At 38.6% G+C, this 109,023-nt stretch overlaps 2 protein-coding genes across 11 annotated transcripts; one reads left to right on the forward strand and one right to left on the reverse strand.

Annotated features, from left to right (window-relative positions):
* Positions 1 to 386: 386 nt before the first annotated feature.
* On the forward strand, positions 387 to 48,576 carry LOC131688617 (calcium/calmodulin-dependent protein kinase type IV). Of its 10 annotated transcripts, XM_058972996.1 has the most exons (11): positions 388 to 751; positions 8,175 to 8,406; positions 26,850 to 26,940; positions 36,108 to 36,311; positions 36,372 to 36,713; positions 36,774 to 36,926; positions 36,985 to 37,114; positions 37,241 to 37,421; positions 46,459 to 46,560; positions 46,831 to 46,928; positions 46,995 to 48,576. In XM_058972996.1, exons 2-11 carry the CDS (start codon positions 8,373 to 8,375, stop codon positions 47,964 to 47,966), a joined length of 2,307 nt encoding a protein of 768 aa, XP_058828979.1. In that variant the 5' UTR covers positions 388 to 751; positions 8,175 to 8,372; the 3' UTR covers positions 47,967 to 48,576. The 10 variants fall into 10 exon arrangements, with proteins under 10 accessions (XP_058828976.1, XP_058828977.1, XP_058828974.1 ...); XM_058972993.1 differs by having other exon boundaries at positions 387 to 751; positions 46,459 to 46,928; XM_058972994.1 differs by having other exon boundaries at positions 387 to 751; positions 46,831 to 48,576.
* Positions 48,577 to 58,658: 10,082 nt separating this feature from the next.
* Positions 58,659 to 73,618, reverse strand: LOC131689892 (cyclin-dependent kinase inhibitor 1B). The gene is made up of 3 exons (XM_058975247.1): positions 72,820 to 73,618; positions 72,195 to 72,661; positions 58,659 to 60,516 (listed from the first exon to the last, which is right to left on the reverse strand). Exons 1-3 carry the CDS (start codon positions 72,978 to 72,980, stop codon positions 60,389 to 60,391), a joined length of 756 nt encoding a protein of 251 aa, XP_058831230.1. The 5' UTR covers positions 72,981 to 73,618; the 3' UTR covers positions 58,659 to 60,388.
* Positions 73,619 to 109,023: the final 35,405 nt, after the last annotated feature.

Below are 109,023 nucleotides of genomic sequence, written 5' to 3' on the forward strand. Positions count from 1 at the left end.
TATTGAAGACTTGTGCTTTTTTTTTAAATAATAAAATATCACTGAGAATTGGCAAGTGAAACTACTATTTTAATCATCAGTAGTAATAGCACTTGTTACATAAGTGTTACAATCGTACAATTTTGAACGCTAACTATTTTTCAATAATTTGGAATTACGAACGTCGCATTAATGGTGGAGGCGCTTGGTGATTAATCACCATGCCAGCCATGAATGAATACCACCCACAGAGAGAACCGTCGTGTTTTTTTTTTAACATGAGACTGATACTGATCGCCTGCTGTTGTGAGCTCCTACACGGTCGGAAAGGGTGAGCGCAAAGCAAGGATCCCATTTTCCCAAGTTTGCTGCAAACTTAGATACTCAGTGAAAATTTCGCGCCGCGAATCTCGACTCGGCAGCAGTAGTGACAGTAGGCTACTAGATTCGATCGCAGTCATCATTCGATATTGTTGCCTGGCGGACGTGAAGCACCCATAGAACCAGCGCGTGAAAAATAAAATGATCGCGAGTTTCGACGGTGGAAGAAAACGACGAAGAAGTGTTCTCTGATCAAAGCAAGCAGCGGGAAAGAGAGACCGAGTGACAAAAATCTGCATCTCGCTTTCTTTGGAAAATAGAATATTTGCTCGATCGATAAAGCAACAAAATAGAAAAAAACGCTGATCCGTGGGCAACATTGCGAGTAGTTGAATCGCACGAGTGCGAAAAAAAAGAAACACCGAGTACTGTGGAATTAAATCCGTTGAAAGTGCGTAATTGTCAGTTTACCAAAAAAAAAAATGCACGTTTTTGCATGAAAAGAAAAAGTGAAAAGTACTCCAAACTGTGTTAGTGTAAGCTGATTCTCACATGTGCGTTTGTGAGAATGACTATGAAACTATACGAACAGTGTGTTCATAAACACAGCACACGTGCATACGCACACAGCTAGCCACAAGTGGAGTGGAAGAATTCACCAATTTCGCAAACGCTCATTTTCCCATCACCGTTTGTTTCGTGGGGCTGTTAGGGAAAAGAAATCGAAGAAAAACATAACTAATCTGCGACAGCCGGACTTAACGGCTGCGGTAGAAAAAAATAATACTTTCAAAATGCAGCAAACTGTTGCCGCCATTTCGACTAGACTATGATCGAAGAAACAATCAAAAGGCCATTCCTTTCAACAAAACGTGCACCATGTTTCGCTTCAGTCTATCTTGGTTACCTCTTTCGTTAATAGGGCTAAAGCGCAATTGTTGACGTAGAAATAAAAAAAAACTATATCTTTAATCAACAAGAGAAATTTGTGATTATTAAGATCACTTTTGTTCTCTTGAAAATGATGTTTTCTGCTTAGTCTGTCGTCACACTTTGCTGATTACATCACTAGGCAAATCGTTGGTCTAATCCAAGTAAGCCATGTCAAAGATGGCGAAAGGAATTTGTGTTGTTTGAAAATTGGGTGACAGGATCGGAGCTTGTGTTCCCTTCACCCGGCATCAGTATATTTAGTAAGTGCCACTGCTATAGTCAAACCGGGCTATATGGTTAATGTGCAAAAACTCAATCATCTTTTACACGGCGGCGGTAAGGCACGATTTTCTGAAGTTTTTGTTTCCAAAAATAAATACGTGTGTATGTAGATATTTGAATAAAAAAAAAATAAGAAGCAATGTATTTATTTCGTTATAATTTGGAGCACCGGTTGGTGTCCGGTGTAATGGACTCGCCCTCCTTCTAGCGGAGACCACGATGGAAGTGGTAATCAAGTTGACATGTTGGAATGTGCTTTATAGAGCGATTCGGCGTCGAACACCGAGAATGGTTGTATTTTTTAAAAATAGCTACTCTGAGTGCCGTTACAAAGTCATTGGCAAACGTAAATTAAATAGTGTTCACCGGTTACACAGAATCGTATGTGGATTTCAACTGATTATAATTGGGTAGTTTCGAAAAACAATTCTAATCTAGAAATTTTTTAAAGGAAATGAAAGATTGTTAAAAATACGTAATCGAACATTTTTTTACACTTTTTTGTAGCCAAAATGATAAATGGAAAATATTTCCACACCTTCATTGACCAACCTTGACCCCTATCCCTTTGCTGCGAAACTGTCAAAAATGCTAACCCATGTGGCTAAATTCACTGCCAGGGAAGACCGATAGTGTCAAACGAGGACGTCTTTACATTTTCGTAAAAAAAATTAAAACTGTTCTGATGTTTGGTGCATATTTAAAACTCAAAAAGATGACGATTTATGTAATAAAAGAAGACTTTTAATCTACATTTATTGACTCAACCTATATCTATTACCTACCTGCCGTTCTACACATAATTGTGCTATGTTCTATTGTATTCCTTATACTGCGTGAAGCTTCAGCTGGTTTCTCATTCAGCATTCGTCCTACATGTCCAATAGGGCATAGGATTTTTTTTTTGAATTCTCAAAGCTTACCCCCCCCCCCTTGACAAATGTCAAAGAAGCTCAGATGCCAAATTTCACATCATTTGGACAATGCTAGACCCCCGCCCACTTCGCTTGAATTTTTTGAAATTGATGCAATGGGAAAATATGGAAAAAATTTAAATGCTATAACTTTTGAAGTAGCAATTAGAAAATTACAATTTATACCACTATTTAAAGGAAATAACCTTAGTATTTGCATGGGGATATTCCTGTTTCTAAAAAATACGGGAAGGTGGGATACTCGGTCATTTTGGCGCCAGATCTCCTATTTTTATTTTTTTTGCTTCGTGATGCAAATCATACATATTGTGCAGTTTTCCTAATGTAAAAAATCTCAGAAATCGAATGGAACCTTTTTGACCTTTATCCGAATACGAAAAGTTAGAGTTATAGAGCCTTTTGTAATTCATATTAAATTTTATCATTTTCTCGTGTATATATATTATTCTTCAATCAATTTTCACAAAATGTATCTTATTGAACGTGTAAAATTCTTAGGAATACAACAAAAATTGGCGTTGGCGGTAAAATTCAGAAACATCAAATTTCTCACATTAACTTTACAAATCACATTTTTTCATTAAATGTCCTAATACCTCAACTTCCCTTATTTTTCCAGGATGGAAATTTTTCTCATGTGATCCCCAAGCGTAATTTATACTAAAAATAGTAAATTAAATAAGAATTTGGTTGTTAAATGGAGTTAATATGTGCGATTTTATGATAAAAATGTGAAATTCAGACTATATGTCAAATAATTTGATGTTTCTGAATTTTACCGGTAACGAATCTATTTTTATTTTGTTCCACATTCGACAAGGTACAATTTATGAAAATTGAGTGAAGAATAATAGAGATATATGGCTCTAGCATATAATATACCACTTAGTAATATAATGTAAAAATACCTAATTTTACCCCATTTGTTACTGTACTGCGCCAAAAATGCGTAAATTGAATTTATTAAAAAATAATCAATGAATTTAAAAAAAAACAAAAAAAAAATTTGCAAATAAACATTTATTAAATGCACAAATAAAAATTCACCAAATTATCCCCACCAGACATTGCATTTATCACTCTCATATGAGTCCTGATAATTCACTATCTCGACAATACAAACTCACATTCTCACATGAAAAGTTATTATCACTAATACAAGTTCTCTGAATAAATGTAACGCGCGGTTTCTCCAAACAAATACATCCAACGGATAATGAGTTAAAGCGTTTATCATGATCAGAGCCGTGGTCTTCTCGTGCCCTTGGCGTAACCTGAATTTTGCGCTTCTTTCATGTTTACTTTGGCTTTGTTTTTCAGTTCGGCTTTTAAACAATAATTTGTATACATTGAAATAACACACTTATATTGACTTCTTTTATGACCTATCCTCACTTAGTCTATAAAGCAGAACAAGATTTTTGTGCTCTCCTAAGGTTGGCATCCTAAGTCCACCCATGTCGCTCTAAGGGCCTACTTTTTAAAGAGTATTATAACGCGGAAAACCGAAATACCCTAGCCTATTTCAGGGACACAACAGTTTTAAAAAAAAATCAAATGAAAACTCGCTGCTGATTTATCTGCAACATCATTCGAAGTCAGATTTTTGTAGGTTATGGGCGGAGCATTTTTTCGAGAGTCTTTGTGAAATCATTTTACGCGAGGTATTTGAAGGCGACGACAGAGGAATGTTCCGGGAAATTATACGTGCACGGAAAAAAATTGTTCCCAAAATCGTGAATAAAGTGCCATGAATTCTGGAACAATCACGTTTTTACGTTACGAATACAGGACCATGAACAAAAATCATGGCTTTCATAATTACGTTTAATTTCCCTTCAGTAACGTCCGCATAACACTTTCATTAGTAAAAATATTTGTTTTTGTTTTGGGAACTTCAGTCACGGTTTCGGCCAAGTTATTTCTAATTCGGTTCTCAGTACGCAAACTAGTTCACAACTTTAAGAACATTATTCATAAAATCAAAGATTGACTCATGATTTTTTTCACAATTCATTATATTATGGCTATTTTTTCGTGAACTATTTCACGAAATTCGGAATTTTATTCATGAATTCCCACCAATCCTCGTGAACTAATTCATGATCCCTAATATATTGGTCAGGGTCTAATATCCGTGCTCGTGAAATAGTTTCACGAAATCATAAAATATTGTTCATGTATTCGTGAACTAGCTCATGATTCCTTACATATTAGATACGATACAATATCCGTGCACGTGAAATAGTTCACGAAATCATGAAATATTATTCATATATTCGTGAACTGATTCATGGTTCCTAATATATTAGTCTCGATCCAAAATCCGTACTCGTGAAAAAGTTCACGAAATCATAAAATATTATTCACGTATTCGTGAACTGGTTCATGATTCCTAGTACATGATTTACGATCAATCTAGTATCTATTTGCGTGCTTGTGATATTTAGAAGATATCACTAATCATTTACAATTTCATGCAACATGGTAATGAAATTTTTACGTGAACTCTTTCACAAATTTGGAGTATTATTCGTGGAATCATTTTGGTTCCATTCACTTTTTCATGAAATACCCAGCTGCTAGCGACCAGTAATATGTATGAGCAGTAGATATGAAAAAAAAACTATTGGGACCTCGAACATCGTTATTCATTAGATAAGATTCATTGTGATGTCCGGACAGAAAACTAAAACCGCACTGAGAACCCCAAATAGTGTGCGTGATATAGTTCACAGAACAAGATATCGCGAATGAGTCTTATTTTAATGATGCATATTGTCACGTTATTCTGAGTAAAAATACCGTTCGTAACCAAACAATAATAGATCACGATAAAGCAAAGAGAATTTACGAATACCATGATAAAACTGCTGATATCATAAAAATTAGCTACATTAATCTTTGAAAGTAAGCTCTAAAATAACATATCATGAAAATAAGAACAGAAATTACGAAAATCGTGATTCATATCCTGAAATCATGAACACAAGTCACCCAACTAGTGACAAAAAAATCTAAAATCGTGACTAATATCCTGAAATCACGAACACGAGTTGCTCTATTCATGACTAAAATATCTTGATAACATGAACAGAAGTTGCAAAAATTGCGACTAAGATCCTGAAACCATGAACACAAATCACACAGCTCGTGACAAAAATATTTAACATCGTGACAAAGATCCTGAAATCATGAACATGAATCACTTTACTCATGACTGAAATATCACGATAACGTGAACTTTAATCCCGCTAACGTTATGAGAATTCACAAGACTCGCGAATAAGCTCATGAAATCATGAACAACGTTTGACTGTCGTCTGTGTATTCCCAATTCATGAACAAGAATCACTACAAAAACTAAACACATCCAGGGAACAACAGTAACCCAACCAAACATTATAATGTAACGCCATGTATATATTCGGGGCGAACTGGTTTTTAGAAAACACAAATAGTTTCATGAATACCAGGTTTATTATTCATAATTTGAGGAACTTGGTCACGGTTTTCGTAAATCGTTCAGTTCACGAAATCGTTCATGAATTTATGAAAGGATTTTTTTTCCGTGTGTAGATCGGTTTACTAAGCTTGATGATTTATTAGGGAATTAAACCCACCCATCACACAACAATACAAAGGATTTAGTTGAATATTTGCTCCTTCAATACATCGAGTTAAGATATTATTGCTCTAACATCTTCTGACTTATCTTTCAATTTATTATATCTCTAGTGTAAAAACCATAATAAATCTAAATGTTGATCGCAGTTATCTCTAATAATTTATCTCTCTCTCTAATTTCGTGCATAAATAAACTCCCCCGAGAAGAACCAGGTAAACCTAAAATGACTTTCGAACAAGACTCGTTATCCGACTAAAATCAAACGCATTGAACACGAACGGACCATATCCGATCTTCTTTCACATCATAATTCACTAATTATTCACAAGATTTCGAAAGAATTAACGCAGAAATATTTAGCTGTGACAGTTATCTCAAAATTTCGCCCAGATAAGCTCAGAATTGTGTTATTCTGTTTAAAGCAAGCAAATGATATTACTGACGACAAGCCTTTTGTGAAGAACTACTGCGTCTGCATGCCCGCTCACTAAGTTGAGATTGACGGTATAGTCATCGATTGAAACTTGAAAAGTGTGGATCTCTCTACAGCTCGGGGATGGCTAGTTCAAGGATACCTTGCTCCACTGAGCGAAGATTTTGAACGCCATTCGCACAGGACGGGGGGACAAAATCGTGTACCCCGTTAAACTCGTGTTGCGTGATATTTAGCGGAGTGGTTTTCTTTTAAGTACGTCTTCTTTGACAAGAATCGTCTCACTGAACGACAGTTTGAACCACGTGTCATGCATTTCAGCATTGCACTAATTACAAGCAAATGGACCTTCATAACAATTAGGGTCGATGTGATAGTTGCGCTGCGAATCATGAAGATGACTCTTGCATTAGGAATGCTTAAAAGTGTGTTTATTGTGGGGAGAATATACCTGATCTATCATCTCCCGTGCATCTAAGTATTCTTTTTCAGTAATACTAAAAAAGCTTCGTCAGTCACCACGACAAATAATACTCGCTTAACTCAGATATAGTGTGATTCTAGTTAACTCCATGAGGGAACATCTTTTACTGCTCTTAAAAACTATGGGCAGATGAGATGCCGCCAAATATAACAGCCCAAGGAAGCTCTGATACACAGCCAAAGCAAATAGCTTCTGATCTTAAGAATTTCCAGTACTGCCAGACCAAAAACCTCATATCAACAAGAAATTCAACTAGGTGCAGGACTGGTTGGACCTTGGTTGGAACTAGCAACTTTGTGATATCACGGAACTCCTCCCTGCATCGAGGATCAATTCTCACGGTACGGACTGCAGTTATATTTTAGGTGATAATTGATCTAGCTTACTTTACGATCTTTGCAACAGATTTACAGATGATCATATATATTTGTTCCACCTGATGTCTGGAACAAAAATTATAAAAATAGATTAAACGATATTAAAAATAATATTTCTATAGATACCCACACATTAATACTCTGTTCTCTGTCTATAACCATAATTGTACAGTGTTCTGAAAACCGTTTCATAAAAGTTTTCAACGACGACATTAGACTCGTTACCTAGATTGAATACAATTAGAAGATTGTAGGTTTGAATTTCTGGAATAAAATATTTAATTTAAGGGAAGTTGGTAAAATCGGGTACAAAGGGCTAATAAAGTCGGGGGTGCAAAAATGGAGGCATACAATCGATAGTTTATACAAATGGGTTGAAACTGTATATATTATCGATTCGCATCACGAACTAAAGTTGATAGAATATACTACAAAAAGTGACTAGGTGTACAGACGAAAAAACAGCGCTTGGGTTGATTCGACCGACCCGAACCTGAGAAATTTCAATTTAAAGAACCCGAACCCAACCCGAAACCTGTCGGATATGGGTCGGGCTCGAGTTTCGGGTTCAAAAACTTGAACCCGACCATCTCGAGTGCATACTCTATAAGGAAATGAGCTAGTGTTGTTAAATCAATTGACTTAAAATTGTGTGGTTGCGTGTGTGTCCAATTTAACAACAGAAACGATTTAATCGAAGCCTGCATCGCTATAATTATCATCAAATGTGAATTGGTGAAATATTCCACTCCCAACAAGGACTCCAGTGTTACCGAATCAATAGTTCGCATTTACTTTCCAGCAACAAAAAAAGTGCAGACAAGTAAACCATCATAACAGAAGTGAAAAACCACAGTAGAGGTTACAAGTCCGTACTGTGTACACAATTTCAGTCTAGTGTCAGAGCGGTGATATTTGTCTGTCCTTCAGTATTGAAACAACGAGACACGACTCAACAGTGAGCGGTTTGTGTACCTAGCTATATCACATCGGCAGTGAAATGATTCACGTGGATGAAACGGATCCCCTCGGTGGTAAGTAGATCCCGAAGATTATTATTAATAGGTTAAATAGCTCTCTACCAAGCAGCGACAGCTTGTTATTGAGCTCATGTCTATGACGCTAATTGCCGACCCCATTCGGTGCCTAATTTTGCCAGAAATTTCAATAACGCACCGCAATATATCTTACAACTACAATTTTTTTACAAATTTCACGAAAATAAAGTGGTTCGTTCAAATTCTTAAGTACTCATGATCAGACAGTGAGGAATGAGTAAATAAATACATACCTATCGGTATGAAATATTTGTACGCTGATTTCTCACCATCCCCCGAATCCTCCTTCAACCACTAAACTTAAAATGCGCAATGATCAAGTGGAATTTAAATTTATGATCGCAAACAGCACTCACCACAACACGGTTGTAGAAAGTTGGAAAAGTACCCGGCGTCTCCATCGCAAACGAGTACTGTTTGCCCTTGCTGGTGGTAGGTACCCACTCGTTGACGGAGAGTAGGAGATGCACGGGAGAAGCGCTATACTGAATGCGGCTTACGGAGGTGTACGAAAATTCCAGCAGCGGTTACGCAGTTGGCCATGTCTGTTTGCAAATTGACACGTGTGCGTAATTGAGTTGGAGGGTTTTTATTACAATGGCCCACATATGAAGGGTCGATGGATGCAATCTTAAAACATTTTATACTAGATGGAAACCCTAGGACTAGAGGATTTTGAAATTTTTTATTTCCGGCACAATGCAGGGGTACGGTGGCAATTGGACAGATCGGAAATAATTGGAAAAAGAGTAGATACTGAACACTAGAATTGGGGGTTTGCCAATTTTGGCTGAGGAAAAATATCTGGTCATTACAATTTGGTTATTTCTGGGTTGGCATTGGGTATGTTTTACAATTGACAAATTGTATGGGACGAGGTACGCTACGTGAAACAGTTCTATGGAAAAAAGAATGCCGGTGATTTACACGTTTAATCGATTATTTTGCTATTGCGAAAAGCTTGGGTATGAAAATAGTGATTACGCGCTTAGTCTACTTCGATGTGATGCAAGTTTATGTATGATGTTTGTAATATAACGGCCCTTAAAAAGCAGTACTGTTGCTCAGAGCCGTAGCGTGGTTTTCTGACGCCCTTGGCGGAGTCTCAGTTGTGCGCCCCTTTGATGTTTACTTTGACTTTCTTTTTCAGTTCGATCTTCTAATAATAATTTGTGTACATGGAAATGGCACACCTACTCCTTACTTAATTAATGTTCAACTATTGTTCATTTCATGTTAATTGCAGCCGCAAATCTTTTACTGTATATTTTATATCAGTTGACGCCAGATATTTGAAGACGATGGAGGGAGCATCTATTCAGAAGACTGTATATTAAGGTGCCAATGTCATATACGGAAAACAGGTGATCATCGAATCATATCAGACCAGACGCATCTGGACAGAAGTAGCACCTCGAAAAAAGTCTCTTTGCAAAAGTTTAGCTCAATCGGACACGATTAAGGGGTTGTTCAAAAAATTTTCGCCCGAAAAAAAACACAAAAGGACATTAAATTAAATGGCTTAGCATGTAATGAAACATCTAGATCTACTGTCACCCTGATTTTTTTAGGATAGCCTTTATGGAACTTGGAAAATTCTGGATTTGAGTTGAGACTAGGATTTGAAAAAGCTGTTTTTAATTTATAAATGTCTTAGAAATGTATGAAACAACGGATCTTGTACCTTTTCATAAAAAATGTTTTGACGAAGATGCCTCTCTAGTTCTTTCAATTTATGTACTTAGATTTACAAATAAAAATCAAAAAATTGTTGTTTTTTCGGATTGACACCAGATTTCGACATTTAATTGATTTTTAAAACATTTGGCATACAAAAAAAATACAAACTGCATTTCCAAAATCAAGTCCCGTCTCATTCCAAGAATTTTCCATGTATAACAAAGACAGCGCTCAATTTTTGCATGGGAATTTTTTTTCGAGATACCAACCAACCATTTAGGAAGATCATAAATATTGGCACTCTACCGTATTGATAATTTAGAATTGATTGGTGGATTGTTGATTACGGTGCATATCATTAGATTTGAATTACCAGCCCAAGGGCAGTCACGGCATTCCAGATAGCATCCACCCATCTTTTTACACGATTATACGAAACAAAGATGCTTTTATGATCTATTGCTGATTAAGTTTTTCACATATTCTTCGTTCCAGTTTCTAATAAAATTGGGTGCGTCCAGCCATATATCGTGTGAAGATAGATGACCATCTAATTACTTTACTGTAAAATTCAGACTTTTCTTTCATATTATATCCCCAGTGATTTATGTCTCTTTCTTCCTATTCTTCAGTTTTCACTTTGCGTCGACTAGGTCCGTACATAAATAAACTCTTCTGAATTGACCCAAATGATCCTAAAATGAATGTCGAAAAAGATTCGAAGTCAAAGACTCCGAGCTTCCATTTTAAATCAAACACATTTAACTAGGTTCGTCCGTATCCGATCTTCATTCGGATCAAAGATAGTTCACGAAGTGCGCCAGACGCAGAAATATTCGGCTGAGCCAGATCTCTCGAAAGTTCACCTATATAAGTTCAGAACTGTTGTTTTTAACGCGTTTACATGCCCGCTCACAAAGTTGAGATCGATAGTGTTGTTATCGATTCGAACTTGGCATGCGTAGATCCACTGAAGAACGGGATTGTCTTTTTCAATGACCTCTTGCTCCAGTGAGCGAAGTTTTTGAGTAACAATCGCACTGGACGTGACAAAATCGGGTATCTCTTCAAACTAGTGTCGGGTGACCTTTTGCGAGACTGCTTTGCGTCTTCTGCGACAAGGATCGACTGCATGGTCGGTTATTTGTGCCTTGCGTCATGCATGTAGTATTACACTAATTACAAGCAAATAGATCTTTGTAAGAATGAATTTTTTTTTCTCTCTCCTGAAAGGTCGCCAAATATATCTGTAAGAACAAGCGCTGCCACAAATCCGTGGCAAACAGCACTGGTCTGAGACAATTCAGAAGAAATAAAATGTTTCCAACGTTTCCAGGAACGCCACAAAATCCATGTGACATTTCAACCAGAGATTCAACTTAGTGTAGGCACTATTTTTGTTGAAATTTGAGTTCTCACCAAAGTATTAATGGTCTAATTGAAAAAAGGGATCAACGATACCTATATAAATTAGTGTGCGGTATCGAAGAAAATTCCAATGTACCTCAACACTATTGGCATTATGTACTCGAGAGTGCTGACAGATAGAACACCCATCATTCCGCCAATACCTGAGAAGTATTTTTTATTTGATTATTTGTTGTATCAATACCAACAGACCCAATATAACAATAGATCTAAATACTGGTCGCAGTGGTTCGTCTCCGAAAAAAGCCATGGAGATGTCGAAGAGCCGTTCTGGTAGTAAGGATTCCAAACAGCAGAACAATATCCTAACGTTGATCGAACGAACACGCAATAATGCGTTTTAAACCGGTATACGTCCCTGAAGTTTTTTGCTATTCGGAATATGAACCCTGGCTGTCTTGATGACCTATCCGCAAAATATGAAGTATGTGGTTTGAACGATAGTACCGAATCTAAGATGACTCCAAGATCCTTGACGTAAGGATGTCTTGGCATGCTCGAGTCGAACAGACGGTAATTGAACTTGATCGGATGACGTTTCTGTGGAAACTGGACGATTGAGCATTTGCTCGGATTTGGAACCATTCTGTTCAGATCACACCATCGACTGAAGCTGTCTAGTCCATTTTGAAGAAATTCGGTACACCTGCAGACAAATGTTTGGCCCCCACGAAAGAGGGGTTCCACTCGGAATAAAAAGTAGCGCGTTCGAGATCGATTTTTTTGTTTCGAGAGTTGTTCTACTGGAGCTGTAGAGCTAGGTTCTCGTAAGGACACCTCGTCAGAATCACTCACTACAATTGCAGACGAGACATGCAATGTCGCCTACTAAAACACTGCTTAAGGCCAATTTCAGCGGGCCGTGATTCTGAATGTAACATTCATTGTACGGTTCAGATATGTCCGGGCGTAAGGACTTCGCGATCGCGTGTATCATTGCGAAGGGCTCGAGCATTTGTACGTTAACGTGTATGATTGCGTGTGCGTTTGCATGTCGCGTGTGCTATCGTGTATGTAAGTTCGCATGTATAAATTCTATTTTATAACCGCGTGCCTTTCGTATGTTTGCGTGTTTTCTTGGATGATCGCGCGCTAACCGTCAATGTAATACTTAATTTTTGGTGTACGGTTCAGATGCTAGAAGAAAGTGAGATCTTCCATATCACTATAGTTCCCGGTCATGTCACCATGGAACTTGTTGTCTAGTGGATACGAGCTTTATTTTTTGATTGATTCAACTGAATTTATGGAGCCATGTTGCGAGGACGGAGAGTAATGATTTCCGGACGTGACCGGTTCACGATAGCGCGAACACGGACGTTTGTAGGTTCGCGTTTGAAACTTTGTAAGTGCCAAAACGTTCACCTTATTGCCGGGGTGTTATCAAGTTTGCGCGATCTGCGGGCGTACGTTGTTGATCGCGAAGGGTTTAAGCGTTCGTATGTTAACGTGTTTGTCACATGTGCTCGTGTGCATGTGAATTCACGTGTACAAAATTTGTAACCGTGTGGCCACTCACAGATTCGCGTGCGTTCATGGATGGTCACGCGGATCGTCATTTTGATATTTAGTTTTCGGTGTACAATTCACATTCTGACAGGGAGTGAGTTACCCCATATCACTAGAGTTCCCGGTCATGTTGCCATGGAACCTGTTTTCCAGTGGATATGAGAGCTTTCTTTGTTTAATTGGTCCAATTGAAGGCATGGATCTAGTCTGCTGATACCAAGGAAAGGAAATTCCGGAAGTGACCGATTCATGACCGCGCAAGCGCGGGAGTTTTTAGGTTCACGATTGAGACCGCGTTTGAAAATTTATGAGCGCTAAGACGTTCACTTTATCACGTGTATTTAACTTCGCGTGTATAATTTCGATTTTATAACCATATGGCGTATATTCTTGAATGATCGCATGCGGACCGTGAATATGATGCTTAATTTTTAGTGTATGGTACAGCTGGTAGAAGAGAGTCAGTTTCCCCATATCACTAGAGTTCCCGGTCATGTCGCCATGGAACGTGTTATTCGTGCAACTATGAACGATTCGTGCAACTATCGTCAGATATCAACAGTCTCAGTTTTAAACAAAGTTCTTGAAAAACTGTTGATCTCTCGATTACTAGAATTTTTAAACAAACACAAGATAATATATAACTTCCAGTACGGCTTTAGACAGGGTTGTAGTACCTTGATTGCATTAACTGAATTAATCGATTCTATTGCAAAAGAAATTGGCGGAAAAAGTTGTTGGCGCCCTTTTCCTGGATTTAAAAAAAAGCGTTTGATACACTAGATCACTCTATTTTGTTAGGAAAGTTAGAATGTTATGGTATAAGGGGTTTAGCCAATGATCTAATTCGCAGCTATTTGTCGAATAGGGTTCAATGCGTGTCTATTGGAAATGTATCTAGCTCGTATAGAGGCATCGAAATATGAGTTCCGCGGGGCAGCAATATTGGTCCATTGCTATTCTCGCTTTATATAAACGATTTAGGAAGGTTTAAATTAAAAGGTACACCTCGTCTTTTTGCCGATGATACTGCATTGTTTTATCCAAACACCAGCTGTAGTGGTATTGTGCGAGATATGGAAGATGATTTAAAATTGCTGATAAAATATTTCAACGATAACCTTCTCTCCTTAAAATTATCCAAAACCAAATATATGATTTTCCATTCATTTAGAAGACCTATAGCCCAACACTCTGACCCGTGTACTGAAAACTACATGATCGAGGAGACGAAAGTCTTCAAATACCTGGGTCCTTGTCTTGATTCCACACTTTCTTGGAACGATCATATAAAATCACTTGAAAAAAAGATCGCTTCATTATGTGGGGCTATGCGTCGGGTTTGTTCTTTTATCCCACAGCACGTGCTACTGAAGTTCTATATCCATTCCCTTTTAAATTACCTTGTATCACTATGGGGGCATGCCAGCATATCCAATAGATTCTGATTTTTCAGCCATTTAAACTTCAAACACTTCAAAATAGATGCCTTAAAATTATATTCAAGAAATCAATCATGTATCCAACTATCCTGCTTTATACTAATAATTCTCATAACATATTGCCCTTGCTGAATTACAAACAATATTGTATGTTTTCAATGCTCAGTACATCCCAATAGCACAGAATAACTTACGGTTTACTACAGGCATTCGTATGTATACCACTAGGCAAACCAATAATTTACAACGCACTAGGGCTTCCACTAACCTTGGCCAGAAACGCATTTCCTTTACCGGGCCAACGATTTTCAATCAGCTTCCTACTGAGTTAAGACAGATAACAAATCGCATCCATTTTGAAACAAGCTTAAAACGTCATTTGAAAAATACAATTAGTGTGTTTTTAATATGAACTTAATATAAACTGCATAAACTTGATGTTCCACCAAAATGCTTTCTTTTCATTTTCCATTTTCTTAGAATGTTAATATTTAAATTTAAATTTAGTTTAAATGGCTGAAAAATCAAAATCTATTTAATATTAATACTACAGCGGGCCCCTTAAAAGGAATATCGTTCCACGTGCTCTTTGTAGCTATTATTTGTACATTATACTGTAATGTTTGTGCCGGTTACTTTCACGTGTTAATTTTTGTTGACCTTTTTTGTACGCTGAGAACTGATGGGTCCACTACCAGGGGGCTCTCTTTGCGAGCCTTTTGGTGTGGGGGTGAGAGGCGGGCTTTTTTTTAAAAAAGGTTAGAGTTCCGGACGTGACCGTTTCATGATCGCGCGAGTGGTGGGTTAATGCGTAAGTATGTGTCGAAGGTTGCAATTGCATGGTTGCGTTTGTGACCAGGTTTGTGTTATCGCGAACACCACGAGCGTTTGCACATTTGAATCTAAATGAGTAGGGATATAGTATAGAGATATAGTAATAAAAGGAATCATAACATGCCAAATAAAGAAAAACAGTGCAAAGAGGTTGATTAGATTGACCGATACTATTTTGATATACATGAGTGATGGAAAAGCAAACTAATAGAAGTACAAAAGAAACAGACTAGTAAAGTAGAATCGAAAAAACACATGTACCATGCAATCAAACTACTTTAACTTGTCTAAATGCAGCAAAAGTTGTTCATTTGCCATTAACAACAATTGCATTCTGCTAGAATTTCATCGTGCTATGCTGACCGGAAATGTATGATTCACGTGCGTCGGTAAATTGATTGTACCCTAATTTATCCAATCCAACATTTCCGAATGAATAGAATCGAATTCACAAATTGAACACTGGAAGTATTCGCCACTATTTTATCATATACGCAAGTTCTTCATCCATTCTCTGAGCCAACTGTCACAAATACTCAGACGAACACATACACAGATAGACATACGACTAGCACATAACAATTGTACACTAGTACTAAAAACTACTATTATTACAAAACGACAACTTATAGGTTTCTACTTATGTATTTATTAAATTAATTGAATTATTAAATTAATTTAATTAGCCTGTGCACGATGACAAAGTCGACCGCTAAATGGACAACACAATGACCCCCACTGTGAGCCGCGTCCACCAACACTACCATTAAACTGTGGAACAATGTCATCAAACACGACCCACAGCAAACGTCAATCTACGCCGACCCGCCAGCCGGCCACACCAGCGCACACAGGCTAGTGGTTGAGCGTTAATATGGGCAGACGCAGAGTATGAAAAAAGACAAAACATAAAAATGGACCATAAGCCCTCTCGGATTCCTCAATGCACCACTATCGAGGCGTAATGCAATAACCCTCATAAAGCCAGTCTGTCAGATGTTTTGTAGCAGGGATGCACGCAATATGCTATGGAAGGATATCATTGTTCAAGCGATTTGCTACTAAAAAGTATGAAACCTTTTTAAAATATATAAGTCGTCCTTCGAAAAATTTCGGAATTCCGGAAATAAGAAAATTCCAAATCTCGGGATTTGCAATTTATTGGAAGTATGCCAATGTCCGGTTTGATAATTCTAAGACAAACCCCGTCTAATTCTAATCTACCGCATTCAACATTATTGCAAAGATATCTAGAGTAATCTGATGGAAAACTAATAAATTAAAAAACTTTCATTACTGTGACTTCGATGCGACATTTATCGATTCCGAAAATTTTCTCGGATCCCTCTCCTCGTGCATTAAAATTGTAATTGAAACAAGATGCCCAGTGATTATCGCATATTTTTCCATTGCCGTTCAAATACTTAAATGAACAACAAAAACATGAACATATCCGGCCGACTGATTTTTCATTGCATGACAAAAAAAAGGAAAAGAACGTCGGGTAGCAGGGGGTATTTTTACTTATAAACAAATTGTCTATCGTACTGCTTCTTCCTCTGATTCCTTCTAGCATCAGCACTCTTCTCGCTACTCTGTTGTTATTTTTAGCGACCACTGGCTTCCTTTTGCAATTCAGCAGTCGGTGTCGGTTTTTCTTGGACCTGTCTCTCCTCCAAGATGCTGGTACCGCCACTGACTGGCCCACCGTCATTCGTGTTTTTTCCCTCAACAGCATCTCATCAACTCATCGATTTGCCTTGTCTCAATGGCGGGACCTGCTTGGAGCGGGAGGCGGGAGCACCAAGAATGGAAGGGGAAAATATTCGAAAGACAAATTTAGTATTCTTAGATTTGTTTTCCACCCAGTGGCCGTGTGTAGTAGGTATTCTTGAAGGCGTCATTGAGTATAGTCGGTGAACTGAAACCAGCACGGAGTCCAATGTTGTTCAACAAACGATCCGTTTAGTACTGGTGACGGATGAGGTGTGGAAGGGCTAACTACCTTTGCTGTCGAACCGATGAACACGACAACCGCGTGAACGAGGATCTGCTCGTTGGCGCTCTTCTTGAAACTAAGGCCAGACTTTGACCTTGCACTTTTAACTAAAATACCTTACATTTACACACTAACGACCGTGTAATATTGGTGTGACTGGCTGGTATAGTCTCGTACAAACGTCCATACCGATGTAAGAGATACAACAACACGCGCACAGCTCATTCTTCGATGCGTTCCCGTTTCTCAAGCCAAACCTGGGTGAATAAAAATATACCTTTTCGCACTTTTCTCCCGTGTGTTCCGAACAGTAGACGGGGCGATTAATTAGCATTTTCCTGGTGGTCGCGGTAATAAAAATAATCAAGTGCATTGCATCCGCACTGGCGCAGCGTCGGGGGTGGTGTCGATTCTTCGTTGAGTTGCCCGCGGCCGCCTTTGCTGCGTTATTAAACAGTTAATCAGCGTCCATCTGAACGAGCAGCAGTTAGACTATGCCAAATTTCACACCAGCGTAAAAAAAAAGCGAAAACGACGGACATATTTTTAGCACAAACACCCTGGGCCTCATGCCGTGTCCGTGCATTCCGGATACCAACCTAGTGGCAGCTATTTGGCGTTGGTTATAGCGCGAAATGTATGTTTCTATCAGTCGGATACCGCGGTCACCATAGCCGCCATCGTCTGGAAAAAGCGGATACTGAACGTCGTTAAAAATGCGGGATATTAATTCATGTCTTTTTTTTCCTTCGCGGGACATTAACTCTTTTTAATATATGATGCTGTTTGTAGCTTGGACCGGGTGAAAGGTCGGCCAACCACACCAAACCGTATCTTCGTTCGTACTGCGAGGGCCTGGACAGCGTTAACGGTACAATGTGGAGACGATTGGCTGTGATTCTGTACGGAACCTTGATTGATTTCAAACCGCATCCAAAATTCATGATTAAATGTATTCGTCACTTGTCATCTTGAGTGTATTTTTCTATTTCTGGGTACTTTTTATAGCTTATGACATGTTTACTGCATTTCCTCCCTGGCAAAAAGTACAGTCGGGCAGTTTAGATGGGATAATTATATTGGAAACGATGATCAATAACTTTGCAAGTAATGCCAAATGCAATTTTAAATGAAATTGTCAAGAGCGACCTTTTCAATGATATACTGGAGGAAATTTACTTACTGACAAACTCACACATACACCCAAAACATATGTAGTGCTATTTTTGTGCATACACCTGTGTGCAAAATAATAGCACCGGTCGTAATTAAAATAATATGATAGCTGATAATTCTCATGTGAACAGGACACATGTTAACTAGTGCCGAATTATGATGAAGCGACATCTGTTAGTCAAAATTAAAGTATATATTTCAATACTTTCACAAATCACTAAACGTCAATCGTTCGTGTGTGATCAAAATACGTTTTCTTGCGTAGCAAAATAATAGCACCGTTTTAAAAAAGTGTGATCATTTAGTTGTTTCTTTGCAAATTAAAGCGTATTTACTGAAAAACACATTGTAAAATGTTATGTGATGTAATTCCAAACAAAATTAAGCATGATTTTTATTTTTATTTGTAGAAAATGGGTCGTGCAGCTCATTGCACAGCAAAAAAATAACATTGCTTCAGATTAAACAAATTATTTAACAACAACGAACTCAGCAAGTTGAAATAGTCAAAAATCAGTAGAGAATAAAAAGAAAATATGATAAAATTGTAATTTGTTCTAAAAACTTCATTTAACCTAGCAGTGGTGCTATTATTTTGCACACAGGTGTATGTGCATTATTCTAATGCATATTCAGCATAACAATTGGTATAACGCAGTTTTTGGATTATTCACTCAGCAAAAAAATTGTACTTTTACAAAACAGAGATACATAGCAAAAACGTGCTAGACAAGCGTTATGTGCCGAAAGAAGGAGAGCTCATTTTGTCTCATCAGATCCACAACAGTTTGCCAATGACAACACCCGTGATTGCAAATAGCTAGCGGATTGTAAAAGTGCCAGATCATGCTGAGTGGATGATATCTCAGTTAACAATGAATCTTCGCAGATGCGTAATTTAAAAAAAAAACAGAAAAGTTGAGGTTTAAAAACAGTATGAGTATATACCCGTTATCGATACATATGATAAACTGAGACAATTTTTCCAAATTAAAGTTCATTATTTAGAAAAAAAAAAAACGTTTAAAAACGCCCTTCACAGGAACTGTTTTGCTTAATGTATTTTCTGCAATAGCAGTTTGAACAAATATACGTATGTAAACAATTTTCATTAAATAAATTTTTACATTTCATTTTTCCAATTTATAGACTGCTAATTAAACATAGATTAGAAAATTGATTGTGCTGATATTTTAGGTAGTAATCAGTTATTCAAATGATTAATTTTTGCGAATCCCTTGTGCCAGAACCAATTTACGCCTACCATTCACCAGTATGTGTCGTCTATTTAATCGTTGTTCCAATGTTTTCGATCATCACCTGTCTCGCGATGTCTTAAAACGATTGATTCGACGATTCTTGTATTAGTAACATTAGTTTAAACATTAGTTTCCCGTGATTTATTATGTTTATGTTAATGATAATTTGTTTAGTTATATGTTATATTTAATGAAATGTATCATTTGGATATTTGTCATCTGTTGGTACAAAATATGAGGAAGTTTTATGCCTTCTGGAGAGCGAGTTTGAATGAAGCTCAGCTCCAGGAGGGTTTTCCCTGCTCCCAAAATAAAATAAAATAAAATGATTACTGATAGCAGAGATGTTTCTTTCACCTGCCATACAATTCGGTTCGTGATAATGAAAAGTTTGATGTGAACATTATCATTACCTGTTAAATGCCTTGGTAATTTCCTCCGAGAGCAAAACAAAGTACAATTTATTAAAATTGAGTGAAGAATAATAGAGATATATGCACGAGAAAATGATAAAATTTTATATGAACGATAAAAGGCCATATAACCCCAACTTCTCGATTTCGGACAAAGATCAAAAAGGTTCCGTTCGATTTCTAAGATTTTTTCACATTAGAAAAGCTGCAACATATGTATGATTTGCATCACGGAGCAGAAAAAATATTACAAATAGGGGATTTTTTTTTCGAGTCCTACTGGAGCTGTAGAGCTAGGTTCTCGGAAGGGCTCCCCATCAGAATCACATACTACAATTTGCAGACGAGACAGGCAATGTCGCCCACTAAAACACTGCATTAGGCCAATTGTAGCGGGCCGTGATTCTGAATGTGATATTCATTGTACGGTTCAGGTATGTGCGGGCGTAGGGACTCGCGATCGCGTGTATCATCGCGAAGAGTTCGAGCATTTGTAGTTAACGTGTTCAATCGCGTGTGCGTTTGTATGTCGCGTGTGCTAACGTGTATGTAACTTCGCATGTATAAATTCTATTTTATAACCGTGTGCCTTTCGCATATTCGCGTGTGTTCTTGGATAATCGCGCGCGGACCGTGAGTCTAATACTTTATTTTTTGGTGTACTACTAAGATGCTAAAAGAGTGTGAGATCTTCCATATCACTAGAGTGCCCGGTGATGTCGCCATGGAACGTGTTGTCTAGTGAATATGTGCTTTATATTTTTTTTTGGTCCTACTGAATGTATGGACTTAAGTTATTAGGACAGAGAGTAATGGTTTCCGGACGTGACCGATTCATGAGCGCGCGAAAACGGACATTTATAGGTTCGTGTTTGAGACAGCGTTTGAAACTTCGTGAGTGCTAAAACATTCTCCTTATTACCGGAGTGTTAAGTTTGCGCGATCGCGAACGTAGGTGTGCGTTGTTAATCGCGAAGGGCTTAAGCGTTCGTATGTTAACGTGTTTGTCACGTGTGCTCGCGTTCATGTAACTTCGCGTGTACAAGACTGGATTTTGTAACCGTGTGGCATTTCCTATATTCGCGTGCGTTCTTGGATGGTCACGCGGACTTTTATTCTGATAGTTAGATTTTGGTGTACAATTCACATTCTGACAGGGAGTAAGTTACCCCATATCACTAGAGTCCTCGGTCATGTCGCCATGTAACGTGGTGTCAGATGAATATGAGAGCTTTTTTTTAATTGATCCAATTGAAGGCATGGACCTAGTCTGCTGATATCAAGGATGGAAACATCTGGAAGTGACCGATTCATGATCGTGCGAGTGCGGGAGTTTTTAGGTTCACGCTTGAGACCGCGTTTGAAAATTTATAGGAGCTGAGACATTCACTTTATCATTGGGATGCCATAATGTTTACTAGATCGCGGGTGTAGATGCCGGGGATGATCGCGAAGGGCTCAAACATTTGTATATTAACGTGTTTGTCACGTGTATGTGACTTCGCGTGTATAACTTCGATTTTATAATGACGTAGTGTGTATTTTTGATTGATCGCGCGCGGACCGTGAATCTGATGCTTAGCTTTTAGTGTATGGTACAAATGGTAGTCCGTTTCCCTATGGGGAAACTTGAGTTCCAGGTCATGTCACCATGGAACGTGTTATTTAGTGAATAAGAGCGTTACTTTTTTGATTGGTTCAACTGAAGGCATTAGTCCAGACTGGTAAAACATTCGGACGTGACCGTTTCATAATCGCGCGAGTGGTGGGTTAATGTTTGAGACCGCGTTTGGAAGTTTAAATATGCCACGTTTACTTAATTACCGAGGTGTTTTCATGTAGGCGAAATCGCGAAGGCCAGGAGCGTTTGTACAGTAGAGATATACTAATAAAAGGAATCATAACATGCCGAATAAAGAAAAAAAGACAAAAAAGACACAAAGAGCTTGACTAGAAGTGTATAAATTGAACAATACTATTTGGGTATACATAAATAATGGAAAAGCAAACTAACATATGTACAAAAGAAACAGACTAATGAAGTAGAATAGAAAAACATATGTAACATGCAATCAAACTCGTCTAAATGCAGCAAATGTTGTATATTTATCATTAACGACAACTGCATGCTGTTAGACTTTCATCATGCTATGCTGGCCGGGAATGGATGACTCGCGTGCGTCGGTAAATTTATTTTACCCTAATTTATCCAACCCGATTTGTCCGAATGAATAGAACCAAATGCTCACATTGATCACCAGAAGTATTAGCTACTATTCTATCATATACGTCAGTTCTGTATCCATTCCCTGACCCAACTGTCACAAAAACTCAGACGAATACATACATAGATAGACATACGACTAGCACATAACAGTTGTACACTAGTACGAAAAACTACGATTATCACAAAGATACAACTAATAGGTTTTTACTTATTCTACTTTATTAAATTAATTTAATTAGTGTATGCATGATGACGAAGTCGACCGATAAATGGACACACAATGGCTCCCTCTGTGAGCCCCGTCCACGAATACCACCAATAGAACAATATTTGCAAACATGGCACACAGCAAAAGTCAATCTACGTCGACCACCACACCGCGCATAGACCAGTGGTTTAGAGTTGGTATGCGCAGGTGCAGAGTATGAAGAAACATATAACAAAAAAAAGGCCCATAAACCCTCTCGGTCTCCTCGATGCATCACTATCGAGGCGTAATGCAATACCCATCTTAAAGCTGATGCTTGATGATGTTTGCAATACCGTCAAACCCCTAAAACTTGGGGAGGGAGTAGAGTTAGTACTGTTATTGAGTATTAATTGAACAATACACATGTACCATGCAATAAAACTACTTGGAATCGTCCAAATACCAGAAAATGATATACATTTCCCATTAACGACAATTGCATTCCGTTAAATGTTTATCATGCTATGCTGACGGGGAATAGATGATTGACGTGTGCCAGTGAATTAATCGTACCTTCATTTATCTAATCCGAATGAATCGAATGCACGAATTGAACACCGATAAAAAGTGACCAACGAATCCCAAGAAGGATTACCCACTATTCCATCATATAAGCCAGTTCTGCATCCATTCCCTGACCCATATGTCACAAATACTCAGACGCCCACATACACAGATAGACACACGACTAGCACACAATTGTACACTAGTATCAAAAACTACAATTCTTACAACACAACACAACACAACTAATAGGGTTCAACTATTATTTTTTTAATGCGCCTGTGCACGTTGACGAGGTCGACCGATAAATCGACACACAATGACTTCCACTGCGAGCCATGCTCACAAAAACTGCCGTTAAGCTGTTGAACAATGTCTACAAACACAGCCCACAGAAAAAGTCAATCCACAGTGACCCACCAATCGGCCACGCCAGTGTGCACAGGCTCTTAGTTGACTGTTTGGGCTGGTGCAGAGTATGAAAAATACAAAAAATAAAAAAGGGCCATAAGCCCTCTCGGTCTCATCGATGCACCACTACCGAGGCGTAATGCAATAACCATCTTAAAGCAGTTATCTGCCAGAGCTTCTTAAAAACTGACGCTGAAATATGCTTGAAGATGTTTGCAATACCGTCAAACCCGTCAACCTAGGGGAGGGTATTACAAATATGGGATTTTGGGGACAAAATGACCCAGTACCCCACTTTCCTGTTTGTAAGAAGTCATTTGCAAGTACAAAACCAGACGCAGCTGCTGAAAAAATGTTTTTTCAACATTTCCTTCCGAGGTTTCACGATTTTTTGTTGCTTCGAGTAAAAATGCACTATCAACCAAAAAACATATCACGATAGAGCGAAAGGAAATTGCGAATATCGTGATAAATTTTGATATCTTAACCCATTATAACCCAGGGGTTTCAAAAAGTGAGCCAAATGCAGTGATATCTTCAATTCCAACAAAAAATGTATCAAAGATTATGGGAAAAATAAAATCACCGCTTAAAATGGTTTTGAGAATGAAAATATCTCGTGCAAAAAATTTCGTACACTTAAATAAAAACAGCAAATTTTCAGTTGTTTGACATATTTCTTCGGATTTTCTGGTAGACAACACTTCTTTTACATCTGTAGGAACGTTTTGTCACATAATGGAATTATTAGCACGAATTCCAACAATAAAATTCAATTAAATGTATTGCTTACTTTTCAGTCGCCATTTGCCCCAACTATACACGGTTCAAAAATGTAAACAAAATTATAAAAAATGGCAGTTGTCTTGTTTCACAATGAAATATTGGTGCAATGATCCCATTAGTGCAATAATAAAACAGTTAGATGCCAAAATTCTGCAGTAAATACGCGTTAAACGATGGATAGTTCTGCGTATGAAATTTCATATGCTAGGATATAATGGGTTAAACATGAGTGATATTACTCCACGTGTTAAATTATATAGCAAACACAAGAATAAAATATCACTACATCGTACATATAAATTACGAAAATCGTGACTAAGGTCCTGAAATAGTGAACACATATCTCACTACTCTGTCAGGAAAATCGTGAATAAAATATCACAATAACGTGATACAAATAACGAAAATCACGACTAAGCTCGTGGTATAATTAGGATCGTTTAACTGTTGACTCTTTTAGTGCATTACACACCTGTGTATGCCCCTCATTAAGCAGAAGAATCATAACTAAGCATGCCCAGAGACCAACCACAGCAACACAACACCACATCTAACACCATGTATATTTTTAATCCGAACTAGGTTTTTGGAAACACAAATGGATTCATGAATACGAGATTTGTTTATTCATAGTTTTCGAAACTAGTCAAGATTTTCGGAAATCGTTCAATTAACGAAATCATGATTTTTTATGAATTTTCGAATGGATTTTTTTTCTTTGTGCTCTGGTCATTTCATGTTTGTGCTAGCTAGCTAGTAACAATTGTGGTTTTATGATAGTTTTATAGCTACTGATAAAACGTATATTGTACTTGTAGCATGCTATATAACTTTAATTGTTACTTGAGAGGTACCATTTGGCATTTTCGGTGCAACGGAGCGTTAACCATTGTGATTCAACCAAGTCGTTGTTAGAATTTGGTACAATAGCCTTTTTTGTAAAAGCGCGTGATAGGATGATGACCGGTCAGTGAGAGGATGTGCCGATTGAGGATCAAAGGCCGGTTCTTCAACATCAGCATAAATGTGCAGAGCCCCGACGACTTACTTAGTACTACTCCAGTTGGTCAGAAAGTGGATTTCAGATCGGTTATTGGAAGGAAGAAACTACCCACTAGAAAACGAACGAGAAAGGCCTAGGACTCATCGACCTCACCACCACATCCAAGAACATGGAGATAAAGAGAACCTTCTTCCTTCCCTTGAATAGATAAACCTGGAGATCATCTTAACAAACAGAGGCTCAAACCGACCGCGTTCTGATTGATGGATGTCACTTTTCGGACATTACCGACGTAAGAAAGAGGAGAAGCTCGCTATAGCGCCCCTCGAGGTCTGCTGGAGCAACGCTGCGGAGAGCATCCTGAGATACGTGCTGAAGAATGGACGGAATCATTGGTTCGAGGATGAGTGCCAAGAGATGGTGATCGAGAAAAAGGCAGTATGTGCAGTAATGCTATGACAATCCACCCGCCATGGCTATGAAAAGTTATGGACAAGAACGTCTTCCTCGAGAAATTAACAAGATTGATTAGGGCTACGATGGATAGCGAATCACGTAGAGGACAAGGTGATGGACTGTCCAGCCTGCAAAATCAATGCTAACAAATATGCCCAAAATTTAAACTCACAACAAAGCTCCACGAAATCTAATAACCTACATACTTTAAAAGATTCCCATTAAGTTTCAACAAAAAATCATTAATGAAAACAGTAGATTTTTCCTGAAAATTTAACAAACGCTGTGAAAAAACCGTGTCTTTTGAAAATTCAAAGGTGATACAAATCTAATTAACTTAAAGATTTTAATCTCTATTACTCATGATGGAGAAATTATCCCAACCCCAGCTTCCGTAACCAAACAAACTGCTTAGCAGGTGTTTCTACATTTGTTATTGTTACAGGTAAATCTTAGCAAACGAAGGAATGCATCGTCGAACTCACAGATCACTCGTCATGCATTGCACCGAGTGTCTGCTATAGAATAGTCTTGTATAGTGCCTACAAGTTGCAATGTTTGAAGTGAATCGATTTTTTTATTCTGTTGGCAACCATCGAATGTTTTTGCGTCTGACCGAGGCATCAAAGACGGGAAGTACATTCTTCCTACTATTTTTTTTCTTCTTCATTTTCTTCCCTTTACTTATTTGACGGTCAAGAGAATTCACTGCCCTCCCCGTCCGATTTGCCATTGGCGCACTATTACAACACCCGGGGGTGTAAGAAACGGAAGAGGATCGAGCAGATTGCAGCAGTTAATTTCGACAGATTTAGTTTGTTTAATTAAACTGCCAGCTAGTGAACTTTCGGTTCGACGGGGCCGGTCTGTGGTCTGGCTTGTGTTTTGAATGATGCAAAGACGCGAGATGGCCGTTAAGCAACATTTACTCTGATGTAACGAGTTGTCACGAATAGTTGATAGGACGCATAGTTGTTTTTTTTCCTACGCGGACCGAGCAGCTGATGACCACTTTTCTTTTTTCTCTTTTCCTATTTTACAGATGTGCCACCGCCATTTCCTTATCGTGAGGTGGAGATACAACGCGGCGTCGATGCTAAACAGTTGTTCGAACTGAGTACTGAAATTGGAAGGTGAGATTTTGCGCCGTGAAATAGCACGGTCAACGTGTGCGTCGTGTATAATCAACTTGGAAAGCGAGGAGAAATACGAGTCGCAGTCTGTCGGTCAGTCACGTGGCCTTAGTCGGGTCAGATGACCTTAATCGTTTTTAGTATCCCAAAATTACAACCATTCGATATTTGCTGGTCTGGTAGGTCTAGTGACGACTAGTCTGGTAGGTCTAGTGTAGTCTACGGGGTGTGGCATAATTCAAGATTCGAATGTGAGCGCGCGAGACCTCGCACAGCTGTGTGACTATACCCACGTGTTTGGTCACCGTTTTCGTCCAAGTAGACGAATGGTTATTTGTATAGAGTACAGTTATAGACAACCGACCAGCACAAATATGGACTTTTTGCGATAAAGCTTTCTTTCCAACGGTAATAGGTTCTAAATACAAGCCACATGCCAAATATGACAATGTCTTCTATCGAAGAGGAATCTTGATCAGACATCTGGTTCATGGAAGTGTCGGATTCTTACCATCAGAAGAGCATACCAAAAGAATAACACTATTTTAACTATAGTTCATATGTATAACAGCTGGGGTTATATTCAGATAACGGAACTGAAAGTGAATTGCGGACAGTTTTCTATACTATTAATATTATAACATATTCTGCTGTGAAACGATCAATTGATGAGTTTATCGTTTGTTACTAGATCACTGTCATAGATTATCTAATACAGTTTCTATCTCATCTATTTATTTATATCTTATTTAGTTATAACTTTGATAAAATCATATACATTTTTTTTTCAATTTTGTTATCATTAGTCAGTTTTTTGTTTTATTTTTTGTTATTTTAACAACTAACCAGCCGGATTTATAACAGGTTCTGTTTCAAAATATTTTTGAAATAAATAATAAATTTCTTATAAATAATTTATGCACTTCTGGTCGGGTACTGTGGTGGTTTGTAGTAAGCCTATAGACTAAACCTAAACCTCTTGTTCCCCCAATCCTCATTCTTCCGTTGCATCTCTTCACATACATATACGCAGAGGTTATTATCCTTCTTGGAGATGCTCGTTGCTAATTATCTATTGCTTGATGCTGATAGGTTCCCCGACAGCGGAATTTCTCCCGATACTGATGGCCGTTTTCATGAGTCATTTAGTTCTCAGTCATTCTTGCACTGAGATTCCCTACGATGAAATTTATCTAGACAATGATATCCCGATTTTCTCCGAGTTCGTGTTGTTTATTCGTTATTTTTCCTCCTTAGTTGCTGTTGCTAGCTCGCTGACCGACCTTTGTTGTGCAACTGATCTACTCACAACAGACACATTCTTTCGTGACATTACAACGATTTGACGAATCTTCATTCCACAAAGAAGTTATAGCTTTATCAAATGAACGCTTATCTCAAAACTTATTACGGATTCATAAAGCAGACAAAATTTCACGAACGATTTAATCAACATTAACTGAATATACTGGAAGAGGATTGTTTTATGACTGATAATGTAACGTGACGTTACAACGCGTCACAAATTAGAACTTTCAACGTATCTCAATCAGAGTTAAAAATAATCGAAGCTCATTTTTGAAGGCTGAAAATGAGCCTGTTGCGACTCGCGGTGAATAGAAAAAATATTCATTCAACTATCCATCTTATTCATTCAGTTGAATATCGTACAATATATTCATTACACTAATTATCCAGGAAAATGTTTTCAAAAGCCGATAAAGCATATGAAACGACAATCATCATCGCTTACATTGTGCCATGGCCTACTTTGATGCGTTTGATTCGTTGCTCCACGGTCGCTTCGTGTAATAATCGGAGCCGAATGAAAATCTGGATGGATGAATGGGCAGTTTGTTCGTTTGACGTTTTCAGCTGCGTCACTGAATATTGAAAATGAATGCGGCTGAATATGATCAATTTTCATTCAATGAATTTGAATATTTTTAACTCTGATCTCAATAAAAGTCAAATCATCAAATTCTAGTATATACAGTTTATGTTGCTTGAATCTTTCGTGAAATTTTGTCTACTTTCCGAATCTGTAATAAGTTTTTATGTAGGCGTTCATTTGATAAAGTTATAAGATATTTGTCGAATGAAGATTCTTCAAATCGTTTTAAACGTCACAAAAGAATGTGTCAACTGTTGTTAATACCGAAACTTGTCGCGACGTGAACTGATCCAGCAATGTCATCCTTGCAGGGTTTCTTCGAAGACTTCTTTCAAGAATGACGGAACTCAAATGACATTGTGTGTCAAAACAGTTCGCAGCACTAATTTTTATTTCTAACCAGGTAGTTGGGAAATTTTCAAAATAAATTCAAAACTCACATGGGGGGGGGGGGTGAACCCCCAAAACCCTTTCCTTGCGCACGGGCCTGGTTAACAGTTATAGTAAACTTTCTAACAAAAGAAGCTAGATGTTATTTATGTTAAGTCAAACTGTGCTCCTTTAAAATATCTGAAAATATTCCTGACGTCATCTGAGCGAAAAATCATAACGACAAGAAAAGTAAATCTTAACAAGAATTTTTAAGATTTACCCTAATTTTTTTGTAAAATGAAAAGTATAAGACAGAACTGCATAGTCTTCGACGAAGTTTTTTGGAAATTAATATGGTAATTTTGTGGGTAAGACAATATTTGAAGATTGGATTTGTGTGTTGAGTTTCTCCTAATGGCATCGCATGCGCAGTTAGCAGTATATTGTTTGCGTTATTTGAGGATAAAGAATTTTTAGGCCAAGAAGAAGGAAAAAGATGTTGAGCAGATTTAGCGTTTAGCAGAACTCCAGGAAATAATTTGCGAAGATTTGGCAAGCAATCTGCAGATGCAGCAAACGATCAGATTTATGCCACAACAGGGATTGTGAACCAGAAAACTTACCACAAAAGGTGCCTTCAAAATTACTACCTCACTTTAGGCAAGACTTGTTCTACGGTGTTTTGGACTGATTTGACATCGGGCCGCAATGCGATATGAGTTTTGGAGTTGTATAGTGCCATCAAGATCTATTTTGTGCTCAAAGATTGCAATACGCTAAACTTTGAGTACCATTAAAAGAAAATACTCTTGAATCGTTCATAGTAAATAATTTTTTAAAACTGATTTTAAATATTACATATCAGAAACTAAACCTTTTTGCCTTTCTCATATAGAAAGGTTATGCAATCACTCTGAAATTCGGCAACCTTATTCCCGCCCGGAGGACCGTGTGTCATATATACCATTCGACTCAGTTCGTAAAGATCGGAAAATGTCTGCGTGCGTATGTGTGTGTCTGTGAAAAAAATGTCACCTCTATTTCTCAGATATGGCTGGACCGATTTGCACAAACTCAGTCTCAAATGAAAGGTACAACCTTCCCATTGGGTGCAATGGAATTTTTTATTGATTTGATTTTCGGTTCCGGAGTTACGGATTGAAGAGTGCGGTCACACTGCAAATTCCCATATAAACTGGTACCACCGTGATATCCATGATATCAAAATGATGCAAAACTTATTAAAATGGGCGCTAAATTACTTTGTTTTGCCAGTCTAGATCAATAATGACTAACCAAAGTGGACGACGGTTCTTGATTCCATATAAGCACGAAATGAAAAATGCTCAAAGGGGGGGGTAATGGAAACTTTCAAAATAGAATTTGTATTTTTGATTCCAAATGTCTTTAAAATGCATGAAACGTCGAGATGTGATGTGATCTCGAAAAAAAATTTGACAAAGAATCACTTTTTTGGACTTTAGCACATTTTTGCCATTCTCATATACTGCCCATAAAAGCAAAAGAGGTCCGTATGGAAAAAACAGGAAGCCAAGAAAAACACTGTTCAAGATTTACATTTTCAATGAGCCTTAGGGGTGGGACAACCATGTTTTGGTATTTTTTCGATAGTTTCTAAACAAACCTGGTAATCTGATTTGTGCATTTGTGATACAGAATACAATCCAACAGATAACTCAAATTCGACAAAAGTCCATATGGTCGGTGTTAAGTCAGACCGGACTAAGTCGCAAAACATCAAAAAATGAGTTAATGATAGCACTGGATAAAGAATTTCTTCAGCTACATTCCACTTTTATCAGATTTGAAATATGAAACAATAAACAAGAATTATGGCAACAATTATTTTCCAATTATAATGTGAAGGATGCTGCGATTCAAACTTTAAACACGTTTTTCTCGAAATCAATTTATTGTCACTTAGTCTGGTCTGACCTAACACCGACTATATGGGACTCTTATGCTTTTATGGGCAGCAGTGCGGTAAAATATCAATTTCAAACGGAAATATTCGTTTCAAATGAAACTGCGAGTCTTTCACTGTAAGCCTACCACCACTATATCAGTTTAGTTCAGCTGCCGTCTTCGTTTAAGTCACTCAGAGTTCACTGTCAATTGAATAACAGTTTCTGGTCATTTGACGTTTTTACCTGTTTAGTTTCTATTGAAAACCAACCTCACATTAGCACGGTCTCAGCTAATGGAAGTGAGCTATTCCAATGAACCACTCACAAATCAATATGATTGAACACTCACTGATATGAAAATAACTCCGACCAAGATAATAAATACATACAAGGTAAAGGCTATGATAAGACGAGGCAACTCAAGACGGATACAGGTAGGAACATTTTTGCTCTGTATGAGTGAGGTTTTCATTTTTTTCGATGAAGCTGATAAATCAGGAGGATATGAAAAAGAAAAGAATAAACAAATGACCTAATGAGCTTTTCTGTTAAAATAAGTTTTGTTTTGGTTTGGTAATAATTATTTTTTATTGGTACTTTCGAGATGAAAAGTGTCCCTAAGTAATCGAATCGGAAGATCCGAGGTGAAACCGCCTTTTCTCTCTTTTCATCGTGCGCCAAAGAATCGGGATACTCGTCCAGATGCTTATGTTTACTACCAGGGGCCCGGCGGCCATGCTGAATTTTACAAGTAAAAACCAAATACACTCAAAAATGACAAATGTTCCTAATTTTGCTTTCCCTTCATCTTGGAGCAGTTGTCTCTGTATTTTTAGTTTTCTTGTACCTTGCTGAATAATTGTTGACAGATGAGTGTATGCAGCTAGCGAGGTTGGCACTGCAGCCAATTTCTTTGTCATATTTAGATATGTTACTATAATACACATAATAATGACCGTTTTATTAACACGCATTTCGCCTAAATGTATCTGGAACTAATCAATCCAACATTTTTATCGTATACTACATGTTTCTAGCAAATTTGGCCAGCATAACAGCCAATTCATCATTAATTTTAAAATTAGCAATGAGGGCTACATGGATACTATTTAAAAAGAAGTAAGGTCATTTTGAAATCCAAGATGGCGACCTTTAGTTACCAAGAAACAGTGAAAACAATTATCAATATAGGTATCATTTAAAGTAGTTATAAAATACCGGAATTTTTAATTTAGGCTATTTTGAAAACAAAGATGGTGCTCTCCGGTAACCATCAAAGTGAAAACCATAATCAATCAATAGTAGATGACAAAAACTGATGATTGAGGACATTTTGCAATCAGTCCAATATGGCGACTTTTAGTTACTTCATATCAATAAACCCACCTTCGATATGACCTGTTTATAGCATTCATATCGAGTAAAATCTTTTCGAATTCTTTCTGAAAGAGAACATCGACTATTCTATTTTATCCCTTTAGCATGTCATCGGAATTGTGTACAGGAAAATATCGGTAGAGGTGTAAAGAAAAGAGCTGAATTGCAGATTTCATTTCAGCAATGAATTTGACAGCTTCGTAAAATTATGGTAGCATACTGCGGCTATCATATTTCTTTTTCAAAATTTCTTAAATTCGCAAATTTCAGACGAAAAATAATGAATCTAGTAATAACAGCTTATTGGAACTGGTTGCAATTAAAAACGTTATTTGGTAGTAAGTTCATCTCTATTATATTTTTGTTGCAAATTTGATTGTGATGGATAGGCTGTTATGGTGACCAAATTTGCTAGAAATATGTAGTATGTGATAAAAATGTTGGATTGATTAGTACCAGATAAATGTTGGCGAAATGTGTGTTAATAAAACGGTCATTATTATATGTATTATAGCAATATATCTAAATATGACAAAGAAATTGGCTGCACTGCCAACCTCGCTAGCTGCATACACTCATCTGTCATCCGGCACAAGAAAGGCAAGATAACCAAAAATACGAAGCCAGTTGTCTCTTCTTGTCTTTGGTTTACCCGGATCTCATTTGACTGGTGCTCACTGGGAAAATTGAAAGCGGATCTTTTCATTTGAGACGATCAAACGAAGGAGGTTGAATATGAATTGCGACTCATTTGAAAGCAACAGTGAGTGAAGTGCTATGAACCGAGCTTCAGATCAACAGCAACTGATGCGTTAAATGAATATGAATGCTACCGTAGACGACTGATTGACTGCGTTCATTCAGTTTCAATTGAATGAAATGAAATTTTACTGCACTGATGGGCAGTATAGAAAGGTTATGCAATCACTTTGAAAATCGCGAACCCAATCCTATTTTTACGTATATAGGTTTTCTGTATTTTAACAGGGGTGTAGCAAGGGGTATGCGGTGAAGGGTTGCCCCACGCATTACTCATCACCCTTTCCGAAAACCCACCACCGTTCCGTAAACCCCTTTCCCCACATTACACACCACCCTTCCCTAAACCCCCTCCCCCCACCATCTTCAAGCCACCTCCCCTCAAAACCTGTCAACAGATCCCTTCCAACGACCACCTCATGCCCCTCTTCAGACCCACCCGTCTCTCATCCCAATTACCTACACCTAGTAGGAATACCAGGATAGGCTGAGGGTGGTTTCATTAAGGATTATTCATCCCCTTAACACACTCCCCCCGAGCTAATGAGCTAATGCTAATTAAGCTAATCAAATATTATACAGACCCCCCGGACCCTCCTCCTGGATCCGCCGCTGGTTTCAAGTGTTTCAGCGTCGACACATAGCATCTCTAGTTCGTAGCTGTCGATCCATTTTATGTATGTGCAAATCGTACTGATATAAACTACATCAATACTGCTCAATTTGGACTGAGCTAATTGGAGTCAGAAGTACCTGTGCTGCATTATGATTGAGCTGACATTATGACAATCTATGAAATCAAGTAACGATATGGCAGTGCAATTCAACTTTTATAAATATGTCTTAGTAACGATTTCAACATGAAGATGTCCTTAAACGAAGATATATAACATAAAATTCGATTTTTATTTTTTAAGCTTGAGGAATATGAATGGCTGTCTCAGTCAACAAAAAATATAATATATATTGATTACTTCCTGACGTTTTGGCCTTTGGTGGAGGCCTTTCTCAAGGGAAATAGGTCTTTCGCTTTTTTGAGACTTTACTAGATCATTTGTAAAGTACATTATTTTTTTTTTATTTTATGGCACCATGATATAGACTAATAATTAAATATATAATAACTAAAGTTCAGTAACCTTATGCACAACAAAGTGCTTCTAGTCTCAGAAACACATATAGTGGTTTATGTTCAAGAGTGCCTCTTGAGCAGCAGTGGGTGTTGTCGTGCACGCACCAGTCATCGCCATCTGCCACCAAACAAGGCACGCGTATGCCAGTATTGGTCCAATATCTGTTGTATAGATACACTGAATGTACTTGGGTTTGAGTCCCCAAGATTTGCCGAAAACCCGACTGCATTGGCAGAGGGCCTTAATTCTGAAATCGATGTGCGCAAACCAATTGAGTTTCGAGTCAAGAGTTACCCTAACGTACTTAATTTGAAATGCTACAATAATTTCGTAGTCAAAGATCTGCAACGGACGAGCTCCGTTTATACTCCGTCGTTGCGTAAAAAGCAACATTGACGCCTTGTTTGGATTAACTGGTAGTCCAAAACGCTCAGTTTACTTATTTCTACATGTCTTAACGATGAGCACAAATGTCGGTTGCTAAGCATTGCGTGTATTCCAGTTCGTGATATACGAAGGTACTCTAAGACTTTTCAGCTCCCAAAATGAATTATTTAAATTCTTTAAGACTTGAAACATTTCTGCAGAGGCTTTTCCAACCGCTTCGCCCAGAAGATCGAAGAACATTTCCGCAAGATTTTAGAGCCAACTTAAATGCCTCCGAACCGTCTGCTTTACTCGACTATATAGGACGTGGTCTCATATAACGTGAGCTGCCAAAGGTCAACGTTCGTTGATGCGTACAGGCAAAATTTCACCATGTCATAGTTCCAAACGGCGATAGCAAGATGCCGAATAGTCGGGTTATACCGTGCGTATGAGCCGCACTTTCATAAGATACTGGACCAGAAATACAAGATTTATCCACCAGCAAGCCGTCCTCGTTAGGACGAATACATAATCGAAAAGAATTGAATTAGAATCATTCTTCTATTAACTTGATTTATTTTTGCGCTTGTTAATGACCATTTATACGCTTTTACCGAACAATAATAACTTTTGACATTTGAAAATTATAACAACGTTGTATAGTTATTCTTCTATTCAACATTAATTTTGTGATAAATTATAATCGAAAATCGGCGGATTCAAAATGTTTATCATCGTGAAGTATTTTCATTCATTTGTTCTGTTCTACCGTGAACTTTGCCACATTGATTGAATGATGTTTGAGGTCAAACAATATTTGATTTTTTTTTGTGGTAACAACAAACAATACTATGAAACTATTTTAGAATTTTTAATAATCCAGAAAACGGAAATTCGCGTATGGTGTTCGCTACACTGCTGTATTTTTAATATATTAGTCGTGTCTTGTACACAACCCTTTCATTTTTTTTAACGATTACATCCGTTCAATTAATTCATCATTCGATCTGTTCTTTTGTGGGAATAACCAAAAATATGCAGAAAACCGTAATAGTCGTTGCGCACCGTCAATTATACGCCTTCAGACTCCGCTACACAGATCTACACAAATCGTCTGTAAAACCATAGATTATCTGACCAGCAAAGAGTGACTGATAAATGATCACGTTCATCGATAGTTTGAAACAAAAAGATAGACTTACACACCAAAGTCTTGATTATTATAACATCAACTACATCGGTGTACTACAATGTCAAAAGCTAAAACGCCATTAGAACATACGTCATAAAGATGTTGAATATTTTTGTTTTGTTTTTAAACTATCCACTATCCAGGGGTAAATTCGGAGTCGTACACACCTGCAAGGAGAAATCAACTGGTATCCGACTGGCAGCCAAATTCATCCAGATTGTGAAAAAAGGAGACCGGAAAAACATCGAGCGGGAGGTGCACATGATGAACGTCCTGAGGCACTCCAAAATCGCTCAACTGTATGCGGCCTTCGAGTTTGACCGTACTTTCTGTATGGTGATGGAACTGTGAGTTCTAAGATTTTTCGCTTCATATGGTAGTTAAAAAAAGTTTCAATTTTCTAACAGGGTGGAAGGTGGCGAGCTGTTCGACCGCGTGTTAGACGAAAAGTTCATCTTGACTGAAAGGGCTTGCGCCATCTTCATGCGACAGATTTGCGAAGCGGTTGGCTATATCCATGGCAACAACATCGTTCACTTGGATCTGAAACCGGAGAATATTCTTTGTCTCACGGAAAGTGGGAATCGGATAAAGATTATCGACTTCGGTCTCGCCCGTGAGTATGATCCGGACAATAAGCTGCAAGTGCTGTTCGGAACTCCGGAATTCGTAGCACCTGAAGTGGTGAATTTTGAAGCAATTTCCTTTGCGACGGATATGTGGAGTGTTGGAGTCATCGCCTATGTATTGTAAGTGTTGGCACTGGTAACTGGTTATGGAAAGGTTTTTGATTGGTAATTATTTCTCAGAGTGTCCGGACTATCCCCCTTCGCTGGCGAAGATGACATTCAAACCATGGGCAACATCACGATAGGCCGATATGATTTCCTGGACGAATCATTTGACAGCGTGTCTGAGGAGGCGATAGATTTCATAAACCGTTGCTTGGTTAAGGATCAAAAGTAAGTCTAATGACTGATCTACTTATTTTAGATGATAGCAACGACGTACATTTTTTAGAGAAAGAATTTCTGCCGAGGAAGCACTAAAACACAAATGGATCAAACGAAAACCGCAATACTATCCAACAAACCGACGACCATCGATCACCACCTTCAAACCAGTTCTGCTCGAGAACAATAACAACAAGGTAGGCTAAATTTATAGTTAGAGGCAATGGAGAAACACGGTAACTGTCGGACTACGAAATACCATGCGTCTTCATTGATATTTTTTTTTAAATTCATGGTCTAAATGAAAACCAACAATTCGTTAGGCTAACGCTGAAATTGACAAGGAAAATCTGAAGGAACTAGTATCCAAGTGGAATGAGATCCCGAACAATCGATACACCTTCGACCAGACGACGGAAAATGTGATCGCGCCCAGTGGAGAAACGATCCAGATTCGTCGTCCGAGTGCGGACGGGGGTGGCCGAAGAGGCAGCTTAGCTCGAGGTATGTAAACTTTAATTTGTTAATCCAATCCTCGTCCAGTATTATATATGAGCACACTAGAACAGGGCGGACCTTGCAAGCATAAAACTGACACCATGCTTAGTTACACTATTTCAGTCGCAAATGACGGACACACAGCACTGTACAATAGGCTAAATCTTTGCCACTGAAACGAAACGAAAAACCACTTGCAAACCATTTACCACTAAGCTATACCGAGGCGAGGGCAACGCGACTAGCTACTAACTGTATATAAATTAATCGCAATGTTTTTGTTCCTACCGTATTATGTTTTATTTTTCGCTACAGACCGAGAGTTTGCTCGAGATATCTATTTACCGGCATTGGTCGCAAAGTGAATTTACAAGTTGAATGTGAGCTTTAATGTGTGTTTGATTTTCCCACCTCCCATCCATAAAGACTTTCGTGTCCTTTTCGTAAATAGTCTTTCCCCCGCAGAAATCGATATGACTCGAGCATAAGTTAGTGGATGGATTCTCAAATCGATGTCAGTGATAATTGAATAAGAATATAGTTTAGCGTAGGGTAACTGGTCCCTAATTAAATTCAATTTTCTATGCTCTTATTCCAGTTGAATGCATTAGTAATAGTGGTGTCTACTATCCTTGTATATTGCATTGAATGAAATGAAATATTCTGACTAATTAGCTTAATAGGAAATCTATATTCTTCATAAATATATAGAACATTCACATCGGTTTTGAGAATCGATCAATTCTCTTACTCCCTTTCTACTTACTTCTTATTGTCGGTTTGTAGTCAAAGTTACTAACAGGAATGCGAATCCAACCCATTGAGAATCGGGTGTTTCTTGAAAAATATTTCTTATTCACAATTTTTTTGAATTGTGGAAACATCGATATCCAAGCAACCAATCGTTCATAGAAAATAACTGCTTGAGTTTTTCATTACAAGCGTTTTTCAAAGCGAATCATGTTCTAATAGTAGTTTCAGCAGACTTCAAGTTCCATTAAAGCTTAGGCAGTTTGGAAGATTTCTAAGATATTTATACGAACTTTAAAGTGCACTTTTTTTATTCGACCTTTCGGTTGTTTAGTTACGTTTAATAGTATTGTCGATCCTATATTAATATACACTCAAATAAACAGTGTACAATCATTGAACTTAACTTTTTAAGCAAAAAATTAGGTAGTTCTAGACTGTCAAAGAGAAAATCTTCCTACCATTATACTGTGGTTCCAAACATATCTGTCACATATTATAAATAATTCAGTCGAGAATATTGCGAATGCGACATGTCCTTTTGTCTAAAACAAAATTCAAGTACCAGCATCCTGTTTGTCATTGTACTTTCATGATTAGGATTTATTACTGAAGACTCATGGAATTCATTTTTAGCATTAAAATTAATACGACAATTACGCTTGGAATGATATTAATTGATATAAAACTAGCGAATCAGGGTAGGGGAAACCTGGGCTAGTTGACGATGTATTCAATTATCATGTTTTACCGCTTTGATTTAGGTAGATCTTGTAAAATAGAAAACGTTGCATAAATCGGCAGACTGTTGGCAACGTCTCTGAGATTAGGGATATCTTCTAAATAGAGTCGAAAAATGTTTTTTTCATTTACTAAAATCAGACGAAAATAACAAAACAGCGATACTATTTTCTAAAGCACCAGAACTTTGCGAAATCGAAAATGAGACAACGACCTAGGACAAAGCATACGTGTAAATTCAATTTCATTCTTTCCTCCGCACACTCGTTTTCACTTTGAGATTGAGAGCGGCATTAGTCCTCTCGATATTGAACCTAGTCCTGGGCGAACGAAAATACACTATTAACGATATCTACTTGTCGTTACGCGATTTCGTGAAATTAAGAGCTAGCGATAATATTGGATGACTGATGCACTATTGGTGTGTTCCCGTTGTTGCCGCGTTCTAGTTGCAGTTCTATGATGCACATTGATATAATTTCATTTAATGAAAATTAAAATGAGAATCAAAATTGCTAATTTAAAATTAAAACGAGATTGAATTTTCACATTGTCATAGGAAAACGAAAGTCGCTACTTCTGCTACTCGCTTTCATAGAATCGAAAGAAGAAGCCGGCTTTGCCTTTTTTTGCTTTGTAAGTATCTAGTAATGAAAAAGGCAGCAAAAAGACGAAGGTGAATCCAGTTGGTTTCATCGTTTATTGAAAGGATAAGAGAATATTAGGTCCTGCTCAAGGATCGATCGTGAATCATGTACTAGGAATCATGATTCAGTTCACAAATCCACGAATATTTTATGATTTTGTGAACTATTTTACGAGCACGAATGTTCAGTTGTGAATATTATACTAGAAGAACCAGTAACGAATACATGAACAATATGTTATGATTTTTAAATTATTTTATGGGCACGTATGGTTAGGCGTGGCTATTATTCTAGGAATCATGAACCAGTTAAAGTTTTTATAAATAAGATTTCATGATTTTGTGAACTATTTCACGAGCACGAATATTGAGTAATGGTAAATATACGATTAGGTAATGACATGGTGAAAACCGTGGCTGAACTTCACAAAACAAAAACAAACAACTCCACTTATAAAAGCGTGATATAGGCGTTACTGAAGGAAAATTGAACATAAATATAAAACACATAAATTTTGTTCATGGTCAGGTAGTCCGTAGTGTAATTCTTAGCCAGTTTAAACAACCACTACCAACACTACATGGCTTATCTAGGCTACTCGGAAAAAGAAGCTGATAGAGGAGCGCAGAGCTTAGTTGGCAAATCGATGGATTTGTACGCAGCTCACCTGGGATCAATTTCCAACCCCGCACATAGGGTTAGAGATTTTTCTGAAAAGATTTTGTAATCCGAGTAATGAGTAGGTTAACCTCTATAATAACAAAATATATGACATTGAAGGACAGCTTCCATTGATGATCCAGCCGCCAAAACTGTTCACCTCCCCGTTGCCGTTATCACTGATTGTTAGTCACAAGAGAAAGCTCTTTAGGAACTTCATGTGGGAGATATGCTTTATGTCACTGCTCACCTCCTTCCTGGGGGACGCGAAATAGCCGGTCCCCTGTTATTTTTTTTTTTGGGATCGAGTGGCAGGACGACATTCTTGACGAGAACTTTCAGCCGCTGCTTTCAGGTGTCCAATCTCCGCTTCGTCATGACGATGTGCATGTTGTCCAAAGACTTTTTGACCGTCTGGCCGGTCGCACCGACCTCTCGGTCCAATACGCGGAAGAATGCGAGCTCCGGGGTTGAGTCGGCGGTTTTTACAAACCATCAAACATAGTAGCTTTACTGCTTTCTCCATGACTGTCTTATACGAACTGATAAAGCTGTCGAATTGTTTCTGTGTACATATAGCCTAATTATATTTATTGATGGTTCACTGGAGAACCCACCATCAGGTGGCAGTATAATCGCATGATAAATCGGTGAACTTTGTCTTTTTTTAATGCAAACGTGCCTCCTCTTTACCATACGGCTGCAGCCGTTTATCTAATTTTGTTACAGTTTTCCAGAAGATAGTAAAACATGAAGCATTCAAATTAAATAACTATTGTATTATTACAATCCTATATCATCATATGCCCAGGACAATTGCAGTAATAGTGATGTGAACAGAATACTATGAATCCTTAAGAAAAGATCCAGTAGATACGAATATTGATCAATCGAATTATGCAAACCTCCAGGAGGTTTCCTTGGCCTTAGATACATTTTAGTGTCATATACCATCGAGTCAATTCATCGAGATCGCAAAATGCTCGTGTTTACCGATTTACACATTGGAACACCTCAAGAAGTTAAGCATTGCCTTAAAGATTACTTTTGGATGCTATATCTCTCTTTTTTCAGCCATGTAGTTCTAAAGACCAAAAGGTTTCGGGAGGTGAACATTTTGAGTCAGAATTTTGTCACTACGTTGCGCTAGTGTGCATGTGAAGTTGAGTATTTTAACTTGTTTGATCTTGATAGAGTGAGATAACCATTTTAATTCGGTGTGCTGTTACTTCGTGGCGCTATTGTACAAGTGTAATAAAGAATTTTGAACCTTTTCAACCATGATTTTGACTAACTAAAAAGTTCGTTATTTTCGATAAATGCCTTTCGGATAGTGATTAGTTTAATTAGAAACTCTGCCACCATGGGGCGCTAACGCTCATGTGAAGTAACGAACTTCTGTTTCAAAAATCACTCCTATCAGGGGGCTTTGTAAATGATCTCGAGCAGCAGGTAATGCTGATCAATATGGTCTGCTCAGCTCAATGACGCTATCCTAATCTCATAGAGCTTCTTAAGCTTTTTTAGCAATGATTAAAAGAATGCCCCAACGATATAAATAAAAAAAAAAAAAAAAAAAGCTAAAAGCTAAAAGCTTATCATTCGTATGTCAAGGCATTGATCAATACTGATGCAGTATGTTTTGATGAAACTAAACTGTAAATATCGAAAAAAACAAACTTTTATTCATTCAGAATCAGGCTTCACCATCAACTTGAAAAGTTAAAATGATATCAGATCTTTTCCCTACATTGGCGAGTTTTTCCCATTCACGTATTGTTAATTGAATGCACTAGTGATTGCAGGATTTTCTTGTTTCGTTATTTCATTTTCTAAGAAGTAATTTTTTTACAATTCATATATGCATAAAACACATGTACCACGTAGTGACAGCGTCAATCGTAATAGCATTAATTGTCTTAAATAATTTTACACAACAAATACAATAATGGCTTTCTATTTCATTTAGATAGACACAAGTTTCACTAGATACAGTTATGAAATTCAGTATTTAACATCCGCACTAGCGCCCCGAAAATGACTGTCACGTACGTGATCATAATCTGATGAACAACTTTGCTGAAGAAACGATCTTTGTAGACCGTTAGACAGACGGAATTAAATAAGTTAAAAACGTACAACCTAATTTCTATACTAGTGCTACGTAATGACAGAGTTTCAAGCCTAAGACACGACCATCATCACAGCACGCGCGTTCTTAGCAACTTCGCTGAAAACGCAAATATTCAAGGTGGTCTGGTGGTCAAAGTCAAGTTACAATATCTGCTTTAGATCTACATATAAGGCAGTCATAGAGAGTCGATAAGCCCTATATACTGATAAAATTCCCGAAAAGGCGATATATTGAGCTGTTACTGTGCAGAGATTACCAGCCATGCTTTTGAAACCACGTATAATGAAGAATAAAAAAACAAATTGTTCTGTTTAAAACAGCAATTGACTTCTTTCTAATACATTGTAATGAATGGGATTTCGTTCCCACATGATACGAATGTTTCATGAACATTATCTTTAGTAAATCTCGAACAGAGATGTCGTCCTTAATGGTAAGTGAGCTGCTTGTGCGGCCTGGGCTATATTGCATATGTTCGAATGAAATGAAAAAAGCCGAATATAAACTTCAAGATGAGTTACATAACAAATAAACCCACAGCATTACGATAGCATACGATAGGCTTTCTAATTGCTCTATAATGGCACTAAATGCACATGTGAAGCTTAGATCCTATTAGCCAATATTGTGCAATTGCTTAATGCTTACGGTTACTTGCTATCCACACGAATTTCTCGGCTGTCAGAATTAATTGATAATCCAAAATTCATTGTACCATCTGTATGTACACTAGTGCTACGTAGTTAGAAGGTACTGAATCAAACTGATAATACCCACAAGGTCTTGTCGTTCAACACAACTTCGCTGAGGGTGCGAATTTTATAGGAAATCAGGACCACCCGATAAAACATGACCGATATATTATTTCACGCATACACTAAGGCCACGCATGCCCTTTGGTTGATTTTTCTGAAGACACGGATCTTGTAGAACGAGAGGATAACGAGCTGAAATAAGTTGAAGTACCCAAATTCACATGTATGCTAGCACCATATAGCGACTGAATTCCAAACTAAAATGTTCACCTGCCAAGCCGCTTTGGCATATAGAACAACTTTGCTGAAGAGAGCAAATACGTAGATAACCAGGATTTCGAGATACAGCATCCTTTCCTAGGAGATGCTCAACTTTTCGGGGGTGTTGCAATACTTATTAAAGTGATTCCAAGCATATGACGGGTAGGGTATATTCCCGATCAGAATGCAATAACGATAAAACTGTAACTAAACATAATGGTTTTTGACCTCATGTTGAGTCAGAACGAACTAAGTAGTAAAACCTCAGAAACTTCGAAAATGATAGGATTGGATCGAGAATTTCTTCAGCTACGTATCACTTTTGCCAGATTTGAAAAATGTCACCATAAGCAAAGATTACTTTAAAACTATTTATTCACGAAATCAATAAAATGTTACTTAGTCCTGTCGGACTATGTAATGTACAGAAAAAACAGTAAAAGAAAGTTCTCACCAGTTTATCGCGTGCTGTGAAGTCTGCTGCATCACCCTATCTGTGCATTTCATTCTGATAAAGGTAACGTTAGCTTCAAACCGTCCAGGTTGCTTTGATCCAAGTTGAACCTTTCGCACATGTTTTCGTATAAAAATTACATCAGACATATTCAAAACCTAGGATCTTTCCATTTTTTCACTCAAAAACAGCAGCTGCTTCCTCTCTCGGAAGACCAAGCGTTAACAAGCTTAGTATCTTCTGCTTTCTTATATCAATACCTACTTCAAATATAAACGTCCAAGAACTGGCTGGGTAACAATTTTAACCGTTGTATCTGCAAGCACCTAGAATTTTCACCACTTATTGAAACAGCCTTCCGAATCTGTGAGCACAAAGTTGTACCGCAAAAGCACTTCCGAATGCACCCCAAAACTATGCATTCAAGATGGTTTTGTTATTTTGTAAATACATTCTTGTAGAGCAATGAAAATGTGTCCTCCAGGGCAATAATTGAATAAAAAAGCATTGTTCTTCTTGGAAAACTTTCACTACGCGAAATGAGCGAAAAATTTCGTCCGTCATCGTCGCCTACTGTGATCAAACTGAAAGCATTGTCACCGTTCGCTGCAACTTTACGGAAGTAGTTTTTGCTTGAGGTGAAACGGAGTCTGGTTCTAACCTCAGGTACCGTCAAAGTGTTTCGGGGTCAATCAAAAACGCCATAAGAGTTTACGCAGATGTTTCAAAGCTTGGGAAAGCGGAGAAAATCTGGCGATGGTGAGCACAGATTTGCACGTGTTACTTTCGATGGTAGATCGGTAACCACCTCTATCACTGAAGGGGCTTTGGACCTGCCCTCGGTTATGCGGTAGCAGCGTTACATTTAATTGACTTCGCCGCATGGTATTGACATCGAGGCATTTAATCAGGAGAAAAGATTGTAAGTAAGGAGCCTTTTTCAAACCTTTCTCAAAACAAGTGGCGAAATAGAATATTCTTTTCAAAAAAAACTAAAGAGAAGTAGTAAAAATAGGTCTTTTTTAAATAGGCCAAAGCACTTCGTTTCATCTGTAGACTTTTAAAATAGAGATCTTCTTGAAAATATGAAGAGCAAGTAAAGTCGCTTTAAGCTAGGCTTATTAGCCAGGGCAAGGTGTAAATACCTCTGTCCCATCCCAAAGGACCAAAGGAGTGACATTAACCTTCTTAGCCAAGTCAGTCCCAACGATTTATTATATTCCCTTTAAATTGAAACGGTCGGTACGGTTGTCCTCGTTTCTTCCTCTCTTAGGGTTCAAAATAATTCGTTAATTAAATTATTTATTAAATGCATGATTTTATTGCCGTCTAATTTTGAAACATCTTAGAAACCCAACTCTGCACAGTAGGCCTGGCCGTTTTAATATTTGCGACATATGAAAATATGCTTCGAATATTAATGTTGACAAGAAAAACATTTCAGTATAACTGCAGTGTTTTCCAGGATGCTTTTCAATACCGACAGTGTAAGGGTTAGAATAGAATAGAATAGAATAAAGATCTTCTTGAAAATATAAAAGAACAGATCATGTCTCAAATAAGGAAACATGCATAATTAATTTATTTAAGATTGAAAATGCCCAAGTGCTAGTCGGGAAAATTTTTCCTTGACAAAAACAACAAAATTGAACCGTGGCTATGATCTAGGACTCGTCTTTCATGTTGATGGGGTTTTAAGATATGCTAAGGTTTATGATATGCTTCTCACTCAAGTATTTAAGCCGTTATTTATCTCAATTTATTAGAGTTTCTCCGTCTGGCAGAACTTTTTTAGCACAATAGGCTCTAACAAACAAATTGCAACTGATATCTGCGGGTGGTGCCTAAAGATATTCTGTTATCTAAGACCTGATTTCCAAGAGAAGGGGTATGAACTCATGATCAATCGATCGGTACTTGAATGATATAGTAGCACCCCATCCTGTTTATGTTCGAAAATGTGTATTGTGTGAATTGTTCTTATCCGAACTAGAACCGAACCATCCACCTGTGACTAATCCAATTGTTGCAATTTCGTGTTGTTTTTTTTTTGGCAAACACTAATCGTTCCTTGTTTTATATTGTATCTTATATCTATGCGCCCTCTCGAAACGACTGTCTCCGACGACAACAACGACTACAACCGCGAAACCCCCACCGAATCGACCAATCCATCAGCAGGATAGTACAGCCCGAAGCCCGACAATCCACATCTAAGTTACAGAACACGAGAATGCATTATTGTTTCGACCAATTAGGAACTAGTATTACTAATGTGTAAAAAAATTAGTACAATTATAGCCCACTAGTCGATAGGGTTCCGATGAACACAAGTGTAAATATTTATTTGTTATATTTGCCATAGCAGTGATGCTAGTTTTAAGCTAAGTTAACTGAGAAACCCATTTAAATTATAATTTCAAGCAACTGATTAACACGTTTCTTTTTATTATTTGCGATGAATATGCCTTTCTTCCTATCTTTTGCTATTCTTAACCCGAATACGCCAACCCACCAAAGCCTACAAGAAAAGGCGATTTACACCTGACCCGTAACAACCTTGGCCTCCCGGGAACACAAAAGCGAGCGGCAGCCAAACCGTGCAGCAAACGAAATTATTATTTCTCGTTCTTTTTCGCAGGCGATGAAGAACCATTGCTACTGTCCCCATCATCATCGACATCCTGTTGTTCGTCATCGCCACCACCCTCATCGGAAGTGAGCGCTACTAACCTGGCAAATAGTGAGAGTTTCATCGTCACCCCTCCGCCACTTCCTCTAGCCTTGCGCCCCGCACTAGTGCCATTAGAAGTAGTTCCTAACACAAACGCAACCACCACAATTGGCGTGATCAGCAGCAACATCGAAAGCACAACTACCTCCGGCAGTAGTATCGAAATTAGTAACACCAATACTAGTAATAACATTAACAATAGTAGCATTGTCGAGCGATCGTCACCACCTCAGCCAGATCGGCTGTCACCATCTGATCATTCTTGTTCATCTTTCTCAGATCATTCTCAGACACCGACAACACACCCGACTGATCTACCAGCGCCCATCGGAAGCAATTCTTCGATGGAGGTGGTGAAGCAACCCGCTAAAGTGAAGGTATGTGATGAGTTACGAAAGCTATCCGATTTACTAAAATTGTCTACTACCGCCATGCAAACGAAGGAGGAACCCTTACCCGAATCCAACCCTACCCCACAGAACACGATCAATTCACTGAACAATGGATCAAGTCCCGTTGCTGTGACCCCACTAAACCCTACTCTCAGTACGGCCGATCTAGACACGGAACTCGAGAGTCTCAAATCCAAAGTGAAAGTGATCAAGACGAGTAAAGCGCAGAACAATTTATCATCGCAGCAGCTAGAACTATTCTCAAATAACGCCCTAAAGCTACCAACGTTTAAATTTCTGCCCAAATCGATCAGTCTGTGCAACGACGACTCAGTATTCAAAGAAAATTATACCAAATTCTGTGATCGAAATGCTATTCAGAAACCTTCCCACCTTCAAGAGTCATCACAGACAGTAACCAGCACGACAACAACAACTACAACAACCACCAACCAGGAGGAATCCGAAGGTACGAAACTAATCGTGACCAAAACTACCAAGAGCAGCAAAACTTCAGCCGACGGAACCAAAACCATTACCGTACGAAAGACGATCGTTAAACAGAAAAAGATCGTCGAACAAGAGGATGAAAACATATGCAAAACCAAACTGCAACCTCAGCCATCACTCGATTCTGCGGCAACAGTCAAACGAACCAAGTTCCGTGTCAACCAGATGAGCAGCCGGGACGTACCGGTTGCGATCAATCACGTTGCAAAGCGATATCTCGAGCAGAACCGACTAATCGCGACCACTGATGGCTGCGCTGTTCCCAAAAATGATCAACTGGTTAAAAAATTCCACAAAGATCACATCGTGAACCAGTCGGAAATGGAGACGACAAAGAATTTAAGAAATACCATGAAAATACGTAGCCTATCGGTAGACTGGGATGCCGTTGAGGCCGTCGAAAACCGATCGATGAAATCCATCAACTCTTTCCTCAAGCGTACGACCGCCGTCAGTACGAACTCAGCGGTGAAACAGATTCAGAAGCAGATTGAGGCTAGTATTCATAAATGATTCGACGATACATACTCAAAGATGGTTGAAGAGAGTTTTTTGATCGACGATATAATCGGTCAAATGGATCGTGGTCATTGAAAAGACGTACCAAATCAAAGAATCGCTGCTAAATGGTTTACTTTGTCACATATGTTGTTGCTAATATACGCTTAAATTCCATTATTTGCTGTTATGATATTAGATGCACACTTTCGCCTATCGTCAACAATTCATCATTGCACGATTTTGTGTGCGTTCTTTATTAAGCAATGTCTATGTTTATGTCTTATAACGTATAACGAGTTTCTACTTTTTAGTCAAAGGAACGAGAAAAAATGTCATTCATTATGTCCTTCATTGTCGTTATTTACATCCCCTATCCACAATCACTCTGTTTCTGTTTTTTTATAATCTATGTCTCATTACCATCAGGAAAGCATGTTAATTTATTTAGGTTCTAGAATTTTACTCATATAAGTTACTTGAAAAAGTTTAGAAGTACAATAGTTAAAACAAAGAAAAATGTGAAAATAAAAAAAACTAGGAATCGTTATAAACCATGTTAATGTTAAAAAAAGGAAAACAGATATGTAAATATTCAAAGTACCGGTATTTGAATAGAAATAGTAAATACAAAAATGTGTTTTAATGAAAAATCAATGTCCATTACGTAAATTTTTGCAAAGCGGTTGTGGTAAGGATTCGTTCAGCTTTCTCTTCATACTTTAACAGTAAATTTACATTAAAATCAGAGAAAATTTTCAAACGGATTTTTTTACGAAGTAATCTTCTGTAAGTGCACGTTGTAATGCTTTGCTGCGTTAAAACTGTTTGCTGCGATGAACCTGTCGTCTTCATTGTTATCCTCGTCGCTCATTTTTTCATACGTTTATTTGAAACGGCATTTGCAAAAGATTTTTACGCCAAAGTTTCTTAGTATGTTACAAAAATCGTTAAGACTAATTTCAACTATACTAGTAATTTGTCTAAAACTAACACTGTAATCACTTTAATGTTTGCTTTTTTCTTAGATTCTCGTATTTCATAATGATCTTGTATTTTCGAGTGCATTTATTTACATTTTTTCTGCTATTGTCTGAACTTAAAACAAAACTGAATATTCTAGGACACTTTAATTGGCGAATGATTAACCTTGGATGAGAGTGACACTGTTTTTAGAAAATGATAGATAAGTTCCGTGTATCGCGGTAAGCCAGGATGCCTCTAACAGGAACATGGATTGGTCTAACTCGGACTTGTAAAGAACCTACTAAGTGTGATCTGGCTTTAGATATTCAGTGCACGACCTAACAATATGCTTAATGTCGTGGTAACCCTCTCCACAAGCACAATGATTACCCTTTGCGAGCCCAATACGGCGGAGATGCGCATCTAAAATCGAAAGTGACGCCAGGCAATCATTCGTTCTTTTTCCTCTCCGAAAACCAAACTGGGTATCTGAGAGCAAGCCGTTCGGCTCAACTCAATTGTCGAGACGTCGAAGGATAATTTTTCCCAACAATTTTCTGATGCAGGATAGCATTCCAATCGGTCGATACGAGTTATGATCGGAGAAGTGCAATTCCATCATTGTCATGGGAGAATCTATGGAATCGTTACTTGTGGGAGCATCGCGAATGATTTTCTGAGCAGGAGCAGAATCTGGACAAACTCTCTTGGCAAAATTAAATATCCAGCGATTCAAAGAATCTTCGCTTTCATTAGCCACGTTTTGATTCTTTCTGTCTTTGCCTTTAATGTTCAGACAGCTACAGCCTCAATGCCAGCAATCCCGGGGGAGGTTAATTGTATAGAAAGAATAGCACTTTTTAATTCCTAGAAGCACTCCTCCATACGGGGTGTCTCGGTCTAGGCGAATAATGTTGAAATCATTTACGTTGAAATTAATGTTTGAGGTGAGCCATGTTTCACATAAAGCAAAAGCATCGTAGTTCAAATTATGCACCAAAATTGTGACGGAATCAATTTTAGGTATGATACTTCTGCAAATTCCACTATAATACAGTGAAGGAGTCTTTCACCCAAAAATTTCAGAAAATTTCAATAATCCTACCCCCGGTTGAGGCTCAGAGGAAGTCGAAATTTTAGTATGTCCAGTAATGGTGTTGTATTGTAACATTTCCAAAACGAGGCGGAATTTACATTGGTTTTGAATAGGAATTTTTTGGCTTTGAGCGCAGTTTATCTATTGGAGGAGAAATTGGCAGTTTGGTGAAAACAATTGTCAGAGTCAGACTTTTCCGAAAATAGAGATATGTAAGTGTTTTCTAGGAAAATGGGTTTAGGAGCAGCGTTTTTTAGCATTTCTGCATAGGATCGTTTAATTTTATCCTCGCGCAATTTATACATGGGGCATACAAGCAGCTCATGCGAGTTTTCTCCACACATTAAACATTTTTCTTTTTTATTGCATGTATCCTCATGATGATGTGTGGCCAAGCCGATTACAATTGAGGCAATTCATCACACGAGGGATAAAAACGGCGAACAGGGACACGAATCTTATCGATAATGACATAGCTTGGCTGCGAGGACTCAGCGAAAGTCACTCGAAACGAGTCTGACAGTCGATAAACTTTTGTATCTCCTTCGTGTGATACTGAATGCAATTGCTTGCATTCAAGTATCTTTACGTCTTTAAGTATGGTGTCTTTGAAACGACTAATCCCATGCTTAATTAAGTCATCAACAGTCAAACTCGATTCGGTGATGACCCCATCATTTTCAATTTCCTTTGAAGGTATATACGCTCTATATTCACGCGTAAAAAGCTCGCAAGAAGCAATTGCATTGGCTTGTTTGAGAATGCCAACGACAATGCAAATTTTATTTTTTTTTAGCTTTGACGGTCTCTTTTACATCCGCGAATCGCGAAGTCAAATCTTTTGAAATTTGGATAATATTTACTTTACGCCTAATAAATACGATCCATGGTCCCGTTGACGACTCCGGGTAAATTTTAATTCTAATGGGGTTTACATTTTCAGCAGAAGGCTTAGGAGGAGTGTCAGTTACTCGTTCTCCCATCTCGTCATCGATTTTAGCTAGCAAGTAAAACTATTGCAAAAAGGGACGAAAAATAAACCTGGTATCTGCTGTCTCTGATGTGATGAACGGCAACACTGGTAGAACACACCTCGCGTGTGTGTCGCTGTAAACTCGGTGCCCGTTGTTTGACATTGTTACACTTTTCGGTGCCACCTACTGTCCTTCGTCGCGTTGCTTCTTCTGTAGACCTATAGGCCTACCTGCGACATTTCCAATCTTTTCCCGTTGAGCTACCTGTCGGTATCACCACCATACACAGACACGATCACTGTCGACTTCTGCCACCAAGGTAGGCAAATTCGTCTACCCGCGGTTTGCTGTCGAAACACCACTTGTCGACCACGGCTCCGACGTCTCAACTGTCGACTCACACTTAACGAACTGGTCTCTCTTTCCCACTTCACCAACGCGTATAGCGTGTCGTAATCTGCCGTTCTCTCGAGAACAAAACTTTTCCAGCTGGAGGCACAACCGTCTCAGCCGGTTGCAAAAACTGTTATGGACGGTCGTCATCGCTCAGAGTCTTGTTTTTTTTTGCTTTGGCGGTTTACGGTTGTGTCGTTGTATTCGTCTTCATTGCTGTTCTTCGCTGATGGCACTGATTGTTGATTTTGAGGTACTAGACACAGTCATTGGTATAGACGACACTTTATTCGATGATTCTTAGCAGCACCTACTGAATGCTTTCCGTGATATGCCGTCTGTTTATAGTTCTGACACGTGATGGTCGGAGCGACTGGCAGCAGGAATAGAGGTCATGGCTCTTTGTCTATTTACATCCTTTCACTTTTTCCATTCCCAGATCCCGTATCTATCCTAGAACAGATTGGTTTAACTAATTTTGAGTTATTTCTCGTCTTTAGCTATATGAATCAGATTATTTTAGAAAGTGAAAATCAAACAGTTTTGAGATAAAAGTGTAGACAATTATTACCTCCGGGATATACAAATTCCAGTGCTCGAGCTTCATCTCTTTGTCCACATCTCAGAAGAAAGCGAAGATGCGATTCGCGAAAGTATGCTACAAATGCCTACGAAATAAACACATAACCAGAAGTTATTCTTTCTCCAAGTCGTGCTGCAAGATTTCAAGAACGATGTCACTGCTTGGCACCTAGCGGAAGGGATAGTCCTCTGCGATCCAGCGTTCCACACAAGGTGACAAGGGTGAGAATAGTTCTTCGACATCCTGAAACCAAGAGAACCAAACTATTTCGACAGGCTTCCACATCTGCGGAAACTCACCTGGGCTGAATTGTGGCTGGTGTTCCTAAGGAATCGTACGAGTCAGTGCAGCACTTCAACGTGACCTCCATCGAAGAGTTCAAAACCATAAAGCAGCGGTTCTGGCAAGTTGAACATTTACCGGACAGCGAACCCCATTTCCTGTCCATTTCCAAGCTAGATCCGACAGGGAGGTTCCTGGTACCGCTGCCAAGCTGAATGACAGCTGATTGCTCAAGAGGCATTGTAACCAAGCGGTACGTTCCTCTCAGCATCGTTCTCACCAAACTACAAGCATCAGTCTTCCCATGAACATCGACAAGTTTGCACCCGTGTACAAAATTTCGTGCACGCGTTCAACCTCAAAAATGCTTTGCCTTTGTGTACAGGTTCGCATCGAACACCGAACCCAAGCGAACGATGTGCAAACTTAGGTTTAAAAACCGTGTACGTACACCGTGTGCGTACATAAGAAAGGCACACACAAAACAGAATGAGTCAATGCTAGTGATGATGGATGAGAGAAAGAGAAAACTAGTATCAAGAACCTGTGTGTACGATAACCGGGTACGTACATGAGGTTCGGTTGTGTAGACGAACATGTGCTCGTGTTTTGGTACGCATTAGCGCGATCGAGTTTGCACACGAAATGATGGTGTAGGATGAGCACAGAACTAGAGCGAACATGGTGTTTGATGTTCATTTGGGAACACTGACAAGCATACATTGTAAGAATCAAGGAGACTGGAACGATACGCACAACAGCTGCAAGAACTCCAGAGGTCATTGTCACACCTCAACCAAATCCAAGTTCCAAGATGTAAGCAAAACAACATCATGAGGGCATATGAGTTGCACAGATTTTCTGATGTCTCGGTCATGGCATACGGAACCTGCGTGAGTGATCATATTTACTGAGAGAACGGCAAAGATGGTTCTTCTGACCAGTACGTATAAATTAGCCCCCCCCCTGCAGGACTATCAATCCCACAGAAAAAGTCTGGTGCCCTCCTGCTGTCCCATTTCGCAAAGGTAAGTAACCGTAGGGGTAAAGGTGAAGCTGCGAGAAGTCGCACAGTTGTGTTGCCGATAGGTACTCTAAACTCATCTTGCTTGTGAAATAATAGATCGGGAATGAACTTTATCTCTTTTGAGTTTAGTAAACCAATAGCATGAGAATCGTCATTGCCGGCCACAATCATCTTCAGCGATACTTAGGATGGGGTAGGCAATGTTGATGTAATAGAGGAATTCCATGAAGATCCGTCCGAAAATATTTAAAATCGTGACCGACCATCTTAGATTCCTATAAAACTTTACACATTTCACCGGCATGGAAGACTAAACATTTTCGACAATCAGTAAGATTATTTTGACTCAGTAGTATTTTTTTAAAAGGGCGTAAACATTTCTACGCACATTAATTTCAATTTTTTATGTTCGATTACTGTATTTTATACAGCAAAACTTTCTGAGAACGAGTTTCAGGGAATAAATATTTACGCGTCGCGTTGCGTTGTGACGATGATTTTGGCGGATTGCACACTGACTTCATCATGTTTGACTGCTGATTATCTAATAAAAGTTGCTTAGGAAATGGTAAGTAGGAATTCATACCAATCCGACCCATATTAATACCTCAACAGCATGATAGCCATCATTGCCGGCCGCCCCCATCTCCATCGTTCATGGGGAAGGATAAAGGATAAGGTAGACGGGAAGTCTTGATGCTCCAACTATTTAACGGAAGGACGACGATTCATCAGACTCTTCCATAGGTGTCGCGGAGTTGGTGGTTTTGGAAGGGTATAAGGTCTAGGATTCGCTCCAAGCAAGCGATGGGACCTGTAAAGCATATTTTATTAGGTAGTTGTTTTATATTTTATTCGAGTACACGATCACTCGAAAAAGAAAAGATCTTGTTTAGTTTTTGATCCTTTTTAAACTCTGGGCAGCCGGCTACCGAGAGTATCCTATCTTCCCTAAACAAAAGCAATTTGAACTCCACACAGCCGACCGGACCGTGGGAGTATTGCCTAGAAAAGCTAATCTTATCTGCGTAATGGGCCGGATCACTATTTATTGCAACAGTATTTAGACATAATTCGCTACTTTTTCTCTACGATGTATTTATTTGGTTGAAAACTACCGAGTGATAACACATTATACAGGCAAAGAGTTATAATAGCGCGAGATATTATAAATCAAGGAAAGTATTTATTATTTTCCATATCGGATTATTTGTGGAATACAAGTATACGAGCGATAGTAACTAACACTGAAGGGAAATATAAAGAATTGTTAACCTGATACACGGGCTTGTTAGCAATAACGGAGTTTAAAATTGGGTTCATAAAAACAGACGCGGCGAATTTTCAGTACGTATTGACCCATGATCATCGATACCAGTCAGTTTAAAGTCCTATTGGGGCTAATTTCCGATCAACTATTCATTTTTACGGCAATGTTTTCTCAACTGTTCGCACCCTCTCATTCTGCTACTCTCGGCAGATGACTGATAGTACCCAGTCGTCGCCGGTCTAAGAACCAAATGTCATCAATAGAATTAGACTCGCGTGGAGGCATGAGAGAGAAAACTTGTGAGAATTTTATTATCCCACCGTTTGACGACCCACGAAAAATTGTGCCTTTTTATGAGTAAAAACTCCATAAATTGGAAAATGAAAATGTGTATGCAAAGTTTGAAAGAAATCGGTTAAGTAATTTTTGAATGTTAGGTAAGACCGCAAATCATGTTTTTTTTCCAGAGACGTTCTACAAAAAGCTTCGTCACCGAGTCGTTTGTCGATATTTTTCCATAGAAAAATTATAGAATGTTATTAAAATGATAAATTATAATGTACAAAAGTTTCGATCAATTCGCTTCACGCAAAGTTCTAAAAAAATCGTTTTTTTACCGTGAAACCCTGAAAATCACGGCTCCAAGCACTCCAAAAGTGTTGGCGCATCAGCTGCAGGTGTTTCCAACGTTTTAGACGACTCTCCTTGACGTTCTCCAATGATGGTTTTCAGTAAGGCAATGAGCCGACGGCCTATAAAGCGTATTGGGTTATAACTAGTGGATAAGATGGATATTTTTACCATTTTTTTGTTAACCATTTTTGTTAACGACCTATTGAGTCAATTTGTCAACAGTTGTTACGGTCAAGACTTGCAAACATAGAAACATTAGAAATTATGACGAACAGTATTATAAGCAACTTCCGACAAAAATCGTTGCAATCTTCAATTGTAACGATTAGCTCTCTTTATAGTTTATAAGTTAGTTTATAAGATTTGTTTAGCTCCTTATTCAGAAGACAAGTAGGTTTAAAACATCCTATTGAAAAAAAAAAATACTTAACTGCGAAAGCATATTATAACTTAATAGTAATTAACTGAATCATGTAAACAATAGGGATGAAAAGTCTCCACTTGTGGCTGAACACCCAATATACTAAATTAGAAATGTAATGCAAACAAAACAATATAATCAAATAGAAAATAATATATAAAAAAAGTTGTTACGGCATTTAATTAGTAAGGGACTGGAAGGTGAAATATATTTTTCAACATTTAGAGCCATAGTACTCAAGGGAGAGCAAGGAGTTGAAGGGAGAAAGTTTAGAAAAGCGTGGAAGGATCATATATGCAAGCTTAGAGCTCACCGGCGACTTAGCTTTTTGTCTGCTACCGTAGGAGTCAGGGTCTTTTGGCATTAGAAATAGTACTATGGCTCTAAATATTGAAAAATATACTTCACCTTCCAGTCCCTTGCTAATTAAATGCCGTAACAACTGTCGATAAGATGGATCATTCGAAATACTAAAGCGGGAATACGTCGTCGCTAATTCTTCATAGGTCAGTCGAACATTTCCTACGGTGGTTTTGATGTGTTTTCGCTGATTATACAGCCGTTTCCCACAATCCGCCAAACTCAGGTGCCTCTGGTGGGATGAAGTGCCGTTCTATTTCTTGTACATGGCGGAACACGTCAACGAGTCCGCTCGTTCTTAAAATGTCGAAAGAGCTCATGTAACTACTGGTGGGCTCACTTGAAATTAGTCGCATTGTTGAAGCTGTTGTGGTACGTATATCTGATCAATACCAGTCACGGCACTTGGTGGGGATGTAACAACTCTTGCTGGACCCATTGGCTGCGTTGTGTTTGTTGGGTTTGTACGGAAGCATCTTGCACAAATGCAGTTATTTGAGTTATGGTGCACCGAGGCTTCATCGGCCAGTACCGCTGACGAATCGCGTACAATAAACTAGTTAGCCCCGAATGAAGTATTCGTTCATATCCTGTATTAGATTGCGTACTAGAAGCTCCTTACTCCTTCAAGTCTTCACGAAGTAAACCGTCAATATAAATTGGTCGAAGATTACCGATTGTCTCCAGGTGAATGTGTTGAATTACACGAAGGATTGTTTATGTAGATTTAGTGCCAAAACAAGTTACGCTTAGCGACTATTTTCTTTCGACAATTGGCCTGTGTTAAGCCAAAGAGGACCAAGCGCCATTTGGAGGTACCTTCATTAAAATCGCTATCGCTGCTAATGTAGCACTATAAACACCTACATCACTTTATTTCTGAGAACTGAAATAGTAATCGATAGCAAATAAGTACCCTTGAACTTTCTATGATAATGGTAAATAATCGAAAAATAATTTTTTTCTTTAAAAATACCAGGAAAAAATTATGGCGCTCAGTTCGCTTTGGCTTAACGCAGGTCAATTACCACTGATCCACCAGCACATATCCAATGATGCGTAGTACTTTGCGAAAACTTTTGAACTAGAAAAGAACAGTAGAAAAATGAAAATTGCTGAATACTCACGACTGACATGGCAACCAATGCTTTCATCTTAGAATGCAAATCATTCCGTATATCCTGTAGGTTTGTAATTTCGCCGCAGTGCAGTTTGTGAAGGAAATCCGGACCGGCACACCGCAAAAGGTAATTTAGGCTCAATAACTCCGGTAATATTGGTCTCGGGACATGACGCCGGATTATTTTTTTTAGCGGCCTGATAGGACTGTGTAGCTTAAAGCTTAGGGGATCTCGGTCCGTCCCGCGAGACAAGAATTAGCAACTGTCTGCCAAATAAACACCGGTCCTCGAGAGTAGGAGTACATTTTTCGCCTGTTTGTCTCGAAGTGTGTAACGTCAAGTCCACTATTTTGTCTAGTCCAATGTATCAAGCTCCTAACAACGCGTGTTAAATCATCAGTGATGCAATTAAAACTTCGCATTGATTCCGCTTCTGTCTTGTTCCTGATCTCCTCTTGGGTCCCCTAGGTCTGAAGCCGATCAATCGACTATTAACTAATTCAGAGAGCACACGAAGCAGGATTATTTACGATACAAAAATAATGCCATGTCTGATTACCAGTTTACTTCTGGTTCTCAGCGATCAGATTTCTTACAAACAACTGAAGCTTAAATTAGTTATGGAATTCGCGTTTTCGCTTCGTCTCATCAGAATCCGACACAAACAGGACTAAACTAACGCCGGATTTGCGCTGGCTCCGACAACAGAAACACTATTTGTGTTTCTGAGCAAACCCCTAGTCCTGCGTTATCTCCCGTACGTTTTGTCAGAACTTCCCTGACGAGATGTCCTCTTCGAAGGTAATTGAAGCAGATTCCAACACATCAAATCTTTTCACTTTTCTGGGCAGCGGTTACATTATTTACCGGGTCTGGGTCAATTGGCATAAGGGTCCTTTGGCATAATTTTTAAAATTGATCACACTTAGGATCATTTGGAATAACGGACGTTTGGCATAATTTTGAAAAGTGATCACACGGGAGGTCATTTGTCATTTTTTCAACTACAGGGAAACACATAATTTAAGACTGTGTGAGAAGTCAGGTAATTAGGCATAATTTTGAGCCGTGCTACTGCTGAAGGTCTTTTCGTACAAATATTTTTATGTTAAGTTAAACAGTAATTTTGAATACCGGTCGTTTGGCATAGATATATGCAGTGATAAAGTTATTGATTACCAGGATGTTTTTGAGTGTATCCTTTCTTGTATGTATTATGTATTTTGATTGTATGTTGACAATAACGTTCATCGTTCGAGGAAAAGGAAAAATCCAGGAAAACGAGTGGATGCTGCTATTCAAACTTTGAACTAGTTTTTCTCGAAATAAATCAAATGGCACTTATTTCGCTCTGACTTAACACCGACCATTTTGCGTTGTGAGAAATTCGAATAGGCCAAAAGGAGTGACGACTGCAATTTCGGGAATGTCTTCCTGCCTCCTAAAACGTGTTATCTATTGATGGGTTCCCCCCCTACTTTCGAAGCGATCCTTATACCGATGGATCCCGGTCCGAGTGGTATGCTCGAAGTATTTAGCCCACTAGAATAGATTGGAGTGTTCGAGCAAGTAAAACACGAATTTCTGTTCGAAGGTTTTTTATTGTATTTGTCGATTTTATTTCTGTAATTTGTTCTCAATTATATATAAATAGACTAACCAATCGATTGTACATAAATTATTGTCCCTCGAATACGCCACAAACACAATTCATTTTTCTTACAACTACAAGGGTTTGATAAGAGTAATTCAGAGGTAAATGTAAATATGTAATTGGAATAATGCTTATTTGTACGGGATCTTATGACGTTTGATTACCGTCACTTGACACTAATAACCAGTCAAATAACGGAAGTAAAAAAAGTGGTTCAGAAATGAAAAGATTCATAATCATCAGAATAAATAAAACGTTGAGGAGCTACGAGCGAAAGATTTTGTTAATATATTAGTTTCGATTCTATGATTAGTACGGTTCACGTTAATGGTACGTGGTAATGAATGGAGACAGTTTAATTTTAGATTCGATCCTTTCGAGAAAAAGAATCCCGAAGGTCGAAGATCAACAGCTTGACTTTTTGCTTTGAAGGGCTTGAATAAATTTTATTTGCTAACGATTCTACCTGGATCAATCGTGATCTCTAGCCCCCAGTTTATTGGCACATCGGCAGGCAGGCACTCCTGCTCCGTTTTTTTTGTTGTTGAATGGAGACACGTTAGCTCTTCTAATTTGTACAATAGAAAAGGCTCAAACAGTTGGACAAATGATTCCACGGTGAGCACAGAACCCCCGGGCGGTTGACGGTATTGCACTCAAAAAATAGTATTGCAGCAATGTCCACATGTAAAATATTGCAACGAAGATTCTTTTGAGATCGTTTCGCTATTGGGGAAAATGTTGCTTTAGTACCGTGGAAACATTAGTTTGGGTTTGAGCCTAACAGATATAGCATAAAGAGTAAAATAGAGTGGAAATTTGTTCGAAGCTGTAACTCACCGATTAAACGATGATAATATTTGGAGTCCAACAGTGCAGCATTATCATACTAAGACGATAATGGTGGAATATTGGACTTGTTTATTATCTTTTGGGTCACAGCTTCAGACAGCTTAAATTACAATAAGGTTTCTTTCCGGTCTACTCCTCTCCGATAAACACACTCTAGATTGAACAGCCTACGAGTATGTTTCTCGGAAAGGAAGTAAACATCGCTGAAAGATAATCTAAATGATTCAAAGCTTATATGTACCTACATGTTTTAACTTCTTATAAGTATATTTACAGTTTTTTTTCGAAAATGAAAAATAAATCCACTGAATTCGCACAAAAGTATCCGAAAGGGAGTCACAAATCTTCATGGTCCCTGTAATGGTCCTTACTTCTCTTACGACCCTTTGAAAAGCAAATGATGCGTTCAGCAAGATTCGTTCTCGATTCGAACCCAAATTATTCAGTGCTAAAATTCGAAACTGGTGATTTGCGATCTAAAAGCTACTCACTACGCTTGAACTACTAGTTTAATATAAGATGGCATTGTTGATCGAACGCTTAGAGCCTGAGATTACTCCAATGTATCAGTTGATTTTTTTTTACAATAGCAGTAATCTTATGTTGATACTCCCTTCTAAAGCAGGAAAAATTCCTCTGTAAATCTATCCCCCTAGTCTTCGTTAAAATTTTGTATAAAATAAAATTTGTGTTCTATGCTTTTCACGAATTATACATGTATAAGTGAAGGTAGGGAAAAATCATTGTCAGTTCGGCGGCGAAGGGTCTTCTCCGTCACTCAACAGATCTTCAAGGGAGATGCATTTTACTGCGATGCCGTGTTCGATTGAGATCCGGACGCGTTACACGCTGGCGCTGACATATGGCGGGCCTTTTTAGCTAGTGAAACCTTAGGGATACCGGTGGAGAGACGTTTGCGCTCCTTGAGGTAATCTGAAAGTGGAAGAGAGAAAAGTGGAGAAGTTTTAGAGATTTTTTTGACTGATTTTCGTTGTGAGATTACAACAAAATTGAACTGGTTTATTTTCGGTTATGTAGAACCGAAGCAAACAAATTCAAAACATTCAGTCTAATCAACGTGACTAATAGTTATAAAAGTGAAGAAAAAGAAAAGGTCATTACGAAAGAATATGCAGGGCTTATTCAAAAATATCTTCTTAAATCAACTCAACACTCGACATCGGTTTCAACAACTGATTAGTCCTGGTTATCACTGAAGCCAACCGCAAGCTCATTTCCGAGGCTAGACCAGCTGACCACAAGATCGCTTCTTTTCAAGTTCACTGATATAGAACTAATCAGCGACTTCGATTACACATATTGTTTTCAACTCATCCGCTGTTGCTTGACTAATACTGAACATTAGTGTAGTATAGTCGAAACTGTCCGAATGTTTATAACAAATAGACTCGAACAAAACGCTGACCACAATCTTCGGTAAAGCTATGCAATGATTCATTCGATCCGGTTTGTTTACAAATTTGAAACGCTGCAATTCGTTATGACCACTTTCGCATTCCGCTGCCTACCCTTGACGCGAGAAAGGTGAGTCATTAGAAAAGGATCTTCATCAGCCCGATTCTTGTTTGGTTGTTTTCTTTGCCGATCTTATCTTTTGGTCTACAATCTAAGTGCAGAGCTTGTAGTACGGAAAGGAATTTAGGCCTCAGAGAAATGAAGAAACAAGCACTCGGCGATAATTTATGACCAACGTACTTTCTTTTCGTTTCGTTTACCTTCTCCGGTTGCTTACAAGCAACCATTATTAGTTTATTGTCCTGTTCCGTTGTAATCGAATGACCACTCATCATAGGACTCGAAACAGCAGGCAAAAAATACGCAAACCGTCGGCGGACAGCAATAGATGAACAAACCGAGATAAAGTGGGTGCAACATATGTTACGGAAAATGTATTAATTTATGGATTTTGTCACCTCCGTTCGGTAGGTAGCTCCGTGCAGCTTATTCCCTTTTTTTCCATTGTCATCCGGGTTCGGAAGCATGTGCCATACTGACTTATTCGATTGCAGATGCGAAGAAAATATGCACCCCTTTCGAAAGGGATTCTATTTTCAGCATTATTAAGTGCCATAAAGATCGCTTGGGTCCTGTTGTCACGCTGTCAGCTGAAACGGTCTCATCCATTATGCATGAGATGAAAAGCGCGTTGCGTCATGTGGTAGCAGACCGAGGGCACGGGTCATTCGCGAACAGCTGGCTATTCTAATGGAGGTGGTAGTAGGCGAGGGCAGTGCATAATGCACACGTGGGGAGCAAAACAAGCCACAAAATGTTTACCAAATGCTTCATATCACGGAGTATCTGGAAGGCATTAATGGCACGAGTTTTTCCAATTTGAGCAATTTGATAATCGAAGGTAATTTATTCGACGGACTGTAAACTGAAGGCCATCTGTTTGCGGCTAGAGGTGGACGATCATGACTTGTTTTCGTACACGCGGTTGTTTTGGCTACCACCAACACCAACAATCTTATTTTAAAGTGGAGTGATTTGGGCTTCTATCATGGCTACTGCGATGATGATGATGACTTATATAAATTAATACCCGCGTCACTCGACTATGGTTTATAGTGCTTTGTTTTCTATTCCACTGAGCAAACGCGCGTGCCTTTATCCGGTCATAACAAGGTCGTTTTACCTGCGACGGATGCCTTTTTTTGTTCTCATACTCCTAAAAGGTGATGTTTATTATTCGGCCTGCCTAAAATTCCTTATCCTATGATTTGGCGCGAAACAAACAACACACGTTGTTTGCCTAACTTGTAGGGATAACGTTGCCCTCTAATCCGCTGTTTGCGCTATAAAAATATTGATTTTATCAATCAGTAGCTACCCTTTTTCGATCAAATAACTAGACGTTCCAAAAAACATGATAGCAGATGTGTCACTGTACAGCTGCCCGTAACTTTCCCCCTTTCTGTTGACGATCTATAATTGTGGAGGCTCTCCACTTGCTCAAGTGGAGTACTGTACTGTCTCGATCTCTCCTGTTTGGACGTCTTGCTTTTGAGGGAGAAAATACCCGCTGCTGCTGCTGCCGCTGGGGTTTGAATCCACCTGGCTCAAAGTTAATGATTTTGCTGTTCTCTGCTTCGCCCCAACTTCGCCACCAGTTTCGTTTTGTTCGAACATGTTTTAACACGAGCACTGAATTCAGACGTATTATCTCTCACTGAATATACGATGGAGTATTTAATATAAGCTTATTGTGTCCATGCGTGGAGGTTCCAAAATACAGTGCCAATTAGGTCATCAGGTTGGAGAGCAGCAGCAGCGAAAACAGGTTGACATATGAATGGGAGAACATCTGATGGTGCTTTTCTTTTGCGTCTGCTGATAAAGGTTATATCCGGTAGGAACATATTATCGAAAGTATGACCGGTGAGGGTCAAATCATTATATTGTTTTGTACAACTGCTTTTGTGTAAATGATAATTCCTAGAAAAGAAACATGACTTTAAACAAAAACTATCGTAGTACATGGAGGATAGAATGAAGCTATTTTTTGTATAATTATTAAAAGCAATGACAACATCGACTATAGCAGAGAAGGTAACCCTTCCGGACGATCACGTTAGGTATGCTTCTATGGTTCTACTTGAATACAAACTGAGTCAGCTTCTGACCCAAATTGCTGTCAAAGGTATGATCTGAAAGCAGTTGGGTTTAGATTCAAGTTGGTGTTAACCAAAAACGGCAATAATATGCATATCTATTAAGCAATCAATGTGCTAACGAATTTTTTTTAGAGATCCAACTGGAGCTTGCTTCTCGGAAGGGATTCCTATCAGAACCACTCACTACAATTGCAGACAAGACATGAGTAGTGTATATCTCATCCATTAGAATACTGCTTAAGACAAATCTCAGCGAGCCGTGATTCTGATTGTGATGTTGATTGTACGATTCAGATGTGCGGACATAGAGATTTCATTATCGCGTGGGAACGAGCGTTTATATGCTAGCGCTTGACTCTGCGGTAACTAAATTAACAAGGGCTGAAACTTTCACTTAATAACCTTGAACGTTTTCAAACTAATTGGCGTATGCGTAGCTACAAAGAGCTTATACCGAGAAGACCTGATTTTATCAACCCTAGATTTTATCAGCTTTTTGACACGATTTTATCAGCCTCATATGAAAATTGATAGTTAGTAGTTTGATGCGCACTAGCAGACGAACCAATTGGAGTTCGAGTAAATCCTTTCTCGAGCGTCTTTTTCTTATCTTAGAGATCCGAAATATGCAAAAATACAAATTTCATTTTTTTTTTAATTTTGCACTATCAGACCTCCTTAAGTGAAATTTGAACTAAATAACCAGAAAGGGTTATGTGGCTATACCAAGGGACTAAAAAAAATATTTTAGCTTCAGTTTATTAAAAAGAAATGAAAATATATGTCCCGATTTTATCAATGTCCTTGTTGTATCAGACTAAAATTCACCAAGGGGCTGATAAAAAGCGGGTCTTTACTGTATATTACCGCGTTTGATCACGTGGACGTTTGTATGTCGCGGTTGCTAGCGTGTACGTAACTTCGCGCATGAAAACACGATTGAGTGTGGGCTTTTGCATAATTGCGTGCAAAGTTAAAAATATTCAAATTCATTGAATGAAAATTGATCATATTCAGCCGCATTCGTTTTCAATATTCAGTAACGCAGCTGAAAGCGTCAAACGAACAAACCGCCCATTCATCCATGCAGATTTTCATTCGAATATTTTTTCTATTCACCGCGAGTCGCATCAGGTTCATTTTCAGCCGTCAAAAAAGAGCTTCGATTATTTTTAACTCTGATTGCGTGTGCTCTTGAATGATCGCTCGGACCACGAAACTGAAGCTCAATTTTGAGTGTGCAGTTCAGAGAGTGAGGTCCCCTACATCATATCATTTTCATTTTGCAGCGTTTGGTGGGGCAATGACAGCGCAAGTCAGTCCAAGGCCGATGATAGGAGAGGTAATGGCAGGATGGTCTATGCAGACCACAAAAACGCCATGGGAGAGGAACAGGGTGTGGGTTAGGGTAGGGGAATTGATGTGTACTTGACGAATAATTGCGCTGCAGAATGTGATGCAAAGGTGCATTGAACAGTACTACTGTTGACTGTTCAGAAATAAATATATGTTTCTCCACAAGGTTTGGTAGCAAATATATTTTGTGATTATGTGATGCCAATTTAAAAGCGTTAAAAAGTTCATTTTATACCGTGATTTTATCAAGTTTGTGAGACCGCAACCGTAGATGTGCGTGGAAGATCACGAAAAGCTCAAGCGTCCATATGTTCACGTGTTTATCGCGTATGCCAGAACGTATGTGATTTCGCGTGTATAAATTCCATTTTGTAACTGTATGGCCATATGCATATTCGCGTGTGTTCTTGAATGATCGCGCGGACCGTGAATTTGTTGCTTAGTTTTTAGTGTACGGTTCAGGTACTGGAAGAGAGTTCCCATAACACTAGAGTTCCCGGTTACGTTTCCATGGAATGTGTTGTCTAATGAATGTCTTATTTTTTTATTGGTCCAACTGAAGACATGAATCTAGGCTGTTAAGAACGAGCGCAAGTACATCATAACGTGATCGACTCATGATCGCGCGAGCGGTGGGTTGTTGACGAGATCGTGAGTATATGTGGATGATTGCAATTACATGTTCGCGTTTGTGACCCGGTTTGTGTTATCGCGAAGGCTAGCGGCGTTTGCACGTTTTGAATGAGATATTATGAGTGTATATGAGAGAATATGCAATTGATTGTGTTAGTGAGTGTTATAATGAATCGAATATACAGTAATAAAAGGAAAAGGAGTATGCTGAATTAAAAGAAAAAATGAAGACATTAAGTAGAAGCGTATAGATTGACTGATTTTTTGGTTTACATGAGTAGTGGAAAAGCAAACTAATAGAAGTAAAACAAAAACAGACAAATGAAGTAGAAGAAAAGAACGGGAGGGACGTATTAAAAGTTGGTTATATTTGGGAACATAGCCACTTTATATGACGGTTTGGTTCTCGTGGATGATGGTTCTTCAACATTACTAGGATAGTTCACTTAAATTTTAAATTCAATGCATTGTGCAATTGAATGATGTTTACTTTAGATTAGGGTTTAAATTGGTATGATCCAAGTACTTTGGCTAATTGCCTTAAGGTTTAATGCATTGTGCAAATTGAATGATATTTAATTTAGATTATATGTAATGAACCATCTATCATAGGATACTGCATCGGTCTGGATCTAGTTGAAATGATAGCAAAAATAATCAATCTGCCAGTCGTCAAGGTATCCCTTCGCTTCTATCCACCACCTGAAGCACGCGCCGTGTTGCTATTAGATGCTAGGGACCAACAGAATCCAAGGTCTCCAAGCTACAAATCCCTAAGCATAAAAAAATGCAATCTGGAGTGCACCGACAAGCCCACGGTCCACCGCCAAGCCGACGGAAGGTGGTCGCAAGCACCCAGATTGCTTAGAATTTAAAAAAAAAACTTTAATGAAAACCTATTATTCAGAATATTGACCATTTTGCTCTCCTCGAAGAGTGCACTGCTAGCAGCATTAGACAATATTTTCATATTTGTTTTAGAAATATAAACATACATGTGAGGAAAATTTAGTGCAGGTCTAACTCGCGTTAGACTCATAGTTCAGTTAAAAGCTGTGTTTGATTACATTTAAAAGTTTGTAACTTCATTGTAAAGAACAACATGCAACACGAGGTCGAATTTAATAACATAAAAATCAAGATCCCCGTGCATATGGAAAATGACATGGTGGACGTTCGTATCCGTGATTTGACACGGCGCACTAATTCATATTACATCAAACGAATTATATCGCAATACGGAGAAGTGGAATTCATTACGAGAAATTTTTTCACCGGTAGGTATTCCCAACGGGGCTCGTATTGTGAGGATGCGTATACGAGTGACTAAACCAATACCTTCATACATGACTATCGAATGCAACTCACTGAAGGATGGCGTAACCTACAAGCAAACAACGCTGATCACATATACCGAGCAGACTCGAACATGCCAATTCTGTAACTAGACAGCCCACTAGGGAATAAAATATGCGCTGTAGTAACTAGTCAAAACTCATGTACTACGGCTAACTCTAACAAGCAGCCACTGACACTTACAGATTAACCAAAAAACAACGACCCAAATAATAAATAATGAAGGGAAAAAATCGTGAACTAAAATATAAATATTAGTTCGCGATTATTGATTAATTCACAATGAATATTTTAACCAAGAATTAATTAACGTTACAAGTTACATCTCTGTAAAGGGATAGCACAAATTTTTAAAAGATCGATTTTTATCAGCTCAAAATCTTCCTCAAACCGATGATTGTGTAAACTGCCCATAACAGCATAAGAGTCCCATGTTGAAAAACAGCAAGCCGAGAAAAACGCTGTTCAAGATTATCCCATCCATTGACCCAAATGGATGGGACAACCATGTTTTGGTATTTTTTTTATATTTTCTGAACAAACCCGGTAATCTTATTTGTGCAGCGTGATTCAGTGGTGATACAGAATACCATTCAATGAATAACTCATTTTCGACAAAAATCCACATGGGACTCTTATGCGTTTATGGACAGTAAAGCTGTTAAAACTTGCTCATTTTCGTAATACCATTTCGTCATTTGGGTGTGCTTTGGGTATCGCTGTTGTCTGGCAGAACGGATGACGTCTGTGCTGAACTGAAGGCCGTGTCTTCCAGAAATAGACAGAAAATTTCGCTCCTCGGTAGACAGGTTTCTACGTCTAGTGCTTCCAAATCCCAGTACTTCGCGACCAAAACAGAAGTCCTCGCGAGAATTGCCCCTGATCCGAACAATATTCTTGTGTGCGGTCGAAATGTCGATAATGACAACTCCTACTCCTGCTCTGATAGTATTATTAGCTTTATCAAGGACTAAAATGCAACGAGGAAATAAAAGCTATCGCTTTTGTAAAAAGTCACTGACGTAAGCACTTTGAACTTCATATACTTCAAAGTTAGTTCACCCAAAGTACCGCGATAGAGCTCTTAGCACTGATACATTGGTGCAAAATATACTGTTCAGAAAATTGGAGTTCAGCCATGCCAAGAATAGCGCTCGCTGACCGATTTTAGTAGGTTATAGTGTGTGCTGTCACACTGGAGTCGTTGGCTCTTTCGTGGTCGACATCATGTTTATGTTCTCCAATGCGAACTTTGAACTTTCTTCGGGTTTGTCCCATGTATACTGCGGGGCAATCTATGCAGGGGATTTGGTAGACCCCCGATTTTTGATCGGTTGGAACCTTGTGTTTTAGGTTACACAAAAGATCTTTCAACGTGTTACCACTGTTGTATGCGACTTGGTACCATGCTGTTTTAGAACGGCTTGAACGGAGTTAGTAATTTTAAGGTCAAACGGCAGGCAGATCCTAGGTTCCTGTTTTTTATATGGCTCTAAGGTTGTCGCGTTTTGTCTGTGCTTTTTCCTTTTGTGTTTACTCATAATTTTGTCCACAAATCCTTTTTCATAGCCGTTCAATGCAGCAGCTTTATATATTTTATACCGCTTCGTCTTGAAGTCTCAATTTTCCATCGGTATATTGAGCAGACGATGGGCCATGGAATGGAAGGCTGCTTGTTTTTGAGCACCGAAATGGTTAGAGTCGGAAGTTATGTATCTGTCTGTGGACGTCGTTTTACGATAAATCCCGAATTTTAGTTTGTTGTCCGCTTTGCTAGTTATCATCAGGTCTAGGAACGGCAATTTTCTTTCTATTTCCTTCCCTATCGTAAACTTTGTTGTGCTGTTACGGGTGTTCAATAGGTCAAGGGTCTGGGTCAGGTAGCGTTCTTTCACGGCTGCAAAAATGTCGACCACCTAGCGTCACCAAACTCGAGGGAATAGCTTTTCTTTGTCTGAAGCTATTTCGAAATCGCTCAAGAAAACGTTTGCTTGTAGAACTTTTGTAGAAGTTTTGTTTCATGTAACACTCTGCCACTGAAAGGTAAGCTTCGACCTGATAGGGTAATAAGCGGTTTCGCTCAAGATGTAATCATCCGAATATAGATCATCCGAATGGCAATGCTCGAGATCATGACGTATAGCTGACTTCGACGTGAAACTGTTTTACTGTATGGCGCTTTCAATATTATTCACTTTTGGCAAGTGTATACGAAGGAGGGACTAATGTAGTGAATGAAACTCTTAATTATCGTTTAGGTCAAAGGATATCTTTTTATATTATATATAATTAGAAAGAGCAGCTCATGATATGAAGAAGAAAAGAAATCAAATAATTTTAATTATGGAAATGCTATTTTGAAAAGCTACAAATCACTGGTGGAAAGACCGGACGTTTCTAGAAATTTTATAAGGCAGAAGTTTTCATAATCTGGAGGAGTGATAGGTTTGCGTAAGGCGGATGCAGGTCGTAGTGTCATTTGCTGGAGATAAAAATAATTATGACCTTCAGTGTGATCACTTCGCAAATTTATGCCAAATGTTCGTTATCCACAAGATAGAAATAATTATGCCAAATGTTCGTTATACTAAATGTCCATTATGCCAAATTACTATGCCAAATGCCCTGCGCGATATAATCGAAAGATGCCTGTATTTAAAAAAATACTGGTATTTAGCAAATTTTACTAATAATTTACCATGTGTCGTGTATGTGAATGTGCAATGAAGTGAATTCGGTTTACCATCCTGTATGTTTTTAAATAGAGCTTTAGGCACCAACACAGGGGAAATTTTCCAGTAATTCTCCGACAAATTTCCGCCTAACATCACAACAAACCTTACTTCTTTTCTCGAACGCACCATCAACCAAATTGATGCTGCTATTCGAGCAGCAAATTTCAAACTGAACGAAACTAGTTCCCCAGACCCAGATGCGATTCCCTCGATTTTTGCCAAAAGGACATAAACAGCCTACTTGAATCACTTCGACGTGCATTCAAGCTATCTCTTACTACAGGAATATTTGCTTCCTGCTGGAAAGCGACCCACATCTTTCCAGTACTTAAAAAGGGAAACAAATCGAGCATTGGTAATAAGCGTAAAATCTCGTGTTTGAGTGCCGTATCAAAACTATTCGTGCTGTTTGCTTTAGACACTACTTTCTTTCACTGCAAGCACTATATCGACTTCGACCAACCTGCTCTCGTCCACAACGTATGAACTCGATGGATTGCAAACCGATGTTACGTAAATAGATTTATCTGCGGCCTTCGAGCAAATTAATCATGATATTGCAATTGCCATGTTATACCCGGTATTCATAGACAGCTTCTTCGCTGGTTTCTTTCATACCTCGATGGAAGGCAACTCCACATTAGCATTAGGGACCGTCTATCTGTACAATTCTCCGCTACATCCAGCATCCCGCAAGGAAGTCACCTTGGACCAGCAATATTTTTCCTCTATTTTAATGACATCAATATCAAACTACAAAAACCCCGCCCTTTCTTTGCCGACGGCATGAAGACGGGTTGCAACCGATGCCGATTTTTTTCAGGGCTAACTGAACAGCTTTAGTAGTGTGAACTAAATAAATCAGTGTCAGGACAGATATTTCGGAGTCATCATGGATTCGGTGGATAAGTCATCATTTTCCGAATACTGTTTAAAAAATCGTTTTGTTTGTGCGTTGGTTCGCTCCAACTCTAGAATATAGTTCTGTTGTTTGGAATTCGTACTACCAGAACGAAGTTGACAGAGTCAAGGCTGTCAAACGCCAGTTCATATGCTGCATGCACTGCGATATCTTTCGAAACAGGATTTCAGTTATAGAGCTTCAAAGACCGTTGTCAGTTAATACAGCTCAAAACTCAAAAGTATCCGGAGGGACTGCTCTCAAGCATTGCAGTACGTAATAACTCCTCTCCTCTTTCAGGGAACCAATTACAGAAACGTATTTCTAATGGGATCTAGGTCCTTAACGCGAGAAAAACCTTACAAAATTGAGCACAGTGACGACCATCTGCTAAGTAAACATCGGTTCCCTGGAGAAAAGCGAAATGGTGTACATACAAGCTTTCCTAAAAGATTATGATGTCGTGTTGTTTAATCAGTTTGTTATTAGTTTGGTACTACTAGGAGGAGCTTGGCCCTATACCTACTACTCCATCATCGATGTTACGTAATAGTCTTTACGAAATATTGTTAGGTGTCATCTGTGGAGCCGAAAATGCCACAAAAAAGAGGACTATCAGATGCGCTTTAAGCGTCATATGTCCCATTTCCTTCAGAGACAGAAATTGGTCTATTCAGCCAATTTTCATACATTCCATTTAAACAAATAGTACAAAATTTCATTAAACTCGGAACACAAAATTGTTCATAAAAACCCATTCAATTTAAAAAAATCCCCGACTTTGCTAGAGAAAGCAATATTGAATATATGCCTATATTTAAATTGGTTTAACTGAATAATAATTTAGGAAAAATATTAGTACACGATCAGTTATCCTTTGGCTAGAAAATTTAAGTTTCATCGAATGGAGTACAATATCCGACTCACGGAGTAAGACATAAGTAAAAGGCATAAAAACCCCATCCGCTAGGTTCAGTTTTGCGTCGGTTTAAGACCCAAACATGCAATAAAAATGATCGCAAAACAATATACAAACATCTGCTGTCTACCGACCAGGAGCATAAAGAACCACAAGTCAACAAAAAATCAGTAGCGCCCAGTTCACATAATAGCTAGTGCTGCTGCTGGGTTGCGTCTATCAATAAACCAATAAAAGCAGGACCCAACCCAGCGGTTTCAGAAGAAATACCTTTAGTCCAATTAATTTAACAAACTCAACAAAGGCCACATATAATTGCACGAGCAACCAATAATTACAATTATTTGCCAGCGCGTAAAACTCAGTTCAATTGTTCCGAACCAAATAACAGTAGGGTTCGATAGCAACTTTCCCCAACTAGAGGCAACGGGAACGAGGGGACCCTTTCCATCCAATCGTCAATAAATCCACGTTCACCGCAGCTCAGCAAAACAAAGGTAGGCTCGCGATCCGGAAAGTAAGCGACGAAAAATACCAGAAAAACAGATATCCGCTCATTGTCTGCCTTTGGCTTTCTACGTTTCAACGGAAAGGTATTAATTTCAGTGCACAACGGTTCCATGCAGGATAGCCTGGTAGAACGGAGGCAGAAACAAAGTCTAGAGAGGGTGGAATATGGAAATTTGTACTTTATGGATAGTTCGATGCAGTATCTGTGGGGGAATTGATGGCGGTAGAACAGATGATCTTCGCTTTCATAACAAAAAAAACCGTTGATGGGTTCGTGCGTCCATGACCAACTTCTCTATGTTCCCCCACGATCTATAGTAGATCAGACGGTGAGACGTTCGCTCGTCTTACAATTTTAATTTACGTTGTTCACTTTGCTTCCTCCCTCACATTTACCGACCGTTGCTCGTAAAGGGTATTAAAAAACCGATATTTCACGCATCAGGGAGAAAAAGTGCCGTCTTGAAGCATTTTTCTGCCTAATTATAAATGTTACGTTCCATAATTTCTCTTTTTTACGAAACTATACCATAAGAGAGGTACAAACTGATAAATAGACCCACCTGTGATTCGCTGCTGCCGCTGCGCTCTGGTCGCCGAGGTAGAGAATGACGAACTACTGCTGACCCTGGTGTTGGTGGTGTTTTTGATGGTGGCGGTGGCGGCATCAATCGGCGTCAATGTGTCACTACGCAGCACCAACGGGTACGTCCGTACCGGTCCACAACTGTACATTTCCGAATCTGACCCAGCGGGACTGGCAGGGGATGTTTCCGTGTTGAAGTTGATACGGTTTTCTCTCTCGGCACGTTGATCCAACAGATCTTCCGAGTTGGTCGACGTCGTCTGGGATACAACATGGGCCGCACGAATCAGTGTGATTCCCGTGAAACAGGCGGGTGCTGAAGTGTTTGCAACGCGTTCCCACTGATACCGGTCGTGGTTGTCCAGGGGCTGGCCGGTACGAAAATCGAAGCCCCATTTTTTGCTGGACATTTCATTCTGGACCTCAAGTGCGTGCTTGAAGATTCTGGGAAAGAGAGAAGGGAATGGATTGTGCTATAGTGTTGATCTTGAACAATTTTTTGAATTTTTCTAAGTAAATTTCCCACGTCAATAAAAATACCAAGGCTTTATGTGTTAAACATAAATATATACTAAATTTTAATGCAAGAAAACCCAACTTACTTATTAGATTCCTCCTTGTCGACCGGTCCAAACAAATCTCGCTTAACCCGGGCTACCGAAGTACTACTGATTTTCGCAGTTGGTCTCTTGCCAACCTCCGCCGAAAGCCAATTCGATATTATATCCGAAGCAGTCCTCGGAATAATGACTTCAGCACTCATTGTTTTTTTTATACTGTTACTTTCCCGTTCAGTAAAGACGAGATTGCTTCCCGTGTTTGTGACACTGTTTATTATTTGCTTCAGTCGTAAATATAAAATCACTCTTTTCTTTCTTCTTGATCAGAGGAACGGAAAAAAATATTTTGATACCACACTCGTTTGCGTTTCCTTTTTCTGCTGACGAACACAAACCCACAGTATATTTTGTTTGATGTTTGAGGTTAGTTTCACTGGGTTGATTTCTAACTAATTTACGATGGAAAAATCACTTTTCCTCGGGAAACTTCAACCAGCACAGGTGTATTTCTATACTCTGCAATGTTGGGTAATAGTTTTATCAAGTTTTTTCACCGATTGAAACAATTATTTATGAATATAAAATCTTTCAAAACATGACGTCACTTGCTTCTCAGATTGTTTTTTTACGCAACACAAAAGCACAGCTTCTGTTGACCTCCAATTGTAATTTTTACACCAACAGTTGAAACCGTTATTAACTTCTTGTCGAGTAGAATGCCACTTCTATCAAGGCGTTGAACAATCACTATAAATTAAAGTTAATTTTCAGTCGAATCGACACAACTGCCAAGCAGACACACTCACTCAAACGACGCTTTCAACGAGACTAGCCAAGAGGTACGATTGAAATCACACAGCAAGCAGAACAAAACGGTCCGTTTGCTAGATGGAAATGATGCTACACAAACACACACGCAACCGTACTGCAATCATGGCGGCCCAAAATCGCCGGTACACGAAAGCAGCATAAAAAGGGGTCCGTGAATAGTTATGCTCAATCCGTAATGGTGTAAGGAAAAATGGAAAAACGCCGCGTAAATGAGTTTATCACACCCCTCGGCTTAGACTGAGTTTAATTTTAATAATGTATATGTGGTTGTTTATTTGTTGGATTTTTTTTCATCCTCGAACGGTCCAACATAATACCTTGATTGCATATATACCTACAACATATATGACTGCCCACTCTCGAAGAGAAGATACCAGTGCAAGATAATGGGAAAAGGGTCGTGGTTAAATGTATGCATAAGTAGATTTTAGACGAGTATAGGAATATTCATTGATCAGTATACTATTACGTGAGCGTCTTGAAAAAATGAAACCTACATGATATTCATATACGATTGGCGAATTAGATTTGGAGCAATCAATTCCATATTTTCATGCTTCAAACCTTCTTTCACTATCTTGATGCAGTGATCATGACAACCATGCATTTTCAACTACATACGCATGCGTCGAGTATCCGATCGGTTCTGAGCAAGGATTAAAATGTATGCTGCTCCGTTTGGCTGTGGGTAGTATTGAGATCATAAAAGTATAAAAAATATTTTTATCATATTTTATGATTTTCATTTATGTAAAACTTTTTTGAGAATTAATGAAGGTTTCATAAAAATCATAAAAACGCTGAAAAGTCACGATACCACTTGTCAGTTGAAAGGGTTATGTACCAAATTCAAATAGTGTTGTCTGTTCTCAGAGTAAAAATTTTTCGTCAATGAATTTGATGTGATTGTGGCGTTGTTTTAGGGTTAAACCTATAGTTTTAGGCAACATGAGTACTTTAGCAAATTGGAATTGGATCTTATAACTGATCTCTAGCCAAGGTCCCATAGTTGTTGAATTCTCCTGAGCTCTTTTTTGAAGAGATGATCCGAAATATGGATTAAGGACACCCTAATAAACATCTTATGATTCAAGGGCCTAACGACCTGTTCAGGGTATCATCCAAACAATATTTGAAATCGTAGGATTATATGGGTTAAAGTTCACGTATAATATTTTTTTTTATTAGGGCAATGCTTCGAATGGGAAGCAATGTTTGACTAAGTTGATTGCCTATAAACAAAAACTTGCTCATCGAAAAATAGCATACATTTAAATATTTGCTCAATAATGTTTTTTTTAGAATGCGTAGAGTTGAAACAAAATGTCAATGTGGTTAACAACGACAATAATATTTTGGAAAGCAAAAAATGATGAAAAATGAGGTCTTCCGTTTGTCTCTAGCAGATCAGGATCAGTTTTCAGGAGTAGTTGATTTTTGTTGTGTTATCAATGATATACATAGCCTCTAGGCACGATTGAAAATAGTTACTGATGAGGAGAATACGAAACGCCAAAACTAATTTTAAGTTTAGTATTATGCCCTCCTGCACGAAAAAAACAACTTTTTTTGCATAGCTTTAAAATAAGTTACTCTGATATTCCAGTAAGTGATAATTTTCTGATTTTCTGATTTGTATAAACAATAACAGTCAATTTCTATTCAAGGTAGTCTCTGAAGCTTACAATAAAAAGTTACATTGAAAAGAACGGGGTTGAGGCTAGGGGCAGATCACTCTAAGAATGTATAACAAATTTGCATCAAATTGAAAAAAATGCATTTAATTTCCATTTTTGCATCAGCTTCGCACTGCCCCGTTTGTTTAACAAACGTCCTACTTTATTCGACGTTTTGTTAAATGTAGGGCTAGTTTTTCTGTAGGGTTTTGACGTCTTACACGCAACGCAAACAACATTGCACGCAACGCAAAATACATTATGAATTTCTATTTTGAAGGAAATAAATGCATTTAATTTCGCTGATTTTTAAAAATGCATCACAAGTGATCTGCCTCTAGGGTTGAGGAAATTTCGTAAATATCATTTTATATGTTGATATATTGCAGTCTTCAACATTATCAACAACTTAGCTGAAGATACCAAGTCCCTTGTTTTTTTTTGAAGAAATTTTTCTCCATAATTTGTATTTTATATTTTGTATGTTTATTCGCAACAACAATCTGTTACCATAAGCCTGATATCAGATTAAGGACATAATTACTTCCAGGAGATTTAATCACCAACATTATTGTATCAAAAGATGCCCTTTTTTGTCGAAAAGCTTCTTCGAGGTTATAATTGTAATTGTTTATTTGGGTTTTAACGTGACGGTCATTCACCCTTCGAGGTTGTTAAACCTTAAAAGTTGATGGTTTCAAAATTATATGATATTGACCGTTAGAAAAGTTTTTGAACATTTATTCCACTGTAAAAGTGCACGCCACCGCTGTGATAACTTTTGTTATGCTTTTAGAATATTTGCAAATGGTTTTTGAACCTGAATTGATTTTTTCATTACTTAGCTAACAAACTATTAAAACCTAAATTAAAAGTTATGGAAAATCTTAACGAATTTGATAAACCTAAACCTAGTTTCAAGCAGTCCATAGCTTTTTTACGATGTAAAAGAGCAATCTGAAGAATCTGAACAAACAGTAGCTCATTTTAATAGTTATTTCAATTAGTTATTCGTTAGTTTATTACTGAAATCAGCTCGCGGATTCGATGAGACATAGCGATTCTATGAAACGTTCGATCGAAAATGCTGGAAGATATGATAAGCTGCAATTTCGTTGGTATCAGCGCGAGTTTTAAAAGAGGGAATGAGACACTTACTAACTATCATTCACTGTACTGGCGCTGGACCTGTGGCCTTCGACTGGCCTGGTCCACTGGTCATTTGTTCGGATGTCTTCGTGGCTGGTAGGTAGACGTGTTCTCCTACTTGCAAGTGGATAAATCAATTCATGTGGGTGGAGGGATATGCGGATCCTGCTAGCTGTCGACTCTTTTGACCTTGGGTATGAGGCTAGTTAAGAGATAATTAAGCATTCAGAACATGTTTTTATGATTATTTAACTCGACCGACTCTTCGTAATGCTGAGTAGCCTTTTCGGCTCCGTGTTCGAGTCGAATCAGATGGACATTCGGTTCGAGCACACTTCATGAGGAATCGTGGATAAATATTTCTCATATTCTTTATAAGCTGAAATTCTTTTTGTGAAACTTTAAAATGCCTTAATCCGTTCAACTACTCAGCATATTGATAATAGCAAAAAATGAAGGTTTCAATTTTGTAAAAAAATGTACATTAATAGTTGATGGATCCGCTTCAGACCAAATAACTAGTTAAGAAAGAGACAGAAGCGGATTCAATAGAACTTTTTCACGACGTGGACTCCAAGCGATGGCAGGATGATTTTCCATAGAATTTGACAGACTAGACGACACGACATTATACGCTCTCTGAAACAAACTTGTGCCAAGTAGTTGGTATGTTTTTCCCTTTTTGCCTTTCTCATATAGAAAGGTTATGCAATCACTCTGAAAAACGTCAACCTAATCCCGGCCCGGAGGGCCGAGTGTCATATCCCATTCGACTCAGTTCGTCGAGATCGGAAAAAGTCTGTATGTGTGTGTGTATGTGTGTATGTATGTGCGTATGTGTCAAATAATGTCACTCATTTTTCTCAGAGATGGCTAGACCGATTTGCCCAAACTTAGTCTCAAATGAAAGGTGCAACCATCGGCTGCTATTCCCATCGGCTGCTATTGAATTTTGGATCGATCGGAATTCTGGTTCCGGAATTACGGGTTTCAGAGTGCGGCCACACAGAAATTTCTCATATAAACTATAGGAAGAATTAAAAATAGAATTTTTATTTTTGATGCTAAATGTGTTCAAGGTGCATGAAACGTCGAGATTTGATGCAAACTGAAAAAAGAATTTGACGACGGTTCACTTTTTTGGATTTTGGCACATTTTTGCCTTTCTCATATAGAAAGGTTATGCAATCACTCTGAACAACGTCAACCTAATCCCGGAGGGCCATATTTTTTTTTCGACTCGCATAAGGTTTCTGGATTTTAACAGGGGCGTAGTTGATGGTTTACGGAGAGGGGTTACACCCCCCCCCCCCTCTACTGTTCACTCCCCTCCTCTAAAAATCTCTTTAAATCACCCTTCAGACCACCACCCCATCCAGCCCTCATACCCCTCCCTTTCAACCCCATCATCTTTAAACCACCACTGTATCACAAAGCATACCGATTTAAGCTGGGGAGTCGTTCGTTCATGGGACTTTCGCCCTCCTCACATACCCATCCCCGCATGACAAAATGAGTTAGCAAGCAGATAACATTGACCTAATGCTGATTAGGCTAATGGAGTATGATATTTTTTTGTTTCAAGTGTTTCACCGTCGTAACGTAGCTCATCAAATTCGTGGCTGGCAAGCCATTGTATATAAGTGCAAAGTGTACTAAGAATGTAATGGACATTTCCACAATTATGTTGAACATAAAAAGCCTCCGTGCCATAGTTTAGAGAAATGAGAAAGGCACAATTGCACCGCTAGGTGGATTAAAACAGGTTTTTAAAGTAAGGTTTAAACAGATTCAAAAACATGGGCTGTAGCGTATTGGCACTGTGTGGACTCACTTTCGTGCCTAATTACTAAAAACACTCCTTACTCTATTTTCGCCCTTCATCCCCATAGAACTATATCAAGTGAAAACAGATAGAAAAGGAGAGTTAAATGAATGCAATTGTGAAAAAATCCCCCCGGAGGCAGGATTCGAACCTTTGGGACTCCGGCCCAAAGCACAAACCCTATTACTATTAATCATGTGTTCTTCTTGTGACGTCATCATAGCCCAGGTATAGCATAAGGGTTTGTGCATTAGGCTGGAGTCCCAAGGGTTGCAGCGTCGACTCCTGTCCCTGAGAAGAATTTTATTAACAACTGCTTTCGGTTAATTCACCGTTTCGATCTGCTTTTTTTTCTGTTGGATACCACCAAAAAAGTCTTAAATAAGGTATTGGCACTTACGAAAAAACTCAAAAAATGAAGTAATTGGTTAGATCAAGGTATTACTTCGTCGAGGGGTCGTTATACTTTCGTCGCATCTCTTTCTTTTGCTCACGAGTTATCCGCAGCTGTCTAGGAGCCTTCATGAAATAGCTCGATCTTTGAGCCATTTAGCTCTTCTCTTGGTTTTCGTCTCCATCTATTACGTCGCCATTCATCTCAGATATCATGAGCCATTTAGCTCCTGTTTTCGTGAGTAATTCAATCCCCAGCCTTAGTATGATCTACTCGGATAGTTACCGTCGGTGAATTCTCTTTACTTCGACTGAGATTTTCCCGACGGAGGAATTTCTCCCGACACTGATACCTACGGCGGTGGATTTATATCGATCCAGATGCTTGTTTTCGTGAGTCGTTTCGTCCTGATCTACTCCTACTAGCCTACTCAATGCACCACGCAGTAAGTACCGAGGTCTGTCCTACGTTTCCGGGTTAAGCATAGCTTCTGGTTCACTGGTGTCTTAACAACCCGCTACTGGCTGTTCGACGCGGTCTACTCCGCCTACTACGGTGATTCCGGTGGAGCCTGGTGTCCGGTTCGCTGGGGCTCCGATTATCCGAATTTGGTCCTGCGTCGCGCACTTCTCAACTGGTCCCCGGCGGTGGATCGAGGCTAGTAGTTGTTTCACAGTTTTAAACAATTTTCTCCTTAATGAAAAACAAAATAATTTTTACCTGAATTGTTCTCCAATAAGGGCAAAGCTTAAAATGAGCTACATTTCTTGCAGAACATCGCGCTTGACTTGGGGTTCGCCCAAGTTTTGGAGCAAGCGACAATACGGCGCTAACTTGGTCATGTCACTGAGTTAGTGTCGGATTCTGATGCGAAGAAGTCGAAGCGTAAATTCCATAACTAATTTAGTTATTGGATTTGTGTTCTTCACGCGTAAAGATGGTTTTAAACAATTTTCTCCAGAATGGAGAAAAAATTGTTTTTACCTAAATTGTCCTCCACTAAGGAGAAATGTAGCATAGTGGAACTTCGTCCGGTTCCGCTTTGAGTTCAGTGCAAAAGTCCAGGCCGGTGCGCCATACCGCAATATTGAGGATGAGACACCTGCCAGGAGACGTCTCGGGCTGCATCTTGCTCCTCCGTTATTCGATATGATCCTTGTCAACGCATTAGTTGTCCTCGCAGCCTTCTCACATACATAGTCGACATGGTTGTTGTAATTTAACCAATCATTGACCATCATACCCAGGTGCTTCAGCGCATGCATCGATGGGATGAATTGTTCCTCGACGCTGATCACAACACGCTAGTTTTGTTTACGGTTGCTGACCAGCACTACCTCCGTCTTGTGGTGAGCCAGCTACAACTTTACATCAGCTATCCAGGTTTCGACAATACCTATTGTCTGTGCCGTCAATATTTCCACTTCCACGAGGGTCTCGCCGGTTATTACCAGGACAACATAACCTGCAAAGCCGGGTCAAGTGTGGAGCTCTGAAGTACTCCTCCCGTGACCCTGAGGTACTTCCACCGTGACCCTAATCGACCTCTGCTCCATGTTCGTATCATAGACAAGCACTCGATTCTGAAAGTAACTTTTCAGAACATTGCGCAAATAGTCTGGGACCAACATTCTGTTCAGCGAAACGGCGATAGGCAACCAGCTAACGCTTCGATGCTTTCTCCGAGCTCGCGATGGCTGTACGGATAGTGTCCACCGTCGAGATCCCTTTCCGGAATTCGAATTGCCTCTGCAATAGTCCTTTCTCACTTTCAGCTTAGTTCATCAGCTTGTTGATAATGACTCTTACCAGAAGTTAGCCAAGCGTATACAGCAAGCATATATACCAATATGATGCTGGATCTCCTGGTGGTTTCTCTGGTTTTGGCAGCAACACCAGCTTCTGGCTCTTCCATTTATTCGGGAAGTATCTTTCGCGGTCTTCAGTGTCAATATAAGAAGCTCGTCGCCGGAGACTCGATTGTTACCAGCATTTCAACCCTCTGCATCAATGTACGGTGTAGGCGGCCATGCGGTTGGATCGTGCTTCGGGAAAAGACCCTTCACGATAATATTCAGTTTGTCAGCGCACATTTCAGCTGACGTTGTTGGATCCTTAATCTAGGCCATCACGATACGGTAAGCGTTTCCTAGGGGTTAGCGCCTAGTTCTCTGGACAGCTTCTTATAGCAGGTAGACTTACTAAGCACTATCTCGCGTTTAAAAGCGGCCCTAGCCGCCCGCAAAGTCTCCTTGCACTCTTCTTTGACTGCTTCAGTTCTTACTCTCTGGACGCGTCTGGATTTTAAGCGGGCAGCACGGAGGATGCTGAGCCTTTCGTTCCACCAATGCGCCGGACGTCGTTAGTTCCTCGGTTCTATTTTCCTCAGCATTGTTATGTCAATGTTTCCAACAGCTCATCGTCATTCTGAATTGGAGCGAGGCTATCAGAACGAAGTGCTTCTACAAAAAGGTCCGAAGTCCTCAAATTTCCATTTCTGCTCGCCAGTGCTCACTCTCCGCGGTACAATGTAATCCCGCCGACCAATGGTCTAGTGTATTGCCTGGTAGACGCTATGTGTGTAGGGGAGAGAGGGTAACAGTGGATCAGCAGGAACTATGAAACATTCGCAATAAAATCACAATGCATGATCGCAATCGTCTAATTCCCTCATATTTCACAATTTCTAATTCTTTACACGTGTTGCTATATTTTGGAAGAGATCTGCTAACTCTATCTCTTTTAATGGATATTTGTTTGTTTTGTGATAGCCAGAGTAAATTTGCAATGATAAACATTATTCCATCTTTATGAATTACCATTCATTGAATAAATGTTTAGTCTATTGCTATTTGTAGCAAATTTTATGCTCAATATTTGCCGCGAACAAAGTTTTTTGGTAACTACTCATGGTTCTGTGTGATTTCACAATTTTCATGAATAGACCCATTGGGTAACTGTGAAACGATGGCGTATGGGGAACAGTGATTTTTGTTTGTTTTTGTGGTCTGTCTCAAAATGTCAATGGGTTCCGGTTTTCCACACTAAATACTACTCATATAGTGCAAAATTAGTAAATTTGGCCAAATTTTGTAGAAATTGTCTCTTATTTCAGAATTGCAGCTAATATGCATATATGGTGGTTCGATGTTCCGCGATGATATAGTGGATTCTTTCGTAAACAAACGATTTTCGCCTCAATATAACTTTAATTCAAAGCGTTAGGATCATTCTTCGTCAAAACAAAAGAATAAAATTTATAAGTAGAATATTTCACTATAGATGACATCGTGTTTCATAGTTCCTACCCATGGGGCACACTGATACATTTTACCACCAACTGTTTATTATCCAAAAAATGTTATTTCCCGTGAATTTTACCAGCTGGAAAAAATATATGTATTAGTTAACAACATAGTGGCACTATGTATCACTTTTGATTACACAAATAACATGTATTATCATCAAAATTAAATTGTAGAAAAAATGTGTTTCATTGTTACCCTCTCTCCCCTACTGTGTACTGCTCACTAACTGCTTACTTACTATGTATATAAGCATGTAACATAGAAGGACCGAAATAGAAAATATAGTAGATTACATTTTGAATAAAAAAAATGAAATAAATCGATGCCGAACAAAAGCGGCTCTGATTTGAAAGTCAGCTTCTGGTATTTATGAAATACTTTGGATTCGAATCAGCATCTCCCTAGACACCAAGTTCTCCGGCAGAAACTGAGCCATCAGGTTTCTGTCAGTCCTTGGTTTGCCGGACCTACCAGATTTTGACGGTCTATCAAAGAAGATGAGAGCAACTTTCTTAGAAAATTCTAACCGAAACCGAGTAAATTGCGAGAATTCTAATGAGATGTGATCTGGTGGTACGTCTCTGCCAGATTCTGATGGGACGAGGTCAAAAAGTAAACCTATTACAATCTTCTGTTCTTGCGTGATCACACGCTAAACCAGTTGTTTGCTTTGGAAAATAAGTAGAGTTTCCGTTTTAGATTTATGCGCAATCTGGTGCTAAGTAAGTTCATGCCTCTGATGAAACAAAGTCGAAATCAAATTTTTGATAAATTTTTATTTGTCATTTTACGCATAAAAAATTCATCTATGTTTGCTTTACATCAAAAGCGCCACTCTTGACAGTAAGTTATTTTTCAAAAACATTTTTTATTAGAATCCTTCATGAGGAAAACTTTCAAACCTCATCGTTACTGATCCTACTACGCGCTAAAAAAACCAAGTCATGCTCATTCTTCGGCTTCACCAAGCGAAAATAAATTAGTGGTGTTTGTAGTTTACCCCAGCGAAGGAGGCACTGTATAAAACTAGCCAAACACTGGCTTGCGCAACCGCGTGGTGTTGTTTGCGTCCCTTTATAGCTTTCTACAAATTCAAATATGAAACCTTTAAATGCTGCGTATTTCCCATTGGAGCCAATCATTTTTTATTCCTTTTCCTCTTTTTTTATCGAGACAAAGAAAATAAAAAACCTGTCTGCAATAAAATCGTCGTATCCGTTCTTCCTTAATGTTCGGGATTTTCTATATTCAATTCGTTGCCATCCCGCATAAATGTGTACCATATACCAACCATTGCATCAATCGTCTCAAAACCATTTTCAATATGGTTCGTTCAACAATATATTAACCATTGCCTAGTATAATATCGAACATAACCAGTGTCGTTTTTCCATACTCGACCGTACAAACAACGGGTTGTTAAGAACAGTCACCATACCAAAATGTGCTGTTTTCCATATACATTTTGACAACATACGATTCAAGAACCATACAGCTTATGGTGGCATGCATGTTTTAGGTTTAGCGATGGATATAATATTAGCTGGAGAAAAAATCTTTTCCCCTTCACGTTTCAATTCTATCGATTGATGAAATATTATTTTGCTCTCGCCATCTTCTGAAGAATGCTTCGTTGACACTAAGTGGACTGACACTTTATCCAATTGAGCTATCTCCGTAATATTGTTAGACGAGGATTTTTGACCGTCTTAAACTACAGATTTTTGGAGCAGGGTAAACAGATATATGAATAACAAAGCCCACCAGAGCAATATTAACCTCTGGCGCTAAAGGACAATGTAGTATACAAATCTCCAATATAGGATACACGGAAGGTATTGGAAATGGTAACTAAAATGGGTATGGTAGTATAACAGTTCAATTATAATGGTGAAATATATCAGTAGTATTCCCAATATGGTGAGCATTATACGAATAGTTTGGAAATGGTTCCGAAGATTTCTGGAATGGTATTTATTTATACGGGATAGAGCTTCGAGTTTACGTTTTCAGATTGCTTTGCTTCGTTACTGCTCCATCGCAACGTAGGCTGAACTCGTTCCTTTTATCACACAGAACTGTTTCCTCGTAGTTTATTATTCTTTTTTTTTCAGTGAAAGCTGAGCTGGATGCGTTCTTGGCCTGATCCATCTTTACGCTTTCTGGTGTTATTCATTTATTTGCTTTCGTATGATAATAATGGTCCTCTCCTCATTTGTGGGATAAGATTATTGACTCCGAGGACAAGTTAGTGCATGATCATTGTTACGTTTTGTCGCTTGGATGACGCATAGAAATGTTTGAAGTTTGGTAAACTGTATGTCCATACGGGTTACTCAATTGATAATAACCTGATATAGTATTGGAATCAATTGGAAACGTGAAATTTGAAAATGTTTTAATATCATGGCAAGCTATACGAAAATGCAATTTGAAATATTCACACAAATCCTAGTAGGCAGAGGTGTTCCAATGAATGTAAATTTTTGAATAACCATCCAACACGGGATCAATCAACCACCCGATACTGATTGTCGATCCTTACTCAACCGATATACCGGACCCCACAAGATAGATAGAAGCCCTTCAAGTTATGCTTCGTCAGCAAGCGTGTAAACAGATTGAAGATGAGCCAGCCATGTGTTGTTTCACTTTGTACTCCGAGCCAGCCTTCTACGATTGTCAGCTGATTAATGAACTCTCGATACAAGGTTCAAATAGGGAGTAAAATAATGGCACTTAAACGTCTTATTATTTTGTGTGCCGAAAAGGAAAATTGATATCTGATTTCGTATCCAGTGGGACATCGGGTTTTGAGGCAGGAAGGCCTACATATAACCATCTGTGAGGCGATGTAGACGAGCAAAGACGAGAACCGTCCCTTCGAGCAAATTGGTTAAATGATAAATTGTGATGCTACACATCAATTCTGCTGATACGTTTGTTTTTGCTCAAAGTGTTGATATATTTGGATAATATCATGGGAAATGACAGAAGCGAGGTACATTTTGCAATATGATAAATGAGGAGACGGAAAGCTTTGATTTCCCAAGAAAAGAGACCGTTGTAGTCAATTAGCTTCATTTCGAATTAGATCATTTTTCACACGGATGATCAGTACTGATTTTTTCAAGTGGCATTATAGAGAATCGATTACTGGAGATGATGACTTTAAGTGCCGTCTGATAGATGATCTTCTTGGGTGGAATTCCTTTCCGGTCATCAACAGTAGATCTTAAATTTTAGGATCACTTTTTCGTATTTACACACATGCAGTGCCACACTAATTAGCGAAGACTTCAATTTGTTGGAGAAATCTTGAATCTTTATTTGAGCGAATGAGACGAAATGATTTGAGGTCTTCTGCGAAGAACAAGCGTGGAGTCTTCAGCTCTAGATCGGCGTCGTTGAAGTAAAACAAAAACATTAACGGTCCCAAGTGGTTTTCCTGATGTAGACGTAAATGTTGGTGCCTAGCAATCTCCTATGACAATCACTATATCTCTATTTGTAAAGTAGGATCGAAACAACTGCAAAAAACAACCGCTGATTCCAATTATATACTAAAATCAAAATGGCCTATGCTAGTTAAAAGCAGATGTAATCAGTTTTCTTAGCTATTAAGGGAGTTTTGGCTCAGTTTCTATCAATATTCTGTCAGAGAAGCTGCACCAGCATGGTCTTTCACCGATCTTAAATAAATTTATGCTAAACCTGTTGTCTGAAAAGCATATGTCGTTTTCGCAAGGCCACTTAACAACATCGCGATGTACTACATGAATCTTTCCCAAGCCTCATGTCTAAGTCCCCTACTCTACAATTTTTACGTGAATGACATTCACGATTGTCTTGCCAATTCATGAACGCTAAGGCAACTTGCAGACGACGGGGTGGTCTCTGTTAAAGGGCCCAAAGCTGCCGATTTGCAAGGACCATTGCAAGATACTTTGGACAATTTGTCTACTTGGGCTGGGTATCGAGTTCTCCACGAAGAAAACCGAGCTTGTCGTCTTTTCTAGGAAGCGTGAGCCGACGCAACTCCAGCGTCTATTAAAGGGTGTAACGATCAATCAGGTCTTCACATTTAAATATCTCGGGGTTTGTTTCGACTCTAAAGGAAATTTCATTGGATAAACATTTCCGACATATTGGGAATGCATAGTGTAGTTTATACGCTTATGCAGCGGATTATCGCGACATCGAGCACGTTGTCTGGGTATGCGTCGGGTATTGTTACGCCAGGTCACAGTTAAAGGATTCCTTATGGGCCTGAGGTACCCACCCAATGCATTAGTGCTCGATATTCCTATATGTCCCTCATCTACCTTTTTATTAAAGCGATAAATATCCTCATTTGGGCCCTCATTTCCATTCCTCGTTCTTAGAAGCCCTCTGCACTGCCTTGGCGGAATCAACCTGTACCAGAATGCCATCCAGTGACCGCTTATGCCCTCACCACTAAGCCGGTACTACCTGAATTTAAAACGAGCGCGACTTGATGGCCTGATCACGTTTGGAGGATTTACTGTGATGCCAAGGCAACCCGAGACAGTAATTAATGTCGCTGATCCTCCGTTTGCCCTTATGTTGCAAGTTTGAGTCTACAATCTACTAATCTACTATCGTAGCAAACGCACGGAAGAATGGGAGTAGGTTTGCCAAATTTTAATGTGGGACACCAGTGATGCTATTCTCATTCGTTGGCGAGTAAAAAGCCTTCACTGTATTATAATTGATAGGCAGTATTCGAAGACGTTTTTTTCTGTTTCGATTATAGAGGTTTGAACCTTTAGGTCATTCGCCTCTTCGGGTTAGAAAAATCTCTTAAGAAAAATATCTAATTATATGTGCGAGATTGGGATTCGAACCCAGGTGAGCTGCATACAAGGCAATCGATTTACCAACTACGCTATGCCCGCCACCTTCTTCGAAGAAGTTTCTTGTGGACGAATGAAGAGCGACTTTGTTTCTACTTACTTGGAGTAAACGGCGTTGCCAAAAGTTCGGTTTGGTTGGGGTTTGGTGAAAATCGAACATACTCTCAAAATGACATAATTCCGAATTTGTCATCCATGAAGTTTGACTAATTAATTCTCCTAGAAGTAATAATGGTGAATTAAATACGAACATACGTGTCTTTAGCAAATTTGATGAGATTGTCATTTAGAGCAACTTCGTTGAAGGCAGAAATACTACGTATAAGGAGTACATTGAGCTACAAAATGATATTTACGAAATGTTCTAAAATGCAGTTTTTTTTTCTCTCAAAATAGCTTTTTATGAGCTTCACAAACTCACACCTTGGATAAGATTGTTTATGAAGGGTAGAAGAGATTAACTATAAATGTTTTCTGTCACAAATAGCCCAAAATATTTCGATACCCTGAACACATGGAGCACTCATGTCTTCACAAAGTAGTTTGTAAAAGAATCCCCGAAAACTTTGCTGAAGACATTAAGTCTCGCACTAAATTTGTTTGAAGAGAAAATTGTACATACACACTTCTTGGAGGATATAGCGCGCCAAAACTATTTTATCAGATGATGGGCTGTTTTATGTTGTAAAATTCTGCGAAGGTTCCAAACCTCCGAAATTAGTAGTTTCGAAATGATTTGATCTTGACGTTAAATTTCTCTTTTAAACATTTATTTTACCTATTCATATAATTGGTAATACAACAAAAATAAAATGCTAACAAACATCGATCAGGACTAGAATTGAACGGAAACGCCATTCTTTTTATAAATTTCATTTTACTTTCTGAAAGTGTTTAGTACGCAAATGTTTATGTTTATTACCTTCACCAACAGGTCCCTTGGCCCCAATGGTGGTTACTTAAGCTAATTACATTTTAAAATTACCAACATTTTCGCTTTTATCGCATTCCGCGTCCTCGCAACACTGTTAAAAATTCGCTGGAGTCCGGTAATAGCGCTCTGGCAACCATGGTTGGTTCTCCCGAACGGAACTGGCAGAAGAGAGTCATTACGTAGAGCTCGAACGCGGGCTTGAAGATCCAGACGTCCAAGGATTGTAGGGCAATCCATTCTGGCAGAGAGTAAGTTCGAGACGAACAGGGCTCGAGAGCAGTCCCTCCGAATACTGAGTGTATCAAGGTGTATTAGCTGGCAACGGTTTTCATAGCCGAAGAAATGGTAGTTAAACTGAGTCGGATGACCTTTCCGCGTGAATGTAACGATTGAGCATTTGCTTGGGTTTAAAACCATTCTGTTTAGATCACACTACGTACTAAAGCTGTCCAGTTCCCTCTGAAGAAGTTCGGCATCGGTTTAATCCCGTATTTGTTGAAAAATTTGCATATTGTCGGCGAAAGAAAGGCGGGGTCCTTGTAATGTGATATTGACGTCATTAAAGTAGAGGAGGAATATTACTGGACCGAGATGGCTTCCTTGTGGTATGCCGGATGTAGCGAAGAATGGTGCAGATAGACAGTCCTTAATGCTGATTTGGAGTTGCCTTCCATCGAGGTAGGAACGAAATCAGCGCCGAAGTTGTCCACGAATGCCGAGTTTATCCAGCTTCGCTATTGCGATATCATGGTTGATTTTGTCGAAGGCCGTAGATAGATCCATGTAAATAGCATCGGTTTGCAATCCGTCAGCGAATCCATCCATTACATACGTTGTGAACGAGAGCAGCTTTGTCGTTATCGATCGTTTAGGCATAAAACTGTCACAATATATACGCGAACGGAGGTCTTAGTGGAATGTACGTAATGTTTCAAAGATTTTCTTCCATTTAATTCCACTATGTTTACTAAACATAGTGGAATTAAATGGAAGAAAATCTTTGAAACATTTCATAAAACTGTGTTGGTCGTCTGTGATGTAGTGTTTGCAGTGAAAGAAAATAGGAATAATTTTGATACGGCACTTAAACATGAGATTCCCCGATAATTGTCAATGTTCGATTTATTTCCTTTTTTATGAACTGGAAACATGTATGCTGCTTTCCAGCAGGAATGGAACGTACCAGTAGTGAGTGATAGCTCGAAGACTTGCCGGAGTGGTTGAAGAAGCCCGCTTATGCACTTTTTGACAAAAATCGAGGGAACACCATCTGAACCCGGGGAACAAGATGCTTTCAGTTTGGCATTTGCTGCAAGAATGGCAGCATTATCGACATAAATTCGGTTGATGGTTCGTCCTAGAGAAGGAATTGAATTGGCGGCGACAGCAACTTGTTGTGGTGGAAGGCGCTCGTTGCAAAAAAAAAGCTTGAAAATTTATCGGAGAACAGTTTGCAAATTTCCTTAGTGTCGGTGCCTAAAACTCCATTAAACGACATACAAGATGGTAAACCGGATTCTTTTCGCTGCTCGTTAACATGCTTCCGGAACGACTTGGGCTTGGATTTTAGTTGGCGCTCGACGTTTCACTGGTGTCTAAAAAGACGCGTCTACTTTGCTGTTTGTATTCGTGGTTGAGTTGAAAGTAGTGATTTCGTAATGCAAGTGTCTTATACTTCGAGAATTTTCTAAGGAGGAATCTAAGGACGGTTGATTGCTAGGGAGGATGTTGATCGGTACTAAATGTTCGTTTTGGCACATGGCGGTCGATAAGGTAGTTAAGAATACTAGAAAACGTCATCGTCGCCATTGTTAAGATTTTCGTCCCAGTTTATATCCAACAACGTCCTAACGATGCTTTCGTAGTCAGCGTTTTTAAAATCGTAGACGATTGAGCTTGAGACGTCTTCAAAATCCACTCCTAGGTTACCAGCGAATACAAGATGTAGTGGGGGATGATGACGCACCTGCTTGACTAAAGGATTCAGTGCAGTGCAGCAGTACGGAGCGTAGTTCCGGGCACTTACAAAGCAGAGGTCCAATGTACGTCTATTCTCGTTGGTGACATTATTAATTTGCCGAAGAGTAGCGCTGCTGTAGTTGTCCAAAATACAACTGGCATTGTTAATAAGTGCAGATTTTTAGATATCCAATCGTACTTGCCTGGCACCACGTCAAGCCAGGTAAGTTGAAGTCGCCCAGTATAACAATATCATCAGACGGAGCGGCGATCGAGGCGATAAAAGAAACGGAGGAAAGATGTACATCGATCAGGTTAGAATCACGAATTCTATCAGGTGGAAAATACACAACACACAGGAACAGATTGGGATCGGCAAGTTTCACTGATATCCACACTTGCTCGGAGCTCGCCCACCGGTCATCGTTGATCACCCGGGCTCTGGCGAACGGCGATAAGCACACCACCGCCTGATGTGTTGTGGCTGTTGAGGGCATTGCGGTCACAGCGGTAGACATCGAATGTTGAACCAAAGACCTGACGAGACAGAGTACGGTTGTAGAGCCACGTCTCGATAACATCGTAACAGCAACACGTGGTAGCGAGCAAATAGCTGACCGTTGATGAATTTAAGCCGCCAACATTCTGGTAGTAAACCTCGATGTTGTTGGAGGACGGATCAGGTATAGCAGAGAACGTTAAGTTAACGTCCTACTTGCACGCAATCCCAAAACAAAAATATTTACAGCAAATGTTGAAATGTATGCAATGTTCCGGTGAGCAGTTCTATGTTTCACAGGCATTCAATCTATTTCTACTTAACTCTCCATACGAAAAATTGACTTTATTTCGCTTCATCCTTTCAAAAGTGAGCTCAATATATTTGAAAATTTCAGGATTATGATTACTTTCAGAACTCCAGGATGAGTTGCTATTAAAGTGTTTTCAAATATAGATTGATATGATTTGACAACTATGGAATCCCAACAAACAGATCAGTTACAGATTAGGATCCCATTCCCACAATTTTCCAAAAGTCCCCTTGATATTAAACACTTTTACTGATGTCTTCCGTTTTAATTCCACTATGAAGACATCGGTAAAAGTGTTTAATATAACATTCCACTAAGTCGCTCAAAAACAGTGCTTTTGTTAAAGTGTGCCCATGATGCTTAAAACAATAGGTTCTCAATTTACTGATCAGAGATTTGTTATTGTAGTGTTAAATTAAATCACTCAGGATCAATAATTTTTTTCAATCCAGTTCATTTTGGTTTTGAAGGGGGAGGTTCAACCCACAAAACCCCTCTTTGGCTTCGCCGCTGTTTGAAACACTCACTTAAAACAAAATTAATGAAAAGGTCTAATTTATAGAGGGATTAATCTGCAAAACCACAATATCAAAAGAAAGGGCAAATTGAATCCATCAAATGCTCCGAAGATTCTTGAAAGTTTCAGAGAATTCTATACATTTCTTTTATAAGAAATGTAAAAAAGAAATTGAACTTAAACGATATCACAGATCCTTCGTAGGACCAATGTTAATCATTCAGCAGACGTCCATTATTAAACTTGTGTTGGACGGTTTTGAGGCAGGGCGTAGTAGGTTTTAAAAATCGTTTTTTCGCTATTTATGTAGTTTTTTGAACTTCGAAAAACATAATATTATTGATAATGGAAAAAAACATCTGCAAGCGATTAAGAACTCACCGAATTGCTAGAATGTTTGGTTCGTGTGGCTTGAAATTACACTTCTGTAATAATTAGTCAGAAACTAGGTTGATTCTTCGCAAAAAATTTAAATAGAGAATGTTGAATCTTGGACGTGAAGGAGCTCACATTCTTGCTCTGGTTAGATTTGTGGCAAAGAAACTATGGTAATACTGACCTTCTAAACATTCTGCCCTTCCTCAACGTCTGTGTTTCCAAGCACTCTATTGAACTGGTTCCGCCGTTGGTTGAAAAGATGTGTTGTATATTTATGATTTCTAATTATTACACTGTTGCTAGTTTGAATTCAAGGCATTAGGTATCAGCTAAAATACGAAAAATCTAAAGACGCAAGTTATCAAAAAATGGAGAAATAGTTACTCCTTTGTACCATTCAAAATAATTATTTGTTCACGTGTGGAAGCAAGAAGTTTAAAGTTTCAAACAAAAGTTTGATTCTTAGTACGCATAAGGAATACATGCTTCAACAGAGATCTAGTACAATGATATAATGAATCATGCAACGGATCTTCGTGTAAAAAATGACAAATGATTGTTTACACAAACGGCCAACACAAATCACCGTCCACGACAAATCCCAACGTCAAACTTTAATTAATCAATGTGACCGGGTTACAAATAACCACCATTTGTCACGATTACGCAAAACCTGTGGAAATAATCACACGGACTCCGAACAACATGACATACAGAAATTCATGCCAAACTTTCCAAAATCATCCCAACAGATGTCCATCTTCGTGGCAGAGGAAGGGTTGGATGCCCTTCATTAGTTTCAAAATTATGCAGTATCCTTCCGAAAGGGACACTTTCCCAAAGCCCGTCCTCGGGATCACCAACGGTCACTAGAACCAGTAAACCGTCGATCCTCAGCCGAAAAAAGTGATTAATTGAACCATACGAGCAGTCCTTTCTCTGTGCCACTCCTAAAACAATCGGGATGCAATTCCGGTTTCCCATTCATTCCAAACTTACAAAACAAAATAGGCAAAAAAGGTAGGTCATTGCAGTTTAACACTCGTTTCGATGTCCTGCTGCAGAATGGAAGATCGGATTACAGCAATTGCTATATTAAAGCTGAAGGATCGCACACTTTCATCACTTTTTCCTCCCGTAAGGATCTGAGCTAATGGACCGGTTTTCTCCTTCCTTATTTCCTGAGTGTGAGCCTCCTTTCGAGCCTCAACTAATTTATTTGTTTTCATTTTTTTTTTTTGGTTCACCATCTCAGGCACTCTTGAAGTGCAGTAACCCAAATCGCTAGCCTCCTTGCTGGTTTTTAACAGAGGATCGTAAAGAAAATAAATATAAACAAGAGATGGGTGAGACGAGTAAGGGATAGTGACTTTTCCCCCTTAACACTTTCCCTTTGATTCGTTTTTTTACATCAGCCTGGACTTTTGACTTTTTTATTAAATGAATTATTCCAACTGTTTGTTACGTGATGGTTGTGTGAGAGAAACGAATCCTTTCGAGATTGAACATTAACACTTTTAGCAATTGACATAAATTTTACGAATGCGGCGGAAGGTGAAGCATGCAGGCAATCTCGTCGTCGTCGTCGTCATGGAGAATGTTTCAAATTTTGAAGTGGATATGACGGTTTGTAGCCGTGACAGTTGGGTGGTGTTTGAAAGTTTCCTACTACTGATTGCTGCTACAAACGGTGGGAATTGTCGGTCGAGGTGTTGAAGGGTGCGCATAATAATTGTTCTGCTTTTCGCTTAGCCACATTCGCTCGTATGTTTTGATTGCTGGATGGGTGTCATAAATTAGATGATTTTATGTTTGAGAATTGATTTTTAGCCTACCCCAATTTTATAGCTTTAAAACTGTAACATAAACATTGGGGTTAGAGGTCATGTTAACGGAAGCTTGATGCCTACGATGTCGTTTGAAACAGTCTCGAAGTTGTCGGGTGATCTTTTCTTCATAGAATCTTTGCACACGAAAAATTTCACTTTGTATACTATTCCTACAAACTTACTTTGCTCGACCGGTTCTCATGATAAAGAAGGACAGGTCTGTCTTTGCCGTGAGACGAGTTTGTACACTTTCGATTTGAATTAACTCTGCCCAAGCTCGACTTCTGCCAGCAGAAGACAAAAGGTTAGACCGTAAGATTTTAAGTCTTTTTCTAATCACACTGTCACTTCAAGTTTTCCGATCTGTATATTTCACATCCGTGCTCTCACTTGAATATTATGGATCTACTATTTTTATAACTTTTCCTACTTAGTAATCTCTAGCTAATTATAATAATGTCATTTTGTTAAATCGATTATTCATACTTTTCTAATTGTTGATTTCCCAAAAGACTCGTACTTTCTACTCAAGGCAATGAAATTTTTATTACATTTTATTACGTTCAATTATGACCATGAATAAAATCATTTTGAAATGTTTGAAAGTCTTCGCCTTTTCTTATTTCCAGAATAAAAATTCATATCATTGACATATATAAAAACTTTTACGTTTTCTAGTACGAGGAAAACGTATTTACACCTATTGAAAAAATTTGAAACTTTGCATATTCTTGTTCTAGGTGTGGATTTGGAAACTTTTGCAAAAAATGGCAAAATTTGGCCATTATTAATGAGAGCTACCGAGGAAAAGTCGCCTGGTATGTGCACTGGTTTTAGCAGTAGCAGTATCAGTGGCCTCGAATGCGCCCCGTTGGTGACCAAATGCGCCCTGTATGTGCTCGACTGCGCGCTGTTTGTGCCGCAAGTGTACCGCAGTATCACTATCAGCACTGGGAACAGACATCCAGTTCGAAAAAATATCCGTTAAAACACTAGCGCTGCCATACCAAACTATTCCAACTAGAGGCATAATTATGTTGGCTATTGTGATCAGCTGTCAATTCAGTCAAACTCACCAACTAATCGAAATGGGTTAATTTAAGCACGCCTTTATTTTTTACTGAAGTCAAAAGCTTGCAATGAAAGTCTGCTCTCTGCGGCATCAGTATCAGTATTAGTTTCAGAGTGCGTCCGTACGGGCCCGAGTGCGCCTTGTATGCGTCCCTAGTGTACCACGTTTGCGTCTTGAGTGCGCCAGTATGAAAGCCGAGAGCGCCCGTATGAACCCCGAGTGCGCCCCATTTGCACCGCAAGTCCCACAAGCGCACCATTTGTGCCCACATACATGCATCATATGTACCTGAATATTCCCCGTTTGTATGTTACTATGTTTTAATTGCCGCAAGGTTCTACTGTATCGATTTTGTTGGCTATTTTCGGCAAATTTGAGACTAAGAGAAACGAAAGCAATGAAATTGAAAGACGGATAGGTATTCTAGAGCGAATCAGTTATAAACTTAGAACGGAAAACTAGAACTAGGCAGGCTCATATGGGCATGATCGAAAGGAAATGTGAAGAATTTTTTGCCTTCTGCATAGTAGGAGTTGGGCGTTCCACCCAAGTCTACCGCATGGTCTATGGTAGAACATAACTCATCATCATGTTTTACCGCCGAAGGCCGGCGTCGGCGGTAAAACATGATGATGAGTTATGTTCTACCATAGACCATGCGGTAGACTTGGGTGGAACGCCCAACTCCTACTATGCAGAAGGCAAAAAATTCTTCACATTTCCTTTCGATCATGCCCATATGAGCCTGCCTAGTTCTAGTTTTCCGTTCTAAGTTTATAACTGATTCGCTCTAGAATACCTATCCGTCTTTCAATTTCATTGCTTTCGTTTCTCTTAGTCTCAAATTTGCCGAAAATAGCCAACAAAATCGATACAGCATTCCCCGTTTGTACCTAACGCGTCCTATGTTCCCTGATTGTGCCAAATGCGCTTCGTATGTGCCCGAAGGCACCTTGTTTGTGATGCAAATGTGCTTCGAGAGCGCCCCGTTGGCGTTGCGTTGCGTTTTGATGATGATTTTGACGGATTGTACACTGACATGATCATGTTTCTCTGCTGATTATCTAATAAGAGTTGGACATCGCCCAACCCATGCTAAAAGCTCAATAGCGTTATAGCCACCATTGCTACAACCACCCAACATCATCGTTCACGGGGAAGGATAAAAAATAGGGTAGAAAGGTGCTTCACCTACTTAACGGAAGGACGACGACTCATCAGACTCTTCCATTTGTTTGAGATGGACAATATTTTAGTTTTAATCGTATTCCTCGTCAAGTGGAAGTCAAATACCGTTGCCATGCTGTTAAAAATACGCTGAAGTCCACCAACAACGCTCTGATGACCATAATTGGTTCTCCTGAACGGTGACCGCAGGAGAGAGTTATTGCGTAGAGCTCGAATGTGGGCTTGAAGATCCAGGCGTCCGAGGATTCTAGAGTAATGCACCCTGGTAGACAGTAAGTCCGAGATGAACAGGGCTCAAGAGCAGTTCCTCTGGATGCCTAGAGTGTCGTAACTTGGCAGCTGAAATCTGTTTCACCGAGGAATATGTCGGAGTGCAAAACGTATGAACCGGTGTTAGTTAGCCTCGATTCTGTTAACGCCGTTTTGGTAAAACGGAGTAGGAGGCTTAGAAGAGTAAAAAGTCTAGAATTCGGAGGTCGTCTAGCGGTTCGCGTTGTCACTTATGAAGGTTAGTAATTACTTCCTGCCGTTCAACATCACCGTTCGCATCAAATCCATTATTGCTAATTCTTATACCTTAATCTCGGCGTCCTTCCAGTTCCAGCGCACGTTCAGCGATCCCAGGTCCTCTTCCACTTCATACAGCAACGTGTTCGCGGCCTCTCACGAATTCGGTGTCCTCTTTTTAGCTCCCAGCTGAATATTGTTTTCGCTATTCTTTCTTCCGACAATCGTACCACATGACCAGCCTTTTGCAGTCTGCCGTAATTTATCTGTTTAACAATAGCCGCAATTTTGTATTCTTGGTACAACTCATGATTCATGCGTCTGCGCCACACTCCATTTTCGCATATCTCGCCGAGTATTGTCCGCTGCACTTTACGCTTGAAGACTCCGAATGCTCTTCTATCTGCCTCCCTCAACGTCCACCTTTCGTAACCATAAAGAGCGACAGGGAGGATCAGTGTTTTGTCGAATTTTATTGACGTTTCCAGGTTGCGGGACCTAAGCTGGATACATAGATCATAAAGTCCCTGTTGGCAGTTGCAATAAGCCGCTTCACCTCATGGGAAACATCGTTGTCGAACGCAGTTTAGCCAAATGGGTAATTAGGTCGAATACAATTCTTTCCCTACAATTTTCATCAGCACATATTTTTTCTTACCTCCAGTATTTTCAAAAAGATGCGGATCTTCTTTGAAAACAATACTTCTTTCAACTATTACCAAATATATTATTTCCGGGTGTATATTGGAATTTCAAGCATTACGAGTATATTTATCTTCAGTAAATATGTTCGCAAAAACAAACTCTTTAACATTTCTTTATCTTTTTTATACCTTCAAAAAAGTTAACAAATATCACACTTCAAGAGGGATTAATCTTTGCAACTACTTCACCCAAACGAAGACCATAGATCATCTTACAACATTTCTAAAGACATGATCGTTGTACACTTTGCCGTTTCCCGTGAAGAGTTTATCATAGGGTTTGGACAAAAAAAATACTGAAACGGTTTGACAGAAAAATAAGTTCCATAAGTCATACTGGTCGTATTTTTTAATATATGAGCGACCGAAAATAGAAGTCGCAAGGACAGAACATGATTCGTAAAACCCATTTCAAATATATTAGAATATAAAAATAGGAAATAAATTTAAAATGAAAAATCGGACAGAGATCGCATAAAAAATTCTCACCCGTAAAACTTGGCAAGGTTAAAACCCAGTAAAAAATAAATAAATCGTACGAGAGAGCATCCGTATACCGTGATGTTCAAGAATGAAAATCGGCCAAAAGCTACTTTGAAATAATCAAATGTTTTGTTTGCCCGGTTTTTATGCTGAAGGTTCTTTATCCGACTCTTACAAAGAAGGTCCGGTTTTTTATTCTAATATATTTTTTCTTTCATTCGTACAATAACAGCTGTTCATAATAGGTCAGATAATTGATTATCAAATATGTATTATAAAAATTTTAAGTTGTGTCTTTCTTACTGTCGCTGCAGATAGAAGTCTCACCCTTTTCCTCAGTGTGGTTATTGAAAAACTGAATTTGGCTAACCGATCCATTTCGAGGCAAATTGTTAGTGTCTAAAACATCTAGTTTAAGCAAGGGTAGGCCTTTTTGCAATTACTGATGCACTCTCTATAAATTATAAGATATTATATACAACTACCATGAGTACATACATAATAAAAGTGGGAAATAAAAAAATATTTAAATTAAAAATTGTACACGAATAAAAACAAACATTTTTGAAAAATTGTGAGATAAATCAAAATAATATAACAATTCTTTTAACAGCTGCAGCTTATCTTATACAAGCGTGTTTTCAAAGACCCTAGGTGACAGGGCGGCCAAGATGCAACTATCCGTAAAATTCTGTACGTTGTTTTGTCGTCGTCGTCGTTTGCTGCAAATACTCAGCGGAAAGGTGGTATTTTTCCTTAACCGACCATTCGGGATCACAACGCAAATTAATTAATAATTTTAAAGTTGCATTTTTCTTAATTAGAAACTCGATTTTTAACCATATTCCTCGATAAAAACATTTGGCAATCTACCGTAATAGAATGATCTAGAAGAAAGTTAAACAATTCGTTTGCTAATTTTTAAACATCCTTTCAACGGATTTTCGCACGGTCAACGGTCGACCAATTTCCAATTTCACCCACCGCTGCAGTGAAATCAAACAATATTTTCCGCTTGAGGCAAACTTCCGTCAAGGGTTGAATGTTAGGCACTGAACATGCATCGAAATAAACGATCCGATAATTGTGTGAATTATTGAACTCTGTGCTATATCTATCCACGCGTTCCGGTGAGGAAAAGAACAAATTAAACTGTTCAATCCTTTCAACCGTGACGCATATACAAGGTGGGTATATGGTGTCCCGAGAGTCCAGCCAGATCAAGCCGTGAGAATCGTTATTTCCCGCCTGTTCGCGGCCGGCTGGTATCACCGTGGATGGTCTTGGTTCGTTCTGGGAACATGAGCAGCAAAGGTCTTTAACGGTCAACTCAACGGAAGGATAGCGCTGTTACAAGTGTCTACTGTCGGCACCCAGGAAATGAGTGCATTTTTTTCAAAGTCAAAGAGAGTTGCAAATCACTCCCCAATGTCTGACTATAGTTACGCGGGTCGGCAAACTATCAGGGTCAGTGCGCTTCAGTGTGGCCACATACAAACAATGGACCCACATGATCGTGGTTCCTGTTCGGTGTGACATTTTTCTGGTGGCAGTTATCAAATTTGTAACGAACTTTCTGTCGGTAGTCAACGGCTTTTCTCTGACCTGGGAAGAGGAACCAAATCAAGATCGTATCTTATCTCATTAAATAAAAATGATGTACCTTGTGGGCATTGTTCTAAGGCGATGAGGAAGTCGGCTGTCGCTGAGAATTTTTCCAAAATCTTCATTTCCTGCATGGTAAACGTAGGAAATGAGGCGGCAGGCAAGTGCAAGTGCTCGAGACGGTCACGCTCAGCTGGATTTTGTGTGAATGGGAAAAATCCCGCAGCAAGTGGCGATGGAGTTGAAATAAAACACATTAAACCGCAAGGTCGAAGGGAAGAGTCGGATTAAGCGCAGCATGGATGAACTCAAATTATACGATCGGAGTGAAAATAAAAGTAAGTAAAACGAAATAAAGAGAATCTTTTTAATCTGATGTACCTACATGCTGGGACCGGTTTTAAAGTCTTTATAGATCAGAATAGAAAGCTCCTCCAATGACGTCAGAGCCAATTTGCAATGCTTGAAATCCCATAACTTCGCTTGAAACAGATAGCAAAGCAATCCATGATTATCCGAGACTTGAGCACTCTGTCTGGGCATTTTGTATTAGCTGATAGCTAATAAAAATATACACATTAGGGTGGGACAAAAAATAGATTCCAGCTCCGAGCAACTTTTTAGGTACAATTTGGGTCCTAGAACAACTGTGCAAATTCTTAGCTCGATCGGTGAAACTATATTTTTGCGCCCACTGTTTAAAGTTTACATGGGATTTTGTATGGGAAAATTAACTTTTACAAAATAATTCCTCCAGGAGTCGCCCATTACTTCCTAAAAATAAATCGTTATGCAGCTTGTATATGAAATTTAACAAAGAAAAAAAGTCTCGAAAACCACGAAACGATCTGATGCTTGAGAAAAAAGTTATTAAGCAGAAACTGATTGATGGTCTGAGGATTGCTAAAATATTCATTTTTTCTAGCACCACTGCTGTTGGTTGTCCAATTATACTCAATTTTGTTTTAATCCTCTCTTAACGTATCTAAATCGTTTATCTATATTATTTGGCCACTTCGCAAGGTTTGGATGGATAAATTGAGGCTTATTTTGTACATAATAAGAGAAAGTTGAACATTTTGTATATAATAAAACCGTCAGAAGCAGTGATGCTATGAAAAGTGAAATTTTCATCAATCTTCAGGGCATCAATCGGTTTTTGCTTAATAACTTTTTTCACAAGCATCAGATCGTTTTGCAGTCTTCTAGACTTTGTTTCCTTGACAAATTTCCTATAAAAATCAGACATCTGTTTATTTTTAGAAGATAACGGGTGACTCTTGGAAGAATTAATTTTCAAAAGACAATTTTCCCATACGAAATCCCATGTAAACTTTAAACCGTGGGCGCAAAAATATAGTTTCACCGATCGAGCTAAAAATTTGCAGAGTTGTTCTGGGAGCTAAATGGGACCCAAAAAGTTACTCGGATTAAAATTTTATTTTTTTCATATAACCATGTCCCACTCTAATACACATAGCAAGCTATGATTAAGGACATACATATTGATTGAAACGATAGGGTGTGACTTTCCTAGATTCGATCCATTTATTTATAATATATAAAATAAGGATCTTAAAATTAATTTGTGCGGAGAAACTTAAACCTGTTTCAACGGTTTGTTTGCAGCTTTCAACGCAGTTGATATACCGAAATCAGCATTAACCTGATTATGGAAGAGTTAATGCGCTTAGTCAATGCAGCAAGGAAATGATGCACTCTGAGCCGGTACGGTGTTCTTCACAGAGGATGTACCTAACCATCAGGTGATTGGTCTTTTCCTTTCTATCTTTTTCTCACATTTCTCACCGCATGGATGCGTTAATGCGATACATACTACTCTTCCTATGCTGGTAGGCAAGACCACAGAAAGGGCTTCTTTCCATTTTCTCATGTAAGTTCTTTCCGGCTATCGAGCCTACTTGGATGGTTTTGCTGCTGCATTCTTCCCCTTCTCCAATCGCAGACCAACGGAACAGGAGCGGATTGCATACATAACCGAGTACTGATGTGTAGGATGGTAGCGATAGGTTTGTGTAATTTTTAATTATCATATTTTTACTGCTTCTCACCAGGATCACTTCTAAGTAGTTATTACGAACGCGTTGAGTTTTCGTTGCTTTCTAAGAATGTAATGTAATTGAGCGTTGGTTGCTTCCTCGCGCAGTGCGATCATTAGTATGAAGTAAGTTATATTGCCACTGTAGGAGGTATCGAACCGGAAATTTGATGTGGCGTGTAATAGTTTGTTTCATAGGATGAGTTTTTTAGACTTTTACGTAGTGGCATGCGTTGAAAGTAAAAAAATAATGATTCCTCATGTACCCGCAACAAACTTATAGCATCATAACTAAACACTTAAATGCTTCGAATTTTAATGCCATTTTGCGAAACCTATTTAATAAGATTTCGCATCCTATCCCCCAAAAATGAGGTACAAAACAAACAGATAAAGAACAGAGATTGCTTGAAATGTCTAAAATTATTTTTTCACGCCATACGCAACCCTGCAGCAGGCTTTTGTGTCCTCAGTTAATGCAATAGCATCCAAATCCGACGGTGATTTGTCTAGGCCTACTAAGCGGAAGAGGCAACAGCATGTATAATAAAACCCAACACTTTATGGTCCATAGCAAATGGACGCAATGCTTTTCTGCTCGCTCATCGGGATTTATTCCTGAATAACTCCCATTAATTGCACTTTTCTATTCCTTCTGCTGCCTGCCAATCTTACGAAGTATGTATATGGTTTTCAGTATGGTAGTAGGCTGGTGATACAGAATTCAATTTGTTCTCCGATGCCGAACCACGGAATGAGTTTTATTGCCAAGGTAACACTTCACGATCTGCTCGTACGCATTGCATTTTATGTTGTAAATCCTAATAGGATTATATGGTGATCGTTTTATAGTTTATAGACAACCTTAGGGTCGCTAAGAAAGAATTAGCATTTTTAACATGTTCAACCCTTCATTAAACACCTCTAATAGGATTTTGTGTTGAATCTTATCAATATAATGAAGTGGAAAGTTAACGATTTTAAATTTATTTCTATTCGTTTGCAAGCATTAGTGAATTCGCCGAAGAATTAAATCCAAACTCGTAAGTTTTTATTAATAAGAAAAAACTTTTTCAAAGTCAACATTTAAATCAATGAAGCGATTTAAAAAAAACAAAAATTTCTTTGAAAACACCGGAGTTCTCTTAAATGATGTTATATTGGTGGTCTCTATAAAACTTTTTTGCGCCTCTAGCTAAAATTACTCTTTAACTGCTTCCGAGAGGAAAACTTTCAGAGAAAAATTATTTCTGTACTCAATTGATTAAAATATGGCAAAATGCAGTTATAATACGTCAACTTTGAAGTGAGCATTCACCGCGCGAAACATTTCATACGATCTCAAACACTATCACACAGCAGGCTGTGATTCGAGACTCTCAACCGAAACATCGTCCTTACGGTTAACCCTTTCTCCCTGAATCGATCAGTAAAAGTTTTTTTCTTTCGATTAAAATGAATGTAACAATTCGCTACACTTTTCAAACTTAACCCGAATGCTCACAGTGAATGTAATCTGGTCCGATCTCCGAATAGTTTTGCCACTTGATAGACAAGCGTGACTAGTTGAATGCATAATCTAATCATTAATAACGCATAAAAGTACTTTGCCGTTCTGCAATTCGAGCCAGGATCTCGAATGCAAAGGAGAAAGTTCCTCTATCCAAACCATTGAAGAGAAGCGCGCGTGAAACAGTTTTTGGTTTACCATCGGACAAAACACTCGATCTGAGATCGCATCGCATAGCATAAGGGGTAAAAGTACCAGCTGGTATAGCGCCACCGTCTGACAGCCTGCTGGAGTGACAGTTATCCCTCATAACAGCGGCTTTTGGGCCGGGCCGAGACGGGCCAGTAAAGCGCCATCCAGTTGCTTGATGTAATCAATTTTGAGGCATGAAATAAATTCATCATCAAAAAGACATCAACACAATGACGAACTGTCTTACGGGGACAAGAAACAGGGACCCAAAAAAAAAACCGGTGCAGAGAAAGCGGTTCGCACACTGCAGAGACGCTGATTGAAATGCAGTTTTGATCGGGGATGGGCATTGACTCTGTATTTGAAGGATGGTTTCGAAGGTACACGATTATTAAACGAGATAAAACTGTCCTCGATCAAACGACGGAGAACAGAGAAACGGAATCATCCGAGCTGAATGGCGTTAAAGGTGCGATATGTCGTTTAGCATCAAGTAAATTGTGTAAATTTAGTTTTTATGAAGTGACTCTGTTAGGATGTGAGACAGAGGAAAGGGAAAAAAAGTTTAGAATGAATCTGTTGGGGAAACAAATCTATTGCAGCAAGCGTGTGCATTCATCGAGGCGGGTTATCATCAATCTTCAAAAAGCCATCGATCAACATGAAGACGCGACAATAAACTATGGATGGATGGAGTATTAAGTAATGTAACAAAACAGTTCCTTGGAAACTAAGACTAGTTCGACTGATTTAATTATGCGATGAGTTAGATTACTTCACTACAATCGTCCATAAAATATATTATGAATATTTTTTACTATAGAGCATTGTATGTGATAAGAGCTATGTGATAAGGCTTTAAGCGTGCTCATGATGTGTCAAAATTTTTGTCTTTCTAATATTCTTAAATATTTCCAGGAAACAATTAGTTCATCTCTTTTCCCTTTTATTCGCGATTTTGAAATTGCGTCAAAAGTGCAAGATTGTCTTCTAAATTATATACATCAGAATCACAATTCTAAAAGATTCTAGGCAAGTGAAAAATCCTGGATTGTAAAATAAATCAGAATTTTTGATAACTGCGATATTCGATAGCTAGAGATGGCAATGGTGCTCAAAAGTTCTTTGAAGATTGTGAAATGAAGAGATTTTCTCATAAGAATTGATATTTCTTTCGAATATCCTTTCTTCATCCACTAAATTTTTAAGAATTTAAATATTCCAAATTATTTATGCATGGAATAACCCAAGCCCAAATAAGCAACGTTGTTGTTTCTTCGTTATGTTCATAATTAAATAATTTCTAGTTATAGTCGAATGTGACATAAACAATGTGAAAGCAACATTTTATTCATTTGGATATCCAACCAGGATCATCTTAAGACCATCCAGGATCCCTGGATTCTGTTGCATTCGGGGGTCTGAATTTGTAACCATTTTTAATAGCCGTAGAGAGATCTTGTAACATGTCAGAGCTTTAAAAATAAATAAAAGCATGATTACCAGCGACTTTTAACAATTTTGTAGCTCGTTTGGAGTGAACAATTTTTTTAGAATAAGTGAAAGAAGATTGCTGTTTTGTTTGCAAGTGATTGTCACATTTAACAAAACTCAGATATTGGCCACTTTATTTTAAATGAAAATGTCATGTTTTCGGATTGCACCCAATTTGAATAATTGTATTAGGTCTGCGCACTCTGTAATCTTAGTATAAATACTAGGCATCACATTCAAGCGTACTAGGCAAACAAATATTTCAATTTATTGAGAACGATATAGCCGAAACGATCGACATTGTTTTCGCGTCATTTTAGCGCAATATTATTTTCATTGCCACTTCATTTCATTTTCATGCGAGGAATTCGTTCCGTATTAAAATACTGTTGTGACTAAAATGTTGTGACTGGTTGATACTATAAGTCCTATAATTTTGAGCTTATGTCTTAAGTATTAACTGCCAGAAGGAACTAGACAGTAGGTCGTGCACACTGCCGCTGACAAAAATTTTGCAAGAGATTCACAGGAATCAGATAAACTGCAGCAATTTTAAAACAGAGAAATCTAAAAGAAAGTCTCTTCGGCACAGAAGAATCAAGTGCTTGTGTTCTCTTTAATTTGTAGCAAGCAAATGTGATGCTAAAATTAATAAGCTCACCCATTTCTTTCGTTAGAGTCTAGTTATTTTAGTGGTGTCATCAGTTAAAAATTCAGATTAAATTCCGGTTCGTTCAGTATATTAACTCATTGAAACACATCTTGTGTATTGATCAAAAATCCATGAATTCCAAAATATATCCTCTAAACTTTGTGTGCTCAAATATAATATTTGCTTAATCTAGGTAATCTTATCGAATCCAGATGGTTTGACAAGATCGTAAGTCAATAGAGCTAAAGTTCTTATTTACGCTTTGTAGAGAAATCAGTAGTTTTTTTGCGCACACTTTACACGTTAACAAGCAAAATTATTGGTCTGCCTTTTGCTTTAGTTTCAAGGATCTAGTAGAAGAGTTACCTAGAAAAATCAGCCTGTCTAATAATATAAAAAGCTTCAATTTTATAAAAAAATAGGATCTGTGATAAAATCGCATTACTTAAATAGATAAATAATTAGTTGTTCTCACTTATCTGATAATATTGCCGAAAATAGCCATTAATGTATTATCATCTAAATTGAAAGTATTATAATTTTGAGTTAAATAGGAGTTGAACCGTTCTTCCGCTTTTACCAATCGCCTGGATGATCAGAAGACTTGTAGCGAATTTCGACATTCTCTTGTATTTGTATTTAAATAATGGACGTCCAACTGACACTGAGTTTTAATGAACTAATCTAGAAAGAATTGACCTAAAGTGGCAACAAACCGTTACAAACTGTGTAGAACTAATGACGAAGTCGAAGATGTTATATTCGTTGAAGCGACGGGTCATTTCTAATATCGGTCTGTTGGCAGCGTAGTTAGTGTTGCGCATTTCAGTCTGGGGCAGTGTTTGATGACGGAGAACACGGGTTGGCGCGTAGAGGTTTATTTGTGATATGAGATCTGGAACATCATATTCAGCCAAAAGAAGCTTATAGACAAAGGTAGCTTGCGACGCGTGTCTAATTCGTCGATGTATTAGCCTTTCTTGTTTCAGATAATATATTGTCTATTACCTTAGTTTTGGAACTGTTTTCACTATTACACTGACAGAATATATTCGTAAATTGCTCCGTATTAGTTTTGTACAGACAATTTTCATAAAATATGCGAATTTTTCGTGCATATGACGAATCATTCGTAGTTCTATTGAAACACTTTTATTTTTTATGGCGAATTTTTGGAAAAACCACGAAACGACTTTCGTTGGCTTATTTCGAAACGGCTTTTTTGAGGCAAACGAATTGTACGCTGCTATATACGAAAGTCTTTATAATATTTGCGAGCACCATTCGTCAAGCCTTCAACGTCAAAAGAGCTTCAATAGAGGTAGAATATGGTAATCTTGTTGCTATACGTCAAATAATTGTTGATCAACACGACGTTCTCGATCTGACTATTTAGTAATCGTTTCCTGAACCTCTTTCGCGTCCAGGTTTTGTATGAGTAGGTTTGAATTTTCTCTCTTCCAGGATAATTCACAAAAAACCGAGCTCGTTCCACATTCTGCCGGAGCAATGTCAAAATAATATGCTGTTAAATACGAAAACTTCCCTAAGATGAACGAAATGAATTCGTGCGAACAACGAAGTCGTTCGTAATATACACAAACGTTTATTAAAATTAACAAATAATTTCGCTTCTTTCACGAAAAATAATGTTATCAACGATAGCATTCGTGCAATGTACACTAAATATGTAAAATTTTACGAAAATTTTCGTGCACCAAGCGGCCATTCAGTTCATGAAATGAACGAAACCTGCTATTTAGAATGCACGAAAGTACTTCGTTGCAGAACACTACGAATGAACTCGTGCATTCCACGATTAGTTTCACTATATTTACGTATTTATATTTTCAGTGTACATTCAGTTTCTAGTGACTATCTCAAGTCACCAGAATTAACATATTTATACAACAAGTTTTAAGACCCCCCCCCCTCCTAAACAAATTCCTGACTACGGGTTTTCTTCCTTCAACTCCTTGCTCTCCCTTGAGTACTATGGCTCTTAATATTTAAAAACCTTCCAGTCCCTTATTAATTAAATGCCAGTACAACTGTTAGAATCATGCTCATATTTTCAACGAAATCCTGTGCAAAATTGTGTTGAATATCCTGCTCAGCATGGAGTGGGCGTAGCGTAGTTGGTAAATCGATTACCTTGTACGCAGCGCACCTGGGTTCGAGTCCCAACCCCACACATAGGGTTAGAAATTTTTCATAAGAGATTTTTCCAACTCGAAGAGGCGAATGACCTTAAGGTTAAAACCTCTATAATCGAAATAAAAAAAATCCTGCTCAGCGTCCCGGTGTTGTTGTTCTTTGCTCTTTATCCTTTCCAACATTGTGATGAAAGACTGATCAGAATTTTGACGTTATCTAACTCATGATTCCAATTCACTCCTGCTCAGAATGCTAATAGCATCTTTAACCGCTTCATACCCATGTTGTTGATAAGCAACTACTTTTTTAAACATTCCTGGTTTGATCATCAGAAGGGGATTCACGAACACAATATTAATTGATTTCAAAGCCTTCTGCTAGCGAAGTGATATGTTTATTGAAAAACAAAATGTGGCTTTTCCGAAGCCACATTGTGTTCAGTTTCATCACATCAGGAACGTGGTACTGCTCACGTTCAATATGTGAAGAATAACACTTTTGTAAGTCTTGTAGTTTAGAAATAAAGACCTTTTTTTAAATTCATTCGTTTAAAGACATCTTCGTGTTGAGATCGTAATTAAGATATATTTTTTAAAAGTTGAATGTTATTGATATATTGGTTTTCGTAGATTGTTATAGTGTATAGTGTTATTGTAATGCATGTTCAATTGTACAACTAAAACGAAATCTCGGCACATGCATTTTCTCCCAGCTTTCTTCTACTTTCATTATATTTTCGTTTCATTTTTAACAACATCTGATTTTTTAGCGGTTGCTTCCTAATGGTCAGTATCTTTCGATTTACTGAAGCTCTGGGCAATTTGGCGGATTGCAGTCTTTGAGCACAAAATTTATCTTGATGACTCTATACAATTCTAAAACTGATGTTGCATAACGGCGCGATGCCAAATCGGGCAAAAAACAACAACCACAGTTTTGTCTCAAAGAGGTAGTCGACGCTCTGGAAGGCTCTCATTGTGGTAAGTTTCCTGGTTTATAACTTATGCCAGACCAGAAAGATCCTGTATAATTTCGATTCATTGTTTGTTTGTGTTTTGCAGCGATATTAAATTTATCTTTGACGGTGCATATCAGGTACTCTCGAAACCGTGGCGTTCCTTGCCCCGAGTCGTTTCTAACTTTGTAATGGGGTAATTTCGAATTCTTGCGATGTGAGAGATGAATTTTCTTACGTTTGCTAGGCGAAAACTTCTCGTTATGTTAATTTCTTAACAGAAATCTCACCAAATTTATCAAAACATACAAAGAAATTTCACCAAATTCACAGAATACTAACATTACACGTTAAACTGTATTTCAATAAAATTTGGTTATTCTTCGTCGTTTGGAGAAGGACTTGTCGGATATTTTTTTCGTGGATATCTTTAAGAGCGATAAATTCACACAATCTTATGATAGCATGAACCAACAGATATCAAAATAGATAAATTTGAATTAAGTTTTGTTTTTTTTTTGGGTTTCAAATTCATCTCGTCAGTAACTAGCACCATCTGGGTGTCTAGTTTGACGATGTATCTAAGCTAGTACCCAAATTAGCACTAGTTAGACACAAAAAAATCCAAACAGTTCAAACGACATATGTGAACGCCTAAAGCCACATGTCCCGAGTGACTTGTTCCGTATTTTGTCCGCATTTAATGTATCAAAAAGTATTATACTTCAGCGCTAGACTTTTAAACTTGTAGTGTTAGTCCATCTATCAACGACGATTGGCATCTATTGACATAGTACCATATATAGTAGATAGCTGAGCGAATTTTTCACAAAAGCAGTCTTAAACGCATCATGAAATACGAAGAATTTTTGCCGGGACAAGGGAGTACGAATGTCGAATTTATTGTAAATCTGCCCTGCTTTATTATACCTCCTTTTTGGCCAAAAACCTACCCATCCTCAAACAACGTAATGTTACTAAGGAGGTCAAATTACAATTATTGATTCTGCTAGCTAACTGCGCAACCAATTACACGGATGCTATTGAGACAGTGGCGTAGCCAGGGGGGGGTTTTGGGGGTTAAACCCCCAAACCAAAATTAATTGGATTGAAAAAAAGCGTCATGAGAACTTTTGGAAAATTGTGGGAAGGGGATCTTGTAACTTATCTCTTAACCAA

Source organism: Topomyia yanbarensis, chromosome 3, assembly GCF_030247195.1.
Source record: "Topomyia yanbarensis strain Yona2022 chromosome 3, ASM3024719v1, whole genome shotgun sequence".
NCBI classification, from domain to species: domain Eukaryota; kingdom Metazoa; phylum Arthropoda; class Insecta; order Diptera; family Culicidae; genus Topomyia; species Topomyia yanbarensis.

Bases quoted from the DNA above. Each gene is read 5' to 3' on its own strand.
- LOC131689892 (XM_058975247.1), bottom strand. From the start codon at position 72,980: ATGAGTGCTGAAGTCATTATTCCGAGGACTGCTTCGGATATAATATCG. The intron at 72,662-72,819 runs GTAAGTTGGGTT...TCTCTTTCCCAG, and splicing joins GACAAGGAGGAATCTAATAA to AATCTTCAAGCACGCACTTG. The intron at 60,517-72,194 runs GTGGGTCTATTT...TTCCACTTTCAG, and splicing joins GCGGCAGCAGCGAATCACAG to ATTACCTCAAGGAGCGCAAA.
- LOC131688617 (XM_058972991.1), top strand. From the start codon at position 8,373: ATGATTCACGTGGATGAAACGGATCCCCTCGGTG. The intron at 36,312-36,371 runs GTGAGTTCTAAG...ATTTTCTAACAG, and splicing joins TTCTGTATGGTGATGGAACT to GGTGGAAGGTGGCGAGCTGT. The intron at 37,422-46,458 runs GTATGTAAACTT...TCTTTTTCGCAG, and splicing joins AAGAGGCAGCTTAGCTCGAG to GCGATGAAGAACCATTGCTA.